The sequence below is a fragment of the Phaseolus vulgaris genome, chromosome 5, assembly GCF_051622355.1.
Source record: "Phaseolus vulgaris cultivar YP4 chromosome 5, ASM5162235v1, whole genome shotgun sequence".
Classification (NCBI taxonomy): domain Eukaryota; kingdom Viridiplantae; phylum Streptophyta; class Magnoliopsida; order Fabales; family Fabaceae; genus Phaseolus; species Phaseolus vulgaris.
In genome coordinates, this window is record NC_143502.1 from 5,349,211 (window position 1) to 5,493,389 (window position 144,179).

Sequence of the window (144,179 nt, forward strand, 5' to 3'; positions counted from 1 at the left end):
AGAACTTTAATAAAACATTTTTTTTTCTCTACAAATACATTTGAAAATAGGATATAATGTAAAAACGATTTGATATTTTTTTAAATATTGTAAATTAAAAAATGAAACTAAATAGCTAACTTATTGTATCGACTTTAAAGTTCTTTATGATTCATTTGTTGTTCTATCAAATTATTCAATTATACGGGTTTGTCCTGTTTGTTTGACCAAGAGACTTGGCCTTTGGTGTGGACATATGGTGAGTTACTAAATTATTATTCTCATTCCTCTTATTGTTATTATTATTGTTATTATTAATTTATTATTATTATTATTATTATTATTATTATTATTATTATTATTAATTACAATATTTTGGAAAAACAGACTTGCAGTGACTGTGGATATAAGTTAACTAATTGTCCCATGTGCCGAGAGAGGATCAATACTCGTCTTAGGGTGTATAGCAGGTGATTGTAATTAATAAAAATTAAGCACATTAATTTACATACTTTGCATAACACCTTTCCAATTAGGGTTCATGGTGTGGTTAAGAGTCTAAAAATGAACATGCTTTCTGATTGTATGAAGAGTACTGAAAATGTGGAGATGGATTGTCCACTTTATCTGTATATGTATTATTTTAATTGTATTTTTCTCTCGGGATCATTTTTTATTTCTATAGTTTTTAATGATTTTAATTTTGGTTAAAAATATTTAAAAATTAAGTAACTTTCATATTTATGGTTTTATCAATTATGTGATTTTGATTTACACATAACAAAGTTTACCATTAATTTTGTACTAAATGAGGCTTTAAAAATAACCATAATTGATTCCCTGAGGCGTGAGTAATTACTGTCCGTAAGGATTTATCCACGGTGTATTGCGTAAGTCTCCCAGGATACAACAGGAACTTTCCGATAATGCCTAAGTATCATAACTAGCAAGTTACTCTTAAAATAGTAATACCCAATAGAACCCAGAAATAATAATAGAATAAAATAATGAATGAAAAGAGAGAAAGAAAAAAGGTGAAAAAGAGAAGAAGAAGAAAGTGCACGGTGGTGGGTTTCAAGAGGATGAAGGACCGTGAGTGAGAGTTATGTTTTGTGAAGTGGATGGAGCTCTCTTATATAGGGAGAGGAACCAACCAATTTCGCAACCGATTTGAATCTTTAGAAACCGCATTTGAACGTTTCAGCTTCTCAACTGCAACAACATTCTTCAACCTCCGAAAGAAACAGCTTCTCCATAGCAGCCACGTTTCCGAAAGACCAGTGCAATGGCGGAAATGACTTCTCAACTTCCGAAAGACCAGGTAAGGTGAAGCGGAACGTGCACTTGCAACGATAACATTTTTTGTTTTGTCTTCTGCAATATCTATCTACACGTTCGATTAGATTAGGGTTTACAACAATCCCCCACATATTGCAAAAGATAAAACATAAAGATAAAGAAAGAAACAGAATATTATAGGTTCATCTAAGATGTAATGCATCAGAGCTAGTATAACAAGCTATATAAACCAGTCTTAGATTGATGAACTTAACACATAGTATAGTTGGTATAGCAAGTTATATGAACCAAGACACTTTGTATGTGTTAGAGGTGATATGATTCCAATAACATGATGAAGATATGATATGAACATGTTATGGATTCAATAAGAGTTGGAATATGATTAGGCACTTTTTAAGAATTGGATCAATGTTCTTAATCCTTCAAGAACTCATCAAAACACAAGTAACCAAGCCAAACTCACATAGAAACCCATCAAGAACAACAAACCCATGGATAGAAACTCAAGAACACAACATATAACAGTTATACCCATGGAGGACGTGACCAAAACAACAAGAACAACCAATTTGTACTGATTAAAATTGAATATAAGTGCAACAAATGAAAGAGGACATCATAAGGAAGAAATTGCACCGATTGAAAGTGAAAACAAACAAGTACAACAAAAATGGGTAATTTGGAAAATGAAGGGAAAATGGACTTATGTGGATGAAGCTCTTGGAATGTGCACTCCACTTGAAGGATGGTTGGCTTCAAGATGAGTGTTGTTGCCGCCACTTGAGAGCCCAAGAATTCACTCAAGATAAGACTAGAAGAGAAGAAGACCAAGTCTCTCTCACTCACTCACCAATTTGGTAAAGGTTCTTTACACTCAAAAATCAATCTTATTATTTCAAAGACCTAAGCCTCCCTTTTATAATAGAGAGGGTTGGTCACAAAGTACAAGAGAAGCTTTGAAAGGTGACCTTCTAACTCCTTCTATTCTAGCGCCTAAAGGAGTGTGAAGAGGCACCCTTCTAGATTTTTCCTAAAAACTAGCGCCTAAAGGTGCTATACAATGGAGGTGTCTTAGGTTTCCTTCTTTAGCACATCTTAAAGCTATTCTATATTATTTACGAATTTGTACAAAAGAAACTATAAAGAGAGATATTAATTGGAGCCCACTCTTGAATGCTTGTAGTCTTCTTCATATTTCAGAAGACTAGAAGGAAGAACTTTAAATGCTTGGGTGGATGGCCTCTTCCTCCATTAGTGAAACCTCTTCTTTTTGATCTCCATCATGCTCCCCGAGTTGGAGAGAATTTGTCCACGAATTCTGAATCCCTGCATATAACAAAGTCAATTTACTATCAAAGTTAATAGTTGAATAAGAGAAAGGCAAACATGACTTAGAATTTGTAAGCAGTGGGAGTTCAGAAAAGGAGGTCCTATAGACAGACCAAGTTGGAAAAGATTGTTTGGGAATGATGATATTTTTTGGAAAAAGTCCTCTTAAATGGTGAAAACCATTTAGATGTATGAAAAATCATCCCTGACATTCTTTAACCAAGATGGTGGTGAAGTAAGAACCTTTGGTAATGAAAAGATAAGGAAGGAAAACACCTTGGAGGTGAAGGATAAGACCCATGTCAACTTGGCCTTCTTTGTCTTTTTCATGTTTACTTGTGGTAGGTGGTTGAGTTAGGTCTTGTTTTACCTCGTTTATTATTAAGGTTCGTTTTTGTGGACAATAAAGAGTTATGTGCCCAAAACCTAAACATTTAAAACATTTTATTTTTGAAGTTTTGGTAGGTGACTTAGGAGTAGAAGGATTTGGAGTAGAAATTTTGTTTGCATCCTTCCTAGAAGAGTTGTAGAAACCATCATCATGAGTATTTTTGAAAGTTGTTTTCAAAAGGTATGATTCCACCTTGATGCCTATGCGAAGCACTTTCTTTAAAGAAAATTACTCATTTAATTTTACAAATTCTCTAATATCTCTTCTCAAACCATTTTATCTTTGACTCTTCATTAGCTTGCATATTCATTTTAGTCAAAGTTGTTTCAAAATCTTTAAAGTATTCATCTACCATCCTATGTCCTTGAGGAAGCCTTTGGAACTTCAACAAGTGTTCCTTCCTAGAAGGAGGAGGAACAAACCTCGCACACACACTCTTTTAAATCATTCCAAGAAACCACGGGAGGTCTCTTGTTATATCCAATGTCCATTACAATGCTATGCCACCATCTCATGGCATAATCTAAGAATTCTAAAGAGGCTATTTTCACCTTTTGGTCTTCATGGACCCCATAGGCCTTAAATATTTGTTCACATTTAGCCTTCCAATCTAAATACACATTAGGATCACTATCACCACTAAAGTTAGGTACTTTTACAATTTGAAAATAAGGCAATGCCACATGTTGGCGCCTATCTTCAAGTTTATGTATTTTCCATTTTTCCTTTTTTTCAAAGCTCCCATAGTTGTTGGAAATCCTTAAAACATGCCCATGATGATATTGGCCGTGAGGAATGGATCTTTCATGCTTCATGGCAAGTTTTGACAATCTTTTCTCCATGTGTTTTACTTCTAAGATTTGAAGCTTTGTCTCCATTTGTCTCAATTCCTCATCTCGTTGTGCAAGTATTGTTTTAATGTCTTGTAATTCATTAATGAAGTATGCATTTGAATGGGAATGACGTTTAGAAGGTGTTGCACTTGATAAGGTATCCATTGCAAAATCAAAACAGCAAACAAAAAGAACAAACAATTTCAAGAAAAACAAGGTTAGAAAAATGGAACAATGATGGTGCTGTAATGAAAATTAAAAGACACTCAAAGCACTCCAAGAAAGAATACTTCCCTCAACCAATCTGCTCTTGAGGTTTTGGTAACTCTCAAATGAAATATGTCAAAGCAAACCACTCTTTCCCAAAGCCAAAACACCACAAAACTTAAAGAACAAGAAAAGACAATCAAGAAAAAGGGGTAAACAAGAAAGGCTAGTAAAAGGAAGACAAGATATATGACAAACTCAAAGAATAGTGAAGAAAAGACAAACAAGAAAAATAAGGTACTCAATTAAAGGATGACACACAAAAGAAACCTAAAAAAAAGCACTAGAATAGATGAAGAAAACAAAAATAGAACTACTGGAATTTTTTTGCAAACTGTGCGTGACTTTACAGATTTATCTGGAACTGTATAATGCAAACTGGACTCTGAAAATTAAACCGCAGAAAGTTCAAGATCTTATCTCAACAATAGCACTGTAATTACACAAAAATATTGCACCCATTAATTGGGATAAATTTTTCAAAATCACTGCCAGTTTACCATATTTTTTGTGCCAGAATTACACACTGGACGTATTTCATTTATCATTTTTTTTGTACTTGGAATTTTGATGTAATTATTTTTTCTAATTTTTTATAACACTTTCAAGAACTCAAATCCAGAATTTCAGAAATTTCCAGTAAGCACAGTAAATGCAATAAATCGAAACAGTTAGCACATTTTCAAGAAAACAGACAAAACCTAACTGGAATGAAAAACAGAATCAAAAACTTCAAAAGACATAATAGAATTGATGTTTCAAGAATTTGTATAGATCTAAAATACAAGTAAGAACTCAAAACTAAAAAGAAAAAGCACCAAAAGATCAAGAAAACAAACACATAAAACTGCACTCAAAGCAAAATCAAGAAACCAAAATTATCAACAAAGGGACTACAAAGTATTGATAACATTTTTGGAGAAACATGACTTTGACAAAATGTATAGAGATTCAAAAATCAAAATGACACAAGCACAATGTATTAAGAACAAGAAAACAACAAGAAATACCCAAAAAATAAACCTAACACAGAAAGGTAAAGACAAGAATGTAAAGCTCTTGAATTAAAAGTGCCAAAACAACTCAAACACACAAGAACAAACCTAAGACTCATGATACCATATGATATGATTCCAATAACATGATGGAGATATGATATGAACATGTTATGGATTCAATAAGAGTTGGAATATGATTAGGCACTTTTTAAGAATTGGATCAATGTTCTTAATCATTCAAGAACTCACCAAAACACAAGTAACCAAGCCAAACTCACATAGAAACCCATCAAGAACAACAAATCCATGGATAGAAACTCAAGAAACAACATATAGCATTTATACCCATGGAGGACGTGACCAAAACAACAAGAACAACCGATTTGCACCGATTAAAATTGAATATAAGTGCAGAAAATGAAAGAGGACATCATAAGGAAGAGATTGCACCTATTGAAAGTGAAAACAAACAAGTAGAACAAAAATGGGTAATTTGGAAAATGAAGGGAAAATGAACTTATGTGGATGAAGCTCTTGGAATGTGCACGCCACTTGAAGGATGGTTGGCTTCAAGATGAGTGTTGTTGCCGCCACTTGAGAACCCAAGAATTCACTCAAGACAAGACTAGAAGAGAAGAAGACACAAGTCTCTCTTACTCACTCACCAATTTGGTAGAGGTTCTTTACTCTCAAAAATCAATCTTATTATTTCAAAGACCTAAGCCTCCCTTTTATAATAGAGAGGGCCGGTCACACAGTACAAGAGAAGCTTACAAGAGAAGCTTTGAAAGGTGACCTTCTAACTCCTTTTATTCTAGCGCCTAAAGGATTTTAAAGAGGCACCCTTCTAGGTTTTTCCTAAAAACTAGCGCCTAAAGGTGCTATACAATGGAGGTGTCTTAGGTTTCCTTCTTTAGCACATCCTAAAGCTATTCTATATTATTTACGAATTTGTACAAAAGAAACTATAAAGAGAGATATTAATTGGAGCCCACTCTTGAATGCTTGTAGTCTTCTTTATATTTCAGAAGACTAGAAGGAAGAACTTTAAATGCTTGGGTGGATGGCCTCTTCCTCCATTAGTGATATCCTCTTCTTTTTTATCACCATCAAGAGGTTTATCAATCACAATACACCCCTACATTACTTGTTGTTATCGTTGTGTTGCGCTATTAGGCCATGCGCGTACCCGGTATTCATGAGTGCTATAGAGATCTTGCTAAGATCTCATGCAAGTGGTCCCACTTGACACTCATATAGGTGATAAGTGTATGCTGTAAATCATACACCACCATAAGATATATGAAAATCATTAAAACTTTGTAAATTGTTAAAATTCTTTTAGGTCAGAATTTTAACCACAGAGTTTATCCTCTCGATAATGCAGTATCTAGCACTTTCATACACACCATAGGAATTGACAAAATTGATTTTAAATCAATATTAGTGCTAGCATAACTAACAAGTGACTTATTTTTACCCATATGAACCTTATTCATGGGATCTCCAATCACAAAGGTTGGCTTTCCATCACTTGTTTGATTGTAAGTGACTTAAGTCTCATTCCCCTCGATGTTTCTAAAATCATTTTTCTCCCTAGGGGTTTTGTCAAAGGATCTTCCAGATTCCGTTGTGACTTGACATAGTCAATAGAAATGTTCCACTCTTTAACAGTTGTTTCACCAAATTATGTCTCAATTGTATATGTCTATTCTTTCCATTGTAGCTTTTATTTTTTAGCTATAGCTATTGCCGATTGGCAATCACAATGCATTGATACAGATGGGGTTGGTTTCATTCCTAACGGAATGTTTGGTAAGAAGTTTTTCAACCACTCAGCTTCATTACCAGCCATTTCTAGAGCAACAAACTCATATTACATTGTTGATCTTGCAATAATAGTTTGTTTGGATGACCTCCATGTAACTGCACCACCCATGAGTGTAAATACATAACCACTAGTGGACTTTGTCTCATCTGAATTAGAGATCCAGTTAGCATCATTGTACCCTTCTAACACAACAGGAAATCCACTATATTCAATGGCATAATCCATTGTACCTCTCAAGTATTTCATGAGTCTCGCAAGTGCATCCCAATGATCCTGACTAGGACATTGATGTATCTACTCAGTCTACCTACTGCATAAGCAATATCTGGTCTAGAAAAGTTCATTAAATGCAATAAGCTCCCAATTATTTAGGCATACTGAGTTTGAGAAAAAGATTCTCCTATGTTCTTCTTTAATTTAGAGTTAGCATCATAAGGGGTGCTTACTAACTTAAAGTCATAGTAACCAAACTTCTTAAGAAGTTTCTCAGTGTATTTTTCTTGGGATAGTAATATACTATCTCCCTTTCTTATGATTTTAACTCCCAGAATCACACTTGCTTCACTCATGTCTTTCATCTCAAACTTAGATCCAAGAAATATTTTTGTTTTAAAAACAATATCATTACATGTACCAAAAATTAGCATGTCATCCACATACAAACATATAATGACACATTCACCATTTTCAGATCTAGAATATACACATTTATCAGCATCATTGGTAGAAAAACCTTCACAAAATAAAACATTATCAAGTTTTTCATGCCATTGTTTTGGTGCTTGTTTCAAACCATACAAAGAATTTAAAAATTTTCATACTTTTTCCTTTTGGCCTAGAACTACACATCCTTCAGATTGAGTCATATAAATTTCCTCTTCTAGTTCACCATTTAGAAAGGTTGTTTTAACATCCATTTGGTGAATTACTAACTTATGGATAGATGCTAAGACTAGCAACACACGGATAGAGGAAATCCTAGTAACAGGGGCAAAAGTATCAAAGTAATCTATGTTATGTTTTTTAGTAAAACCTTTAGCAACTAATCTTGCCTTATATTTCTCTATGGATCCATCGAGATGGTACTTCTTCTTAAAGATCCTCTTACAACCAATGGGTTTTGCTCCTTTAGGTAGATCTACAAAGGTCAACGTCTTATTTTTCTTAATTGAATCAAACTCAATTTTAATGGCTTTATCCCAATGTTTAGTATCAGGAGCACTAGTAACTTTTAAAAAACCTATTGGATCATTTTCAACTAGATAAGTGTAAAAGTCATCTCCAAATGAGGTTTCCTTTCTTTGTCTTTTACTTCTTCTAACATCCTCACTCATGGCATCACTAGTACTATTTATACGTTGTTCAGATGTACCACTACTCTTTAGAGGAAAGATATGTTCAAAGAACTCAACATTTTTCGTCTTTACTATAGTATTACGCTCAATTATATCACTATTAAGAACTAGAAACCTATAGGCAGCACTATGTTCCACATATCCTAAGAACATGCCATCAGATGTTTTAGAGCCTATTTTCCTTTTCTTAGGATCAGGTAACATCACTTTAGCTAAACATCCCCACACTCTTAGGTATTTCAGATTAGGTTGATAACCTTTCCACAACTCATAGGGTGTTTTACCAGTTTTCCTATGTGGTATCCTATTTTGCAAAAAACACACAGTAAGTAGAGATTCACCCCCATAAATTATTAGGAGCATTAGAACTAATAAGCATGAAATTCATCATTTCTTTAAGAGTCCTATTTTTCCTTTCAACTACTCCATTAGACTTAGGTGAAAACGGTGGGGTTACTTCATGAATAATACCTTCGTTTACACAATAATCATTAAATAAAACATATTCACCACCTCTATCTAATCTAATTCTTTTAATTTGCTTATTCAATTGATTGTCTACTTCCGCTTTATAAGTTAAGAACATGTCAAAAGTTTTATCCTTGTGTTTAATTAAATACACTTTGGTTTATCTAGAAAATTCATCTATAAAAGTTACAAAATAATTATTACCACCTCTAGACATGGTTTATTTTAAATCAGCAAGGTCAGTATGAATTAAACCAAGAAGTTCAGTTTGACGTTCTACAGAGTGACATGTTTTCTTCGTTATTTTAGATTCTAAGCATACATCACATTTACTATTTTGTTTGTCATGCATGTTGATTAATCCTAGTCGTTGCAATTTCATAACAGACGAAGATTTCACATGTCCTAGACTAGCATGCCATATATCATACGAGTCAACAATATAAGCAAAAGATTCAAATTCATTCATAACTTCATAAATGTTCAATACAAATAGACCTTGATCACAATATCTCTTCCCCACAAAAACATTGTTTTTTTGTCATAACAATCTTGTCATATTCAAATGGCACTTTAACCCCAACTTTGCTTAGCAATGCCACAGAGATCAAATTAAATCTAATTGATGGCACATGTAGCACATCACTCAAAGCCAGAGTTTTACCAGATCTGAGCTTCAGAAGAACTTTTCCTTTTCCTAGGACTGGAGTTGTCTTGGAGTCACCGAGATAAACTTTTTCTTCTCCATCCCCCACACTTGTGTAGGAGGTAAACCCAGAGTCTAACACTCATTTGCTCGCATTTGTCACAAGATTTACTTGTGAAACAACTGCCACAATAGTATCTTCCCCTTCGGCTAGATTTTCCTTAGGAGGATAGTCATTTTTGGCCCTATGTTTGCACTGAGGTGCACTGAGCTACCCTTTTCTTGAAAGTGGGGTTATTTCCATTGGGACGAGAGAATTTATTATTATATTTCTTTTTGTGATCATATTTTTTCTCGTACCTTTTTGGAGTTTGTTTGTCTTCTACCACGTTTGCTTTGGCGGACACAGTTTTGGCCTTTGCAGCAATGCACACCTTCATGTTTGTGTCTTCAATGATGATGTGGATGATCAGATTTGATAGTGAAATTTGTTTGTGTCTGTGCTTCAGTTGTTGTTTGTAATTCGTCCAAGATTGCGGAAGCTTTTAGATCAAGTGTTCGGACACGAATTCATCCGGCAAGGTTATGCTTTTAGTTTTGATATCTTCAAGCAGCTTGTGATATTCGTTTATCTGGATTTTGATGTCTTTTCCTTCAATCATATCCCATCGGTAGTAGTTTTCGATTACGAACCTTTGTCTGACGATGTCTTCGGCAGTCTATTTGAGAATAAGAGAATCCCAAATATCTTTTGCATTCTTATAAGAAGCATAGATATGGAACATATCGTTAGATAACACACTTGTTGAGCATGAGAGCTTTGATGTTTCAAATCCAAGTTAAATCTTGAAGATGTGCTGCTTTTTGTTTGGGTTTAGATTAGGATGTTTAGAATCTATGTTAAGATCAGACCTTAATCCTTGCACAAAGCTTAACCAATCTGTTTTAAAGAAACAAAGTGTTTTTCCAAGCAAAGGGAAAACAATCGGTTGATTTGTCGAGATAATTGGTTGTTTGTCACTTAGCTGGCTTAAAGGTTTTGAAACTATTTTTTGAATTAGTTATGTAACTACCTGACCCATTCAACCAGTTAAATTGTGGTTTCAATCGATTAAATTTGTGTTTTCATAACAGTTTTTTGAAAACCTTATTTAACTGTTTTTGAATGTGATCAAAACTATTTTAGCTCATTAATGTTGCCTTAAACATCTAGATTTCAAGTGCTATAAATATAACCTTTCTTTTAAAACAAAATAACGAGTTTAACAAGTTTTACATAGAGATTGAGATTTGATTTTGAAAGAAGTTTTCAAAGGTTTTGCAAGATTGATGTTAAAGTTTTGCACTGGTATAAGATCTGATCATAGGGCTTCCTGTGTTGTATAATCTCAACTGTTTTCTATCCCTTTCAAAGTTCTTGTAATTGTTCTTTCATTACAATTGTAAGTGTGTGAAATCCTGGAAAGTCATAGGGTGTTCTGACTTGAGGTGTGTAGTGTTGCAAAGAAGGTGACTGGGTCTTGTCGTTTTCAAGGGCACCTCTTTGTGGTGTGTGTGTAATCTGGATTTGATTACTAGTGGAACTCAGAGGTTGTTCTGAGAACTGGATGTAGCTCAAGGTTGAGTGAACTAGTATAAACCTGTTGTGTAAATTTCTCTTTCTCTAAACTCCTTATAACTGTTTGTGTTAATTCTGTTTATGTTGCTGGTATAAACAACCGATTAAAACGTAATTTCAATCGGTTAAAATTTTGTAACAATTTTTGTATCATTGTTTGATTTCTTTCCTTAAGTGCTTATCTGTGATTGCTTGATAAAGGTTCATTCTTAATCAAGTTTTGCGAAAATCTTTGACAAACAATTCACCTTCTCCCCCCTCTTGTTTAAGCCATATATTCTAACAACATTGAGTAATGTGTGAAGACATATCTTATTTGCATGGATCCAATCATCAAGTTGTTTCCCAGTCGTGCTTGAGTCAAGTTTAGAAGTTGTAAGTGCAAGAGCAACTCCGTACATGTCCAATAGGGTGGACACGCATTCTTGCCAACGTCGAAAATTCTAACCGGTGATGACTTCATTTTTCGAGACATCTGGAAATGGTTTCGCAAAAATGGTATGCGTTGTGGAAACAACATTTGACGTTTCCGGAGCAATGCTGTTGTTGTCCGTATTTTCAGCCATAAGTTCGTACGATTGTAGTAAATGAGGCTTTAAAAATGAACATAATTGATTTCCCGAGGCGTGAGTAATCATTGTCCGTAAGGACTTATCCGCGGTGTATTGCGCAATTCCCCAAAGATACAACAGGAACTTCCCAGTAATGTCCGAGGATCAGAACTAGCAAGTTACTCTTAAAAGAGTAATACCCAATAGAACCCAAAAATATAATAATAATATAATAAAATAATGAATGAAGAGAGATAAAGAAAAAAGAAAGAAAAAAGGTGAAAATCAGAAGAAAAAGAAAGGGCACGGTGGTGGGTGATGGATTTGTGTCCTCCGGTTTTGGTGATGGTTTGCGGAAGCTCCATGGATTGAAGGTGGAACAAGATACTCCTAAGAATGATGGTGATCTTGAAGGTGCATGAGAAGTAGGATTTGAGAGTGGTGAGGCCAACTCTTCTTGGAAGGTGACAGTTTAGGAAGATTAAGAGCCTAACCTTAAGAGGTTTTTGGCAAAGAGTGAAAATGGCACAAATTTGGTAGCATTTCACTAATGTATTAATCTTGAAATTACATGAGGTAGGCTCCTCCTTTTATAGCAAAGGAGGACCGGAATTGGCCAAAGCAAATGGTGGGAAATTCAAAACCTAAAGGTTTGAATATTGGCGCCTAATTGTAGCTCACATGGGAAGTGTGACTAGGTGTGCTCCATGTGCTTCAATTAGGTCTAAATGACCGGCCATAGTTAGATTAGGTGTTTCTAGAAACCCTAATCTAACTTAGGTTGGTTTTTAGATGCCTACATTCAACCTAATTACAATTTACAAAAAAAAATTCCTATGCTACTTTTGACAAGAATTTAAAGACTATGCTACGCTTGAATTTGGACATTTTGGAACATGTACAGGTAAGTCTCTCTGTCATCAGTAGTAGTGTTTCAATCCTCTTCAAGCCTTTTAGCCATGGCCCTTGTGGTTGGCCCAATATGTCTTGATGTTTGGCTCTCCTTTGGGTTGGTGCTTGGCCCTCTTCCATCAGTGGGTTTCAAGAGGATGAAGAACCGTGAGTGAGAGTTGTGTTTTGTGAAGTGGATGGAGCTCTCTTATATAGGGAGAGGAACCAACCAATTTCGCAACCGATTTGAATCTTCAGAAACCGCATTTGAACGTTTCAGGTTCTCAACTGCAGCAACGTTCTTCAACCTCCGAAAGACCCGACAGAGCAGGAGCGGAATGGCTTCTCCACTGCAGCCATGTTTCCAAAAGACCAGTGCAAGGGTGGAAACGGCTTCTCAACTTCCAAAAGACCAGATAAGATGAAGCGAAATGTGCACTTACAACGGTAAATTTTTTGTTTTGTCTTTTGCAATATCTTTCTACGCGTTCGATTAGATTAGGGTTTACAACAAATTTATGGTCCACTTTTTAATAGCATGCTAATATGAGAACTGTAAGTAACTGCTTCTGAAAATTAAGGCAACACTTTTCCATATAATCAAAACTAGTTTACAGTGATCAAAACGTGTTATTGGAGCTCTCTTTTTTTATAAAAAAAAAATGGTGAAAGATCAAGATTGTAGCATCTCTTTACTCATTCCTTGGCGTATTAAATATGATTTTCTCAACCGTTCCTAAATTCAATATTTAAGCCATGGGTTAATAAGTGAGTTTTTGCCCAAAAGGATATTTGATAAGCTTTTGTAGTACATCTTTGTATGCATTATTTTAAACTTATTCAACCTTTGATAGTGTCATATATTGATAAATTAACTATGATTTGTTTTGATGAGTCATATTAATCATAATTATTAGTTTTCATATTTTATTTCTCCTTTTAAGAATCAATCTTACAAATTTTGTATATTCAATTATTACTAAAAAAATTAATTTATATAATGATAAAAACCATAATTTTATTTAACTTTAAAAGAAAGAAAAAAAAAATCAATTATAGACTTATTTCAAGAATAAAAGCAAATTTTCTTAAGAAAACTACATAATTTTAAAAAAAAACATTTATTATTATTATAGATTATAAATGCTAAATAGGCTTAAAGTAGCTAAGCTGGAATAGCTCAGTTGGTTAGACCGTGTGGCTGCTAACCACAAGTTTGGGTTCAAGCCCGCTCTCCTCCTAGAGTGTTTGATGATTTTTTTCTAATAAAAAATTTACATTTTTTATCATTTTGCTTTTAGCTATTTCTAATTATTTCATTTTTAATATGTCTATTTAATACTTATTTTAATTTATATTATTTTATTATTCTATATATCTCACCTATAATTTTATTTAATATAAATATATTTACTATATATTACACACATTTTATAAAATGTTATATTTATCAATATATTCACATATTTATATAAATTATATCTATAACACATTTTAATAATTATTATTAACAAAAAAATATTTTAAATTATATTTAATCATTTTTTATTTTTTTCCTTTAAAAATATTTTCACATTTTTTTTCTTAACAATAAATAAATTAAATAAAAATGTTTTCATATATAAAAGAAATGACAATCAACTAACATCATTATATACCAGTACAAGAAAAACATGAAATAGAAAAAAAATTTAGAGACTAAAATAATTAGTTGCAATAGTAACTAAATTAGAAACCATTTTAAAAACTAATAAAAAATCGGTTTCTAAATTAGTTTTTATTATTGTTAAATAGTTTCTAAATTGGTATCTAATTACATCCAAACTTTTATCTACCAATCATGTAGTTTCTAAATTTGGTCTCTAAAACCTTGGTTAATTAGATATCAATTTAGAAACTATTTAACAATAATAGAAATTAATATAAAAACCATTTTTTTAGTTTCTAAAATGGTATCTAATTTAGTTACTATTACAACTAATTATTTTGATCTCTAAAAATTGATTTCAATTTCATGATTTTCTTGTAGTGAAAAAATAATTTTTTTCTTCTTTTGATTTATCTAACAACAAATGAGAGACTCTAAATTATATTTTCTCTAGAAATTTTAAGTTGGCTCAATTAATTTTCAACTGTACTTGATGTAACATTTTCATCTTTAATATTGTATTATTTAAGCAAATAGTTTAGAATTGTTTTATTTATGTACATTTAAATAAATACACAAGGTCTTAGTTAAAAATTTAAAATTATATTTCACACAAAAAAAATCAAAATTGGTTTACAAGAAAACTTTATATGAAAAAAATATCAATTTATTGATAGATAGAGTCCGTAATCAGATATAAATTTAAAATGCACTAAGGTTTGAATGAAATCAAAGTCATTCTTCAAATAATTCAATTTTGCAAATTCAGAATCTCAGTTTTCAAATGTTGATGGAGAAAGAGAAATGAGAAATGGAAAAACGTGGTTTGTGCATTTATTGTTTCTCAAAATGGTGTTCTCAGTGAATCTTGACGGAGAAAGAGAAAGGGAAAAAAAGTAGTTGTACATTTATTGTTTCACAGAGGATGTCAGTAAAAATAATATAGTAAATATATAACTTTCAAACAATTTCATTAAAATAGTTTCATTATCTTTATAAATAAATTATTTTGAATAAAAAACCAAAATAATTGATTTGATGATGGGGAAAAATTAATCATTTATGAAAATATAAAATATTAGCAAGTTTTTTTTTTTTATATAGCTAGAATCACAGTATTATTTTTAAATGAATTTAGTAACATAATTTTTCAATATTTTGTGAGAGAAATTAACATGAAAGAGAACTACATGACTAAACTTGTATATAAATTTTTGAGAAGACAAATTTAAGAAATGAATAAATTAGAAGTAGTGTACTCTAACACAAACCTACCCACCCCAAAATTAAGAAAGCGAACGTTAATAAATAAGTAGTAATTTGATCTTAGGACAATAATCCAAGGCTTTTTACTTTCTCTATCTTTGATTTTTTCCCCTGCATCTATAATTTTTTTTCTTTATTTTTTTTTTGCATTGTAAAATTTGAAAATCTTTTATATTCAAAACCATTCAAAATAGTAATTCAAATTTTAGTATTATTATACATTATATTTTTTGAATGATTACGTATAGCGTTTCAAATTTTGCAATCCATTTTCAGAATGAAATAATTTATATAATTTAAAACATTATTTTTAAATCACTGATGAGAAAATCCATAAACTATTTTTAAAAAATTTAATCTGAAAAATATAATTATTAATTTCAGATGTAAGAGTCCATAATAGTTTTTTTTTCTTCGAATGTAAAATTTTGTGTTTTAACTTATGAAGAATAACTTGCATGTGCGTGTTCGTGATGGAAGAGGAGTAATCATTTGGTCTGGTCGGCTCAGTAGGGTTCATCATTTATTTGATGTCCGTTCTTTTTTTATTATACTAACTCCATATCTAAGTAATAAAAAATATTTCTTATTAATTCGTTGAAACATAATTAGCAATCCTCAACTTTAAATCAAGAGTACTGAACTCATAATCCTTCATTTAAAAACTTTCATGTCATTTATTCTATCATTTTTAAATATAAAATTATTGCTATGTTTTCAAATTTTTTAATTATTGTTATTTAAATAATTCTCCAAATTCTATTACTTGTTGGTAGCATTTAAGAAAGGAATTCTTTTATATATTAAGTGTGATTTCACATCAAAATATTAATCGTGCACACTCTCAATTAATTATAACACATCTTTCATATAAATTAAGTAATTTTATAATTAAAAAAAATATGATTTATAAAATTTTCTGCCACACCATATAAAATATATAGATTATTTAGTAAAACAACATCACGATTAAATAAATTATGATTGGTTGATAGTGCATTATGTAACACTCTCCAAACATTTATTTACATTTATTTGTGCATAAAATAAACTTTATTTTCCAAAATTGTTCAAAGATTAATCTAATTTATTTTGATTCAATTTGATTTATATATTAATAAAAAATTTAATCAAATTTCTCAATTTAAAAACTGTAACAAAATATATTTTAATTAAAATTTTCAATTTTACAGATGTACCGATGTAATTTTTTAAAACTCTATCAAAATATTTTTAATTGACAGGTGGCACCTATATATAACATTGATGACAATTGACTTGACTTCAACTGACAGGTCAGTGGGTAACCTAGTTAATTGCGAGACAGCAAATGGTTATTCATGTTTCATAAATATGTCTCATGTGCAATTATACTTTCACCCCTATATACTACTTCCACTTTAAGATCTATACTTTAATAATATAATAAATTAATATTTTAATTATATTTATTTTATTTTTTAATTTAAAATATTATTATATTAGCATAAGAAGCTGTGAAGTATGTGATTTATAGTATTTGCACTATCAAAGAAAAGTTTTCCTTTTTTTTAACGGTATAACATCCCTCTTCTATAAAAGCTGTTTGTGTATGTTAGATTAGAATCACTGCTAAAACCTTTGAGCTTCGAAGTCTAGTGGAATCTGAAGAGTGGAAGGTAAGTTGAGTGAAGTTTAGAATTTTGTGTTGTGTATATTATGATTTATTTATTTTAATTATTCTATAAAACGGATAGATTGATGTTTGTGTGTAGTTTTGGTATTTTTAGAGACAGAAAAAGAAGTAGGTGGAAGCATGGTGGATTTTCGTGGTGGTGAGGAGATAAGTATGAAGAATGATGACTTGGAAAATAACCTCAAGGAAGGAGAACAGGCTTCAAGCAATGTGATTGAAGAAAACAGAATTGAAAGGTCAGAAGAAGGCAGTGATGAAGTTAAGGCACATGGTTGGTGTTTGTTGCCAAAGAGAACATACGATTCAATTAAACAAAATGAGGATGAATCTTGGAGAGAAATAGATGACCAGAGTTTAAAGCAAGAGAGCCCTAAGGGGAACACGGTGCTGCATGTAGCAGCTCTGTATGGAAATGATAGGTGTGTGGAAAGAATACTTGAAATTGGTGGAGCAGAGCTTTTGAGAGCAAAAAATAGAAATGGTGACACCCCACTGCATGTTGCTGCAAGAGCTGGCCACATCTATACTCTTCACAAGTTGTTGACTGCAGTTCTTCGTAATCCAAATTCTGAACAAGCCAAAGAGGCAATCCTAGTAACCAACAACCAAGGAAATACTTTGTTTCATGAAGCCTTCTTGAATGGCCACAAAGATGTAATGAGGATTCTAGATTCTTCACCAGACTTCAGGAACTTGGTTGAGGAAAATGCGTTTATTCTGAAAAACAAAGAAGGCAAATCAGTTTTGCACTTAGCATTTGAGAAAGGCTACGAGGACATTGTTGATGATCTATTGACCAGAATAATTCCACTTAACGAAGGTACAAAGTTGCTACATACCTTTAGACTTCTTCCTATTACTTTTATTCTATACCTTATTTTCTCTAATTTAAGGAATTTTTTAATAAGCTTTTTCGAAAATAATAAAATTATTTTAATTTATAAATAGGTTTATTTTAATTTGTAGAAAATTTAATTTACTATTTTTATAAAAATTTTGTAAGAACCTCATGCATACACACACATGTATAAAATTAAGTTAATCGCATTCATTGCTGAAACACTTGTTAATTCACGGTAAATAAGTTTGTTTAATAACTCTAACTGCTACGACATTTTAACAGGGAGCATTAATAAAATAATTTTTTAATGTGAAATTTATAGATTTAATTTATTTATATTTTAAAAAAATTGCTTATACTTTGAAATTTTACTTAATTAAATAGTTATGTATATTTTATAATTATTTTTTTATTTTAAACAATTAAGATATAAAGCATTTACGTTGAAATAATTTTTTTATTCATATATAATCTCATTTTTAGAAAACTAAAGATCATAATTACTTTTCATAATTTTCTGCTTCTCATGTCAATTTTAATTTGTCTGTTCCATATGTAACACTGACTGACACATATACTAATACGACACAGACTGACACGGAGATACGTAAATTTTTTAAAATGTAAGACAATGAGACACGAATCTATATATTATATAATTATGAATTATATAAATTAACAATAAAGATTTATGTGTACAAGTATGTTTCAAATTATTTTTTAGAGTATTAAAATGTTTTCATAATTGTTCACAAGAATTTGTTTTTTATTTTCATAATCATAATAATAATTTATACAACAAAGTTTAATATTTTAGAAAATTAATATATTTTTCCTTTTTAAAATTGTGTTAGATATATACTAAAATTGTCAGAAATCTAATAAATACTTTTTGAATTTAACAATTTACAAATAAATATTCTACCGATATCATACGAATGTCATGTCCAATATAAATATCGAATACCACACCATCTAAAAAAAGTGATTGAGTTTCCATCACAATTTTACATAATAATATGTTAAGATATAAAAAAGTGTTTGATAATTATTTTATTAAAAAATTTATATAAACCTATATTGATAATGCTATATTGCATTACAGATTTATATTCATTCCTAGTCAAAGACGACGCAAGATTTGTACGGACGTTTCGAGGATTTAAAAACATTATGAAAACAGGTCTGAAAAAAATTGTTAAAATTTGTCCAATATTTATAGATAAAAAAGTTATAAATTTTTTTCAAAAATAATTTAAATTAATTAATTACAAGTTAGAAGTTTATTTTTTACTTTTACGGTATTTTATTTTTTAAAAAAAATATAATCATTTGACCGGGAGAAGCATAATAGTTAAAAATAAAGATATGAAAAATATTTGGTAAATTTATTAAGGGAAATCTTCCTAAATTAAGAAATTTGGTAAATTTATTAATAAATAAAACATATATTAGTAAAGTTTTTAAAATGATTATTTATGAAATTTAACTTAATAGTTAATTACAAATACTAGTAAGTTAGTCCTTTTCAATTTTGAAATTAATATTTTATTTTGAAATTGTATTTTAAATTAAAATTTCTCAAATGTATAACCTTTTTATTCTTCTCTCTCCATCCAATTAATACACAAATGTTTTTAAAGCATCTAAAAAAAAGGTTCAGGGGAGTTTTCTTAAGATGTAAAAAATTGGAATGTAAATTAATTGTTTAATAACTTTAATTGATACGACATTTTAACGGATGGCATAAATTTCAATGTAAATTTTACAGATATATATAATTTATATATATATATATATTTATAAATTGAAAAAATTACTAAGTAAATAATTCCAATTCTCTATATTTTAGAAGTATTTTTTTTTTTTAATTTTAAACAACTATATATTAATTATTTACATTAAAATCATATTTTTATTCACATCTATCTCATTGTGGCTAAACTAAAAATCATAATTGCTACTTCATAATTCGGCAGTTCTCATATCAATTATAGTTTGTGCATCTTACATTTTTATATGATAATAATCATAATATGTTCCGATAAAAAAAATTGATATAATAACATTTTTATGAAAAGAAAAATCATCTAAACTTATATTGATATTTATTATGTTTATTTATATATTATTTTGATTTTGGTTACGAAGATGAAAATTTAGATGAAGATTTGGATGAATATGATGATGAAGATGAAGATAAAGATAAAGATAAAATAATAAAGCATGCAGGTTAGATTACTGTGAATATAATAACCGTCTCTAAATGGTATTTCAAATTTGTCCACATCTTTCGGAGTACATATATTTGTTGACAAATTTTCTTGTATGTTTTTTTTGAAAAATTAATTAATTACAGGTTAGAAATTTTTTTATTATTATTGTCTTACTGTATTTCATTTTTTCTAAAAAGTTTATAGTCAAATGAGATAAAAAAACACTACAAAGACAATCATGAAATAACACTATAAGAAAATCATGAAATAGAAATTATTTAACAAAAATTTGATTGCTAATTAGATATTAATTTAGAAACTATTTAACAATAATAAAAACTAAATTAGAAACCAATTTTTCTTTTTAGTTATGGAATAATATCTAATTTAATAACTATTGCAATTAATTATTTTGGTTTCTAAAATTTGATTTTTATTTTATGATTTTCTTGTAATATAAAATCAATTTTAGAGATAAAACAATAATTAATTATTATATTAAATAAATTAAATATTATTTAGAAATTATAAAGATTATTGATATCTATGTTAGTTTTTATTATTAATAAATAATTTTTAAATTGATATTTAATTAGCTATCAAATTTAAATAATATTAGTAGTTAAAACCTTCATAATTAATTATATATCAATTTATAAATTACTTATCAATAATATCAATTAATTTATATACCAATAACACTTTTAATTTCTAAAATAATATTTAACTTAGTTAATATAATAATTTTTTATTTTTTATTTTTAAAATTAATTTTTATTTAATGATGTTGCATTGAAGAACATAGTGAAAAATGAAAATATGAACAATATTTAAACTTAGAATCTTATAGTTTTCAATTGTTATCTGCAATCATAATTCCGGTTATTGCTATTGGAAAGTTTCCTAACTACGAACTCTTCAATTGATGCATTGGTAATGAAGATGGACATAACTGCAACATACTTTTCCTTCATCTTCTTTTTCATAATAACTTATCCTCCTACTTTATATAGTTTTCCTTCACCTTCTTCTTCATAATAACTTATCCTCCTACTTTATATAGTTTTCCTTCTCCTTCTTCATGATAACTTATCCTCTTATATAGATGTCACAGTTGTTTTCATTATTTTTTGTGAAAATATTTTTAGACTTGCCTCATTATCTATGGTGCAAAGATAATTTGGTTTAGGGTTTAGGATTTATCCAAGTATACAATGCATAAAATGTTATGTATATTAAGTTTTTTATTGTTATAATACTTATTTAAGTTAATTATGATAAGATGATTTTTTTTATTGGTTGTTAGTGTAAAAGTAATATAAAACTAATATAAGTGAGTACAAATCTTACTTTGTAAATCGATTTTGTGAAGTTAAATTATACTTAAAATTTCTTTCTTAAGAGTTTTTATCATTTTTTACCAAAAGTTTTTATTATTTTTTCACAATATATTTTTGGACTTCTCTCATTATAATTGTACAAAGATAATCGGTCTTTTAATCTTAAAACAAATAATATATAGTCATTGGTGATGTAAAAGTTAAAGTTATCAAAGTGTTATCTAATCATAAAATTTAAGTTTAGTAAGTTTTTTATTGTTATAATACTTAAGTTAATTATGATAGATGGCTTTTTCAATTGGTCATTAGTGGAAAAGCTTTTACACTCATAAAATGTTAGTGAGCATTGAAATAGTAAACACTTGTTTATCTTTTGTTAACACGTATAACATGGAATTAATGTTGGAAAAATTAAAACTAATTTTTTCACTTTTGTATAGATAAAAAATAATACCAGGAGAAGTAATAAATAGATAAAAATAAAATAGCGTAAAATAGAACAATAACGCTAAGAATGTTTAAAGTGCGAAAACCTCGTCTACTTAATAAATAATGTCTCATAATTTATATATGAATTTAAAAATTATTTTATAATTTTTTATTAATAATAGAAATTATTTTAAATATTAATAATTTTTTAATATATGAAATAATTTTTAATTAATTATTTTAATTTTTAAAATTAATTTTTATTTAATAATTTTGTAGTACTCCTGGATATGGAAATGAGAAGAAGAGTAAGGGGGGAGATAATGCAAAATCAAGGAGTGCGGTCACCAGCCATTGTGGCAATATTAAAACAGAATAAAGGTAATTTTTGTTATATAATTATAAATTTTCTCTTATCATTATTATATTTGTTAACAGGATAGAAACTATTGGAGATCTGAATCACTATTTCTCCACTTTCTTTGCGTATAAATGGAGTAATCAAATTTTAATAAAATTAAATTAATAGGGTGGATCTTGAATTATTTAATAATATTTAATTAGGTCTATACAGTTTTTTAATTAGATGACTCAACTTTTATTTGTCTATGGACATTTTGTTTAACTGTTACGATTGTAAACATATCTCTTCCGATTGATTGAGAATAACAAGTTCAAAAGAATGACCCTTAAAAAGTGAGAATTTTCATAGACATAATAGATTGATAATCCAATGATTATTTCAAATTATAACGGTTAAAACTAAATAAAGAAATTATTTTAATAAATTTTGAAAAAATTATGAATTGGTGTATTTGACTATGTAGTTATTCAACAACATTTTTTTTATATATGTATAAAAATGTCAATATCACATTTGTAAACTATTTAAATATTTGTAGTTACTTTTTTATAACGAAAATTGTACAGAAATACTTAATTAAAAAACAAATAAAAGTTTAAAGATTCAATGAGAAAAATATTTTACAGAACTGATTAGAAACTTTTGTAGCTTAATTGAAATTTATTTTAATTTAAAATAAAATAATTAATTTTTTTTCAGTTTCAAAATTTTGTACTTACATCAAGTGAACGAAATTTTTTTATTATAAAGAAAATCTTTATAATAGAATCTTCAAAAATATGATGAAAGAAAGAGAGAAAATTTGCTATGCTATGGTATGCTTAATATTCAATTTTCTTTAAATTTTCTTTCTCAAGTAGTAGATTTCCTTTAAGAAACTATCAAATGGGATGAGCTCAAGAGAAAAAAAAAATATGTAACTGGTTAACTTGTTTCGTCATCAATATTTATTTATTGAACATGTTTTTTTTTCAATATTTCTTATTTCTTTTAAATAATTCATACATTCGATATTTATTAACGAGATTATGTTTAATTAACGAGATTATGTTTAATTGGTTATTCATAAAATATGACAGGTGTTTTAGAGAAAATAATAAACAAAAAGAAAGAATGGATTCATGTTAAGGATGACATAGGAAGAAATGCTCTTCATTATGCAACATTTACCGGTTACCTACATGGTGTTGAGTACTTGCTTCAAAATTGTCATACTTGCAATATGGAAAGAGACAAAGATGGTTTTTTCCCTCTTCATCTGGCTTCTGCATTTGGACATACAGAAGTGCTAAAGAAATTGCTAGCAGAATGTCCAAATCCCAGAGAAATAGTTGACAACAATGGTCGAAATATTGTTCACATTGCCGCGATAATGGGACGGTTTAATGTGGTAAGGTACATCTTGCAAGATGAAAATGATGGATTTAAAGATATGATAAATGGCAAGGATTACGATGGAAACACTCCGTTGCATTTGGCTGCCTCACACTCTCGTCCAAAAGTTGTGCAAGCCTTGACATGCATGGGACACAAGGGTGAATCCTCATTGCCTTAACAACAACAACCAAACAGCTCTCGATGCCTTTGAGCAATTTAAACAAGAAAATAATCCGCTCTTCCCCCAGGCAAGTATATATAAAATATTGTGTTTGCTAAAAAAAAATCAAGATTTAATTATGGTATTTTAGTTTATAGTGATTGCTACTAAAATATATGTTCAACTAGGTTCTTAATTGATAAAAAATCCATCTCAGATGATTATGCTCAAGGAAGGTTTTTTGTTTTATTTCTCATTTACCCTCACTTTTTCTTTCTTTCTTAATTTGTGGTAAATTCCATGCACATAAATTGTCTAAAAATTGAGCATCATCATCGGTGATCTCCTTACACATTTGGACTACTTATTTTTCTACTTATTTTTTTATTGTTGTATTTTTGAATTTGTAACACAAACTTGTATATGCAGCGGCTAACATGGTGCCAACTAAAATCTGCTGGTGTACAAAATGCTAAAAGTGGGTCACACTATATCGAGATCCCTTCCCCTTGCAAACCAAAAGCCCAAAACACAGATTTTTATAAAGACAGAATCAACACCCTTATGTTGGTTTCAACCCTTATAACTACAGTAACATTTGCCACAGGTTTTACTTTGCCTGGTGGAAATAATAGTTCCACTCCAGGACAACAAGGCATGGCTGTTATGCTGAATCATGTGTGGTTTAAACCATTTATTTTTTGCATAGCATCCATGTATGGTGGCATTAGTGTTATTATTATACTCATTTGGGCTCAATTGCAAGATATAACTTTGGCTCTTTTAGCCCTTAATGTAGCAACACCCCTTTTAGGAGTCACTCTCGCAACCCTATCAGTGGCATTCTTGGCTGGTGTCCACCTCGTTATAAGCGATCTCAGTTGGTTGGCCACTACTGTTCTAATTTTGTGTGTGATCTTCATTTTCCTTCTTTTGTTAGTGTACATTCTTCTCTGGTTACCCTCACACTCAAGCAACATAATAATGCGATACATTTCTTTCTATCCTTTTCAGTTTCTCACATGGTTATTTGAAGGTAGGTAAATACGAACACATTCCTGAAGTCTCTACATCTTTGTAGATTTGTTTTCTTCTTTATCCTTTTTGATATGGAGATTGAACTTCGTTTTCATGTGCATCATAGTTGGAGTTCTGCTTCTTATATAATTGCATTCTCCTACTCATCATTTTCATGTGCAAAATCATTTGGCTTTGTGTGCTTTAAACTCCTTTATCGTTGTTTTTATAATAAGTATGTCATAATAATACTCTTAAAGGAGTTTTATATGTACATACATCATTAGAAATAGAAATAAACAATAGTTTTGTTTAAATATTAATAAATATTAAGTCTTGTATGGTGATGATGTACATTTTTTACCAATTAAAAGGATTTTTCTGTTCTGTTAGTCCCAATATTCTTATGTTGTAGCAAGAATGCTAATTCTTCTTGTTCTATAAAGTATACTAGTAACATGCTTATGCTGCAATGCCATGCTTATTTTTTTTTGTTGGTGTGATGAAACTCAGTCATATGATTCATTTTTCTATGAATGATTTTCTTTATGTTTTCAAAATGAAGGACATGAATTTCATTAGTTATTATAGTTGGATAACTCTGTTCTTATTCTTTAGTATTTGTTTTTATTGATTATATGTGCTAACTTTTTTCAGATGAGATGAAAGGCCAAGAGTTTGGTGCATGAGTTTGAACTATGAGTTTTGGGCATGAGTTTGGGCTATGAGTTTGGTGCATGTTAATTAGCGTGTTTGATTTGTTATCCGATAGTATGATATTAACAAAATTTAAAGGACCTAATAACACACTCATTTGTTGTGGTATTTTATCTAAGTTATTTGATGTCATCTAGATATTATTATATGTGTTTGTAAGGCCAACATATTTTGAAGGAACACATGTAGTTTTACATAAATGGTTGATCATCTTTATACGTGTAAGATTCTATATTAGTTTGCTATGTATGCATTTATTTGGATAACTTTTTAGAAGATGTATACTTCTCTTAAGGGTGTACCTTTCTTATGTTCGTTCAGTCTAATTGGTACTACATGTTATTAGAAAATTTTCAAAGCAAATTAAATTAACAATTTTTCATTGCTTTCACGGTTACTTACTTGCTTATTTTTTTTTATTAGAAGATAATTAATTAATTAATTAGAACACTTCAGAAATATCTCAATTCTTATAAAAAAAACTTACTACTCAACCATCTTATTTACAAGTCCGTAAACATAAACAATACAATCTTCACCAACAAACAAATATCATATCATTTTGAAGTTTATGCTACCCGAAGAATTATGCATTAAATTCTGCATTTAAGTTCTGCATAGTAATAGAACAGTAGGACTTCATGAAGTTGGCCCTTGGTGGTTTGGCATAGTTGCTTACAGAAAGAAACTGTTTTTGCCTAATTCCAGCTTCACATATTGCTATGCCGCATATTTGATGGGAAATTTCATCATTCTAAAATATCTAAATTTATTGAATTTTAAATTCATGTTATTTTAAATTATTTTCTAATTAGATCCACCAGACGAGAAACTCCAGTCGTCGAAAGATAGTATGAATGTGAAAAGTACATTAATAATATCTTAACTTATATATAATTTCTTATTTTTTTAAAATATTTTATTTTAATAAGATAAATTAATTTTTTTAAATTTAATTTATTTATTTGGATAAAGTATATTAAATAGTAAATAATTTAATAATTCAAAAATAGCAACAAGATTTTAGCTATCAATTTCTTTAAATTCTAAAGTTAGTAATAAAATCTTTGTAGTTAATTAAGTACTTAGTAACTAATTTATAAATTTTATTAGTAATATAAATTATTTTAAATACCAATAATTTTTTAATTTTTAAAATAATATTTAATTTAATCAGTGATTAATTATTTTTTTTTATAAATTTTTTTTATTTAATGTTTGTATTGTATTGAAACCTTTTGAGAATTACCAAACAACTACTTAGTGATCTATGCATGAATTATATTATAAGAAGAAAATAATAATAATTTATAACTATAAAACTCTTTAACAATTTGTTTCCATCAAAATATTAAAGTCATTTAATAAATTTTAAATTAAATAAATAAAGTATTTTTATTTTCTTTAATTTTTTTCTTTAAATGCATTAAACTGAATTATTCAACAAAGCAAATTGAATCGGTCAAAATAAATTTTATGTTTAATTTTGAAGAAAGTGTTTAATTCTTTGGATATAAAGTAACATAGAAGTCAAGTAAATTTTACAAGATAGTTTAGAATTCATGCACTTTCTTTTAAAGATCAAAATAAGTAATGTTTTTTTTAAGAAAACAATCTATTAAAAGTAAGTTTACAATTACAAAATACAATTGAGTACTATTTGGTTAAGTTATTCTTGATTAACACTAAGTATTTTTTACCATTACAAGAAACAGTATATATAGCGTCCGTCAAATATGGACTCAAATGTTGGATTTTGGACGGTAAATGTTTTTAGCGTGGGCATAGCTTGGGTGGGTGAGGGAAAGCTAAAAGGTTGGACGCTAATCTTTATGCGTGGGGTTGCAACTACTGGTGTAGGCTTAACCATCTCTAGTTTGAAGCTAGTAGAGACAACCTAACTCTCATTGTTAGAGTAAGGTTTAGGGTCATTCTCTTCGTCGCTAAGAGCAAGCTTCCTCCTAAAATTCAAAGGGACAAACCCTCACTTAGTCTAACCTAGAGAGGGTTAGACCCTTACTAAATCACAACCCATTATGAACATGCATGGGTTAAGTCCTAGCTATAGCTCATTATGACTTAGAGAGGGCTAAACCCTAGCTATGGTAAAAGTGGACTTGGTGAGGGATTAACCCTCACTCCCATGCATATCATAAAAAAAAGAGTTGAAGTCTCACTACAAGAAAAACTTGGAATTACATACAACCAAAATCCCAAGTCCTTTTAGTGACCAAAAATACATTAACCATTAGATCAGACAAGTTCTTTAGTCATATTATCATTTTTATTATACTTATTATTATTAATATAATTTATACATATTAATAATAATAATAATAATAATAATAATAATAATATAAATTATATTCATATTATTAATATTATATTCATATTATTAATACTATATTCATACTATTAATATTATTCATACTATTAATATTATTCATATTATTAATATTATTCATATTATTATTATTAATAATAATAATAATAATAATAAGTATAATAAAAATCATAATAATATTAAAGAATTTGTTTGGGATAGTGGTTAAATTTTCTTTGGTCACTGAAGGAACATGGTGATCATCAAAGTTTTCGGCATAGTGGGGGTGGACCTGACTAGTACTTGTTGAAGTGTTTGCAACATGTTTTTCCATCATCATAGCTAATTGTTGTTGCATCAACCTCACTATGTTCTCTAATTGTGCACTCCTCTTATCAGCCATGTCTGCTTTTGCATTTGCTTCTAAGATTTGTTGTTTAAGTTGTGCATTCTTAGCTAGTTGATCATCATTATCAATACTAGAAGCTAATATAGAGGGTTGAGTGAGGGATGCGGCACCATGGCGGAAGTTAGCAGCCAAATCCCCAGTGCCATAAACTCTACCTCTACTCCTCCCTCCATCAACATCTTTCCACCACTGAAGCTTTATTTTTGCATCAATGGGAGAGATACCAGGAGTTGATCCTTTTGAACTCCCTGATCACATCATCCTCAACCGCTCATGATAGGTTTCCTAAGAGTAAAGGAAATAACAAATGTTAGTAATTTATATTTAAAAAATGAATGAAGTATTAAATTTAAAACAAAATAATTACTTACATAAGTCTCTCGGGAACGACCATCTACCCAATCACCCTTCTTGTTTGTGTGAGTGTCGAGGAATAATTCATCTGGTTCAATTGATCGTCCATATTTACGTTCCTGAGAAAGATATTATGGGTACAAAGAATTTATGTCTTATACATCTGAACTGAATTACATATAATTTCTAACACATAGGGAATGAGTAATATTTACCAGGCCTAATGCAATATCCAAGTGTGATTTTTGGCCACTTGAATGCAATGCTCCACCTTTAACTGAAGATCGATTGATTTTTTTCTGGGATGATTTGTCTTTGAACTTTTGGGTATCCTAATAGTTCAAAAGTTCACCTTATGCTTCTTCTCCTATCGAAGTAGGTCTAGAGCCCTTTGCGCAAGCTTTACTAAGCATGTCACATAGGCGTTTCCTGACTTTTGACTCGTAAATCTTTATAATTTGTTGTGTTCATGACTTTAAAAGGAACTATAAAAATTATACATCACCATATAATAGATTATAGTCAACATATATTTCTTTATTTCATTGTATTTATTGTATATAACAAAAAAAGTGATAATGATTTGATAAAATTACAAAGTGGACTTTAAGCCTAACTCAACCCCATAAAATCGGCTACTGTATTGATTTTCATGATGTTCATGGGTGTTATGGAGTTGGGTTTGGAGGTTAACTAATTTTTCTATAATGGACTGTAAAGTTTCATCTAGGTCTTTGTTTGGTTTAGGAACCATGACAACTCTCAATGAAAGCACCAATTGATACGCGGTTGCTTAAAAACCAAAAAAGAGAAGACGATTGAACACCTGGGCGATGGACAGGGATGAAGACTCCCTAGAAAACAACTATTAAAATTTAAAACAAAAAACTCCTTGTCCTTTTCTTTTATCAATGGTCTTATAAAGACCATTTCTGGTAGACAGCTGGCCTAAGCTAACAGAATTCCAAAACAACAAAATCTTTTCAGATCCTCACAACCAGACAAAAACATAAATAACCCTAAATGATGGGCTGCTTCTTCCTGCACCTCCATACCTTCTTGTGCCACCCCCATATATTTTTTATATTCCAAAAATACCCTTTATTAATATTCCGGATTACATAATCCAGAAGTTTTTTTCTAGATCCAGAATTATCTTCTGGATTATGTAATCCGGAAGCCTTTTCTATACATAAAATTAGCTTTCGGATTATGTAATCCGGAAGCCTTTTTTTTCAGAGGAGTGATTAGCTTCTGGATTACATAATCCGGAAGTCTTCTCTAAATATGAGATTGACTTCCGGATTATGTAATCCAGAATATATCCGGATTACATAATCCATAGGCTTATTTCAAATGCAAAAAAGAGTTCCGGATTTTATAAATCTCAAGAACACTTCCGGATTTAAAAACAACTTCTGGATTATGTATGGAGGTGGCACAAAAAAGGAGAGAACTGAATTTTTACATTTAGTATGGGGGTGGCAGAAGAAGGTATGGAGGTGTAGGAAGAAAGAGTCTAGATGATGAAATCTTTTAACCATGTGGGCTTGGATATCTTTCTAATGGGCCTCTGTGGTATAAGGCCACTACCAATTGCTGTCCCCTGAAGATCAACCTTGTCCTCAAGGTTGTTGGACGTGGGTTTATGGCAGGCATTTGGAAGAAGTTGTGGGTCCGTGAAGGGTTCCTTGAGTGTAGAGTGGGGAGGTGTGGTTATTGATAAGTGTCTAATTTCAGTAATATTTCATATTAAAAATATAGGCACTTATGAGGATTTATTGCTAATTTACATATAAAATAATCCCTAATTTATGAATTCATACCTTTTTACATTTTTTATGATCTTTATTTGAATAAGAGTATTTTATTCCCAAATTTGGTGTTAATTGCATATTTCTAAGGAAGATTGGAGATTTGGATTAAAGATGAATGATTTGAGCTAAAAAGATAAAGATAAAAGGTCCCAGAATGGAAAAGATGCAAAGAAAGATTGGGCCTTTTTTATGTTTTATCATTTAGCCCATTAGCGCGACATAGGAAACAAGCTAACCCTAGAAAACTAGGATAAATAGAGGGCCAGAGGCTCAACCTTAGTGTGCCAGATTGAGAGGAAAACACCATAGAGTGAATTGTAACCCAATTGGGAGAATAGAAGGTGCTAGAAGTATGCGTGGCTAGTTCTACCCTTTGGGGTTGGGAGTAATCTGCTCAAACTCTTATGTATTGAGGTGATATTTTATATATTAATATTCAGTTCTTGATTGATTATTGGTATTGTTGTTTTACTTTTAATTTTCCGTGACAAATTGAGAATCTTAAATCTGACCGGGAGGTATTTTTAGGGTTCGGACCTAAACAACAATACTTAACATATTTGAGTGCTAGGAATAGACTTGAAATGTTAATTGCTATTAAACGTTTGAGCTTCGTTCTAAGTTGTTCTTATAATTATGCGAGGGATCGATAGTTAGGGGACATTCTTAAGGATTTTATATGCGAGGAATCGATATAAATGATTTTTATACGGGCATCAATTTCAATCAAAGAACTTAATATTGACATGCTAATCAAAATACTTGAGAGTGAGAGAGATGAAACTAATCCTTATTTTTCCAATTGAAACAACTAATTCTTTGTTTGTTTTCTTATTGATCAGTGCCAACACAATTAATTCAAAACTCTTTTAATTGTTCTGTTTTTATATTTAGCGATTATTGTACTCGATAATTCACTGTTCCTTGTGGGATCGATATCCGTCCTTAGGGACAATTATTACTTTTGACAAACGCGGTGCACTTGCCGTAAAAAGTCATCAGTTATCAAAGGGCTAGGATTGGATAAGAAACTGTGGTCGGGTGGTGAATTTGGTTGGGCCGTGAGTGAGGAATTCGGAGCGGATGTTGGGATTGAATGTTGTTGGGCCGAGTAAGGTGTATTAGTGGAGGGAGCGTGTGTGGTTGGTGAGGCGGAAGTTGGTTTTGGTGTGGGCTGGATGATGTGAATGTAACTACAAGAACACATGATTCTTGACATTCTTAGGAACAACTTGAGCTGGATTTGAAAGGCACTTTACTTTAGAATTGGATCAATGTTCTAAATTCAAGAACTCACCAAAACTAAGCACCGACCAAGACTCATATTGAAGTCCATGTATTGTCAAATTGAATCAAAACAAAAGGAAAGAAGAACAAGAATTAAAACTGGACAGAATTAAGAAACTAGCTACTGAACCGAAAAAGAAACAAAGCACAAAGCTGGAAAACAGAATGTAAATGGTAGAAAATGAAGGAAACACATTAGGAAATGAAACTACCGAATGGAAAATTGAAGAAAGGAAAGAAGACACTTATATGAAGATGCTTGCTGGATTTTGAGGATTGGAAGAAGCCATTCACGCCACTTGGAACCTTGAACCAAGATAAGTGATGGAGTGCCACCACTTGAAGCTCACCATAGCTCACAAGATAAGGCAAAGAAGAGGAAGACTCAAAACTCACAAATTCTCTCCCAAATTGAGTATAGTCTCTCTACTATAAAATTCCAATCTGAATTGTGAAGGACCTAAGCCCTCCTTTTATAGGAGTAAGGGTTGGTCATTTACATAGCTTATTCCCTAAGCTACCCAAAAAACTCCTAAGATCACACCCCCCTTACTAAGCTCACTCCCCAAGCTTCTAGAATTTGCTAAACTAAAGCCTAAAGATGCTTTTACAAAAGAGGTGTCTCATGTTTCCCTCTAAGCACCTTTCTAAACATTATTCTATATTATTTACAATTTAAAAGAAACTATAAAGAGAGATATTTAATATGAAGCCTATTATTTGAGAGTTTGTAGACTTCTTTATCTTTAGGCTTGATCTTCTCTTTGACTTCTTTTAATTTGTGAGAAGACTAGAAGGAAGAACTTCAAATGTGTAGGTGAAAATCCTCTTCCTTCATTAATAAAATCCTCTCCTAGTGGATATCCATCACGGGACTGGTTTGTTTGAGTGGGTTAGGCTTGCATTAGGGTGGGTTTGGAGTGTTGGAAAGGGAAAATTGGTGACCGTTGTAGCATTAATGCCATATGGGTAGGTATTAATGGGGTGGTTGGCTGATGGGCTTATAGCTTTAGTGGAGTGTGGGTGGATTTTAATGTTCTTCTCTGCTGCATTTATGATATCAGAGGCACGTGGGTGGGTTAGTTGAGATGTGAAAGGTTGTGCGAGGTGGACACGTGTCGCTGGGAGAGGAATATGGCTGTTGTTAGGTGAAGAATCCGTGTGAGGGAGTGAAGTGTTAGAAGGGTTTAAGTTGTTTTGTCAGAGTTCAGAGTTGAGTTCTGAATCGTCTTGAGTGTCAGTAGGTGGGGAAAAATTGGGAGGGTTGGCACTCGGGTGGTGGGAGGTGGTATTTTTGTTGCCTGTGGTAAGGTTTAAGTAGCACGATATGGAAGACCGGGTGGATTTTAGATGAGGGAGGGAGGTCGAGTTCGTAAGCCACTTCTCCTATACGTTTGGTGATGCGGTATGGACCATAGTATTTTCGAGTGAGTTTGTGGTGAGGCTCGGAAGAGAGGGACCATTGTCGGTAAGCTTGGCGTCGCAACAACACCCAATCATTAACGTTGAAGATGTGATGGCGCCGTGATTTGTTTGCGATCTGAGCCATGCGACGTTGAGTTAGAGCAAGGGTGGTCTTCAACCGGTGCATTATCTGTGTGCGTTCTTCTAAGGTGGTGGCAAGAGCTGGTTCAGTTGTTGTGCCCGGAACGTAATCTGGTATGGAATGTGGAGGTCGCCCATACAGTGCTTGGAAAGGAGTGGTATTGATGGCGGTGTGGTAGGAAGAATTATACCAAAACTCAGCAAGGTGTAAGTACTTGTACCATGTCCTCGGATGGTCACTTGCGAAACAACGCAGGTAAATTTCTAATCCTCTGTTTATGACTTCTGTTTGCCCATCTGTTTGGGGATGATAGGCGGTGCTAAATTTCAGTTTGGTGCCTTGTACGTGAAAAAGTTGCTTCCAAAAATTGCTGAGAAAGAGTGGGTCTCTGTCGGAGATGATGGATTTGGGAACGCCATGCAACCTGCAAATCTCAACAGAAAAACGGTTAGCTAATTGGGTTGCGGTGAAGGAGGTGGGTAGTGCTATGAAGTGGGCAGATTTGGATAAACGGTCACATACAACCCATATGACCGTGTGGCCAAAAGATGAAGGTAATTGTGTTATGAAATCTGTGGTGAGCTCATCCCAAATTTGGGTGGGTGGGGGGATGGGTTGTAAAAGGCCTAAGGGTTTGGTGTTGATTGGTTTATTTTGTTGGCAAGGGAGGCATTGTTTGATGAAAGATTTAGCATCTCTATACATTCCAAGCCAGTAGAAGGATGCGGCTAGGCGAGCCATGGTGGCTTTAAGGCCCGAATGTCCAAAAGAAGGTGTGGCATGGAACTCGTGAAGCACGGTGGTCCGCAGAGATCCCAAGGCTGGCAAATAAGGTCTTCGGCCGTGATACAAAAGGTGGTTTTGAAAGGTATAGTCTCTGTTTTGAGTAGTTGTGACTTTCTGAACTTCTTGTTTCCCAGATTCTGATTGGTAATATGTTTTTAATTGCATGAGGATTTATGGGATTGGGGAAGAGATGGCCAAAAAAACAGAAGTGGGTGGCTGAGATAGGAAATCAGTTGCTTGATTGTGGCGGCCTGGGCGGTACAGTATCTCAAAACTATACCCAATGAGTTTGGTGGCCCATTTTTGCTGCTCTGGTGTAGAACATGCCTTGGTAAGTAACCCCTTAAGACTTTGTTGATCTGTGATAATTTGAAAATGAGTACCAATTAGGTAGTGTCTCCATTTTTTTACTGCTTCAGTGATTGCAAGCATTTCTTTGACATACACTGAACTATTCTGCATTTTGGGACAGAGCTTCTTGCTGAAGAAAGCAATGGGATGTCCAACTTGGGAAAGAACCGCGCCTATGGCAGAATTGGAGGCATCCGTTTCAACCACAAACTGAAGAGAGAAATCTGGAAGATGCAGTACAAGAGGTGTAGTTAGGAATTTCTTAAATTGTAAAAAGGCCTTTTGTGCCTCTTCATTCCATGTAAAAACTCTGAATTTTAGTAAATCCGTGAGTGGAGTGGCAAGAGTGGCATAACCGCGTATAAATTTGCGATAAAACTCGGTAACTCCTAAAAAAGCTCGGAGAGTGGTGAGGGAGGTGGGTTTGGGCCAAAGCAGGATGGCCTGGATTTTGTCTGGGTCAGGGGCCACAGTCCCTCCTTGAATGATATGGCCCAAATAGGAAACCCTAGGTGTTGCAAACATGCACTTGGATTCTTTGACAAAAAATTGGTTGTCTTGAAATAATTGGAGAATAATGGTGAGGTGTTGGATATGTTCGGGCATGAATTTTTACTGTAAATCAGAATGTCATCAAAGAAAACTAGCTCAAATTGCCTTAGATGTGGTCTTAAGAGGTCATTCATGGTCGCTTGAAAGGTAGAAGGGGCATTAGAAAGCCCAAACGGCATAACTAGAAACTCATAATGACCATCGAAGGTTCAAAAAGCATTTTTATGGCAATCAGTGGAGTGTACTTGGATCTGGTGATATCCAGACCTTAAATCCAACTTAGTTAACACTCTGGCTTCTCTTAGCTCATCCAGTAATTCATCAATAGTTGGAATGGGAAATCTATCTTTCACTGTAATAGCATTCAAAGCCCTGTAATCAACACAAAATCTCCACGACCCATCTTTTTTTTTATAAGGATAACCGGTGAAGAGAAAGGGCTATTGCTTGGGCGAATAAGCCCTTCTTCTAGCATTTCTTGGATGAGTGAAGTCATGGTATGTTTATGGGCATGTGGGTAACGGTAGGGCTTGATATTTACTGGTGGAGAATTTGGTAGTAGGGGTATTCGGTGGTTGTGTGGGCGGTCTGGGGGTAGGCCGTGGGGAGTGGAAAAAACTGATTGGTAAGTGTGAAGGAGGTTGGTAACGTGAGGGTTGATACTAGATGGTGGTGGAGCATGGGAAGGGGGGTCCGGTTGGAAGACTAAGAGATGAAAAGATGATACGGACTTGGTGTGTAATAGGTGACAAATGTTGGTGGCCGAAACATGGTTATTTAAAAGCTTAGTGGTACCTCGTAGAGTGATGGGGAGGCCATTGTGGGTGAAAGAGAGTTGAGGTGTGGAGAAATCTGCTTGTATGGGTCCCAGAGAACGTAACCAGTCCACGTCAAGGACTACATCAACACCTTCAATAGGGATTAAGTAGAAAGGTATGGAGAAACAATGTTGTTGAATGGAAACGGTGATGTTGGGGCATATAGATGAGCAATGTATTTTCTCACCATTGCCAACCATTATGGAGAAGGGTGTGATTGGGAGAGTATAAAGGTTAAGAAACAAGGCAAGGCGAGGTTGGAGGATATTATGAGAGCTGCCTGTGTCGATTAAGATAGTGACTGGAAGACTGGCAATGTGGCCTTGGAACTTAAATGTGTGTGTTGAAGGTGTACCTGATAATGCTTGAAGAGATAGGTGGATGTGAGAGGCGTCCATGGTTACTTGGTCATTATCTAAGGTGGAAAGGGTATCGGGTGGTGTATCTGATGGGCCTTCATCTCCCAGCAACAACAAAAAACATTTGGTTGCACATTTGTGACCAGGAAAAAACTTTTCATCACAATTGTAACACAGTCCCGCTGCTCTTCTCTCTTGAAGTTGGGCTGAAGTAAGTTTTTTTATAGGTAGAGGTGATGATGTGGATGGTGTAGCTGGTTGAAGAAAAGGGGGTCGGGGTGGGGGTAACAAGTGTTGTGATGGCTGAGGCAGAATGGTTGAGGAGCGTATAAAATGCTTGGTGTCATTATTCTTGGATTCCAAGAGTTTGGCAAGACCCATGGCTTGGGTGATGGAAGTAGGTTGGAGCACCGCTATCTCACGTCTGATTTCTGGAATAAGGCCTGAGATGAAACAGTTTAGGATCATTTCTGGAGTGAGACCTAAAACCCGATTGCATAGCTTTTCAAATGTTCTCTGGTACTCAGTAACAGTGCCATTTTGACGTAATTTGAACAGTTCTGCTTGATGATTAGCATAAGTGGAGGGCCCAAAACGTAGTTCTAGTGCACGGCCGAAGGAAATCCAATCACTGAGTTGGTGATTTTGATACATCCACTTGAACCAACTTAAAGCATCACCACGCATATAAAAAGTCGCCATGTTTAAGCGAGACTCCCAAGCTATGTTATAAAATTGGAAAAACTGATCAGCTTGAAAGAGCCAATCCAGGGGATCTGAGCCATCAAAAAATGAGAGTTGTAATTTGGGTGGTCTAGGCATGGTTGGGAGCAGAGGGGGAGAAGAATGTGGTGGGGGAAAGATGGTTGGAGTGGTAGATGTGGTAACGTTAGAGCCTGATGGTGGGATAGGTGATGTCGTCTCTACAGGAAAAGGTATAGGAGGGTTTGGAGCTTGGTCATTGTGTTGAAAAAGAGTTGTAGGTATGGCAGTTAAAAGGGTGTTGATGGTGTGGGTGAGAGTTTCATGTTTTGTTTCCAAAGCTATTTGGCGGTTTTCTAAGGATTGATGGAGGCTATTGTATTGATTTTCATGATGTTCATGGGTGTTATGGAGTTGGGTTTGGAGGTTAACTAATTTTTCTAGAATGGACTGTAAAGTTTCATCTAGGTCTTTGTTTGGTTTAGGAACCATGGCAACTCTCAATGAAAGCACCAATTGATACGCGGTTGCTTAAAAACCAAAAAAGAGAAGACGATTGAACACCTGGGTGATGGACAGGGATGAAGACTCCCTGGAAAACAACTATTAAAATTTAAAACAAAAAACTCCTTGTCCTTTTCTTTTATCAATGGTCTTATAAAGACCATTTCTGGTAGACAGCTGGCCTAAGCTAACAGAATTCCAAAACAACAAAATCTTTTCAGATCCTCACAACCAGACAAAAACATAAATAACCCTAGATGATGAAATCTTTTAACCATGTGGGCTTGGATATCTTTCCAGCAAGGTACAACTTAGACTAGAACAATAGACACCATTGCCTATGCTCCCCCTTAGTCCTGCACTTTGGCAGCTGCTAAACAACACCTAAGCCACAAAGAACAACAAAAAAACATGAAAACTGCAGCAGCAAAACTGGCTGGAAGAGAAACAAGCTCCCAAAAACAACCCAAAGAAAGAACAGATGCTCCAAAAGCCTCCTTAAAAAAAACTTTGCGCAGCTCACACCAGTTGGCACTCCAAATCATATAGATCCCATTCTGCATATAAGCATTGTTGTTTTGACAGCAAGGACTCAACAAAATAAGCAAGGCAACTGTTGGAAATTCTGTTTTTTTAACTGTATGTTATTCTGTTTTAATTCTGTTTTAATTGTTGATTTAATATTTCTATGTAACTACTCATAAAATTTGTTAAGAGTTTGTTACTGCAGTTATTTTAAATGTAATTGTTAGCAAAGATAATAAAATATCTTCCTCTGAAATATTCTAAAAAACCAACAATTGGTATCAGAGCTATCTTCTTGAGGGATCTGTGAGGTTAGTAGAGTGCATCAATGGAAGGAGGTTTCAATTTTTCAGCTATGGCACCACCTGTCTTTGATGGAGACAATTATCAAATGTGGGCTGTTCGCATGGAGACCTACCTAGAAGCATTGGATTTATGGGAAGCTGTAAAAGAGGAAATTCAGTCCCTTCCAGAAAACCCTACTGTGGCACAAATAAAATCACATAAGGAAAAGAAGATGAAAAGATCAAAGGCAAAAACATGTCTATTTGTAGTTGTATCTCCTATGGTATTCACAAGGATAATGTCCTTGAAGTCAACAAAAGAAATCTGGGATTACCTCAAGGCAGAATATGAAGGTGATGAGAGGATTCGTGGAATGCAAGTGCTGAATCTAATCAGGGAGTTTGAATTGCAGAGAATGGAGGAGTCAGAATCTGTAAAAGAGTACTCTGACAGACTTCTAAGCATTGCCAGCAAAGTGAGGTTGCTTGGATCTGTGTTAAAAGATTCAAGAATTGTGGAAAAACTGCTTGTAACTTTTCCAGAGAGGTTTGAAGCCACCATAACAACCCTAGAGAACACAAAGGACCTATCAAAAATTTCTCTTGCAGAGCTCTTAAATGCTTTACAAGCACAAGAACAAAGAAGAGCCATGAGACAAGATAGAGCAATAGAAGGAGCCTTAATAGCCAATCATAAAGGTGGCTGGAGAAACCAAGGTAGCCAGATCAAGCAGAACCAACAAGAAAATGGAGAAGTTGTTGCACATAATAACCACAAAAGGAGAAATTACCCTCCTTGTAAGCATTGCAACAAGTTAGGTCATCCACCGTTTAAGTGTTGGAGAAGACCTGATGCTAAGTGCAACAAGTGCAATCAACCTAGGCATGAAGCAGTCATTTGTAGAAACCAAAGTGAGCAACAAGAGGTAAACCAAAGTGAGCAACAAGATGTAAATGCTCAATTTGCAAATGAGGAGGAGGATGTACTTTTCGTTGCAACTGGTTTCGCCAACAATATTTCAAGTGCATCTTGGCTAATTGATAGTGGATGCACAAATCACATGACTTATGACAAAAAACTTTTCAAGGAGTTGAAGCCTTCAAAAATCACAAAGGTCAAGATAGGCCATGGGGGTCACATTTCAGTAAAAGGAATAGGAACCATTGCTGTAGCAACACATTCAGGTACTAAAACTATTACTGATGTGTTATATGTACCTAACATAGACCAAAATTTATTGAGTGTTGGTCAGTTGCTACAAAAAGGCTTCAAGGTGTTTTTAGAAGATAACCACTGTTTGATCAAGGATGCTATAGGACAAGATTTGTTCAAGGTACAAGTGAGAGGCAAAAGTTTCTCATTAGATCTATTTCAGGAGGAGCCGTCTAATCAAGGACTTCTCAAGATGCAAAAATCTGAAATAGAAGACGATCCACCAATTAAAGGCAATCGATTACTCTCTAACATATATCATAGATGTAACGTTGCAATATGTGAACCTGTGGATCACAAAGAAGCTGCGGATCACAAAGAACCTGTTGATCACAAAGAAGTTATCAATGACCCAAAGGCAGAAAAGGCAATGGAGGAAGAGGTATATATGATTGAGAAGAACAAAACTCGGGAGCTTGTTGACATACCTCGAGATAGAAAGGTACATCAAATGGATGTCAAGTCAACATTCCTAAATGAATTTCTTAAAGAGAAAATTTTTGTTGAGCAACCTAAAGGTTTCATTGTGGAAGGAAAAGAAGACAAAGTTTATAAGTTGTCTAAAGTTATTTATGGCTTAAAAGATGTTCCCAGAACATGGCATAACCGAATTGATGATTATCTTATCAGCTTAGGCTTTGACAAAAGTCTTTTAGAATCTGCACCTTATGTCAAATCAAAAAGTGTTGAATGGAGATTATGCAAAGCGAGGATGAAAAAAATAAAAATTGCAGATTTGTTTACCAAGCCACTTCCAGCCAACAAGTTTGAGTTCTCAAGACAGAAGATTGGAATTTGCAGTTCAAAAAATCAAGGAGGAGTGTTGGAAATTCTGTTTTTTTAACTGTTTGTTATTCTGTTTTAATTCTGTTTTAATTGTTGATTTAATATTTCTATGTAACTACTCATAAAATTTGTTAAGAGTTTGTTACTGCAGTTACTATAAATGTAATTGTTAGAAAAGATAATAAAATATCTTCCTCTGAAATATTCTAAAAAACCAACAGCAACCAAGGCAGAGTTGGCATGGGCTTGACCTGCAGTGTCTACTACTACACCCTGCATCATCCATACTTGTACCACTAGAGAACCTTTTATTTAACCAACCACTTAGAAACCTTCCAAAAGCAACAACATCCTACAAAACCCTTACCAATTACCTACAAAATTTTAATACAGTGTGGTTTAAATTCTATAAAGCAAGAAATTACGCAGATTAGTTACACAAATCTCCTTGTAAAACCAGTGAGGAAGTGCCAAACACCTAGCTTCTATCTACTTAAGTTCCATTTTGCTTAAAGATTCAATTCAATGTTGAATCCATTTATTATAATAATTCAAAATCCATATGGCACTTTTCTATTGACTCCTATTGCACTGAAATCAGATCACATGTTGTGGGCAGACGACTTGTTTGATTTAATTGTTCATATATTGTTGACTCCTTGTGCATTTGCATTTAACTAGAGTTGTTTAGCTTAGTTAAAGTCATATATCATATATTCACAAATTAATTAGGCTTAGCTGAAACTTCATTGGCTAAAGAAGATAGCAAGCCCCAACCACTTCACGGACTATTTCCATTGTCAGACTTAGAATGAATAAAATCCACAGTAAATACAATTGAACTAGCTCAAAATCAGAGCGAACTAAAACCACAAAAATAAACATAAACCTAAATGACAATTAAAAACTCCTAAACTAACCTTTCACTCACTGCGAAAATAGCAAAAGCGCTCTCATCTCAACTTTTACCACCACCGCCACTTAGAAAACCTACGACGCACCATTGAAAGCACAAAGAATGAAAATCAGAGACAATGAGATGAGAAGGATAGTGAAATGAGAGCAAAATTTTCTTACGATTTGCAATGGCACCAACTGAAATGCAAGAGTGAAATACGAGATTGATAGGGATTTAGGAAAAAAAATGAGAGAGTGAAATCAGATAGTGAAATGAGAGAGGGAAAACTTTTGGTAAAGTTAGTTTCAAAACCTAATCATTACGATGACTGTGCGCGTACCACACGCAACCAGTGACAATAAAGCAAGGGCTCAGACGTACCTGCCACCTAAGCTTAGAGACGGTAAAGCCCACTCCCAATGTTGGCTACTCCATTGTCATCGACGACCAAGCCCTTACTCCCTTTCTCAAGCTTCATGTGCACACCGTTGACACGATGGGTGCAGCTACGGTTGTAGAGTCCAATCCACTGTAGAGTCCGTCCAGCACTAGCAAAAACCTCTAGACGTTGGTTGTGCGTGCGTCAACTCCTTCAATTTTTTCTTCTTTGCATCTACTTTTGTCTGATTTGCTTCTCCATGGCCCACTCTTTGATGCATGTCCTTCTCGCATCCCTTTGTGGACGCCATAGTGAAGTCTAATAACGTTTATCACCTAAGGGAGGGACGCTTATATTTGGTCTCTATTTTATTGTTTTCTTGTAGTGCATGTTAGTCACTTATGGCTGAACACATTATTATTGACATTAGTCACTCTTGGTTTAACACTGAGTATTCTTGACACTAATCACTTCTAGGACAACACAGATATAAAATATGAGTGATCAATATATCACATGTTTTCGTTCACTAGAGAGGGTAACGAATTTTGACGTACACAAAGTTTAAGCTCTCTATTAGTAAGTAGGAATGAACACGAGCCATGTTCTTACAAAACTTTAGGGTACACAAAATTATAAGATTTCAACACTTGCAAAAGTATGACTCACTTTCTTAGACGTAGAAGACATTCTATGTTTCTTCAGGATTAAGCTTTGGAATATTTTCCATGTGTGTGTCAACATGAAGTCTTGGTGTGTAGTTATTATCTAAGTGATCTTCAATTAACTTATCAGACGGAGTGGAATTTGTTTTTCACTTCACGTATTGCAAACATTAGGCTTATTATTCTTCATATATTATAAGCATTAGTGATGGAGGACCATCCGGAATTACACATATTGGACCTTTAACTAGGGCCATGACTAGAAGCAGAATGGAAGAAGAAGAAGAAGTTTAGAAAATTCTATTTTTGTCGAGAATTAATTTTTAACTTTTCTTCCAAATTTCCTAGTCTGATAAAATTGTAAAGAATAGTATATGATTTTATTTGGGCTTTTATTTGGGCCATGTATTGGGCCTATTAGAATAGGAAGTAGAGAGTCTAGCTATGGTTATAGTTGGACCTCTTTAAGCTCATTTGCAACCCTAGACCTTTTGGAGAGGGTTCTAAAGAGGCATGAAAGGCAACTACATAGCAAGGGAAGTGTGAAGGGCCAGCTAGACAACCAACATGGGAACCATAACTGCAACATGGTTGCACCTCAATGGAGAGAATCCTCTCCACTCACAAGCCACCACTTGTCACTCCATGAATGGAGAATATTTGCTCCAATTAGAGAGTGCCATTTGTCAAGCTAGGAGTGAAGAGTATTTTTAGATTTTTGGCACCATTTAGGCTATAAATAGAGGTGCTCAACCCATGTCTTTTCTAGCTTTGATTGACTAATGAATTGCTGCATGAATTCAACCTTAATTGTCTCTTAGCTCTCTCCTAGTTAGCACTTTTGTAACAAGGATTCTCTTAGAAGTTTGCCTCACATCTTCTAAGCATATTTTCCCTATTTGATTTCACCTTCATCCATGGTTCAACTTCAACCATAGAACTCATAAATCTGCCCCACCTTCTACAACAAAGAACTAAACTAAAAGAAACAATACAAATCAAGCTAGAATTGCATCAACTAGATTTGTTTTATTTAGCACATAGTCATAATTACAATTAGGTAGACTATTTCCCTCTGGAAGCATATCCTTACACAACTGAAACAATTCCGTGAAGCTTTTGTCAGCCCATCCATTTATTGCCTTCAAATTCATCAATCTTAAACCGTCGACAACCGTGTGAAGTTAGTTGATCCAGGATACAATGGAGTTTCTGCATCACTTGACATACTTGCATATCCACGCGTTTCTACAAAAGACTCAACTCCCACATCACGAATAATGTCCTCTAATCGATCATCATCTACATCATCATGTACTGCATCATCCATGGTGGACCTCGCATATTCTTCAGTTACGGAAACACGTGGTAAATTTAATAATTCACCATGCCATGTCCAAGTTGTATAATATCGAAGAAATCCATCACATAGAAGGTGCTCCCTGATTATCTTAACATCCAATATCCTTCCATTCAAATAGTTAACACACGAACACCTGATCTTTGCTCCATCATGACCACTATTATTCGCGTTATGTTGCGCAAATTGTATAAATTCTTCTACTCCTCTTTTGTGCTCATCACTTATGCGAACAAAATTAATCCAATTTTGATCCATTATATTCTGTAATAGTCATTCATGTGTTTTCTAATAAGTGTTCTATCTCACATGTTTGTGGAGGGTCGAACACCCCCAGACTCAGTACCAGCACGTGTCAATTACCGAGGGTCGAACACCCTCGAACTCAATACCAACACGATAATTCTATTCTAAACTAACAACTAACATAATATAAATTAATAATAAATAGAAATTATAATAAATACTAAATAATATAAATTAAAAAACCTTAAATTAATTATAAATATTAAATAATATAAATCTATCTACCATCTAGTGATTTAATAATTCTATTCTAACCTAAAAACCTAAATAATATAAGATTTAAAAAATACAAATTATAATAAATAAATAAAAAAAAATTAATAACATTAAAAAATGTAAAAAATTTAAAACACACAAACCTTGTGCGTGAAGTCAACGGTAGTAGTGAAGAGCGGCGCGGGACAGGCGCAACGACAGAGTAAGACGACAACAACGACGAACAAGGCACAGTAAAACCCAAATAAAAGCTTGCCATTGAAACAATGACCTTTTAGCAATGGTAGCAAACATACAAAAACCAATGGTGAAGAAGAAGACAGGAAGACAATGCTTACCAATGACACAAAGACAATGCACAGAAGAGAGGAAGCACAAAATAGAAACGAAGCGCCAGAGAAAGTAAATTATGAAAATGTAAGTGGCGCACTTAAGAGTTAGGGTAAAAAATGTTTTACGAATGAGACTATTTGTAATAGCCGCATTCTTAAATCAAACACTTTGATTTAAGAATGCGGCTATTACAAATAGTCACATTCTTAAATAAAGTTAATTTAAAAAATATCACCGTATTTTGAATGACGGTGTCTGACTGTAAAAATGCATTAAATAAATAGTCATTATTTTTATATTTTGCACTAGTGTGTATTTAAGACATCATATTTTTGTTCTAACAAACTTTATTTATATTGTCATTATTGGTTATGATTCATGATAAAATTTGAGAGGTTGTTTGATTCGATTACAAAATTATTTTAATAATTATATTGTAAATTTTGAGATGTTATGAAAAAAATTTAGAGGTAAATGAAAGACTCACCATACTTTTTTTTTAGATGAATAAAATGAGGACACAAACTGTAATGATGACATTAATCCACTTACACTTTTTGTGTGGAGTATAACCTTTTGATTTTGTTGAATGAGAATTTGTGACTCATAGAGCTTAACTTATTTTTGTGATGTATTTTAAAATTTATTCCTATTTTCACTCTGTTGTAAATTTGCCAGCAAAATTTTCTTGACGTGGGAGATTAATTAGTATTATAATTATGTAAATATGATGTATGTTTTATAGATAAAGAGTAGATCAGTAACAAACTTCAATTTGCTTAGTGAGGATAAGTTATGAGCTTGTGCCTGATAGTCCGACAAATTTATAACATTATATGCTTTCGTCTCTGATGAAGTTTTGTGTTTAATTAACGTAATCTAACGTATATCTTCTTACTACCATAGTACGTATATCTTTTTACTACCATAGTTAATTAAGTTATTTCAATTACTTGTTTAAAATAAATAAAAAATGGAAATTATGATATTAAATACATTAATGACCTATTTTACATTAGTATAAATAAATAAATGTTTAACTCCTCAAATGAAGAATATTTCATGAAAGAAAATAAAATAAAAAACAAAGTTTATGTTTAGATACTATAAGAAATTTTTTATTTATCGACAAAAAGTACTGATAATTTTTTTAACAAATTTATGTTGGATGATAATTCTTTTATTACTGATAGATTTTTGTCCGTCACTAATTACAAATGGATTCTACCAACTGATATAAGAATTAAGAAAAATAAATATAAATTAATATTTATCAATAAAATCCGTTGACAATTGAGTGCGAACACAATTTGTAATATTAACAATATTAATAAAATTAACAATAATATTAATAATTACAATAATAATATTAATTTTAAAAAATATTAATAATAATTATAAATAATAAAGTAATAATAATAAAAGTGATGACAATAACAATAGTAATATTATTAATAATATTAATAATAAAATAATATTAATATTAGTAATAATAACATTAATAATTAAAATAATAATATTAATAGTAATATTATTATAAAGAATATTAAGAATAATAATATTATTATAAATAATTATATTAATAATAATAATAATAAAATAATAATAATAATAATTATTATTATTATTATTGTAGTAAGTGGACTGAGTTAAATTTTTATTATTTTTTAATAAAAAATTATAATATTAAAATTATAATATTAAATTATTTTTTAAGAAAATAATATATTAAAAGTAAATCTACCACTGCGAAATACAATTGAATACTCTTTGATTAATTTATTTTTGGTTAAATATTTAGTATTATTGATATTAGTCATTCTTAACTTAACACAAATACAAAAATTGAATCACAAGTTTTTACTTGTTTGATAGGGTAGCGACTTTTGACATATACACACTAGTTCAAAATAACAATACCATGACCCATACAAAGACGATTAAAAGAAAACCATCGTTAATAAAAAAAGTGGTGGCAAAATTGTAATTATGCAACATTTTTAACGACAGTTATGTTTGGAATCGTTGTTAAAAACTAGTCAGGCTGAAAAATAACGGTGTTGTGCTTGAAATCGTCATTAATAAGCAAACAGATAGACAATTAACGACAATTATGCCCATAACCATCATTAATTATTTGTTTTTAAAATCCCGCCCACGCTTTTTCGTCCTCACTTCTTCATTCTCGGTTTCCTCTTCACTTGTTCACTTCAACTCACTTTTCACTCGCGATTCCGCTGCTATTCACCGCACCACCTCTGTTCTCCTTCAGCACCACTTCGTCACGCTCTCGCTTTGGGTTGCTGTGTTGTTGCACCCACAAAAAACCTACTCCTCCATTGTTGCCCTCGTCCCACTGCTCCTCTCGCACCGCTGCTGCTATTGCGCCATAGATCCAACACCACTCCTCCGCATGCCTCCACGCTTCTCTCACAGACTTCGTGTGCTCCCTGTTTCCCCGCAGCTCCAGCGGCCAACTCTTTTGTGCCTTGGAGCCCTGCACAGTTGCTCCACTAACGACCCAAGTAGTTTGATTTTTTGTTGCTGTTGTTGTTGTTGTTTATTTGCGTTAATGATAACAATTTTTTTATATGTCGTTATAAACAGTTAACTTATAACGTTATCCCAAATAACGACAATTCCCAAACCGTCTTTATATGACCTTTTTGATCGTCGTTAAATCACTTTTCTGTAGTAGTGACAAGGTTTAAGCTCTCTACTAGTAAGCAATAATGAATATGAACAATGTTCTTACAACACTACAAAAAAACGTGTATGTGGTGACAGTTATTTTCGTATATCGTGACATTTATAACCGCCACATTATACATGTGTGGTGGTACCGCGTACCGTCACAGATCTAGCCGTCATAAAGTTTAATGTAGTGGTCAATTGAGAACCATCTTAGAGTTAAGCAGTGTCTAAGATCAAGAGGGGAGGGGTGAATTGAGATTATCAAATTTTTGCAAAACAATCTAGTTTACTGTGTAACAGAGGTGAAAAGAACAGATTGATATTAAATTGAAAAAATTGTTTTTACAGATGAATCTAGCACAATTAAAACAAGATCAGCACAATTTAGATCAACCAACAGCAATACCAGAACCAAATTGATTAACTTTCACTGTTTATAAAGTTGCAGTTTAAGGTACATAATTTATCAATTTTTACTTAACATAAGCCATCTAGAGTAATGAACCAAATGTCACAGTTTAGTTAAAGGAACCAGTTCACCCTTCTTATCCTATTACAGATTCACACAGCAGCTTGATTTATGATTAGAGGATTGATTAACAAGTTAGAACAGCAGATCTATCCAGGTCCAGAATTAACAGATTTAGTTTCAATATAACAGATTCCTTTCTTGACAGATTATGTGAAATTACAGAATTAAGTGCAGGATGAGAAAAGAATCACACAAGAATTTTTATACTGGTTCACTCATCAAGAGCTACGTCCAGTTCACCTCACTCCAAGGTGTAATCCACTAAAAACTGATACAATCAATTACAAACACACAGCAGTTCTTGAACCCTGCAAGAACATCAACTATCAAGGCTGAAAAACACTATTCCAGCATACCTTGCACTCCAAGAAACCCTATCTAGAGTGACTAACACTTAAAACCAATACAAGAATGAATAAGGAAAAGATTACACCTGAAACAATGTTGCAAGAACATAAACCAGTTGTTCTATTTGCTCCAAGACAGTACCAACACCTTCATCCAACACAAGGTTCTTCAAGAACAAGCTCACATGTATTTCACTTTTGAAAAACCTTTGCAAAACCTTTCCAATTCACTTTCTCACACACAAAATGTTGTATCTCTGTTAAAACTGTGATTGTTCAGCATCCATTTACGTGAGAAGGGCATTTTATTTTATAGAGAACAGTTTCTAACTTCTTTTCAAAAAACAGTTGAAAAACTGTTACGAAAATAACAGATTCAGTTTTAAACTGAACAGATTTATTTTATGAAAACTGCCAACTCAGCTAACTGAAATAACTGTCTGAGTTGTACCTTTGGTGCCCTAACTAACTTTCGAAAATCCTTTCAGCAAACCAAAGAATAAACCTGTTCTTTTATAGAGAAACAGATTTATTTTTTGTGCATAGTTCTGATTTTTGAAGAAACCTCCAAAAGGCTTTTGGAAAAACTTTTAACCACTTCAAGTGCTTGATCTAAGCTTGGTTAGGCAACTGGGATAGGTCATGCAGCAAAAGGCAACCTTATACATACACAAGCCTAAATACAAAGATCATCTAAGCCTATTACAAACTTCAAAGCAAGCTAGTTATTTTCTACATCAAACACACACTAAAACTAGGTAGAGATGAGCTTCATCCATCTTCAACAAACCATTGTAGTAAACACTATATAATACATTGTATAAAGTGATGATTTTTTTGAGTGTGTAATTTATGTCAGTTATAAATGTTGTAATTTTGAAACTGGGTAAACCAATTTCAATGTAAATAACAACAGTTTTTAACGTCACTTAATACGGTATAGGATGACGTTTATAATAACCATTACAACTGTCATAATTCGAGTATTAAATATTTAATTTTATTTTTAATATTTGTAATAATTTATTTAATTCTGTTTTATGAGCTCTTCCCGACTTACAAGAAACTCCTTTGTTAGCTAGTTGAAAAACTGATTAATAGAAAAGTTGGATGATTGGTTCTACTTATTTTTGGAAAGTAATGAATTATCTCTTAATCCAATTTTATTTCAATAACCTAGATTACAAATGTTAAGTATTTAAGCTAATTCTATATATTGTTTTTGTTAGAATCGTTGTTGTGGTTGCAAAATGTTGATTGTCAAACATACATGTAAAATCATTTGAATGTTTAAAGTATTAATTTATGTTATTTTTTATGATGCTGAACTCTTTCTTTTCATTCTATTTATGTTGCTTTTTATTCTGTTTTATGTTTATGTATCCATCCATTCTCTTAGTTTTTTTGTGAAGACAAATAGGGGAGAAATTTGTGGTTTCTTGGTTGTAATTTTGGCTAAACTATGGTGTGTTTAATTCTGTTTAAAACTGTTGCTGCCACACTCTAATATACCATGATTCTCCTACAAATGCCGCCACACTGTTTTGGACTGGTTTTTCTACTTATGGGTTATGCAAAAAACTTATTTTATGTGCCTTGTAAAACTTTTAAATCCTGGTGCTATACTTCCTTTGTATGTGTACAAATTCTATTGTGCATGACCTCTCAATTTCAAAAACTACAACACAAACAAATCAGGGATTTGTCTTCATCAAATAGGGGGAGATTGTTGAACAAGATGCTTTGATGTCTCCAAATCTATGTGGAAAGCTTGAAGTCCCTGTTGATGTGTGTGTGTTGTGTAGTAGTTTTTAACTTGTTAATTCACTTCTTAAAATGATCCAAGTGCATTTGATCTTTATCTCTTTTGAAAGAAGTGTTTTATTAAAAGTTGATAAATTTTTATTCAGTTGTTTTTCAAATCAACCAGTTGAAAAAGCTGTTACTCAAGGGTTTGAGGCTAAAACAAGTTTTTCAACCTGTTAAATTGTCGAAACATAGTGGTTTTCAAAATGATTTGGAAAAACTTTGTTTACTTTGTCTTTGTTGTCAAATAAAAATAATCGGTTATTTCGATAAAACAACTGGTTGTTTTATGAAAACTTTAACAAAAAAATTATTTCAATCGAGTGTTTTGGAAAACAACTTGTTGTTTTTATAACAAAATTCTGTTAAGTGGTTTGAATTGGTTTTAAATGATTCCAACTACTTTTCGTTTTTGTTCTAACAGTTTTGACCACTTGATTAAGTTTATATAAAGGCTTTTTGATATTCTTTTTAAGACTCTAAGAAATAGAGATTATTAAAAACATTTTTCAAGAAATCAAGAGCTTTGGATCATTTCAAGTGTATGGAATAGGATTGAGTTTTGTATACTTCTGAACTATAGCTTTGTAATACCCTGGTGTATTCTATTCTCTTATTCTTAAACATTGTATTTATGTGTGTTCTTGTATAGGGCAGTTTCAGAAAAGTGTTTCTAAAAACCGTGGTGTCACTACAAGAAAATCATGAAATAGAAACCAATTTTTAGATACCAAAATAATTAGTTGTAATAGTAACTAAATTAGAGACCATTTTAGAATCTAAAAAAAATTGGTTTCTAAATTAGTTTCTATTATTGTTAAATAGTTTCTAAATTGGTATATAATTAGCAACCACGGTTTTAGAGATCAAATTTAGAAACTAAATAATTGGTAGTTAAAATCTTGGTTGCTAATTAGATACTAATTTTGAAACTATTTAACAATAATAGAAACTAATTTAGAAACCAATTTTTTTTTTTTTAGTTTCTAAATTGGTCTCTAATTTAGTTACTATTGCAACTAATTATTTTGGTCTCTAAAAATTGGTTTCTATTTCATGATTTTCTTGTAGTGTGTTGCCTGTGTGTTCTTGAGGGGTTCAAGGTCATCACTCTTGGTGTGTGTTTTGTAATCTATATTTGATTACATAGTGAATTCTCAATGGTTAGTTGAGGACTGGATGTAGCTCTTGGTTAAGAGTGAACTAGTATAAACTTCTTGTGTGATTCTCTCTATCTCTACTCTTATAAACTGTTTTAACTTGGTTTCATATTCTGCTAGTATAAACAACCGATTGTTTCGTGAAAACAACAGGTTGATTTTCTGTAAATAACCTTAAAACAAAAATTTTATTAAGTTAAATAGAAAATCAATTGGTTGATTTTTCAGAGCTTTTCACTCTATTTCTAAACTTTGCGAAAATATTGTGAAAACAATTCATCCCCCTCTCGTTTAGGCCACTAATTCTAACACTTGTAAGTATTGAAAGTTTGTCAGCTATGCCAAATACTTACAAGGATAATGTGTGGGAGAGTGCACTAAAGGTAATTGAACCAATTCTAGACATCTCCAGTCTTATTTGATTTATTCAATAGATCTGGACTAATTTTGTATTATTTGAAGTCTTAATTTTGTTTCAAGGTAAAAGAATACTTGGAAAAAATAGATATTATGTTAAGAATTGGAAAATCGTGGAAGGATTACAAATGCAAGCTTTGGAATGAATTTTATGATCCACTTATGAGCATAAATGACCTTATCAAGAATGCTTCGTAAGGTTTTAAGATGGATTAATGGACTATATTTGTTGATTATCACCTCAAGCTTTCCACAATGGTACACACTTTTCGTTAGAATATTTGCAACAAGCTTGACTTTAAATTTGCAAAAACTAGTTTCATTTTCACTTTATAGAACTTGTATTATAGAAATAGAGATATAAAGAAAAGAGAAATTATTCTCCACACTGGTGGTGCTATGTCTTTGTCAAGACGAAGGATAATTTGATACTTTTTACTTATATTTTTTTATCAATTATAATATATTCTAAATTTTTACTTATATTATTTTTCTTGAAACATATAGAATATTGAGACTGGTTGAAATATTGAGGGATTTAAAATGTGAAAGATTACACATAAGAAAAAAAATGACACTTATGTGAATGACGAGGCTATGGAGATTGAGATAACTTTATTCCTTCCATTCATTTGTTCAATATATATGGTGTGTTGGTGGTGCTATGTCGATTTAATGCATATTGAACTTTTCATTGTTTGCTTATAATGATTGTCATTATAATTTGAAATTAATATATGTGTTTGTTTTCTATAGTGGTAATTAGAGTGGTGTGTAAATATAAATAAGAAAAAAATGTTAGTTAGTTGGAAAACTATTGTTTGCTAAGATTTTATAATGGTACGCTGATTGATAACTACCAATGATTAAAGAATGGAGACTATACATTTTAGACAATAAATTGTCACTGCCAATTATTAAAGCATGGCGACCATACATTTAGACAATAAATTGACAATGAAGTGCAGTTTATAGTTTCTAGGATATTATACTTCCCACCTAAAATATTTTTTTTATATACTATTTGTTTTTATCAGCAAGAAAAAATAAAATAAATTTGAATCATTTCAGGGTAGTCCAACCCGTATACAAAACACTAACACAACCCCCTAAGAATAACCCTAACAAGAAAACCAGAACCTCCTACCAACTGCGGAGAGCACACAAACCAACACCCAACCAAGGAAAATAAAACTCAAGAACAACTCTAAATCTGAAACATACAAGCCAAAAGATCTAAAGACCAATTAGAATAAGAAAAACCAACTGAAGGTACCTTGGATACAACCCAAGACCAAACCTTTGGTTGAATAAGGGCAAACACTTACGAAGCATCCACCACTCCTCCTTTAAATAATACCTTATTCCTGAGCCTCCAAATCTCACTTATTATAGCAGTCCAGATAGTTCCCCATATCGCATTAACAAATTCATATGCATTACACATCCTAAACTGTAGGAAATGAAAGAAAGCATCAGAGTGGTCCACAGACGCCAAACATAACCAAGCGTAACACTAACTCCAGACAAACCAAGCGATTTTGCACTCATGACTCCTCTTCCACCCCGCACATACTACATAAACCATTCTCGAGCTTTACCCCTTTCCTTACGAAATTTTCTTTGGTGGCTAACTTATTAACCAAGACCTTCCAAGCAGTAACTTGGGCCGAAGGCAAAGCCTTAGTCTTCCAAAACTTAACAAACCTAGTATTGATCCCCCCTACAGGCTTTCCCCTTAAGAGAACATAAGTAGAATTAACCGTGTACGTAGAGAACTCATTGTCCTTCCAGACCCAGCCATCATCCATATCCAAATCCAACCTCAGTCCTTGGAGCACCTCAAGAAGTTGTCTTTCCAAATGCTTTTCCCACTGCTGTGAAGGTGTTGTCTGGCCTTGACTGGGTTTTGCTGTAGGTTAGTGTGGTATGGGTTGTTGTTGGAACAATATAAGCTACTGCCTGATCTGGCGCTGTGATTCAGATGGTCGAGTGTATAGTGGCATAGGGTGAATGTGTCTTGCTATAGCTTTGAAGCAACATGCGACTTAAGCTAAGCACATCAGAAACTAAACTCTAGCCTGCAGCAGCTAATTAGACAGCTTTGAGGTAGTTGGTTTGTTGCTGCAGGAGCTTGTTTTTTGAATTTATGTGTGCAGATTTTTCCTACGTCGGAATTTTGAAGAGTGGATGCTTGTCCAGCACATCTAGGATTGGCGTGCTGCTGCTATCACATTGCCAATAGGCACTCGTGGGGAATCTTGGAATTTGGATGGGATGAATTGTCCTTTTGACCCCATCAAGCTTTGAAGCTATTACCAGCTTTTTTGGTCTTTTAGCTTAATGGCACTTTGCTGGAAAGTGTGCTTTTGTTCTCAAAAATTTTATTGGAAGTGTATCTGGTTTATTTAGCAGGTTTGTGTGAGCCTTGTATGTGCTATCTGGTGACTGATTTTATGTATACGGGTTGGGATACCCTTGAAGTGTCCATTTTTTTAATTTTATTAATTATTTGCTGATAAAAAAAAATGTTTTTCCCACTCAAACAAGTTCCTTCTCCAAACTAAATTTCATTTCTAGACAACATCAACCCAATTTCCACACTCAACCACTTTAGACTCAGTTTATACTAAAGTTAGAACAAGAGTAATGAGATTCCATACCTACACCTTCCATTTTTCTTAAATATGGAGGGATTCTAAACAAGAATTTTGTGTTGAAGATTGTCTTTTATTTGAAAAAAAGAAGACCAATGATAAAAAAAATGCAATATATATTCAATTACAAACTGTTCATACTAATTAATATTTAGATACCCATCTTGTAATATTTGCTAATAATGGAAAGAACTGGTAACATTACAAACAGATAAAGGACAAAAATAGTATTTCAACCTTTTCCGAATTAAATTATTTTCTTTTATTTTTAACCAAATATCTCTTTTTACTATAATTTCTACTTATTTCTTTCACCCATTTACTTTCATTGTTTCTATTTCTCCCTCAATCAACAAAGATGGAGAAGGTTAGGACGATAGAATCAGTGACTAGATTACATGTTATAAAGTTGTTGGGTAATTCTAGAATTTCTTACCTACCAGTTCCAATATATATTTAGGAACTGTTGTTTGTAAAACATGAAAAATGATTGCAACTCATTGAATGTTTCTTACCTCAATAAACTTGTGGAATCTGACGTTGGATTCCCTTTTCTGTAATATTTGTGAGATCAAACACCTAAATCTCCTTTCTTCTTCCCATCTGCTCAAAACCTAATCGCTTGTACCAAACAATAGGTCGATTCAATTTGGAATTTAATGGCCGAATCTACACGCCATGCGGTGGTCATGAAAGAATTGGAGGAATATCTTTCTCCACACTTGAGGCTTGTTTAGCCAAATTAGTTGGATCCATTCAATACACCTTTACTAATTCCTTGAAAGAAATTTTGTAAGAACTTATTAGCGAGTCTTCTTTCGTGATTTTTTTATATCAACAAGAAAAAATTAACAAATGTGTACTATTTTTTGGTGTTCCAACCCTTTTAGGTACTCTTAGACCAGACGCTGTTGTGAACAATAATGTAGTGAAAACCTGCTGTAAATTACACTCAGTCCCAACTAACAATCGAAAACCAGCAGGATTACATAAAATGTAGCTCCCATCCTAACCCATCTAGCACAAACAACTATAACATTTGTTCCACATTAGATTTGCTATTCTACACCAACAAATAAATGTTGGACTTTCTTCCTTTTCTAGACACATAGGGCATAAGCTGGTGTTCACAATGACTCTTCTTCTTACTAAGTTGACTCTTGTAGGGATCTTGCATAGAAGGACCCTCCAAACAAGGGTTAAAACTCTTGGAAGCGTTTAAACCGACCACAAGTTCTCCTGGTTATCTTATTAATTATTGCATATGCAGACCTAATAGTGAATTCCTCTGGCCAAGGTGTTCATAAAACAACACCTTATCAAGATTAACAAGAATTGATTTTCCAAGGTTCAATGGTGATAATATGACGTGGTTATATCAGTGTGTGAAATTTTTGATAATTGAACATCCACTTGATGATATTTAATGAGCATAATTCTATTTAAATTTAATAACTTTTAGAAGTTTAGATTATAATCATAAATAAATTCACTATTTTAATTAATATTTTAATGTTGTCGGAGGCTTGGTCATTGGAAAAGGAGCCACAACGGTGGGAGGAGATGTCGCCGCCAACGATGCGGGGGTTACAGCCTTAGGAGACACTATTACTTGACACCTCATATCTCTCAATCTCACCTCTCTCTGTCACGTAAGTAGCACTTGACGCGGTAAGGTGTGACTTAACGGAAAGAACCAATTTGGATACATTTTAAAAAACATAGAGACCGAATTGAGTTTTTTAAAAACCATTGTACTAAATTGAATATTGACCTTAAATGTAAGGACAAAAAAAGTAATTATACCTTTAATATATTTTACCAGTTGTTTGGACCGACTCCTTAACACATAATTGGGTCGACTTCTTAACACATCATGGGACCTATTATCATTTTGTGCTGAGTTAAGTATTTGTCTTCTTAAACTAATCAGGTCAGGTCAAAATAACGTGCTTAAGTGCTTGGATCGAGTCTCAAGTACGTTCGACCAATACACCCTAATTTGAGTATTTTTCATATTTTAAATTGCAACATTCTTAAAACGCTATAAATTTATTCATTCTTTTGTTAATAAAAAAAATTTAAAACTATTTCTTGAGTCTTGAGTCTAGAGCCAGCCATTTTCTCACATCTTGTAACTTATAATGCTATCTACTTTTAGTAGTTTATGTTGCTAAGTGCTGGTTTTGATTCAACATTTGATTGATGACAAGTCTTGTAAAGTAAAAGTAGATCTTAGAAACCATAACTTATATATGGATCCCCTTTGTCCAACATCCACTAAGATCATAGCCACCGTTGTATAAAAGTAAAGTCAAAATACAATAATAATATTATCTAGTCGTATATTATACTTATAGCATGTACTCATTGATGAAATATGTGAAAGTTCAGGAAGGAATATTGCAATACACAGCTTTGGAAATAAACTATTAGCATTGTTGCAGCATGTCACTTTTTGCAACATACTCTATAATACTTTACTCTGCCACTTTAATTTTCTCTCTTTCATCCTATTTTAATACGCCTGCTTCACTTACACACATGATTTAGATATAGTTAACTTATTTATCCATATTTTATTTTTTTATAAACAAAAAAATAATTAAATAAAAAAACAAGAGCATGTTAAGGATGTTCTGAGTCTAAGTCCTTCATACATAAAGCTGCTGAAAGTCATCCAAAAACAAAAAAACATAGATATCATACCCATTAAACCTTACCTTGCATTCCCTAACCCTATTTACAATACATTGTTAATAATTAATTAATCCTTATTTGGTTTATATTAATTAATTTTTTTTGGTAGTCTCAAATCCAAACTCAAACTTGATCATTTCTCTCTTTCCCACACACAAAAGAGTAAAGCACTAATTTTCAAATTAAGTAATGTTCTTTTTATAATTATTTTTTCCATCTATTGATGTGGGCTACATAATTAGAGGTTACCCTGGCCTCTGCTTTAAATTTTGTATTCTTTCGTAAAGGCAAAGTGCAATCAAAGTTTATATTAGTGCAAAAATAAATACTAATTAATACTGTATTAAGACATGTGTTTAATTCACGAACGGATATTTGAGTTCGAGTGTCACAATTAAACTTGGATTTAGTCATTTAAATATATTACACATAGATGTGGGAGACACTTAAGACTCAAAAAAATCCACATGGCCTAATATGTTTTTTATATATCTATACATTGATGTCGGACTCATTAAGAACTAAAAGTACTCTTAGATAATAATTCTATAATCATTTGAGCTTTTCTAGTTTATCATCTAATCACTTTGGTTTAGATAATCTAATATAAAATTATTTGAATTGAATTGATTTGATTTCTTATTTAGTATTGTTTTGTTTACTTTTAAATAAAATGTTAAATAAATAACAAGATATGTAATAGAAAAATCAAATCTCATATCAATTAATATTTCTTTTATCGATAAAAAATAAATAAAATAAAATAAAAATAAAATGTTTTAAAAATATTTTAACCCTTATCCAAGATATTAATGTAATTAACATACTTAGTAAATTTAAGTATTTTTAATTAATTTTTTTATTTATTAAATATTTAAAAAATTTATTATTTCTGGTTGTATTTCTGTCATTTAATTTTTTCACCATAATATAATTGTTATATTATCCTATCATTTTACTTATTTATTTATATATATTAAAAAATATATAATTTTATAATTAATATAAAATGATATTTTCATTAATATAAAACAAAATAAATATTTTAAATATATTAGACATAATAATTATAACATTTTTTTTATTATCTAACATATTTTCAATAAAAATGTCAGAATAAAATAATAATCATAATATGTTGATAAATGTCATAGTAAGATAGTAATCATAACAATTTCAATAAAATACTATCATTATTTTTATAAATAAATAATTTTGAATAAAAAAACAAAATAATTGATTTGATGATAGGAAAAAAGTAATCATTTATTAAAATATGAAAATATTAGCCAATTTAAAATTTTTTATATAACTAAAATCACAATATTATTTTTTATATAAAAATAGTAACACATAAATTCTCAATATTTTGTGAGAGAAACGCACATGGAAGACAACTATATATAACTAAAGGTATATATATAACATTCTGACAACATAGAATATAGAAATGAATAATAAATCAGAAGTAGTGTGAACACAAACAAAATGACAGCGCATTAAAGAAAGGTAAAAGTGTAAAACGATTAAGGGGCAAAAATGTAAAAGTGTAAAAATTCTGAAAATCAAAATAAAGATGCCGAGAGAAGAAACGCTGTATCTTCCACAAACACACGAAGAGAAAAGCTTGATTGGCGTTGATGGAGATTGAAAAGCTGCAATCGGAGAAGAAGAGTGAAAGAGGCATGTACCAGGTACCAACAACTGAACTCAACATTTTTATTATTATGAAAAAAAGACAACAATTTACAACTCAAAACCTATTTCTATAGGTTTCGGAAAAATCCAAAACAAAGAGATACTGGTGATAACCGGTATGTCAACAGAAACCCACCCACCCAAAACTTAAGAAAGCCAATCTTCATAAATACGCAGTCATTGATGTTAGGACAAGAATCCAAGGTTTTTTTTTTTCCTTCATTCCTTCTTGCATTGTAAAATTTTAAAATCTTTTAAATTCAACCATTCAAAATAGTAATTTAAAGTTTAGTATTATTATAAATTATATTCTTTTGAAATGTTACACAGTCCATTTTCAGAAGGAAATGGATGCTAAATTGTACACAATCCATTTATTATCTTCTCTATCCTCATAAATATGAGTTTGGAAGATCAGATCTGTTGGTATATGCATTATAGTTTAAGTTTTCAGTGTGTTGATATATTAAAAATTATACTTTGAGAATCTGGAGTTGTAACGTGATAGTTTTAAAAAATATATATGATACAAAAAAAATTATAATTAAATAATGTGAAAAATTATTAAAATAATAATATTGATAATTGTATGGTTGATGTAGAAAAAAAGAATTTTCGATATATCATAGTCGTTTATATATAATATGATTTAAGATGGCGGCAGAGGAGAATAGAGAATTGTGATTTGGATGGTTCGGATTAGTTTAATAGAAGGATAAGAATAATGGTGTTCATTTAACTATTTTTTTTTATAAAAGATTGAAAATATCCATGAAATACTTTTCTTTAATTTAATTATTTTTTGACGATAAAAAAAGTCTACACTTTGAATAAATAATTTATATAATTTAAAACAGTATTTTTTTAAATATGAGAAAATCCATAAACTATTTTTAAAACATTTAATATGAAAAATGTAATTATCAATTTATGATGTAAGAATCCGTTTTCTTCCAATATGAAAGTTTGTGTTTTAAGTTTTGAAGAATAAATTGAATTTGTCTGAATAAAAATGACAATGCGGAATGAGCTATGTAGAACGGACTCACGGACTCACTAATTTTGATTATTTCAAATTTCAAATTATATAATCCAATTTCTTTTTTTAAATTATGGGATAAAATATAAACCATAAAGGTGTTTGTTTGTAAGACAAAATTTGTTTTATAAACAACAAATTATATAAGGCATGAGTGTTTAATCAGGAAGACAATATAATCACTTATGTTTTACCTAATAAGTGAAATCTTCATCAAATGATAAGCACACAATCTTAAAACTTACATTGCACGTAACAAAAATATTTTTCAAGCTGATTATATGTTGCAACAAAAATATGAGAGTTGTTTTATTTTAATAAACATCCCAACACAAGCATATGTCAAGTCAGTCTAGCTATCTACTACATGCACTCTTCACTTTTACTCTAGTTTGAGTAAAAATTTCCATGACCTAGGACTAATAAGTACTATCATCTACCAGAATGTTGCTTGAAGAGGATATTAACATTTAACTTTTCATGTAGCACTAGTAATGCATCTTTACGATGCTATGAGATGTGATACCTGAATTTGAAGCTCTCAAATATCATAAAAGGATTTACAACGACTATTTCTTTCTAAGCCACATATAAAGCTAGATTTAAAAAAAAAAGGAAAATAAGAATGAACTTGAAGCGTTGAAATGTTGATAAAATCTAAGCTCAAAACCAAACCTTGTGGTTATTTAGATAATCCTGTTTTACAAATCCTATTTATTCAACCGAAAGTGCTTGTTGTCCGAAAAATACTATGGGTTGTTTAGCTGGGAGTGGTTGCTTTTCACAAATACTTAGGTTATTAACTAGGTGTTTCTAAGTTCCAAATAGTATTTGGTTAATTTTAACCAAGAGTGGTTGAGTTTCAAATATACTCATGTTATAACTTGCAACGATAATCTATGTAATTAAACTTAATCAATTGATTGAGAATTGAATGCATAGTAAGTTATCAGATAAATTAGTATAAAATTCTCAACATAACCTTTTGTTTTGAAGGCTTCAAAAGTAAACCAAATAAAAAAAAGAAAATTTCTCTTAAAAAATAAAATAAAATTTTAGATATTTTGACGGAATCAAGATTATAGTTTATAAAACCAATTCATCCAGGTATCAGATGAAGCAAAGACTAAAATATGTTTTTATTTGTGTTATATAGAATTTTTTATTTGTATAAAACTCTAATGAATTGTTAGTCGCATCTAGTTTTCAAAATAAAACTATGTTTTTTCCTAATGTAGTATATGATCAACCTATGTCAATCGAGAGACAACATGTCATACGGGAAGCATTGTATGTATTTTTTCTTTCAAATTAACAAGGCAAACAAATTTGAATTGAAATCAAAATGTAAAACCAACTAAAAGGTAAAGCAGATGACAAATAGTCTAACAAATTGTCTAACAACACTCATAATGTAAATACTAAAATGCAAATGACAAAATAGTAAAAACATGAAAGTAATGTAAACTAAAGATAAAAAGTAAAATGTTGTTGTCAAACTCGTCGAACTTTGGAGCTTGATTATTCTCCTTGAGACTTGTGTCTTTTTATAGGTTTTTTTGCACTAAGGATTTTGGAAAAATATTCTAATTTGGATTTTGTTAATAGTTTCTTAGTTTCCAACTTTTCAAAATTCTTAGATCTTGTTTCTAGTTTTATCACAATTTTGTTTCTTTATAGAAGATTTGTTTCCAATTCTTTTTTTGATATATTGTAGATTTCATTCTCTTATTCTTCTTCTCAAATTTCTTTTTTCGTTCTGATTCAAAGAAGTATCTTGAGATAAATGCACACCATTAATAGTTAAGGCAAAAATAAACCTAATTAGATAAATCTCAATTAAAACAGTGTATTTCTTCATGATTACAATCCAAGAATATATCATTAAAGCTATTAAGTGTGAATAAAATTGTTCAATATTGTCCTATTCAAAATACACTTTTTGGGTCTTTAACAATTCTAACATGTCCAACTTAATTTTAAAAGAGACAAATACAATAATTTTCTACAATTCATAAACTTTATTGTATAAGTTTCTATTATAATAATCAAAACAAGGAACAAATTCTATATATAATTAGGAATATTTAGATTATATATGTATTATTGAAAATATTTTTATTAATTTCCTATCAAATCTTCATATAGTGTGAAATTGTCTTTAAATGAATTTCAACTAAAGGTTTTTTTTTTAATGATGATGATCTCCTATCATATAATTCATAATGATGTAATATATAGATTTATGTCCTATATTTTAGAGATTATACATGTTGAAGTATCCTGTCCATGTAGTATTCGATATCCATATCGATATTTGTGCTACATAAGTAATAATACAATTTTGGTTACTATCCCAAGCTTTCTTTTGTACTTTGTGACAACTTCTCTCATGGTGGATTCCATATATAGAAGTTGTTAGTTTATGTTACGTTAGAATTGAGTCCTTTAAACTTTGGAAGGGTGGGGAACTTCTAGTCTAATGGAAATTGAAGAGTTAAAGGTACTTGAAGTTGAGGGTTTTGTCTCTTGTGTATATTATGATATGTTTATTTTAGGTATAATTACCTTATTTATTCCTATATTTAAAGCCAATATTCAATTTAGTACAATGGTTTTAAAAAAAATCAATTTGGTCCTTATGTTTTTTAAAATGTATACAAATTGGTCCTTTCTGTTAAGTCGCATCTTACGGCGTCAAAGGTTGCTTATGTGCCAGACAGAGGTGGCATTGAGAGATATAATGTGTCAAGGGGCGGTGTACCCTAGGCCTTAACACCGCATCGTCGCCGACATCAAGATCGGTTTCTTCAGTGGTGACGACGGCGACGGGGAGCCGTTCGACGACAGTTTGGGGACGCTGGCACACTCATTCCACTGCCACTGCAGCCACAATCGCAACCTTTAATTCCTCCATTTCTTCTTCCGCTTCTTCTTCTCCTTCATCCACCGCCTCTTCCACCTCTGCTTTCAATGCTGATGAAACCAATACAAATTTTAACAACCAAGAAACTATGGATGAATTTCCACCAATAAAAAGAGGGGGAAAATTCTTGAAAATTTAGGCCTGGCAATAATGGCTTTCCATTGGAGTAAATATCATCAAATCCTAATATTACAAGTTTAACGAGGGCAACGTTTTCCAATAAAAATTGTAAATATTCAATATACCACTTCCATAAGATAGACATAATTGCTTAAAGTGAAATGGTTGATATTGTTGATTCAGATGTCTCAATTTTGAACCTTTGATGGTTAAATTACCATACACTCAACACCTACCAAGAATATATAGGGAGGGGAAATGTTCTTTGACAGTGACACCAACATACCTCCATTTCAATGACCATTGACCTCGGTTCCTAGAAACTTGAGAAATTGGGAGGAGGATGAGGTGGGAGAGGTGATGGGTGAAGGTGGCGAAGCGACGGGGTGTTGAAGGGGCGGTGGTCGGGCGGCGGGGAGGAGATATTGGAGAGGGAGAAGCATATGTGTTAGAATGTATGGCGTTAAACGAGAGCGGGGGGGGGGGGGGGGGGGGGTTGAATTGTTTAAAGGGGGTTTTCAAAAACTTTTTCAGGTAGAATGAAATTCTTTGCAAGAAACTAGATTAAGAATTCAGTTAGCCAAGAAACAAAGCACAATTCAACAATGCACCAGAAAAACAATCGGTTGTTTATACCAGTAAAAAGAGATGCACAAACAGTTTATATTGGTTCGCTCTTAAACCAAGAGCTACATCCAGTCCCTAGAATCCACTAGGTAATCCACTAAGCAATCAATTACAGATTACACACAAAACCTCCAAAGAAGTGACCTTGATCCCCTTAAGAAACACACTTCCTTTGGCTCAACACACACCAATAATGTTGATCTTGACAACCTCAAGAGCACACAACCCTTCTTGGCTTTACAACACCAGAATTTACAAAGTATTCAGAACGAATTACACTTCTTACAGAATGAACTGAAATCAATACAGATGTAATCCTATTCCACTCTCTCTTGAGAAAACCAAAGTTGAATAGTGAAATATCAAATCTTGAAAGCAATTTCTGAAAAACTCAAATATGTTTTTCTCTTTTCTTGTTTGTTATAAAACATTAACAAACTATTTATAGCTTTCAAATATTGGTCAAAGAATTTAAAACAGGAGCGCATTCAGTTTGAAAAACATTTAAAGCACACTCAACTAACAAAACTGACTTTGTTAGGATTTTCAAACAAACAATCGATTGATTGCACGAAACAATCAATTGTTTTGGTTTGGCAGCAAGTCAACCAACCAAAACAGTTTTCAACCTTTTCAAAAACACCTAAGAGTAAAATAATCGATTGTTTTGACAAAATAACAGGTTGTTTTTCACTTAGTTTGAAAAACACTTTAAACTTAAAAGATTTGAAAACACTTTAGCTTTAGATTCAACAAAGAGTGGATTACACAGATAAACTACCCAGATCCTACTCTAAAACACAGCAGCAACTTCAAGCAACTTCAGCCTTCCATCAAACACTAGGATTTAGATTCTTCAAAGCTTTTGATCACACTTGATTCAACAGGATGGACTGGAGAGAGCGCGACGAGGGCAGGGAATAGTTGATGGACATTGTACAATGGTGTCGTGCATGTGGAAGGAGAAATGGAACCGTCTATCAACAGTGGAGCAGGCGCGGCTGATGGCGAGGTAGGGAGTGAGGATGGTAGGGATAACACAAATTGACCGGACAGTGGTGGAGGTTGCAGTGGTAGCGCGACCGCACGAGTATTGGGGAGAGACATCGTGTGTGTTCGTGAGCTTGAAGACAGGGTTGAAAGAGAAAGAGAAACCCATCTCTCTCTGCCACATAAGCAACACTTGACGTAGTAAGCTGGAACTTAATGGAAAATACCGATTTGGATACATTTTGAAAAACATAGGGACCAAATTGATTTTTTTAAAACCCACTATACTAAATTGGATATTGACCCTAAATGTAGGGACGAATAAGGTAATTATACCTTTATTTTAATTATTCTTTAAAATTGATAGATTGATATTTATGTGTAGTTTTTGTAGTTTTAGACATAGAAAAAGAAGAAGGTGGTCTAAATTCAAATTCACATCATAAGGAACCTACAATTATGATTTTCATGTATCGTACATTCAATTATAATAGAGGTGGGTACTTACCATGATCCATGAGAGTCCCTATGTGAATAACCTTGGGTCCGCGCCCCGCCTCCGATTCATAGAATAAGTAAAATAACATTAAAAGTAGTGGTATTTCACTTTCGCTGTTTCCAGCTCCCACTTATCCTACACCTCTCAAGTCATTTCACAAAGTCGGACTAGAGTCAAGCTCAACAGGATCTTCTTTCCTCGTTGATTCCGCCAAGCCCGTTCCCTTGGCTATGGTTTCGCTACATAGTAGACATGGACAGTGGGAATCTCGTTAATCCATTAATGTGTTTCTTCAGTTATATTTTCTCAATATTCTTTACAATTTTTTTCTTGTCACATTCCTTTTCGATGACCAATAATGAACAACCTTCTTCGTAGAGATAGAACCCTATTTTCTTAATGTTTCCCAATTTTCATCGGATTAAGTTTTCATCATTTTTCAAAAGATATATATACAATGGGCCATTTTATATTATTAAATCATATTTAGGCCCAAAGCCCAAAATCTCTATCACATGAATTACATTATCTAATTAATTTATGTAATTTTCTAACATGCTCTCACTTGACTCATGCGATGCTATAATACTTCATAATTCAATAATTACATAAATCATAATATGCATTAAAAGACCAATCATAAATTGGTTCCATCATTAATCATAATTAGAGATAAAAAAATAATAAGGGTCACGGTTGTTATATGTCATTTAATCAACAATCCTTTCATGTACTATTATATTATCCTTCTCCTTAATATGAATTTACAATGAGAAATTCATAATGGGTTAAAAAATAATGTTATTTTCATCAACAATAATATAATTTATTCACATCATAATTTACATACATATACATAAAGTAGAAAACATAAATTTCATAAACTTATATATCAATTAGCTCAGGGTGTCAAATAAGCATTAATAACAACATTCAACATTCACTAATAGACATAATGTCCATATTTTCAATATGATCTATAAATGTTTTGGGCGACAACTCTTTTGTTAAATGGTTAACAATCATAAGATCAATGGTAATATATTCTATTGACATTCTATGTTTCCAAAGTTCTTCCATAATGACAAAATATTTTAATTTTATATGCTTAACACCTTTGGAATACTTGACGTTTTTAGGAAAAAAATACTACAAAATTATCATAACAAATTCTCAGTAGGTTAACAATACTGACAACTAGTCCAAGTCCTGAAATAAAATTCTACAACCAATTTTCCTAAACGATAGCCTCAAAGCATGCCATAGATTTAATCTTCGTGGTGGATGCAACAATGACAGACTACTTTGCAATTTTTCCATGAAATTGCTCATTCGGCTAAAAGATACAAATAAAAAATGTAGACTTTCTTGTATCCATACAACTAGAAAAATCTAAATTTGTATATCTAATGACCTCAAGATGATCAAATCTACTATAAGTAAGCATGTGATTCTTTGTTGCTTGGAAGTGTCTTAAAACTTTCTTTGCAGCTTTCCAATGATCAAATTTTAGATTACTCTGGTATCTACCAACCATACCAACTGCAAAGTTAATATCTGGCCTTGTACATATTTAAGCAAATATCAAACTCTCAATAACAAATGCATAAGGGATATTCTCCATTTGTTTTCGTTTCAAATAATTGTTTGGACATTGCATGAGAATAAATTTGTCCCCTTTATATATTGGAATGGGAGATACTGAACATTTATTCATTCTGAATCTCTCTAAAACTTTATTAATACGTGCTTTCTTAGACAAGCCTAACAGTCCTTGTGATCTATCACGAAATATTTCTATTCCTATGATACAGTACGCCTTACCCACATCTTTCATTTCAAAGTTGTTAAAGAGAAATTTCTTAGTTTCACTTAATAGACCAAGATCATTAGTTGCAAACAAGATTTCATCAATATATAGAATAAAAAAATATAAACTTGCTTCCACTGACCTTCAAATATATGCACTAATCAACAATGTTTTCCTTAAATCCAAAGGACATAATAATATCATTGAACTTAAGATACCATGCCTGGAAGCTTGTTTAAGTCCGTATATTGATTTCTTAAGTTTATACACCATGTTCGTTTCCTTCTTCAATTGACCCGACTGGTTGGACCATAAAAACATCTTGTTCTATATTTCCATTCAAAAAGGCGATTTTAACATCCATCTGATGCAACTCAAGATCATAATAAGCTACTAATACCATGATAATTATAAAAGAATATTTCTTAGAAACAGGCGAACATATTTCCTTATAGTTTATGCCATCCTTTTGAGTAAAACATTTGGCAACAAGTCGATCCTTGTAACGTTCGATATGTTAGAATATATGACTTTAAACTAGAGGGGGGGTGAATTGTTTAAAGAGAGTTTTCGCAATCTATTGAGCCTTGAATGAAAATACTTCACAAATACCTTGATTAAGAAATCAGTTTTTCAAAACACAAAGCCAAAAGCACAACACTGGGAAAACAATCGGTTGTTTATACCAGTAAACAAATATCAAAGCTGAATTCTAAAGAGTTAGGGATAGAGAAAATGTACACAAATGTTTATACTGGTTCACTCCAAACCCAGAGCTACATCCAGTCTTCTCAGAAACCCTGAGGAAATCCACTAAGCAATCACACCTTGATCACTTACACAACAACCAAGAGAATGACCTTGAACACCTCAAGAAACACACTTTCCTTGGCCAACACACCAACACCAAGATTGCTGATCTTGATCCCCTCAAGAACACACAACCAATCTTAGCAAACACAGAAACGAAACTTGTTTCACAGAGTACAAGGATTAGACTTGTTACAGAAGTTAATCTGAAATCAATACAAGCAGAATCGTATTCCACAAACTTTGATCAATCACAAACTCTTAGCAATCTCAGCTCTTTGAAAAACTCAAAAACTCTTGGCAAAAACTTGTCAAAAGATTAATTCTCAAATTTGTTTTTCTGAATATATTCAAAGATGTAGTTTTTTTTATCAAATCTTAACAAACTCTTAAATTGCATTAAAAGATTGGTCAAAGCATTTAATGACTGGAGCGTAAGCAGTTAAATCATTTAAAGCTCAGTCAACGATAAAACAATTTTTCTGTTATGGTCCCAAAACAAACAATCGGTTGTTTCTTCGAATCAATCGGTTGTTTTGGTTCTTAACAGTTCAACCATTTGAAAAACAGTTTTCAATCTTTTTCTCAAAACACCTAAGTATAAACAATCGGTTGTTTCAACAAAACAATCTGTTGTTTTAACTTAGTTTGAAAACATTTTACTTTCACAAAGATTGAGAATGCCTATGCTTTAGATTTAATCAAAGGGTGGATTACAACACTCAAACTACCCCATAACTAAACTAAACCAGCACAGCAACACCAAGCACAGCCAAGGCTTCAACATCCTTCAAAGGGTTTGGATTCTTCAAAGCTTGAACACCACTTGGTTCAACAATCTCCCCCTATTTGATGAAGACAAATCTCTGGTGCTTGTGTTTGATCTGATTGAATCTGAAGCAGTACCTGCAAAAAAAAAACATTTATACTGTCCAAAGCTTCTTACAGCAGCAGGTTAGTTTATTACACATTCAAAGCATAAAACATGATAAACAATCGGTTGTTTACACGAAACAATCGGTTGTTTCTATCAGCAGCAGCAGAAAACACTTTTATATCAGAGATTTATACAGTATCAGATAAAGATATACAAGAACCAATTAATTCTCCCCCTATTTGTGTTCACAAATAGACTTTAGCATGTATTAAAACAGATTTAGGAGAGATTATTAAGGTCAAGAATACTTAACTCATTTCTTAAGAAGAAAAACCTCTCTTTTGGTAAAGGTTTTGTGAAGATGTCAGCTAACTGCAGTTTGGTCTCCACAAACTTCACTTCATAGTTCCCATTGTTTACATGATCTCTGATGAAATGATGCCTTATCTCAATATGTTTGGTCTTTGAGTGCTAAATCTGATTTTTGGTAAGATTGATGGAACTTGTGTTATCACACATCAAAGGAACCTTGCTGATTTGTAATCCAAAGTCTGCAAGTTGTTATTTGAGCCACAAAATTTGTGCACAGCAGCTACCAACAACTATATATTCAGCCTCAGCAGTAAAGAGAGCAACACATGCTTGCTTCTTGCTATGTCATGAGATTAGGCTTGAGCCAAGAAGGTGGCAAGTGCCACTTGTGCTCTTTCTATCTAGCTTGCAACCTGTAAAGTCAGAATCTGAATAACCAATTAAATGAATTGGAGAGTGAGAAGGATACCATAATCCAACAGATGATGTTCCTTTGAGATATTTCAGAATTCTTTTTGCAGCTTTGAAGTGTGACTCTTTAGGATTTGCTTGATATCTTGCACATAGATGCACTGCAAACATGATGTCCGGCCTACTAGCTGTTAGATAAAGCAAAGATCCAATCAATCCTCTGTATTTTGTTTGATCTACACTCTTTCCAATAGCATCAGCATCCATGTAACAGCTTGATGGCATTGGAGCGCTGCTTCTTTGCAACTCTCCATTTCAAATTTCTTGAGAATCTCCTTGCAATACTTTGATTGACTTAAGAAGATCCCATTCTTTGTTTGCTTAACCTGCAATCCAAGAAAGAAAGACATTTCTCCCATCATAGACATTTCAAACTCACCTTTCATTGCAGCCACAAATTCTTCACACAAACTATCTTGTGTAGCACCAAAGATGATATCATCAACATAGATTTGCACAAGAATTATTTCTGCATTTGACTTTTTGATGAAGAGAGTCTTGTCTACCATTCCCCTTTCATATCCATGAGATAGCAGGAAGTTGCTAAGCCTCTCATACCACTGCCTTGGAGCTTGCTTCAGTCCATACAAAGCTTTCTTCAACTTGAAGACATGGTTGGGATACTTATGATCTTCAAAGCCCGGTGGTTGATCTACATAGACTTCCTCATTGATGTAGCCATTCAAGAAGACACTCTTGACATCCATTTGGAAGAGCTTGAAACCACTCATACAAGCAAAATCCAGCAGCAGCCTCACAGCCTCCAATCTAGCAACAGGAGCAAAAGTTTCACCATAGTCTATACCCTCCTCTTGATTGTAGCCCTTGGCAACTAGCCTTGCTTTGTTTCTTGTGATCACACCATCTTCATCTAGCTTGTTCCTGAAAACCCATTTTGAACCAATAATATTCATTTCATTAGTGTTAGGGACAAGAAACCATACCTCATTCCTGGCAAACTGATTCAACTCTTCATGCATAGCTTCAACCCACTTCTCATCCTTGAGAGCTTCCTCAATTGATTTTGGTTCAATTTTAGAGACAAAAGTTGTGTGTCTGCAGAAGTTTGAGATGGAGCTACGTGTGGAAACACCTTCCTTTATCTGCCCTATGATGTTATCCACTGACAGATCTCTAGGAATCCTCCACTCCTTGGGCAGCTCACTCTGTTGCAGAATTTCAATCGGTTGTTTCTGCGAATCAACCAGTTGTTTTTCTGCACAGATTTCCAGCTTCTCCAAACTGATGCTCTGTTCGTCTTCTTCAGCATTGGTCTTTGTGATTTGATTGACTCTGCGATCTACCTCATCAAAGACAACGTGAACTGATACTTCTACAGTCATCAACCTCTTGTTGTAGACTCTATATGCATGACTTGTGAGTGAATACCCTATGAAGATACCAAGGTCCGCTTTCTCATCAAACTTTCCCAAGTTTTCCTTTCCATTGTTGAGAACGAAACAGCTGCAGCCAAAGACTTTGAGATGACTGATGTTAGGCTTCCTTCCATTGAAGAGTTCATATGGAGTTTTCTTCAAAATAGGCCTTATAAGCACCCTATTCATCACATAACATGAGGTGCTCACTGCATCTGCCCAAAAGTACTTAGGAAGTGATGATCCACTAAGCATTGTCCTTGCTAGCTCTTCAAGAGACATGTTCTTCCCCTCTACCACTCCATTCTGCTGTGGTGTTCTTGGAGCAAAGAAATTATGCAGAATTCCCAATTTCTCACAAAATTTGCTAAAATTCTCATTCTGAAATTCTCCTCCATGATCACTCCTAATAGAACCTATGTTGTAGTTCTTTGTATTTTGTAGCCTTCTTGCTAGCTTTTTGAATGCAGAAAAGGCATCACTCTTTGATTCCAAGAAAAGAGTCCAAGTGTACCTAGAAAAGTCATCAACAATAACAAGAGCATAATAATTTCCACCAAGACTCATAGTTTTTGAGGGTCCAAAGAGATCCATGTGAAGAAGTTCAAGGGGTCTCAAAGATGAAACAACATTTTTAATTTTGAAAGGACTTTTCACTTGTTTCCCTTTTTTTTGGCATGCTTCACAAATGTGATCCCTCTCAAACTTGAGTTTTGGCAGCCCAATCAGAAGATCCTTTGAAATTAGCTTGTTCAAATGATTCATGTGAATATGAGAAATTCTTCTATGCCAAAGCCAAGATTCATCTTGCTTGGATAGTAGACATCTAATTGAACATGGTGAAGAGATATCTAGAAGATAAACATTATTAACTCTCTTACCTACCAACATTACCTCTTTGGTGTTGGGTAGACAGATTTCACATGTGTTTGACTTGAACATCACTTGATATCCCCTGTCACATAGTTGGCTAATGCTCAGCAGATTATGCTTTAGGCCTTCTACATAAAGCACATCATGGATTACCAAGATGTCTTTGTCTCCTATGGATCCTCTCCCAAGAATCCTTCCTTTGTTGTTGTCTCCATAGGTGACATGACCCTCTTGCTTAAAGGAGATACACAGGAACTTTGTTTTGTCCCCTGTCATGTGCTTGGAGCATCCACTATCCAAGTACCATAGTTGCTTGCTCTCCTCCAAGATTTCCTACAAAAGAGATTTTCAAGTACAAAGATTTGGTCCCCTTATGAATGTGGGTCCACTTGGTTTACACTCATCAATCAAAGCTTTATTACTCTTAGGAATCCACTTCATAAGACCTTTAGGAACAACAAATTTTTTGATTTTACAGAACCTCACAGAATGGCCTCTTTTCATGCAATAGAAGCATGTAACAATCGGTTGTTTCGATGGTCCAATCGATTGTTTTTCTGGCATTTTTGAAAATGATTTTGAAAATCTATCTTGTTTGTTTTGTGGATTAAAACCCAATCCAGCTTTTCCAAAAACACAGTTTTGAGATGCTAGAACACTCTCAAAGTTGGATTGGCCTTTAGAAAGCTTATCCACAGTTTTAACAAGATAGTGAACCTTCTTTTCAAGATTTTCACAATTTTCACAAACTAGAGTATCACACTTGCACGAGGAGTTTTTGTAAATGATTTCAAGATGTTCACAATCTGTTTTTGAATTTTCTAATTCCTCTTCCAGTGTCTTTACTCTGTTTTCAAACCAGCTGTTCTTTTCTTTTAACCGATTGTTCAAGAGAGCCAATCGATTGGCTTCATCATGTGTTTCTTGAAAGGCTTGAAGCAATTGACCATAATTTTCAGAGTTTGAGGAGTTTGATGAACTTACACTACTTGAGTCATCCTCCTTTCTGGCCATGAAGCAGAGGTTGAGGCTTTTCTTATTTTGCCTTCTTTTCCTTCTTGCTTGATTATTTGTCATTGCCTACTTTGGTTCATTGTGACCATGAGCAGCCTTGAGAGTGTCCCACATATCCTTAGCAGTTTTGCATTTTGATATCCTGAAAAACTCATCAGTATCTAATGCAGAGGCTATTATGTTTTGAGCAGCACAATCAAGCTTGGCCAACTTACATTCATCATTGGTCCATTGAGACCAAGGTTTTGTAATGAAAGAACCATTCTTTTTAAACTTTGGAATGTAAGAACCATTCTCAATTGAATCCCAAATTCCTTGATCAATAGATTCCATAAAGATTTTCATTCTTGCTTCCCAATATTTGTAATTCAATCCACATAATAAAGGTGGTTTGTAGATTGAGGCACCTTCCTCAAAAGATAGTTTTCCAGCCATAGAAAAAGATTTTTGGATCAACTTGAATAACTTTCAAGAACTTAGCTCTTGATGCCAATTGTTAGAATGGAAGGCTTTAAACTAGAGGGGGTGTGAATTGTTTAAAGAGAGTTTTCGCAATCTATTGAGCCTTGAATGAAAATACTTCACAAATACCTTGATTAAGAAATCAGTTTTTCAAAACACAAAGCCAAAAGCACAACACTGGGAAAACAATCGGTTGTTTCGCAGAAACAATCGGTTGTTTATACCAGTAAACAAATATCAAAGCTAAATTCTAAAGAATTAGGGATAGAGAAAATGTACACAGATGTTTATACTGGTTCACTCCAAACCCAGAGCTACATCCAGTCTTCTCAGAAATCCTGAGGAAATCCACTAAGCAATCACACCTTGATCACTTACACAACAACCAAGAGAATGACCTTGAACACCTCAAGAAACACACTCTCTTTGGCCAACACACCAACACCAAGATTGCTGATCTTGATCCCCTCAAGAACACACAACCAATCTTAGCAAACACAGAAACGAAACTTGTTTCACAAAGTACAAGGATTACACTTGTTACAGAAGATAATCTGAACTCAATACAAGCAGAATCCTTTTCCACAAACTTTGATCAATCACAAACTCTTAGCAATCTCAGCTCTTTGAAAAACTCAAAAACTCTTAGCAAAAACTTGTAAAAAGATTAATTCTCAAATTTTTTTTTTCTGAATATATTCAAAGATGTAGTTTTTTTATCAAATCTTAACAAACTTTTAAATTGCATTAAAAGATTGGTCAAAACATTTAATGACTAGAGCGTAAGCAGTTAAATCATTTAAAGCTCAGTCAAAGATAAAACAGTTTTTCTGTTATGGTCCCAAAACAAACAATCGGTTGTTTCCTCGAATCAATCAGTTGTTTTGGTTCTTAACAGTTCAACCATTTGAAAAACAGTTTTCAATCTTTTTCTCAAAACACCTAAGTATAAACAATCGGTTGTTTCGACAAAACAATCGTTTGTTTTAATTTAGTTTGAGAACATTTTACTTTCACAAAGATTGAGAATGCCTATGCTTTATATTTAATCAAAGGGTGGATTACAACACTCAAACTACCCCAGAACTAAACTAAACCAGCACAGCAACACCAAGCACAACCAAGGCTTCAACATCCTTCAAAGGGTTTGGATTCTTCAAAGCTTGAACACCACTTAGTTCAACACGATATTGCCATGAGAGTTACATTTACTCTTAAAGACCTATTTATACCCAACTCTATTACATCCTTCTTGCAATTCCATAAGGTCCTACACATAATTTCGTGTCATTGATTTAAGTTCATCTTTCGTAGCATATAATCTCTTATTAGAATTATCAACATTGATTGCTTCTGAAAATGAAACTGGATCATTATCAATGTCTAAGTCATTTTCTAACTCTTGTAGATAAATCACTTAAATCATTTAAAATAGTAGATTTCCTTTCTCTTTGAGATATTCTTAATAATATTTCTTGTGGTTGTTCTACTACAAATTCATTTTTAATCTCGAGATCATTAATTTGTTCTTCTTCTTCACCATTATGTGATTCAACGTGAGGAAAACAAATTCTTGAAGTAGGGGTACTAGTTAAAGGAACTTGTACTCGAACTTCCTTAATCTTCACATTTCATGAAGTTTCACTCCCACTGGTTTCACTATTCTAAATGAACCAGACATTTCTAGTTTCAACAATTCTTGTACTATGGGTAGGACGGTAAATTATATACCCTTTTGACTTTGTTGGATAATCAATGAAATATCCACTAATTATTCTCGCATCTAGTTTCTTTTCTTGCAGATTTTATATTCTAATTCTTTCTTCACAATCCCAAACATACAAGTGCCTCAAATTGGGTTTCCAACCTGTCTATAATTCAAAAGGTGTCTTTTGAACTGCCTTAATAGGAACTCTGTTCAACAAATACGTGACAATTTTTAAAGCATACATCCATAATGATATAGGCAAAGATGAATTACTTAACATGCTCCTAAACATATCCATCAAGGTTTGATTATGCCTTTTTGACACACCATTTTGTTATGGTGTACCTAACATTGTGGCTTGAGCACAAATACCATGTTTCGCAAGGAACTTAGCAAATGGTCCAAGGTGTTGTTCACTTTCATCATATTTTCCATAATATCCACCACCTTTATCTGAACTAATGATGACTTTCTACGACAAGTGCACCGCGTTGTCAGAAGTAATAATTTATCCCGAAGGACGGATATCTATCCCACAAGGAACAGTGAATTATCAACTACAATACTCGCTAATATAAAACAAAACAATAAAAAGTGTGTTGAAAGTGATTGTATTGGCGATGATCAATAAGAAAACAGACAAATAATTAGTTGTTTCAAGTTGAAAAAATAGGGATTAGGTTTCATTTGTCTTACTTTTATGTATTTTGATTAGCATGTTAACATTATGTTCTTTGATTGAAATTGATGTCCGTATAAAAGTCATTTATATCGACTCCTCGCATATAAAATTCTTAAGAATATTCCCTAAATATCGATCCCTCACATATTTATAAGAACAACTTAGAATCAAGCTCAGACGTTAATAGCAATTAACATTTCAAGTCTATTCCTAGCACTCAAATATGTTAAGTATTATTGTTTAGGTCAACACCCTAAAAACACTTTTCAGTTAGATTTAAGATTCTCAAACATGTCACAAATATTTAGAAGCAAAACAACAATACCACTAATCAATCAATAACAGAATATTATATCATAATTAAATATCACCTCAATATATAAGAGTTTGAACAAATTACTCCCAATCCCAAAGGGTAAACTTAGCCACACATACTTTTAGCTTCTTCCATTCTCCCAATTGGTTACAATTCACTCAATGGTATTTTCCTCTCAATCTAGCACACTAGGTTTGTGCATCTAGCCCTCTATTTAAGCTAATTTGCTAGGGTTAGGTGACTTCCTACGATGCGCTTTGGGCTTGTTCATAAAAATATAAAATTAGTCCAATTAATCTGACGCATTATCGCTGTTGAGTTGGACTTTTTTCTCTCTTTTGTGTGTTTTGGACCTACCAGCTTTCTCCTTTTAGCATATATCATTTTTCTTTAGTCTAAATCTCTATTCTTCCCTAGAAACCTACAATTAACACCAAATTTGGGAATAAAATGTTCTTATTCAATTAAAGTCATAAAAAATATAAAAATGTATAAATTCATAAATTAGGGATTATTTTATATGTAAATTAGCAATTAATACTAATAAGTTTCTATATTTTAATATGAAATATTACTGAAATTAGGCACTTATCAACTAACAATTTTCACTTTTCTGTTTAATTGTCTTTTCACTTGTTTTATATAAATTTCCAAGGCATTCACTGCTTGAAATTTTTCTCATGCAATAAATAAACATAACGATAACATGAAAAATCATTAAAAGATGTGATAAAATACCTTTCTTTAATGAAAGAAATTACATGAAAAAGTCCACGTATATTAGTGTGTATAATTTCAAGAATCTAAGTGCTTATTGTGGCTTCTTTCTTTGTGTGTTTTGTTTGTTTGTCTTTAGTACAATCCACACATACATTCATATTAATAAAATCTAAATTCTGAAGTATTTCATTCTTTACTAATCTTTGCATCCTTTCTTTTGAAATGTGTCCCAAACATTTATGCCACAAGTAAACAAAACAATCACTCACTAAACTATGTTTAAAGCTAACATTATGATGCAATGTCATAAGAGTTTCAACATATAAATTATCAATATTCAATTTATATAAACCATCATAAAGTGTACTACATTCAATCATACAAGTATGCTTATACAAACTGAAAAAGCCATTCTCAAACAGAAAAGAATATCCAACAACATTAAGTTTAGACAAGGAAACTAAATTTCTAGAAATACTAGGTACATAAAAAGTTTCAAACAAGTTTGAATGAAATCTAGTGTTAAAGATTAAACAATAAGTCACGATAGTGATGACTTTCTTTCGGCAAGTTTATCGAGTCAAAAGTAATAAATTGTCCCTAAGGACGAATATCGAACCCACAAGGAACAATCCTTTTAAAATCACAAGGTATAGTGTTCACTAAATATCAAAAGATGTGCAAAAGTTTGATTGAAAAGGTATTGGTATCATAAATTTGTGTTAGAAGTTAAATGAAAGCAAAGTAAATGAATAAGATAATTCAATTGAGAAAATTGGGACTAGGATTAATCCTTCTCACTCGTCTATATTTTTGATGAATAAAAACATATAACATTTTAGGTTGATTGACATTGATGTACATATAAAAATCATTCATATCAATTTTTAGCATATAAAATTATTAAGAGTGTTTAATAAGTATTGATTCCTCACATATTTATAAAAACATTATTATCATTACGAATAGTTGTTATAAAGCAATTAACGTTTCAAATTTATTCATAGCGTTCAAATATGTTAAGCATTATCATTTAAGTCAGACACTAATAAGTATTTTTCAGTTAGATCTAAGGATCAACATTATGAATAAAGATTCAAGCTTTAAGAATAAAATGATAATATCAATATAAATCAAGAAAAAAATATTATAAATAAATATCACCTCAATACATCAGAGTTTGAACAAATTACTCCCAATCTCAAAGGGAAGACTTAGTCACTCATATTGGTTTACAAGCATTGAAAGCAAGAAAAGAAGATCTAAAATGTTTTGTCTTAACGGCTGCCTCCTTTAGGGTTTCCTACCACATAGAAAAATTTTCTCCCTGTCTTTACGTCTTCATTTAACTTAATTGGGCTTGAGCTAAGTGTCATCTTTATTCTTAATATGAATATGCTTCATCTCTACTTAAATTCCTAAAAATAACACAAAATTGTGAATAAATAATTCTATTAATCTCATAACTCTAAAATATATTATTAAATTCTAATTTTTCAAATTAGGTTTGAGTCATAGCTTAATCAAAAATTAAAATGAGTAAATGTATAACTTTTTGCATGGAATTTCACTAAATAACGGCACTTATTAGACAACTTCCACTGGAACTTTCACTCTATTCCCCATGAAGACAAAATTCTCATTTGAATTTATGGTTCAATTTGAAAGGAGTCCCTACATCATATTAGAAACATGAGTTGTACATCCAAAATCATTCCACCAAGTATTATGTGGAACTTTAGTTAAGTTTGAATCAAAACATATATAAGCATTATGCTCACTTTTCTTTTCGAACCAAGTTTAATGTTTAGGGTAGTCCTTCTGAAAATGTCCAAATTTCCTTCATAAATGACATTTGTCATTTTCTTCTGGATTTTAGTAGAGGACTCATTAATCTCTGATGGTCCTCTAGCCTTTCCATGTTTCTTATGAACTTTCTTTCCAACTCCCTGATTATTCACATGATGAATGGAGTGATTTCTTGATTCTTAAGTTTGATCTCTTCTTGCACTAACATGTGCAATTCATGCACATTTCATTTTTCTTTCATGGTATTATAGTTCATTTGGAAAGGCCATACTCAGATGGTAATGATTTCAAGATGAACTGCACAAGAAAATTCTCATTCACTGTCATTCCAAGATACTTAAGTCTTACTGCAACATTTGTTATCTCAATAACATGTTCATGTATAGTACAAGAACCATCAAACTCCATGGTGGTTAATGTACTCATTAATGTCCCGACAAAAGACTTATCAGCAGTTGGGGAGCACTCTTCCACAAATCTCAAATTCTTTTGCACTTTCAGTTTTGGGAAGAGTAGACTTAATGTTACTTTGTTATGCTCATTTGCATAAACATTAGGTTAGGCCTATTTGACTTTTCCTAAGCCCTATAATGGATTTTTTCTTCATTGTTGCTAGCATCAATAATAATAGTAGGTTTATCAACTTGAAAAGTCAAATGAAGATCCAATACACCTAACTGAACTTGGACTTGTTCACTCCAATCAGAAAAATTTAATTCATTAAAAACTGAAACAAACATAGCAAGCAGATATAAAGATACAGGGATCGATACTACAATTAGCATATGCTTAACATTAATACTTATAATCATAAATTAAACATACAATACAAATTCAGATAACAAACAAACATTTTATACATACTAGTGTTCTCTTTCTCCTTTGGGTGATACATTAATACACAAAACATAATGATACTAATAATATTAACATTCTTTAAGAAGATATATGCATAACTAAATATTTATTATCTTTTGATATATAAATAAAACTAATAACATACTCACTACCAACTTCCATATCCATTAATTATAAGAACAATTAATTAACCTTTAGTTAGTCCATAAATACCTTATAATAATGAATTTCAATTAAACCATAAACCAATAATTTATCATTCAACATTCATTATATAAATAATTAAAATAAAATTCATCATTATATAAATAAATAAAAATAAAAATTTGATCATTTTAACAATTACCAATCTACCATAAAATCAATTCCAAGAGAGAAAAAAAGCGTCATCACTTTTCATTCAATTATTTGACATACCATATATTTAACTATAATAAAGATAATCAATTACTTTCATCCATCTATATAAGTTTTTATGTAAATAATTTTTAATCTTCTTTTGTCGGTCTATCTTTCACAATTTTTTTCTTGTCACACTTTTTTTTACTATAATAATCTTATCTTTTCTTTTTTTTTTCAATTTTGTACAAAGACAAAATTCTATGTTTTTAATTTTCATCATATTATATTTTTATCAGTTTTCAAAATATATATATAACCTCCTTAATTTATTAATGAACTTTTTTATATTATTAATTATATAATCATATTTAAGTTTAAAATAAAAAATTCAATTATTTAATTAATTTATATAATTTTATAATAGGTAAAAGAAGAGTAGAAAGACTAGGAACATATCTTAATATTTTTAAAGAAGAGCATGATGGATTTTCCTAATGGAGGGGAGATAAGTATGCAGGACGTGGAGAATAACTACATCAGAGGAGAAAACAATGATGAAGAAAACAGAATTGAAAGCTCAGAAGAACGCAGTGATGAAGTTCAGGCACATGGTTGGAGTTTGCTGCCAAAAAGAACATACGATGCAATAAAACAAAATAAGGCTGAGTCATGGAGAGAAATAGATTATCAGAGTTTACAGCAAGAGAGCCCTAAGGGGAACACGGTGCTGCATGTAGCAGCTCTATGGAAATGATAGGTGTGTGGAAAGAATAGTTGAAATTGGTGGAGCAGAGCTTTTGACAGCAAAAAATAGAAATGGTGACACCCCTCTGCATGTTGCTGCAAGAGCTGGCCACATCTATACTCTTCACAAGTTGTTGTCTGCAGTTCTTCGTAATCCAAATTCTGAACAAGCCAAAGAGGCAATCCTAGTAACCAACAACCAAGGAAATACTTTGTTTCATGAAGCCTTCTTGAATGGTCACAAAGATGTAATGGAGATTCTAGATTCTTCACCAGGCTTCAGGGAATTGGTTGAGAAAACTGTGTTTACTTTTACAAACAAAGAAGGCAAATCAGTTTTGCACTTAGCATTTGAGAAAGGCTACGAGGACATTGTTGATGATGTGTTGACCAGAACAATTCCTGGTATGGAAGGTACATAGTTGCCACAACCTTTTAAACTTCCTCCTATTATTTTTGCTAATGCTCTATTTTCCTTAGTATGGAGGAACATATATTAATAATAAGTCAAGATAACAACATCTACCACTACTTTGGAATTCCATTTCTGTTAGCTTTTTTTTTTCTTATTAAGGGAAATTTATCCTTCCTAAATTAAGAAATTTTTGGTCAATTTATTAATAAATAAAACATATATTAGTAAAATTTAAAAAATGATTATTTTATGAAACTTAACTGAATAGTTAATTACAAAGTACTAATAAGTTAGGTTAGGCCTTTTCAATTTTGAGATTAATATTTTATTTCGAAGTTGTATTTTAAATTAAAATTTCTCAAATGTCCAACCTTTTTATTCTTATTAATACACAAATGTCTTTAAAGCATCTCCAAAAATTGTTCAGGGGAGTTTTCCTAAGATGTAAAAAATTGAAATGTAAATTAATTTTTTAATAACTTTAACTGATACGGCATTTTAACAGATGGCATACATTTCAATGGAATTATACAGATTTAATTTTTTAAATTTTTTTTATAAATTGAAAAAATTGCTTAGTAAATAATTCCAATTCTCTATATTTTATAAGTATTTTTTTTAGTTTTAAACAACTATATATTAGTAATTTACATTAAAATAATATTTTTATTCACATATATCTCACTGTGAGAAAACTAAAAATCATAATTGTTGCTTCATAATTCTGCAGTTATGATATGTTCGGATATAAAAGAATAGTTTATATAATAACATTTTTATCAAAACAAAAATCATCTAAACTTATATTTATATTTATTATGTCCTATCTATATATTATTTTTTAAAATATCTTATTGAGTTGATCGTTGTCGATGCAGGACCAGTATCTTCCCGCTCTTATTCAGATTCTAATAATGAAGATGAAGATGATGATGATAAAGAAAATGATGAAGATGAAGGTTAGAACACTGTAGAAATAATAACTGTTTCTAAACGGTAGTTCAAAATTGGCCACATTTTTTTTTTTTGAGTACATGCATTTATAGACAAATTTTCTAATAAGTTTTTTTTTAATAAATAATTTAAAATTAATTAATTACAAGTTAGAAGTTTTTCTCTTATTATTTTTTACTGCACTCTATTTTCTCAAAAGTTTCTAATCAGAGTGAGTTAGTAGGAGAAGGAGCACTATAATAAAATTATTAAATAAAAGTTAATTTAGATCTTAATAACTTTTTTAATTTTTAAAATAGTATTTAATTTAATTAATATAATAATTAATTTTTTAATTTTTAGAATTTATTTTTATTTAATGATTATTTGGTTTTTTTGTTAAAAAAATAGAATGAATACAAAGGAATATTTGAGGTATCCCAACCCAATATACCATTATTTGGTAGTGGAAGAATATATTAGTCAGAATGAAGATATGAAAATATTTACACCTAGAATGTTATAGTTTTCAATTGTTATCTGCAATAGTAATTGCGGCTATTGCTATTGCAAAGTTTCCCTAATTAAGCACTCTTCAATTGATGCATTCGCAATGAAGATGGACATAACTGCAACATAGTTTTTATTTTCCTTCTTCTTCATAATAATCCTCCTACTTTATATAGATGTCAGTTGTTTTTATTATTTTATTGTGGAGATATTTTTAGAATTTTCTCATGAGAATTGTGCAAAGATAATTTTATTTTGATCTTTAAATCTTAACTAAATAATATATAGTCACTAATAATGTAAAAATTAAAGTTACGAAAGTTTTATCTAAGCATAAAATGTTATGTATAGTAAGTTTTTTATTGTTATAATACTTACTTAAGTTAATTATGATAAGATGATTTTTTTAATTGGCTATTAGTGTAAAAGCTTCTACACTCTTGAAATGTTAATGGGCATTGAAATCGTAAACACCCCTTTTGTTAATACAATTTCAGAGGTGGTACAGGCGAAAATGAATCTGGATATTCGAATGAGAAGAAGGAGAAACATGTACAGGTTCATAAAAAAGGACCGAGCTCGATCACCACTCATTGTGACAATCTTAAAACAGAATAAAGGTAATTTTTGTTCTATAATTGTAATTTTTCTCTTATCATTCACTAATCAATTTATTTACAGGATACTAACTATTGGAGATCTGAACACTATCTCTCCACTGCATTTTCTTTCTGTGTAGATGGAGTAATTAAATTTTAATAAAACTTAAATATTTGATGCATTCGATATTTCTCAACCACATTCTACTTGTAATTGGTTATTTATAAAATATTACAGGTATTCTAGAGAAAATAGTAAAGAGAAAGAAAGAATGGATTCATGTTAAGGATGACATAGGAAGAAATGCTCTTCACTATGCAGCATCTATAGGCTACCTACATGGTGTTGACTACTTGCTTCAAAATTGTCATACCTCCAATATGGAAAGAGACAACAATGGTTTTTTTCCACTTCATCTGGCTTCTACATTTGGTCATATAGAAGTGCTAAAGAAATTGCTTGAAAATTGTCCAAATCCCAGAGAAATAGTTGATAACAAAGGTCGAAATATTGTTCACATTGCAGCTATAATGGGACAATTTAATGTTGTAAGGTACGTCTTGCGAGATGCAAATGATGGAGTTAAAGATATGATAAATGATAAGGATTACGATGGAAACACTCCGTTGCATTTGGCTGCCTCACACTCTCGTCCAAAAATTGTGCAAGCCTTGACATGGGACACAAGAGTGGATCTCCATTGCCTTAACAACAACAACCAAACAGCTCTTGATGCTTTTGAGCAATTTAAACAAGAAAATAATCCGCCCTACCCCAGGCAAGTATATATAGAATAATGTATTTGCTCACAAATTCAATATTTAAATATGTTTTTTTTTTATTTATAGTGATTGCTACAAGAATATAAGTTCAATTGGGTTCTTAATTGATAAAATTTCATCTAGGATCATTATGTTGAGGGAATGAATTTTGTTTTATTTCTCATTAGTCCTCACTTTTTCTTTCTTTCTTTCTTAATTTGTGGTAAATTCCATGCACCTAAATTGTCTAAATTGTCCAAAAGATTAAGTAACATCATCAATGCTCTCCTTAAACACATGGATACTTATTTTTCTATTTGTTGAATTTGTAACACAAACTTGTATATGCAGCGACTGACATGGTGCCAACTAAAATCTGTTGGTGTACAAAATGCTAAAAGAGGGTTACACTCTATCGAGATCCCTTCCCCTTGGAAACCAGAACCTGAAAACACAGATTTTTATAAAGACAGAATCAACACCCTTATGGTGGTTTCAACCCTTATAACTACAGTAGCATTTGCTGGAGGTTTTACTTTGCCTGGTGGAAATAATAGTTCTACTCCAGGACAAGGCATGGCTGTTATGCTGAATCACATGTGGTTTAAACCATTTATTTTTTGCATCACAGCATCCATGTATGGTGGCATTAGTGTTACTATTATACTCATTTGGGCTCAATTGGGAGATATAACTTTGACTCTTTTGGCCCTTAATGTGGCAATGCCCCTTTTAGGAGTCACTCTCGCAACCCTATCAATGGCATTCTTGGCTGGTGTCCATCTTGTTATAAGCGATCTCAGTTGGCTGGCCACTACTGTTCTAATTTTGTGTGTGGTCTTCATTCTCCTACTTTTGTTACTGTACACTCTTCTTTGGTTCCCCTCAGAATCAAGCAACCTAATAATGCGATACATTTATTTCTATCCTTTTCGGTTTCTGACATGGTTATTTGAAGATTCAATTGAAGGTAGGCAATTTTGGATACACTACTGAAGTTTGTGCATCTTTGTTGACTTGTTTTCTTCTTTAATCCTCTTTGAGATGGAGATTGAACTTCATTTTGTGCATCTTATTTGGAGTTTTGCATCTTATAAAATTGCATGCTACTAGCTAATCATCATTTTCATATACAAAATCATTTAGCTTTATGAGCTCTAAAATCCTTTATCAATGTTTTATAATCCAGAATGTGAGAATAGTGCTCTTTGAAAGGAATTTTATATGTACATACATCATTAAAATAAAAATAAAAAAATTATTGTGTCTAAGTATTAATAAATAAGTCTTGTATAGTGACTATGTACATTTTTTGCAAATTAAAAAGGATTTTTTTTTATCTTTTAATTCTTGTATTCTTATCCTTGTAGCAAGAATGTTCTTGTTCTATAAAAAGTATACTAGTAGCATGCTTATGCTGCAATGCCATTTTTTTTTTCATATAATGACTTTAATTATTTATTGAGTTTCAAAAATGAATATGAGATTCCTTAATTTGAATTCAAATGGACGAAGTTGTCAATGATGCTACATTATCAATTTCATAAGTTTACAATGAATTGTTAAGTGTCATGAAATTATGTTGGTGTGATGAAACTCAATTATTCATCTTTTATGAATGATTTGCTTTATGTTTTCAAAAAAAGACATGAATGATTATATTAGTTATTATAGTTGGATTTTGCTTTTATTGATTAAATATGCTAACTTTTTTCAGATGAGATGAAAGGCCCCTCAATTGATTACAGAGTATTCGATTATCAATATTGAAGTTATGGGCTATGAGTTTGGTGCATGTTAATTAACGTGTTTGAGTTGTTATCCGATAGTACGTTATTATTAAATGACCTAATAAGACAATCCCTTGTGATATTTTATCTTAAGTTATTTGATGTCATCTAGATATGGTTATGTGTTTGTAAGGACAACATATGTTGATTGAAACATGTAGTTTTAGATAAACGGTTGGTCATCTTTATATGTAAGATTCTATATTAGTTTGGTTATGTATGGATTTATTTGGATAACTTCAAAAGATGTATACTTCTTTGAAGGGGTGCATCTTTCTTATGTTCGTTTAGTCTGATTGCTACTATCATAATTTTTTTTAAGTGGGCCTCAAAATTTTTATTATTAACAATCAATACATAAAATTTGATCTATAGAAGAATCCATTTTTGGTAAGAACATTATTAAAAAAAATTCAATTAATTGACAATTTTTTTTCTATATTAACGTTGATCGAGATTATTTTCTATTAATGTTTATCACAATTATTTATACTAACATCTTAGAGTTATTACTACAATGTAGCTGATTTAAGGTTTTCTATCAACGTTTCGATCTATATTAGCTAAAAAAATGTCTCATTTAGTTAAGTTAATGACATTTAAAATTGACATAACAAGAGAATTGGAAGAGAAGACGAAAACAAGAGACATGAATTTTAGGATGTGGAGATTTTCAAATTTTTAGTCAAATTTCAAATTATGTGATTTTAAATTATTCAATTATTATTTTATTAAAATTATAGAATTTCATTTTTTTAGAATTTTATGTCCAAACAATATATTTTGCTATAAAAAATTTTAATTTTTTTATAAAATTGACTTATGTTATTAAAATTTCCTATCAAACATGTCATTAAAATAACAACCAACGATCCCTAAATCCAAAAATAACACAACAAAAAAAAATCACCCTTAACAACCGCCAAAGTATAACAATACATCAAACACCGAAAGATATAAAACATAATCAGACAAAAAACATTAACCTCAAAAAATAGAGGAACTTATAAAAAATCTCTTTACAAATAACACAAGACCTTAATTTACCACGAACTCAACACTTTCATAGACGTGGATGCTCCTATGCATTTTTATGTAAAAGTTGTCTAAATGCTTAACGAGGTAGAAAAGTTTGAGGTTAGCCTAATAAATAACATTTATAGATATTAGATGGTTCAATGTAGCTCTTTTAAGAAAATGGATTTGACATTTGGGTGAGGACAAAAGCAGATTGTGAAAGGAGATTCTAGAATCCAGGTATGGTGGATGGAGAAATGTAAAGGTTGTAGGGAGGGATCAGAAGGATTCACTCTGGTGGAGCGACTTGAAGGAGATATGAAAATGCGAACAATGGTCAAGCAAGTTTGAAGATAATTTAACCTGGGAGGTAGGCAGTATAAAGATTAGATTCTGGGAGGATATATGGGTAGAGAATGAGAAACTAAAGGAAAAGTTTCTAAGATTATTTTCTTTATGCAAAAGTAGAGATATGGTGTTGCACCAAGCAAGGGAATGGAATAATAATTCTTGGAAGTAAAAGTTACAGTGGAGAAGAAACCTGCTTGAGTGGGAAAGGTTACAAGAGCAAGAGTTGGCATCAATTGTGGAAGACAGGAACTTGAATTGGAAGAAGGAGGATAAATGGGTATGGAAGGAGGGGGAGATAGCTAACTACACAATCAAATCAACGAGCATAATTCTAAAATGGGAGGTAAAGAGGGAATAATACTCTTTGTACGAGAGGTTTCGGAAATTAAAGGCTCAACCATCAACACATATTATAGCTTGGAAGGCGTTGGAAAATAAGATTGCGTCTAAGGCCAATTTGGAAAAAGAAGGATAACAGGGTTGAATAATATTTGTAGTATGTGTGGGAAGGAAGAGGAGACAACTAGTCATTTGTTTTTTTAAGTGTAAGGTCGTGTGGTTAGTATGGGGAATGTGTTATACGTGGTTGGGAATGGCGTCGGTTGATCATTTTATTCTGCTTGATGTTTTTGAAGCGGTTAATCTTGTTTAGGGATGCATGTGGATAGTTGTGATAGGAGAACTGTGGAATATCATATTGAAATTTTTACTATGGTACAACTGAAGGTATGGGCATGGGTATCGTCCAAGGAGGCATTAACATGTTTCTGTTATTTCAATTTGTGTATTGATTCGTTGGTTTGTATGAAAACAATTAGGAAGAGGAACAATTGAGTCAAGATTTATTTTTGTGAGGGGGGAGTTTTAGGTGTTTCTTGGGTTCTTTAGTTAGGGATTATTTTGTGAGTGGTCCTTACTAGTCAATTCAAGAGACCCTTACTAATTCCTTGAAATAAACTGTTCAAGAACTTATTAGCCAGACTTCTTTCGGTGACTTAAATTCTTCTCCTGGCCAAGGTGTTCATAAAATAACACCTTAATCTTGCAAAACAATATTAGCAATAATTGATTTGCCAAGGTTCAATGGTGATGACGTGGCGTAGTTATAATAGTGTGAAATTGTTCATAATTGACCATACACTTGATGATATTTAATGAGTATACTTATATTTATACTTAATAGCTTTAATCATAGATTTTTAGATTGTAATAATGGATAAATTCAATGTTTTAATTAATATTATACTAATTGGGTTTATTTGGGCCTTAATTTTTATTTTTGTTAATTCTCTATTTTTAACCTGATACATCCCAACTCGACAAGCAGATCACTAAGGACACCACGAACACTTCACAATTAAGTCAGTCATCTTAGCATTCAAGACAAGACTCTACCAAACATCATAAAGACCTCAGTAAAAGAAGAACTGGACACAGGCCAGAGCATCAGATGATCTTTCTTCTAGTCTTTTTACAAGACAAGTTTATGTAAATAATTTTGGCTCTTTATGGGGATCCAAATAGAAGAATAAGCTAGAGTAGGGTGTACTTAGTAAATTGGGCTTATGTCAAGTCCACATTTCATGACATGTGCACTTAGGTTTAGGGTTTCTTTGACCTACCTTCTAGAAGGTTTCTCACAAATTATGCCCCTACACCTCTCACTCTTGCTCTCCAAGTCACTCTCTCCTATACAAAAGGTGTATTACCTCATGTATTTTCACTCATTGAATTTTGAATAGAAAAGAAACTTTGTCAGAGTGTTTAGTGAGCTGAGTCTTCTATTATCTTTGGGTCTTATCTTGAGTGCACAACACCTCAAGTGGTGACTCCTCACCACTCATATTGGAGTCTCCTCTATTGAACAAGGGCTTTGATGTCTCCAAATCCATGAAGATTGGTTGAAGGCTTAGTTGTTGCTTGTGTGTGTGTGTTCTGGGTAGTTTGAATTTGTGATCAACTTTTGGTTAGAATCCAAATCTGATTTAAATCAAAACCTTTTTTGAAAAAGAGTGTTTTCTAAAGAAGTGGAAAAACAAGTTGTTTTATCGTTTCAATCGGTTGTTTGACACTTAGTGGGTTTTGAAAAGGATTTTAACTGTTTGACTTTGTTGTCAAACCAATTCAATCGGTTATTTTGAAAATTCAACCGATTTTTTTTTTTTAAATTCAACCGATTGTTTTTTGAAAATTCATAACAGTTTTCTGTTAAGTTTGGTAAATCTGCTTTAAATTTTTTAAAACTGATTTGGCTCCTACTTTAAAAGTTTTTAACAAACCTTTGGGGTTGTTTTACGCTCTTAAGGAATATGCTAAATATTGGAGAATTCAGATTGAGCAAAGTATTTCAGCTTTCAAAGATTTACTTCAAGCTTTTGGGTTTTCACAAAGAGTGGAATATGATTGTTGTGTAATCTTTTAATTTGATTTTGATCAGGAGTAATCCTTCCTCTTTCTCTCTTGTATTTCCGGATTACTTGTGGTGTGTACAGAATCAGAGGTTGTTCAGAATTCTGTGGTGTGGTTGTCAAAAGAAGTGTGTGTTCTTAAGGGGTTCAATATCACTTCTTTGGTGTGTGTGGTTTGTAATATGTGATTGATTGCATAGTGGAATACCTATTCGTTTATGGGAACTAAATGTAGCTTTTGGGATAATAGTGAACCAAAATAAATCTTTTTATGTTTATCTCTTTCTCTAAACTCTTTAATATCTGTTTTAAGTTGTTTTTATTCACTGCTGATAAAAGCAACCAGTTCATTTTCTGGAAATCAACTTAATCAGTTTTGTTCTTTAGTTTCCTTGGTTCCTTTCTCTGTGATTCTTCATTGGCTTTCATTATACCTTCAAAGTTTGCGAAAATTGTTTATAAACAATTCACCCTCCCCCCTCTTGTTTAAGGCCATAAATTCTAAAATCCTCTCACTCCAAGTGGCGTGACCACACCTTCATCATCCTAAACTTCTTTTTCCTTTCAACTTTTTTTTTTCCATTACTTTTTTTTTCTTGTATTCATCTCTGTCTATTTGGTTTCCATCTTCTTTCCTTCCTATGCTTTTTAATTCTGCACCTCTTAATCATCATCACCATATAATTGTGTTTTCTCTTTTCCATCTAGAACTGAATCTTCACACTTACTTAACCACTTGGTTAAGTTTGTGTCTAGTTGAAATCTTCTTTGGTTTTTTAACCATAATTGTTATTCTGAAAATCATAAATAGAAGAGTAACCCATAAAACATGCAATCTTAAAATCAACTCACATCATGTGGTATTAGAGCAAGGTTTTAAATTGTGTTTATCTTTTATGAGTTGATTTTCTGCTTTAAAGTTCTTGCATATTTCAATTTTGCTTTTATCTTCCAGCAATTTAAATCCATTTTACAATTCAACAACTATCAATCCAGTCTTTAAATTCATTATCTTTTACAATTCCACCTTTTTATTCATTAAGCAATTTAAATTCTGCTTTTGAATTATTTGTGTCATTCTTTTTCTTTCTTTACCTATTTTTGCTTGGGTCTTATGTTCTTAGTGTTCTAGGAGTCTTTAAATCCATTATGCTTATTTTTCTTTTAATTATGAAGAACTAAAAGTAATTAGAGTTTGTTTAAGTGGTAGTTAATTTAGTTCCAAACAAAAAATTCAAGTGATCATATGAATTGAATCCCAATCTATTTGTGAAAACTTGAAAGTGAAGTAAAAATATGCATGTCAAGAATGTGGACAATTTAAATCCATAAAAACAAAAACAAAAACAAAAACAATTTGAATGCAATTCACTTTTCAAGATTAAAGTGTTAATAGGATTATTTTTATGTGGCAAATTGTTTTCACATTTTTTGAACTTTATCCTTCTTACTTTTACATTTTCTAAGAAAATTAAAACTTCATAGTTAAAAGTTTAAGTAAGTTACTTTGAGTCTTAATAAGTGTTTTTTTTTTGTGTGTCTTGTTTAAGTTTTGTCATTATCATACTTCCATTTTGGTTAGCTTTCTTTCTTTAAAATTTTCTTGCTTGTCTTTAAATTTTTTTCTTAAAGTTTTGTTGGAGTTCTTTGTATGAGCAAGTGATAAGAGCTTTGAACTTTTTCACTTGAAGTGTTGATACCAAGTGTAGACCCTTTGACAAAAAAAATTGAAAATCTTTCTTGAGTGAATTTAACCTTTTATCCATCCTTTACTAAATAGTCGAGTGATACACGTGAGCAAGTGCACTATTTGTTATTTAAAACTAATTGTTTAATTTTTGTTGTGTGCAAATATGCATCATTTATCCTTAGAAGAATCTTCCAACCACCCTCTCCTCAAAAGGCATACCTTTTGGTGGAACTTGAAGAGGAAAAGAGGAGATTGGTTCAAAAGGAGGAAGACGTGAGACAATTGGTAGAAAGGATGCAACACTGATAAGTGCCAAATTCAAGTAATATTTCATATTAAAATATAGACACTTATGAGTATTGATTGCCAAAATAAGTATAAAGTAAATCCTAATTTACGAATTTATACCTTTTTACAAATTTTATGATTGTAGTTGAATAGGAACGATTTATTTCCAAATTTTGTGTTAATTTCAGGATTCTAGGGGAGAATGGAGATAACTGGGCAAAAGAAAATATACAAAGCTAAAAAGAGAAAGTTAGACTGCATCAACACTCAGCAAAGTGGCCCAAACGCGCAAAAAGCATTAATTGACACAAGGGGAGCGCGCTTAAGAGAGCTATATCTCGCTTGAGCGAGATAGCACCAGTGAAGTTGGGTTGGACATCGTTTTGTTCAATCAAGTGAGCCCATTCTCGCTTGAGTGAGAATCCACTTAAGCCCATGAAAATTAGGTTAAATAGGGGGCTTGAGGAACAACCCTAATGTGCGAAATTGAGAGGAAGACACCATTGAGTGACTTGTAACCCAACTGGGAGAATAGAAGGTGTTAGAAGATGTGTGGCTAATTCTACCCTTTGGGATTGAGAGTAATTTGTTCAAACTCTTATGTATTGAGGTTATATTTAAATATAAATATTCTTGATTGATTGATTATTGGTACTATTGTTTTGCTTCTAATTCTTGATCTAGAATCTTGAATATGACTAGAAAGTATTTTTAGGGTTCTAACCTAAACAATAATACATAACATATTTGAGTGCTAGAAATAGACTTGAAATGTTAATTCTTATCAAGGTTTGATCTTAAAAGATAAGTTTTTTTTATATATAATTATGTGAGGAATCGATATTTAGAAAGCATCTTAATAATTTTATATGCGAGACATTGATATAAATGATTTTTGAACGGGCATTAATATCAATCAAAGGGCACAATATTACTATGCTAATCAAAATACAAAAGAGTGAGAAAGATGAAATCCAATCCCTATTTTTCCAATCGAAGCAAAAACTCTTTACTTTTATTATTTTGTTTTATATGTAGTGAATATTTTACTTGATTATTCAACTGTTCTTTGTGGGTTCGATATTTGTCCTTAGGGACACATTATTATTTTTGACAATGCGGTGCATTTTCCGTAAAAAGTCATCAAACGCCTTAAATACACCCAAGAGAGACAAGTCAGGGAAAGCAGATGGGAGCCTAGAAGAGCTACTAGACATTATATGCACTATGGAAGTCAGGAAGAAGAAGAAGATTGGAGAGTGCAAAATTTTGAAGCTAGGCGCCATCAACCCCAACATCAACAAAAGAAGTCTATTCCTTTTGTAAAATTACCTAGTTTTAATGGGATAGTGACCCAAACATTTATCTAGGATGGAAAGCTAAAGTAGAACAAAGGTTTAATGTGTATGAGGTCGTAGATGACCAAAAGTTTAAGTTAGTTCCCTAGAATTTAAGAATTATGTCATGCAATGGTGGCATCAACTTGTAATGGAAATTGGGTTAAACAAGAAGTCAGTCGTGGTCTCTTGGCACAATCTAAAGTTATGCATGCACGTGGTTTGTTCCTCCTCTTTATAGGAAGGAACTCTTGTTGAAGTTCCCACAACTTCATCAAGGATCTAAGAGTGTAGACGAGTATTTCAAAGATTTAGAAGTAACCTTGACTAAAATTAATATGCATGAAAGTGGAAAGTCAAAGATTGCTAGATTTGTGAGTGGATAACGGCGAAAAATACAAGATGTTGTAGAATTATATGAGTATACTTCTTTGGAAAAATTTGTTCACCTAGCCAAGGTTGAATCACAAGTTTTGAAGAGAAATTCTTTTAAAAATACTCATAATGATGGCTTTTACAAATCATCTTGGAAGGACAAACTTAAATTTCAAAACCAAGACTCTCCTTCCAATTTCTCAAAAGAAACTACCCCACATCATAAAAATTATAAAGATAAACCTTTAAATCCTAAATCACCCACCAAAACCTCAAGCAAAAAATGCTTTAAATGTCTAGGTTTTGGGCACATTGCTGCTAATTACCCAAGTAAAAGAACAATGATGGTTAAAGGGGGGATAGTCGTGAGTGACCATAGTTCCTAATTATCTAGAGCTAGCTCTCCTTCCTCTTCAAAAACCCCAAGTGAGGACGAATGTGAAATACCGAGTGAAGGTGATTTGTTAGTAGTAAGGCGCATCTTAGAACAACTTCAAAAACCTTTTGATGAAAGTCAAAGAGAAAATATTTTCCACACCCGATACCTTATTAATGACAGATTATGTTCCTTGATAATTGAAGGGGGTAGTTGTACAAATGTGGCAAGTACAATAGTGGTGAAGAAACATGGATTACCCACCATTTCTTAAGGGTGGTCATGGATTGAATTTTTCAAAATCCAATCTAGATCCAATAAAATGGATTGGATTTAAAATTCATATCCATTTTAACTAGATCAAATTTATTTGGATTTTTTCAATTAGATTATATTAACTAGATCCACTTTGTAAATTAGATTAAATCAACTTTCTCAATTAGATTAAATCCACTTTGTTAATTAGATTCAATCCACCTTGAACTAAGCCTTGGCCGACTCAACTTGACACGGTCACGGGCACACTCAAATCGACGTGGACTTAGGCCCACTCGACTCGACAACAACCTGGATCGACTAGGCTCGACATCGGACGGGGCCGACTCATCTCAAAATCGATCCAGGAAGACTCGACTCAACATTGATGTGGGCGGACTCGGCTTGACCTCAACCTGAGCCAACGTGACTCGACATTGGCCTGGGTGGACTCGGCTCTACATCATCCAGGGTCGAATCAGCTCGACATCGACCCGGGTAAACTAAGCTCGTAATCAGCCTAGGCCGACTCGTCTCGACATCAGCCTGGGCCGACTCGGCTTGAGATCGATTCGGGCCGACTCGGCTTGTTATCATCCCCGGTCGACTCTACTCGATATCATCCCGGGCCGACTCGACTCGACATCGGCTTGACATGGGTCCAGGTTGACTTTGCTCGAAATCGACCTGGGTCGAAACGGATCGACATCGGCCTTGGCAGACTCAGCTCACCATCATTCCGGACTGACTCGGCCCGACATCAGCTCGAACGAAGTCGGTTCAACATCAACCCGAATTGACTCGGCTTGACATCGGTCGGGCTGACTCCGCTCGACATGGGTTCGGGTCGGTCCGGGTGGACTCTGCTTAACACCGGCCTGGGTCAACTCAGATCGACATGGGTTCGGACCGACTCGGCTCGACTTGGGCTTGCTCTGACTCGACTCAACATGGGTTCTTCTCTGACTTGACTTGGTTAAACCTGGTCTTGGGGCAAGTCAAAATCCAACCCAAAATCCAATTTGGATAAGCAAAAAATTTATCCAATCTATATCTAATCCATATCCAATTAAATGGATTGGACTTAAAATAAAATAAAAAATATGGATTTGGATTTGAGATAAATCCATTTAAATGGATTAAAAGTTATAAGGATTTTGATCATTATGGATTGGATTTGACAATTTGTATTTTTTGCCCACCCTTACCATTTCTCATACACAACCCTACAAATGGCAATGGTTAAGTGAAGAGGGTGAAATAATTGTTAATAAACAAGTCCTCATATATATGTCAATTGGCAAATATAAAGATGAGGTGTTATGTGATGTTGTGCTCATGAAAGCAACCCATATTCTTTTAGGAAGTCCATGGCAATATGATAGGAAAACTTTACATGATGGCCTAACTAACAAGATTTTTGTTCACTTGCAAGGCCATAAGATCATATTGAAACCTCTATCTCCAAAAGAGGTAAATAAAGACCAAATAAAAATGAAACAAAAAAGAAAATTTGAAAAAGATGACGAAAAAAAAAAGGCGGCTCATCACCTCACCAAATGTGGTGAAAACCATAATGTTGATTCGTCCAAAAGTAAATATTGTCGGCTCACTTTGGTACTTTCCTTTTTTCTCTTGTTTATCTATTCATAACTCTATTTACATACAACATTTGTTAGAGAAATGTGGGAATATTTTTCAAAATCCTTCTAAAGGTTTACACCGTATAGGAAGCTTTTCATACCAAACTCCTAAAATTCAATAAACATAAGTTTTCTTCACAACTCACATAGAAATCAAGTGAACAAATTAACTACGTTATTTGCAGGAGTTCTAAATTCGAGGTCAAATTCTTTCCAACCTGGGGGATACAACTCAATTCGAAAAGCAGATGACTAAGGACACCACAAACACTTCACAATTAGGTCAATCATCTCAGTATCCAAGACAAGACCCTACCAAACATCAGAAGGACCTCAACAAAAGAAGAATTGGACATAGTGTTGGGTTTAATAGTGCCAAAGTTTAAGAGGGGGGGTGAATTGACCTTTTAAAACTTTCACGCAGAAACAGTGTTTAACACAGTTTTACAGAAAATAAATCGATTTATGTGAAAATGAATAGATTTATTTCAGCACTGTTTTTTTTTTGAAAAATGTTTATATAGCAAGGTTAATCACAAGATTATGCAGATAGATTTTCCAGATGCACACACACAGATATCAAATTGAAAAGCAGTGAAACACAGAAAACAGCAAACCTTAATTCCAATTAATGTGATTTAGGTTCAGTTAAGGGCTTGACAATTAGTGAGACAATCTATCACACTCAACCTGTTTTATTAGCCTTTAACAGATTATCAGTGTTCTTATTGAAACCAGACAGTTTTCCAGAAATTAAGAACAGTATGCACAACGCCCAGAAAGAACAGATTTATTTTCAATTGAACAGATTTATTTCTTTGTTGTTTTATCAATTATGCAGAAACGAAATTGCAGAGAGTGAGAGAGAATGAACACAAGCAGTTATACTGGTTCACTCAACTGAGCTACATCCAGTCTTCACCAAAACCAGGTGGAAATCACTAAAACACAGTACAACCAAGTACAATTCCCACTGTTCTTGAAACCTACAAGAACTTAGGTACTCTTGCTGAAAAAACCTATTTCAGCACACACACACTCTCCAAGAAAACCTATCAAGAATAGTGTTCAACCAAACTATTACAAAAAATGAGAAGTGAAACGACTACACCTGATTGAGGATACAAAGATCTGCCTTAAACCAGTAGGCAAGATTGCTAGAACAGTAGCTGCACCTCACACCAAGCTTTTGGAACCAAACCAAGAACAAGCACTTTGTGATTTTTGAAATCTTTGAAGAACAAATGCTAATCCTTTGTAAACACTTAATTCTCTGCTGTCAAAACTTGTTTTTGCAAATGTATGAATGAATATTAAACTCAGAAACAAGTTTTCATTTTATAGAAAACCAACTTATAACAAAATTTTGAAAAACAGTTAAAGCTGTTATAAAATGAACAGATTTATTTTCAAAAGCAGTTAGAGAATTTGTTAAGTGAGGAGACTTAGTCAACCCTTCTGGTGCTGAGATAAAACTGAAAAACGTTTAAGCTTGACATGGCACCAAAGACAAAAGGAATCTATTCATTTACAGATGAACAGATTTATTTTTCAAAATGAAAACAGAGAAAGTTTAACTATTTAAAACTCAGTCGTTTTGAAAGATAGAAGACTTAGTCAAAATACATGATGCACAAAATCTAATTTTTACAAGACTTAGCCAAGGCATCAGTGTAAAAATGAATCTGTTTATTTAGAAAAGAACAGATTTATTTTTATGCAGTAAACGTGTTTTTTTTTTTTAAACATGTGAAAAACAGTTTAAGAAAACTTATGCTTGTTCTTATCACATGGTCAGTGGTTATGAGGTGAGTTACTCAGCAAAAAGCCCACTCTTAGACAACCTCTAAGCACTACCTAAGACACACTTAAAGCAAAGCAAAATACAAATGAAATGTACATAGAAGTCTTCATCAAACACAATCTTGAAGGGGCAGCAACCATCTTCAACACATAGGTCAGAGCATAAAATGTTCTTTCTTCTAGTCTTTTTACAAGACAAGTTTATGTAAATAATTTTGTCTCTTTCTAGAGGTCCAAATAGAAGAATAAGCTAGAGTATGGTGTACTTAGTAAATTGGGATTGTGCCAAGTCCACCTATCATGACATGCACACTTAGGTTTAGGGTTTATTTGACCTACGTTCTAGAAGGTGTCTCACAAATTATGTCCCTACTCGTCTCACTCTTGCTCCCCGAGTCACTCTCTCCTTTATAATGTCTTGTCTCATGTATTTTAACACATTGAATTTTGAGTAGAAAAGAAACTTTGTCAGAGTGTTTAGTGAGTTGAGTCTCCTATTATCTTTGCGCCTTATCTTGAGAGCACAACACCTCAAGTGGCGGCTCTTCACTCATCGTGGAGTTTTCTCCCCCTCCAAGTGGCGCGACACACCTTCATCAACCTAAACTTCTCTTTCCTTTCATCTTTTTTTTCCATTCCTTTATGTTCTTGTGTTCATCTTTGCCTATTCAGTTTCCATTTTCTTTGTTTCCCCCATATGCTCTTTGATTTCGCACTTCTATCATCATCACTATATAATTGTGTTTTTTCTTTGCCATCTAAAAGTGAACTTTCACACTTAACCACTTGATTAAGTTCGAGTGCAGTTGGAATCTTCCTTGGGTTTCTCACGATAATTATCATAAAATGTGCAATCTTAAAATCAAATCACACCATAACCCAAGTTACTTCTTTTGAATTAAAACAGGAAACAAAATATAAGATAAAGAATTAGATAATTAAATATGCAAATATATCTCAAAAAAGCAATTGAAAGCAAATCTTCTAAATTGATATTCTCTCAAAATCATGCAATTAAAATTCTTCTGCAAAATCCTTAAAAAAATAATAAAAAAATATAGTTTGAAGATATTATTAAAAAAATCTTCCGTGAGTGTTTAAATCAATTACAATAAATGCGGAAATTTGAGAAAAATATTTAGAAACGTTTTAATTTTTTAATCTCTTTAAAAAGTGACTTTTATGAGAGATTGTACTTAGCATGATTATTTATTATTTATATTTTTACTAATGTTTATTACTATTTATTATTTCTATTTTATTATCATTATATTATTATTATAACATTATTAAAGTTAATATTATGATTTTTTTGCAGGGGAGGAGTTGGACCCAAGTCCACTAACTATAAAAGCTTGTAATTGCTATACCAGATACATTTAACTAGCAACTGATGATTATTATTATTAATATTAATATTATATTTATTAATATTATTAATGATAATATTATTATTATATTTATTAATATTATTAATGATAATATTATTATTATATTTATTAATATTATTATTGTTAATATTATTATTTTTATATTTATTAATATAACAAATAGTTGATAGACACATCACAAAGAGAATTTATGAAGTAGGAGATTAAGTTTACGTTAAACTACATCCCTCTAGACAAATTTATATGGCTCAAAGGGTGAATTTGAAACTTGTTATTTGGACATTTTAAATTGTTGAGAGAGAGAGCGCAATGACTTATGAATTGTACTTTCAAGTAACTCTCATATCCATAACATCTTTCACATATCACAACTTACAAAACATGTTGGAATAGTTGTAGTGGTCATTAACCGAATCGCTTGTACCTTGCATTATATATTTTTTTTTAATCAGTAATAAAATAATATATACAAGTGAATCACTTCGGAGGTGATCCAACCCATTTACAATAAACAATGATAATCTAACAACAAAACACCTCCCAGACAAATGCTCAAAAAACTAACCTTGTCAGAAAAAAAAACTCCAACACCAATCTAAAACGAATAAAGAATGTTAAAGGATCAATACACCAGTCAGAAAAAGAAAAACAAGCATAGGAATATTTAGAAGAGAGTCAAGACCAAACCTTCAGTTGAGCCAAAGAGAAGATCTCTTAATAATCCAAAACTCCACCTTTAAAAATAATCTTATTCCTATGACTCCATATCTCAATCCAAATGTTCCCCATCTCTAATAAGACCAACTTTGGAGCATTTCACAATCAGAACGGTAGAAAATGAGAGTGAGCATGGATGGGGGGGGGGGGGGGGGCTACCGATGAAATGCCTAACCAACTATAACAAAGATTCCATACCAGCCAGGATATTTTGCATTCGAAAAACAAATGATTTACCTCCTCCTCTTTAACCCCACAAAAGCAGCAACACAAAACACTTTTGACCGCAATCCCTCATCTATGTAATTCGACCTTAGTGCCAATCCTGTTTTTTTGCACCCTCCAAGTCGTAACCTGACCAGAGGGCAAAGCCTTAATCCTCCAAGATGAATTAAACATCCTCGAATCGTCCCCCTCATAAAGGCCTCTAAGAAGCCTATAAATCGAGTTAACTGAGAATTCTTGAAACTTATTGGCTTTCCATACCCACCTATCAACTTTCTCCAAGACCGGGCACGAGTCGTGCACTACCTTGAGAAGTTGACAAACCTGGGCCTTCTCCAAATCAAAAAGACTTCTTCTCCACACCAGACACCACTCCTAACCATTATTTGCCCAAAACCCACTACAAGCCAATGACATATCTTTCTCAACACTCAATGAAAACAATCTTGGGAACTTAGTCTTCAATGGATCGTTACCAACCCATCGGTCTTCCCATAACTTGATATCCCTTCCCATTTCCAATTTCCCAATTTAAACAGTCTCCAAAATTACTACCCCACATCTCCAACTTCCAAATCTTCTTCAAATCTTTCCACCAAAGGGAAGCACGGTAAATACACTTGTCCTCCTTCAGATTTCTCCAGTCTCCATATTTAGATTCTAAAACCTCCTTCCAAAGACCTCTCTCAAAAGACCCCAACCGCCAAATCCACTTATCCATCAAAGCCAGATTGAAATCCTTAATGTTAACAACTCTAAGTTCGCCCTTCTCCCGAGGCTGGCATACCTTTTTCTATGCGACCCAAGCGATCCTTCTCCCTTCGGAGCCCAACCCCCAAAGGAAGTTCCTCTTAATGCTCACTAACTTTTTTTTATCACTATAGCAAGCATAAAAAACATCGACATGTAAAAAGAGGGATAGACGACAGAATTGACTTGATGAGACAAATCCTTCCAGCCATAGACAAATTTTTACCTTCCCACCTTCCCAATCTGGATTTGATTTTAGCCACCACACCATCCTAGAACACTTCCCTCTTATGGCACCCTCTGATTGGCAACCCTAGGTATTTGAAAGGTACTTTCATTCCCTCCCAGTTAAGAATAGCAGCATAACCCTGGATAGAGAACGCATCAGTCCCTACTCCGCCAATGCTGTTTTTTCAAAAAATTTACCTTCAGACCCGAAGCCAGCTCAAAACAATTTAACATTGCCTTGATATTGAATACACCTTTTGAATTCGCTTGGCAAAAAAAGTATCATCTGCATATTGAAACATATTAATTCTAACCTTCTTACTTCCGATCTCCATACTATCAATCATTCCAAGTTCATCCGCGTTCCTAGAGACTTCTGCCAGACCTTCAGCCGACATAGCATTATATTTTATCATTAATTTGAATTTATAAAAGTTTCTAAATGAGAATCTTATCTAGAGTGGAGGTTTTTAATAGAAAAGACTTCACTAAAAAGTCACATAATTGTGAAAAATCATCGAAATCCAAAAAAATTCTGACTGTCCACATCATGGTCAAATTTTATTAAAAAACGACTATGAGAAACTTCTTCAATTGTTAAAATGAATGTCGTCAACAATATTATAAATTATCCATATAGGACTTTTCATATTTGTTGGGTTTAGAGAAATCTGATTGAACTTATGTAAGGAATGAAATGAGTGTATTTTTTTTAAAAGGTGTGTTTTCCATCTTTGGCTTAGTGTTGGACCTAATTTCACACACACTATTTCTTTTTTAAAAGGGTTGAAACACCCTAATGTTTCAATTTATTTATTGATTTTTCATTACCAATAATAAAAAAAAATTACACTCTTTCATATTATAAATCATAATGGATAATATTGATAATTTAGTGGCTAAATAATTTATTTACTAAAGCAAGTATTCACATATTCTATTTTTAGTATAATAAGAAAAAAACTATAGATAATAGCTTTAATTTTGTTAGCTTTATTTTAATTTCGTTAATGGTTAACATAATTGAGCATGTATTTGGTCTTTAGTAATTATTACATGTATTCATTAAACAATGTCTGAGAGTGGTCTTTGGCGTGGCAGAGAAGTCTTTTTGATTGGGAGAAGGATCAAGTTAGACAACTTCTTGAGGTCGTACACGACTCATGCCCTGCCTTGGAAAAAGCTGATAGGTGGGTTTGGAAAGACGTTAAGGTCAAAGAGTTCTCAGTTAAATCGGGTTATGAGATTCTAAGAGGGGTTTCTGAGGGGGACTGTTCGAGGATGTTTAAAATGTTTTGGAGGATTAAGGCTTTGCCTTTAGCTCATGTTACTGCTTGGATGGTGCTGGAAAATAAGATTGCCACTAAGGTTAATTTATTTAGACGAGGGATAGCGATCAGAAGCGTTCTTTATTGCTTTTGCGGGTTAAAAGAGAAGGAGTTAAATCATCTATTTTTTTCTGTAAAATAGCCTGGTTGGTATGGAATCTTTGCTACGCGTGGTTAGGCATTTCTTCGGTTGCCCCCCTTAACTCTTACTCTCATTTTTTGTAGTTTAGGTTGTGTAATGCTCTTGAATTGGTCAACTTAGGGTCGGGGAACATTTGGATTGTGGTAATTAGTGAGATTTGATGTCACATAAGATTACTTTTACAGGTTGAGTGTTGGATTAGTCTGAGATTTTTTCTTTAGATCAATTGAAGGGTTGGTCTTGGATTACTTCTAAATTTCCCTCTGCTTCTCTTATTTTGATCGGTGTCTTGATCCTCTAGCTTGTCTTTTTTTGTTTTAGGTTGTATGTAGTTGATGTTTGGCAAGGTTAGGTGTGTAGTTTTCTAGAAGGTGTTGCGTTGTATGGTTGTGTTTGTATAAGGTTATATCACTCTTGAAGTGGTTCATGTGTATATATTATTTCTTGCTGATAAAAAAAATTATGTTCCTTAAAACAAATTAACATTAATATATAATTAACCTTGAAAGAACCACTAAGAACTTTAAATTTACAAAATAAATAAATAAATAAATAAAAGACTCTCTTCAAGTTAATTGCATATTAATAAATTTTCTTCTTATGACAATTATTAAATATAGCAAAAATGTATGTTCAACTTCCTTAATTAATTATTAATGGAATGTAAACAAAATTAACGGAATTAAAATTTATATACTAAGTCAATAATTTTGTTTCTTATTATACTTAAAACAATTTTAAACGAAATTTATTGAATCGACTATTTACCCTAATTTATTCTATAAACGAAATTACAATTAACTTGTTTTATTTATTCTATTTAACAAACAATAAACTTCCAATTTTCTTAACGTTAAACTTTAATTCAACGAGTATACGAATTGGAATATTTATAATAATTTTAAATAAACTTATGTCTTGTAAAAGAATAAAATATAATCAGATAGAGAAAGTTTATTAGGATTAAGTTAAGATTAATCATAAATTTAAAATTAGGTGTTGCCCAATTATTTATTAAAGGTGGTTGGAATGAGATTAATTACGTATCTGATAAAGAAAAAAAAATCAATTTTAAAAGAGAATTAAATATATATATAAAACATTTGTGAGCCTCGATATTTTATTTTCCAATTTTAATTCTCATAACAAAATTATTGGCTTTCATTTTTATTATTGATATTATATATCCTAGTGTTATTTTAAAAAAAAATACCAACCTGGTTAGAAGGCAAAATTTGCAACATTATAAACATAATAAAAATATATAATTCTATATTATAAAAAATAAAAGGTCATTTAATTCTATAAAACTATAGTGACTAGTTTGTTATTTGTTTTGCTGACCATAGTTTTGGGTTAATCTATCCTTGCAATTCATTGCTTAATTTATATATTATATAAAACGACTGAAAACACTTATACATAAGTAGATAAAGAAAATGTGAGGCCATAATGATGGGCATTCTGTGTGACCACTTTTTATCTGAAAAGGAAAGTATGATGTGAGCACTTGGTTAGGTTCCAAACTTCAGGTGAAATATGGTCCAAATTCCCGTCTTTCTCATCATAAGTTTCAGAAAAGGCTTCAAAACTCATTCTCTGCAACTTATCCTAATCACTTTTCTTCTGCTGCATGCCTCAAGTAAATAACAATCCAGCACTGTGGCACTGCAGAGATAAAAGCCCAAAAACCCTTGTTTCCATGGGAGAAGAGGGAGGGGGAGGAGGGAGGGGGTGTTTTTTGTGTTTGTTTCAAGGGTTTTGAGGGTGGGGGAGTGGATGGGGGAGAGGGTGAGTGCTTTTTTTCATTCTTCACAAAATGAAGAGATTTGTGGGGATTAAGTAGGATAGTTGTATTTTACCAAAATACCCTTAGACATGCATTTTATTAAAATATCAAAATTAAATATTACATAAATTTATTTATAATTTCAAAAATATTTAATTATACTATTAATAACAACATACAATTATAAATAATAAAAATACAAAAAATTATAATATTAACAAAATATATATAGTTATATAAAATAATAAATGAATATAATAATAAATATTATTTTCATAAATTTTAATATATTTAATAATTTTATTTCAATTTAACACAAAAATAATTTCTATTATATTTATTATAAAATATAAGTAATTATGAATATTATATATTAAAAAATTAATTAATTCAAACCTACACACAAAAAGAATCATAATTCATTATTTTAATAACAAGGACAAATTTATAAACTTACAATAAACTATCCTCACAAATCCACTCTATCATCCCTCAATCCAAACAACTTCACATATCCTCACTCATCCTCTCTAATTCTCACAAATCCACTTCCTCCCCTCCTCACAAATCCTCTCCTCAATCCAAACAGAGCCTAAAGTTTTCTTAACATACATGGAGAAAGACACAAGAATCTGTCCAATTTTGTTGTCTTTTGTGCACAAACTAATATCATCAGTACCACACCGACCCAACTTTTAGGAATCTTATACTCCCTCAAATATTTATGCTCATATATCCAAAGCACACCACCGCTATACACAACTACACTTCATTCTTTATATGTTGTGTTCTTTGATAAAAAAAAAATCATACAAGAGAAGAAATTCATATATGGATAAATAAAAATGAAGGGTTGTTAATAACTTTATCAAAATATGGAAGAAAAGATAATTTGGATAAAGGAATTGTTTATCAAATGTACCGAAAAAGAACTTGTCCAAATGAATATAACCGAAAACAAGTGCTCAAATAATTTCTATATATATAAAATTTATTTTTGTACATGAGGATATTATAATGAAGTTTTGTAAATGGAATGGGAAAAAATCATTGTTGTTGTTCTTGGTCACCAACTTTTACATCCTTTACAAATTCTTATTTTACCCATGATTTGTTCTCTTTTGTTTCTTGACTTTTTACTTATTCTTTGTATTTACATTTCTTGCTTGTTAATTTTAATTAAATTTATATGTGTTGTTTTTCGATCTTCCAAATAGCACTCTTTTATTGACTTGCTCCTTCTAATTTCTTCAAAGAATTTATGGCTTAGAATTTGTTTTTCATAATCTATAAAATATTTTTAAAATTATAGAATCGTTCCTTCTCCAATTTTCTTTTCTAGAAATACTTTAAACTAGCATTAACTATTTATTAATTATATGTTTTAGATTATTAATAGGTTATCACAATAAATGACTACAATTTTAAATCCTTTAGTCCAAACTACGAATGAATGCTTTAGATTATTAGTTGATCAAGTGGCACAAATATGAGGAAAGTGTTAGCAAACCCTCTAAATGAGGTTTCTCATAACAGGTCACTGAATAATAATGTTCAACGATAAAAATTATTTCCATAACAATTATTCAAAATTTCCTTATTAATCAAAAAAAGGTAAGATGCAAATGAAAGGTTGCATCAAATGTAAAACCACGTGAGGAAAGGTTTAGTAGGCAGTGGTGTAGGTCGATGGAACAACCAAAATCATTTGAATCTAAAAAAATTTACAAAGGAATCAAGTGATGAAAGATGTGAAGAATCAATAAGGATAAAAATGGGATACTTACCAAGAAGGGAATAAAGTTCCAAAGTTTACAAAGTTCTCTATTGAAATGGGAGAATCAACAATCGAACACATAACTCAATATCAGATAGAATGTGCAGATATCACAACAAATTAAAATTTAAGAATGAAGTATTTCCGTAGTTTATTAAGAAAAGAATGTTTTAAGTTGGTTCACAACATTACCTCCAAACTTAATTAATAATTAGGCTAAATTGGAAAGGAATTTCCATAAACATTTTTTAGTGTAGAAACTCAATTAGTTAAGTCAAATTGACTTAATGAATATTAAGAGTATAGTAGTGAAATATCAATTTAGATAATTAAAAGCAAAGATGTTAAATTCAAATTCTTGAGCATGAATTGGTCTGTATGGCAACAAGTGAGTTACAATTTTCAACAAGAAAAAAGTTAGTAAACTTATTATTAAGAAACATGGCTCGAATGGACAATAAAGTTGGAAGAATTGAGCAAATAAGGTTTAAAAAAAGAAAGATATGAAACATTTGAAAGACCATTTAGCATATATAAAAGTATCAATTGAACACAGAATAAAGTAAAATGGACTAGAATGAAGATGCGTTATCGAAAATAAATATGTAAATAATGCAAAAATAAAAATTAGGGTTTTCTTAACTATGCACATTGTTGGAATAATGAAAAATTAAAGATATATAGAATGGCTAATCAAATATATAGTTTTAATGTAACAAAAACTAATAAGATTTTTAACATTTTGTTAAAAGATAAGGAAATTAAATCGACTCAATCATAAGTTTGACTCCTTGGAAAAAACAATGGAGAAAAAATATTGTACATATTATTTTTTATATAAGCAATAAACAATAAATTAATGAAAACCACTTCAGGGGTGGTTCAACCCTTATACAAAACATATAAACCCAACTTCTAAACTAAGACTGCTAACCTAACCAACAAAAGCATAACCTAAAACACAATCCTGAAACAATAAAGAGACCATCCTCATGCACGCTAGAGGTTCCAAACACCAATCAAAATAGGAAAACGAAGCAGAACGAGATTTCGCAGAAAACCAAGATCAAACCTTTACTTGCACCAACACAAACACTTCCGACACATCAGCCACACCCCTTTTGAAAATGATAAAATTCCTGTGGTTCTAGATTTCACTCACAACCCCCGCCCAAATTGTACTCCACACACCGTTAACCGAATCAAAGCCTGACTCATCCTGAATTGAGCAAAGTTGGACTTGGGATCAATGTGAAATACAAACGACACACCAAGCCACTTAAAACACAAACACCAAACACGCCAAGAAAAACTGCAATCGAAGAACAAATGGCGGTGAGACTCTTCCTCCTTCCCACACAGACAACACAAATCATTTTCAACCATCATCCCTCGCCTTTCCAGTTTGACCCTAGTAGCGATCTTATTCTCCAGAACCCTCCAAGCAATAACCAAAACAGAAGGCACGACTTTACACCTCTATAGCTTACTAAAAACCGGAGAACCTTCCACCTCGTTATCCCTCATAATTTGGGTATAAGCATAACTAACTGAAAAAGTCTGAAAACCCCCGACCTTCCAAACCCAAATGTCTTCCTCCCCCTGAACCAACCTAACCTTTTGCAGAGCCGGCCAAAACTGATCCACCAAAGGCTTATCCAATTCGAAAAAAGGTCTTCGCCAGACTAAATTCCATACCCACTCACCCTTAGACCAAGACCACAGCTCTGCCACCTTTGCATCATTGGCCAAACACAGAGAGAACGGTCCATCTCCAACCCCATAAGGAAATATCCCTACCATCTCCAACTTTTCATTCAATCCCATCTTCAAAACTTTTTCCCCAACCCTCAGAGGCTCACACCTATTTCAAGTCTTTCCACCAAAGAGAGCTCCTACGACTTTTTCCTTCCTCTCTCAAGCTTCTCCAACCTCCATATTTAGAGACAAGAATTTCCTTCCAAAGACCACCCTTGTCTGAATCCAACCTCCAGGTCCACTTACCTAACAAAACCAAGTTAAAAATCTTTAAATCAATAATACCAAGTCCCCAAATTGTAAATATCATAATGTTTATGATCATTGGACCAATAATTGTATTCATTTTAGGAACAAATATAAAAGGGCTATTATAGATGCAATCCATACTTAAGTGTTGTATGTTGAGACAATCTCGATAGTTAATATCACTAGAAGTATCGAAATTATGATTGCAATGATAGTCAACGTTACTAAACACATCAAGGTATGCCAGGTCTGATTTTTCTAAAGAAAATTTGGATCAAGAGATAGAGAAATTTGAATAAGTGGAAAGCGAGATCTTTCCAAAGGTAAGTGAAATAATGATTATCTAAATCATAAAAAGAAAGGCGATGAAGATATTTTGTTATGCCCAAGGTGCAATATTGTGTTTGATTGATCGACATATAACTTTCAAGTTATTGAAGAATTAAAAGTTGAAATGCACCCAAAAAAATAATGACTTCAAGGTCAAATAAATAGTGCATATGTTGATTAGGAGTAATAAAAAGTTTCCAAAAACATTTTTGAACTATGCAAAGGCACCAATAGGTGAGGAATGATGACTATCATCTGTCATAAAAAAATGAAAAATCAAGGTGTATTTGATCAATTATTCTATGGTGGAAATGAAAGATATGCTATGGCAACTTGATTGAGAAAGTTAGATGACAAAAACTCAATATTGAAGGGTGCAGAGAGAAGGAATTATTTAGTCATGGAACAACAAGGAGAACTTGTCAACTATGACAAATAAATGGGAAATGAAGCAATGGTGATTATGATATTAAGATCTTTTTATGATAAATAAATGAGCATTAAGAAAATGATTGTGAAACATGAGAAGCCTTAATCTAGAAGGTGGGTAATGGGAAGAAAGTTCGGTTCTGGGAAGACAATTGGGTGGGTAGGGGAGCGTTGAAAAGTATTTTTCCGAAGATGTTTACTTTAAGTGTCTTAAAAGCATCCTTGATAGCAGAATTTGGGTTTTGGAACAACAATCTCTGGGAGTGGAAGGTTGGTTGGAGAAGAAATCTTTTTGAGTGGGAAAAGAGTTTAGAGTGTCTCCTGTCTCAGAAAATTCAGGGAGTGAGCTTGAGGACGGGGGTGGAAGATAGTTGGAAGTGGAAGGAAGGGGAGGAGAAAGGGTATACGGTCAAATCAGGGTATCTTCGTCTTCGGGGGGTCGGGTTGGGGAGAGAAACAAGGAGTTTTCGAAGTTTTGGAAGTGTAGAGCTGCCTCTACTGCACAAGTTACTGCTTGGAGGGTGTTGGAAGATAGGTTGGCTACCAAGGTTAATTTGGGAAAACGTGGGATAAGGGTGGTAAGTTCAGTGTGCATTTTTTGCGGGATGGAGGAGGAGTCTTGTTCACATCTATTCTTTGAGTGTAGATTTGCGTGACTCTTGTGGAACCTTTGCAGTGCTTGGTTGGGAGTGCAAAGCGTGTTCCATAATGTTCCTATGTTAAATTTTTTCCCAGTTTATGAACTGTAATGTGACCGCTTCGGTAAATGGGGTTTGAGGGGCGATCTGGATCGCAGTTGTCAATGAGATTTGGAAGCATAGAAACAGAGTAATTTTTATGGGGGTGTTATAGATGTTTTAGAAGTATTTGCCTTGGTGCAACTAAAGGCTTGGTCTTGGGTTACTTCCAAGTCGAAGGATGCGATTTTTTCTTACTCTGCTTGGTGTATTGATCCTTTGACCTGTATGGAGATGATGTCTTGAGTTTTTGTGGGGAGTAAGAGGGAGTGTTGTAGGCGTTTTTTTTGTTGGTCTTTAAGTAGTGGTTTTTTAGGCGGTGGTGGGGATGTGTCGTGAGGAATAGGTTATTGGTTGTGAGCTTTGTATATGGATTAGACCACCCTATAAGTGACCCACATTTATTAATTGTTTATTGTTGATCAAAAAACAAAAAGTAGATGGAACCTGAAATTGTTTAGGTAACTTAAGTGACTGTTACATCACCAAGTCGAGATGTAACATTACTATAAGAAAATCATTAGATAAAGACTAATTTTAGAGACAAAAAATAATTAGTCATAATATTAACTAAATTAAATATTATTTTAAAGACTAAAAAATTTATTGATATCTAAATTAATTTTTATTATTAATAAATAATTTCTAAATTAGTATCTAATTAGTTACCAAAATTTGAGCTACCAACTTTAAAATCTAATTAGTAACTAGTTTTTTTTATCTCCAAAATTAGTCTCTACTTAATGATTTTCTTATAATGATTCATTGTTCTTTCACGAGAGAAAATGTGTTTTCACCTTAAATGACTGATGTTCACAATAGAAATTGAAGGTTTAGAGTTGGTAAGATGAGGTTTAAAATCCTTTTGACCTTCCAATGTTCACTATAGATTTTTTCAACTCTATCAAGTCACTTTCAATAGTTTGTGCACTTAGTGTCTAGGCCTATTCCATAAAGCTTAAAGGTAAGTGAACACACATTTTTTGCACACATATAGCTTTATTGTACATTAAAAATATGTTGGCTCTGGATATTGGAATGGCAAGAAGGAGAAGGAGAAACATGTGGAGGTTCATACCAAACGATCGAACTCGATCACCACTTATTATGACAATCTTAAAACTGAATAAAGGTAAATTTTTTCAGTAATTGTAAATTTTCTCTTATCATTCATTAATCAATTTATTAACAGGAATCTGAACACTATCTCTCCACTTTCTTTCTGTGTAAATGGAGTAATCAAATTTTAATAAAACTTAAATATTAATAAGGATCATTTTGAATTATTTAATAATTTTAAATTAGGTCCTTACAGTTTTCTATAATTAGATGATTCAACTTGTTCTATCTATTAATTGAACATTTTTTTAACCATAGTTACGGTTGTAAACATGTACTTTTGATTGAGAATTAATAACAAGTTCAAATAACCCTTAAAAAGTGAGAATTCTCTTTACATATATGCCAAAATGTCAATATCATATTAATAGACTATTTACATATATATTTGTAGTTAGTTTTCAATAATGAAAATTACACATAAATACTTAATTAAAAAAAAATATTTTACAGAATAATTAGAAAAATGTTTTAGAGAATAAAAAATTCCGTAGTTTAATTGAAATTTATTTTAGTTTTAAAAATAATAATTAAATTCTTTCATTTTCAAAATTTTGTACTTACATCAAGTGAACAAATTTATTTATTATAAAGAAAATATTCATTGCTAAAGTTTCAAAAAATATGGTGAAAGAAGAGAGAGAAAATTTTGTATGTTATGTTAATTATTTTTTTCCCCTTTTAAATATTCAAAATTTTTTTTAAAAAAAATCCCTTTTCAATTAGGAAATTTCTTTTAGGAAACTATGAAAGGGATGACATTTTTTTCAGCAATATTTATTTAATGGACATTTTTTTTCATCATTCCTTCTTTATGAAAAGAAAAATCATCTAAACTTGATATAATAACATTTTTATGAAAAGAAAAATCATCTAAACTTATATTTATATTTATTATGTTCCATCTATATATTATTTTTTTAAAATATCTTATTAAGTTGATCGTTCAATATCCTCCCGCTCTACTTTTTTTAGTTATGGAGATGGTTACAACAATGTGGAAACAATAATTGTCTTTAAATGATAGTTCAAATTTTTCCACATCTTTTGAATGCATTTATAGATAAATTTTCTTATAAGTTCCTTTTGAAAAAATAATTTAAAATTAATTAATTACAGGTTAGAAGTTTTTCTCTTATTATTATGTACTGTATTTCATTTTCCTATAAATTTAATTTACAACCATTGGTTGGGAGAAGGAGAGCTACAAAAGCGAATCATTAAATAGAAATAAAGTAAGCTTAGAGGCAACAAAATAATTAGGTTGTTATATTGCTAAATTAAATATTATTTAAAAATTAAAATTTTTATTGTTATCTAAATTAGTTTTTATTATTGATAAATAACTTTTAAATTGAGATCTAATCAACTATTAACTTTAGAATTTAAATAATTGGTACTTAAAACCTTGGTAACTAATTAAATACTAATTTATAAACTATTTATCAATAATATAAATTAATTTAGATACTAATAATATTTTTAGTCTTTAAAATAATATTTAATTTAATAAAAATAATAGCTAATTATTTTTTATCTTTAATATTGATCTTTAATTATGTTCTAGTAATGGAGACATATTAGTGAGTAATGAAGATATGAATGATTGTGGTTATTGCTATTGTGAAGTTTCCCAAATTACGAACTCTTGAATTGATGCATTGACAATGAAAATGGACACATCTGCAACATAGTTTTCCTTCTCTTTCTTCTTCTTCATAATAACTTATTTTCCTACTTTATATAGATGCCATAGTTATTTTCATTATTTTGTTTCTGGACAAACATCTGAAATATCATTCTTAATATAATTTTACTTTTTGTTGATAAAAAAAGGAAGGACAAACATCTCAAGGTTCATACAAGATGACCAAGCTCTATCACCACTCATTTTGACAATCTTAAACCAGAATAAAGATAATTTTTATTCTATAATTGCTAATTTTTTCTTATCATCGACTAATAAATTTATTAACAGGATACTAACTACACTATCTCTCCACTTTCTTTCTACATTTTTACCATTGTAAACTTGTACTTTTGATTGAGAATTAATAACAACTTCAAAACGATGACGCTTAAAAAGTGAAAATCTTCATTACATATATACCAAAATGTCAATATGATATTTATAGACTATTTATATATATATATATATATATATATTTGTAATTAGTTTTCTGTAATGAAAAGTACAGATAAATACTTCATTAAAAAAAATACAAGTTTAAAGATTCAATTAGAAAAATGTTTCACAGAATAAAAAATTCCATAGCTTAATTGAAATTTATTTTAATTTTAAAATAATAATTAAATTCTTTCATTTTCAAATTTATTTATTATAAAAAAAATATTCATTACTGAAGTTTCAAAAATATGAAAGAAGAGAGAGAAAATTTTGTATACTGTTACTTTTTTTTCTCTTTCAAATATTCAATTTAAAAAAAAAAAATCCTTTAGAGATTTATTTAAGGAAACTATGAAATGGATAAACTGAGGATAAGATGTAATGTAACTAGTTTATTTTCTCAGAAATGTTTATTCAATGGACATTTTTTTCATCATTCTTTCTTTCCTCTAAATAATTCATGCATTTTATATTTGTCAACGACATTCTACTTCTAATTGGTTATTCATAAAATATGGCAGGTATTCTAAAGAAAATAGTAAAGAAAAAGAAAGAATGGATTCATGTTAAGGGTGACATAGGAAGAAATGCTCTTCATTATGCAGCATGTACAAGTTACCTACATAGTGTTGAGTACTTGCTTCAACATTGTCATACCTGCAATATGGAAAGAGACAACAATGGCTTTTTTCCTCTTCATTTGGCTTCTGCATTTGGACATATAGAAGTGCTAAAGAAATTGCTTGAAAATTGTCCAGATCCCAGAGAAATAGTTGATAACAAAGGTAGAAATATTGTTCACATTGCAGCTATAATGAGAGAGTTTAATGTGGTAAGGTACGTCTTGCAAGACGCAAAGGATGGAGTTAAAGATATGATAAATGGTAAAGATTACGCTGGAAACACTCCGTTGCATTTGGCTGCCTCACACTCTCGTCCAAAAATTGTGCAAGCCTTGACATGGTACACAAAAGTGGATTTGCATTGCCTTAACAACAACAACCAAACAGCTCTCGATGCCTTTGAGCAATTTAAACAAGAAAATAATCTGCCCTTCCTCCAAGCAAGTATATATAGAATATTGTGTTTGCTCAAACATTCAAGATTTAAATATGCGTTTTTAGTTTATAGTGAATGATATGAGAATATATGTTCAATTGGGCTCTTAATTGATCAAAATTCATCTAGGATAATTATGTTGAGGAATGAATTTTTGTTTTATTTCTCATTAATCCTCACTTTTTCTTTCTTTCTTAATCTGTGGTAAATTTCATGCACATAAATTGTCTAAATTGTCCAAAAGATTAAGTAGTATCATTAGTGCTCTCCTTACACACTTGGACTACTTATTTTTCTATTGCCTGTGTTGTTGAATTTTTAACACAAACTTGTATATGCAGTGGCTAACATGGTGCCAACTAAAATCTGTTGGTGTACAAAATGCTAAAAGAGGGTTACACTCTATCGAGATCCCTTCCCCTTGCAAACCAGAAGCCAAAAACACAGATTTTTATAAAGATAGAATCAACACCCTTATGGTGGTTTCAACCCTTATAACTACAGTAGCATTTCCTGGAGGTTTTACTTTGCCTGGTGGAAATAATAGTTCTAGTCCAAGAAAACAAGGGATGACTGTTATGCTGAATCACATGTGGTTTAAACTATTTATTTTCTGCATAACAGCATCCATGTATGGTGGCATTAGTGTTACTATTATACTCCTTTGGGCTCAATTGGGAGATATAACTTTGGCTCTTTTGGCCCTTAAAGTGGCAACGCCCCTTTTAGGAGTCACTCTCGCAACCCTATCGGTGGCATTCTTGGCTGGTGTCCATCTTGTTATAAACGATCTCAGTTGGCTGGCCACTACTGTTCTAATTTTGTGTGTGGTTTTCATTCTCCTGCTTTTGTTACTATACACTCTTCTCTGGTTTCCCTCAGAATCAAGCAACCTAATAATGCGATACATTTCTTTCTATCCTTTTCGGTTTCTCACATGGTTATTTGAAGATTCAATTGAAGGTAGGTAGTTTCGGAAACACTACTGAAGTTTGTGCATCTTTGTTGATTTGTTTTCTTCTTTATCTTTTCCTTACACGAAAATCATTAAATAGAAACTAAATTTAAAGACCAAAATAATTAGTTACTATATTGAATAAAGTAGAAACCATTTTATAACCTAAAAAAAATGATTGATATTTAAAGTAGTTTTTATTTTTAAAAAAATTTATAAAGTAGTTTCTAAATTTGTATCTAACCATTAACTACCAAGGTTTTACTTACTAACTACTTTATATTGTAATTTAGTCTCTATTAGTATTTTAAAGACTAATTTAGAATCTAAAATATTAGTAGTTAAAACCTTGGTAACTCATTTAGATACCAATTTAAGAACCATTTTATAAATTTTTTATTAATAATATAAATCACTGTAGATCTTATTAATTTTTTAATTTTTAAAATAATATTTAATTTAGTCGACATAGTGACTAATTATTTTTACTCTCTAAATTTAATTGTTATTTAATAATTTTTTTATAGTGTCTTTAAGACGGAGATTTAACTTCGTTTTCATCGTGGGCATCTTAATTGGAGTTTTGCATCTTATATAATTGCATGCTACTATAATCATCATTTTTATGTGCAAAATCATTTGAATTTATAAATGTTTTATAATCAAGTATATAATAATAATAATGCTCTCTGAAAAATAATTTTATATATACATGCATCATTAGAATAGAAATAAAAAAATTAGCTGTGTCTAAACAATAAATATTGATAAATATTTTTTTTATCAAGCAATAAATTAATAAATATTTAATTCTTGTATGGTGATTATGTACTTTTTTTAAGAATTAAAAGGATTTTTCTGATATGTTAGTCCTATACTGTTATCTTGTAGCATTCTTCCTGTTATAAATATACTAATAGCATGCTTATGCTGCAATTCCATGCTTATTATAATGAGTTTAATTATTTATTGAGTTTCATAAATGAATATGAGGTTCCTTAATTGAAATTCAAACGAACGAAGTTGTCAATGATCAATTTCATAAGTTTATAATGAATTGTTATAATAAGGTGTCATGAAATTATGTTGGTGTGATGAAACTTATTTATTTATTTTTTTATGAATGATTTGCTTTATGTTTTCAAAAGGAAGGATATGATTGATTGCATTATAGTTATTATAGTTTAATTTTGTTTTTATTGATTACATAACCTAACTTTCTTTCAGATGAGATGAAAGGCCCCTCAGATCATTAGAGAGTATCCATGATCAATATCTGAAGTTATGAACTGAGTTTGGTGCATGTTATTTAACGTGTTTGAGTTATTATTCGACAAAATGGTATTATTAAAGGACCTAATAAGACACTTCCTTGTGGTATTTTATCGAAGTTATTTGATGTCATCTAGATATGATTATGTGTTTGTAATAAGGACAACATATGTTGAAGGAAACATGTAGTTTTACATAATCTGTTAATCTTTATACGTAATTAACATTCTATATTAATTTGGTTATGTATGCATTTATTTGGGTAACTTCAAAAGATGTATACTTCTCTGAAGGGTGAACCTTTCCTACGTTTGTTTAGTCTAACTGCTACTAAGTGTTATTTTAGAATTTTCAAAGCAAATTGATTTGACAATTTTTCACTGCTTTCACAGTTACTTGTCTTTGATTTGATGGGAAATTTCATTATTTAAAAATAATATTTAAATTTATTGAATTTTGAATCGATGTTATTTTAAATTATTATTATTTTTTAAATATTTTGTTTTAATAAGATAAACTAAATTTTTTGAATTAATTTTCTCATTTGTATAAGTATTTTAAATAGTAAATAATTTAATAATTCAAAAAATATGAACATTAATAAAAAAAAATTCAGTTTTAATTGATGCTATTCTTTTGTCAAAAATTTATTAAGATTTTTTTAGTTGAATTAACATATTTTTTTTGGGTCAATGTTAATTTATGAAGCCAAACACTAAATAATGACTTTTAATGAATATAACTATATATAGTCTCTTATACTCATACTTTAAACATTCTTACTAACTTAAATATCCAAGTCTTTTATAGATGAACTTCATCATTTTCCTTATATATACACTACAAGAAAATCATTAAATACAAATTAATTTTAGAGATCAAAATAATTAGTTACTATATTGACCAAACTACAAACAATTTTAGAGACTAATTTTTTTGTTTTTAAATTAGTTTCTATTATTGTTAAATAGTTTCTAAATTGGTATCTAATTAGCTACCAAGGTTTTAACTACCAATTATTTAGATTCTAAATTTATAGCAAAAACCTTGGTAGCTAATTGGATACCAATTTAAAAACTATTTTACAATAATAGAAACTAATTTAGAAACCAATTTTTTTAGTTTCTAAAACGGTCTCTAATTTAGTCAATATAACAATTAATTAATTTTTATCTCTAAAATTGATTTCTATTTAATGATTTTCTTGTAGTGACACAAAGTTTGATACAAAGATAAATGTTCTAATTTTCATTTCGAAACTCTCTAAATCCATTTTCGGTAAGAATATTATTAAAAAAAAAATCTACCAAATGACAATTTTTTACTACCTTGATCGAGATTATTTTCTATTAAATTTTACACCATATTTAGGCTGATATCAAGTAAAGTTAATGTTAGAATGTAATGTAGTTGATTTAAGATTTTCTCTTAACGTTCCGCTCTATATTAGCTTAAAAAATGTCTTATAATTAAGTTGAGGACACTCAAAATTAACTTAATTAGAGAATAGGAAGAGAAGACGAAAAGAAGAGACATGAATTTTAGAATGTGGAGATTTTTACATTTTTATTTTTTTAGTCAAATTTAAAATTATCTAATTTTAAGTCATTCATTTTAGTAAAATTATAGAATTTCATTTTTTAGAATTCTATGTCTAAATAATATATTTTGTTATAAAATATTTTAATTCTTTTTATAAAATTGACTTATTTTATTAAAATTTCCTATCAAGCATGTCATTGAAATAACTACTTCTTTAAATGGAGAAAAACAAATATAAGATTTCCTTACTAATTATGACTCTCATAGATGTGTATGCTCCTATGCATTTGTATGTAAAAATTGTATAAATCCTCAATGAGGTAGAAAAGTTTGAGGTTAGCCTAATAAATAACATTTACAAGATAAAAATGGAAAAATAGTTCAAATAAAAAAACCTAGATGTAGACATGACAAAAAATTAACATGCTCATGAGTGCTATAGACATATTAATGATGGATCTGAAACTAGTTTGTAGAGGTAAATGTTTGCTAAATTCACTTCATCTCCATGGATAGAGTATGATTGCAATTTTAACGAAATAGAGAGAAAATTACTTGGAATTATAAATGGGAGTAAATCTCATACAACGTGTTTTGAGTTTAAATATTTGGGTTCAATATTACAAAATGATGGAGAACGTAATGAAGATGTCACAGATAAGAAACAGACAAAGATGGTTAAAAGGGAAAAAAGTTATCGGGAAAGTTGGTGAAAAAGAACGGGATATGGCGGATACTTAGTCTTACCGGAAAAAACACTCCCTCACCGGAAAAAAACTCCCAGCCTCACCTGTTTCTCTCTTCAATCATGCTCACGAATAGGTTTGGTAAGAGATCTTTGTTTACAGGTTGAATCATATGTCAAAGGCTTTGTGCGTTTTAGAGGACTTTAATTCTATTAGACGGCAGGAGGAGAGGAAGAGTCTGATCTCTGTGTTAGATTACTCTAGAGAAATAAAAAGTTTTATCGCTTTTATTGAAAAATCTGAATTGGTGGATATATCGCTGGTTGACAAGAAGTTTACTTGGTATAAACCCAATGGTATGGTGAAGAGTAGGATTGATAGGTACTTGTGTCAAATGAATGACTCGATTTGTGACCACACTGTCAACAATTTGTTTTAAACATATCTGTATCTGATCATTGTGCAATTATATTAAAAGATGTGAATGTCGACTGGGGTCCGAAATCTTTTAGGTGTTTGTTGGATGTTTGGCAAAAAGATGGTAGATTTAAAGAGCTGGTGAGTTTGAAGTGGTCTAGCTACGAAGTTAAAGGAGGAGGGATATATATCTTCAAAGAAAAATTGAAAAAGCTCAAAGCAGACTTAAAAGTCTGGAACAAAGATGTTTTTGGGGATGTAAATCACATTAGTGAGAACTTGCAAAAGAAGATTATTGAGTTAGATGATCGAGATGATGAAAGAGGCTTAGCCGATTTAGAAAGAGAAGAAAAAAGGTCTATGTTAGCTGACTTTAATAAGTTTTGTTTAAATAAGAGGCGATTATGCATCAGAAAGCAAGGAAAAAGTGGTTGAAACAAGGTGACCTTAATACAAAAGTTTTTCACTCGTCAATTAATTGGAGGAGGGCAAGGAACGCACTACATGGGATTTTCGTTAATGGCAGTTGGTGCAAGGATAAGGACGTGGTCAAGGACAAGGTTAGAGAATTTTTTGAAGATAGGTTTGCCAGGAATGATGTCTGTCAGGTTAGGTTGGACAATGTTATTTTCAATACCATCTCAGAGGCTGACAATGAGATGTTGATAGGTGAATTTTCTGAAGAAGAAATTAGGGTAGCTTTTTGGAGTTGTGACAGTTCGAAGAGTCCTGTCCCCGATGGTTTTAACTTTGGTTTCATAAAATTTAGCATGGATATTATTAAAAAGGACGTGGTGTTGGTGGTAAATGATTTTGCAACCAACGGTAAATGGCCTAGGGGATTTAATGCGTCGTTTTTATGCTTAATCCTAAAAGTTGACAATCCTTAGCAGCTCGGCGAGTTTAGACCCATTTCGTTGGTTGGTTGCTTATATAAAATTATCTCAAAAGCGTTGTCTTTATGTTTGAAGAAGGTGATTAGCAAAATTATTGACCTCAGATAGTCGGTTTTTCTTGAAGGAATGGGTTTGCAGGATAGTGAGTTAGTAGCTAATGAGGTTTTGGAAGAAGTAAAAAGTAAGAAGAAGAGTTGTGTTTTCTTCAAATTTGATTATGAGAAGGCTTACAACACAATCAGTTGGGAGTTTATTTATTATATGTTAGCAAGGTTAGGTTTTTATGGTAAATGGATCCTTTGGATAAATGGTTGCTTAGAATCTGCTTCTGTGTTAGTGCTCGTGAATGGAAGTCCTACTAAGGAATTTTTTCCCAAGAAGAGGCTACGTCAAAGAGATCAGTTAGCTCCGTTTTTGTTTCTTATAGTGGCAGAGGGAATGGTAGGGGTCTCATGATTGGCAGAAGAGAAAAATCTAATAGATAGTGTGGAGATTGGAAGGGTCAAAGTGAGGGTAAACATGTTACAATATTCTGATGACACATTGTTTTATTGTGAAGCCAACAATAAAAGTGTATTCAATATTAAGGCAATTCTGCTTTGTTTCGAGCTTGCATTTGGGCTTAGGGTTAATTTTTTTAAGAGTAAAATTGGTGGGACGGGGATAGACTAGCTTTCGCTCCAGCGGTTTGCAGCAATTTTGAACTGTGACATGACGGTAACTCCTTTTATCTACTTAGGGTTGTCGATCGGGGGGGGGGGGGGGGGGGGGTGCCACAAGCGAGGTGTTTTTTGGAGTGGGGTGGTAGAGAGAGTTAAGTCTAGGCTGAGTAGGTAGAAGGGACGGTGTTTGTCGTTAGCTGGGAGAATTTGCTTGATCAAATATGTCCTTTCTTCTATTCGGCTATTTTTTATGTCTTTGTTCAAAATGCCCTTAGTAGTGGAGGAGAAGATAGTAAGAATTCAGAGGAATTTTCTTTGGGGTTGGGGTTCAGAAGGAATGAAGATAGCTTGGGCCTCTTGGAAAAAGGTTTGTGAGCCTCTTGAGATTGGGGGTCTTGGAATTATCAATTTAGGGATCTTTAACTTGGCTTTGTTGGGGAAATGGATTTGGAGATTGAGGTCGGATAAGGGTGGTTTGTGGAAGGAGATTCTTGAATCTAAATATGGTGGCTGGAGAAGTTTGAGAGAGAACAGGAAAATTTGTAGGGACTCACTTTGGTAGAAAGATTTAAAGGAGGTGTGGGCTTCAGAGGGCTGGGGAAGGAATTTTGAAGACACTTTCAAGTGGAAAGTTGGCGATGGAAGAGAGATCTCTTTCTGGGAGGACAATTGGCTGATTTGTGGTGCGTTGAAGAGGGTTTTCCCGAGGTTGCTTTCTTTGAGTTCGGCCAAAGATGCAAAGGTGGCACAACTTGGTCATTGGATTAATGGTGTTTTTGGCGTTTAGACTAGCGAAGGTCTTTCTTCAGTCTTTAGAGTGTCATCTTCTTCAGGAGTTGCAAGGGCGCGAGATTGGATTTGGAAGAGCAGGATCGTTGAGTTTGAAAGGTTGGAGAGCTTCAAACTTATTCGGTTAATTCTGCCTATGTTTTGTAAAGGCAGGATCGCAAGGAGGAGATGTCTTTTGTGTACAATAAGTTGTGGAGGTGTAAAGCTTTGCCTTCTGCACTTTTCACTGCCTGGAGGGTGTTGGAGAATAAGATTGCTACCTTGGTCAACTTGGAAAGGCGAGGAATTGTGGTCGACAACCTTTTGTGTTGTTTGTGCGAGAAGGAGGAGGAATCTCACCGTCATTTATTTTTTATTGCAGATTTTCTTGGCTTGTTTGGTGTCATTGCTTTGAGTGGCTTAGCGCGAAATTCGTGATTCACATTGAGCCCGTGCCAAAAAAATTTCAGTTCGGGTTGTGCAATGCTTCAGGTTTGGTTAATGACTTTTGGGGAGCAATTTGGGTTGGAGTGGTGAGTGAAATTTGGAAACACATGAACAATGTCATTTTAAAAAAAAAGGAAAGCTTAAAGTGTTTGCAATGGTTCAAGTCAAGGTTTGGTCTTGGATTTATTCAAAAACTCGAGGTAAGTCGTTCTCTTATTCCAATTGGTGTTTGGACCCCTTAGCTTGCATGAGGTTGGTTTCTTAATGCTCTTGTTGTCATTTTGTTTTTCTTTGTATCTTTGATTTTATCTGATTGGTAAGTGTTTCTTGGAAAGTAGGAGGAGGTTAAAGTGCGATTTGTATAATGGTTGGATCATTCCTGAAATGATTCTTATTTATTAATTCCTTGTTGTTGATAAAAAAAAAGGAAAAGTTATCAAGGATTAACTATGATTGCAAAGAACCAACCAAGCTTAATAGTCTTGTTATAATGCCATATGTTCGGCTATCTATACTCTAATATTGAATAGCAGGATTAGAAAAATTGAAAATGTTAAAAGGGTTGCGTAGTCACATAATAAAGGACAGAAGTGAAATAATTGTATACGAGTAATTAGGAGACACTGATTAAAAAGAATAAAAATATTATTTGAGGTGGTTTGGAGTATTTTTGTTCTCAGATTCTATTCAATCCTTTTAATCAATCAAATCAGTCTCTGGGTTTGTTTCTGAAATAGAAACTAACACAAACCAGCAATGGACATTAATATTAAGTCACTACTTTGTTTCAATCAATCAAATCAATCCAAGAGACTTGGCCTTTGGGTGTGGGCACATGGTGAGTTACTAAATTATTAGTCTCATTCCTCTTATTGTTATTATTAATTTATTATTATTATTATTATTATTATTATTAATTTATTATTAATTACAATATTTTGGAAAAACAGACTTGCAGGGAGTGTGGATACAAGAGGATCAATACTCGTCTTAGGGTGAACAGCGGGTGAATGTAATTAATAAAAATCAAGCACATTAATTTACACACTTTGCATAACATACCTTTCCAATTAGGATTCATTGTGTGGTTAAGAGTCTAAAATGAACATGCTTTCTGGTTGTATGAAGAGTACTGAAAATGTGGAGATAGATTGGCCACTTTCTCTGTATATGTATTATTTTAATTGTATTTTTCTCTCGGGATAAATTTTTAATTTTATAGTTTTTAATGATTTGATTTTTGGTTAAAAATATTTAAAAATTAAGTAACTTTCATATTTATAGTTTTAACAATTATGTGATTCTGATTTACACATAAAAAAAATTAGTTTACCTTTAATTAATGGTCCACTTTTTAATAGCATGCTAATATGATAACTATAAGGAAATGCTTTTGAAAATTAAGGCAACACTTTTCCATATAATCAAAACTAGTTTACAGTGATCAAAACATGTTATTGGAGCTCTCTTCTTCTTGTTTTTTCTTCAAAATTTGATGAAAGATCAAGATTGTAGCATCTCTTTACTCATTCCTTGACGTATTAACTACGATTTTCTCAACTTTCCTAAACTCAACATTTAAGTCATGGGTTAATAAGTGAGTTTTTGCCCCAAAAGGATATTTGATAGAGCTTTTATAGTACATCTTTGTATGCATTATTTTAAACTTATTCAACTTTTGATAGTGTCATATATTGATAAATTAACTATGATTTATTTTAATGAGTCTTATTAATCTTAATTATTAGTTTTCATATTTTATTTCTCATTTTAAGAATCAATCTTACAAATTTTGTATATTCAATTATTACTAAAAAAAATTATTTTATATAATGATAAAAACCATAATTATATTACGTCACTACATGTATAGGAAAGGGGTTTCTCTCTCCCAAATTACAATCTAATTAGGTAGGATACTAATAATGAGATTCTATAATTATTAAATTAATTGCATATAATTGGGTACAATATCATACAATAATTGCATATAATTTGATAATTATTATTTCCTTAATACTCCCCATCAAGTTGTTGGTAGGTGAAGATCAAGAACCCCCAATCTTGTGTCGTAGCGTAAAAAATCATTCCTTGCCTAGTGGCTTCGTAAAAATATCTGTGAGCTGATATTGTGTTGGTACATATGAAGGACTGATTATCCAGATTGTAATTTTTCTCGCACAATGTGGCAGTCTATCTCAATGTGTTTTGTGCGTTCATGAAATACTGGGTTTGCTGCTATATGTAATGCCGCTTGATTGTCACAAAAGAGTTGAGCTGGCAAGTTACATGGCACCTTTAAATCCTGCCACATATATCGCAACCAAACTATCTCCAAACAAGTATTGACCATTGCGCGGTATTCTGCCTCTGTTGATGATCTTGATACGTTTGTCTGTTTTTTTTACTTCCATGAGATAATAGAGGAACCAAGAAAAATGCAATACCCAGATATTGATCTCCGAGTTGTCTGACAACCTCCCCAGTCTGAGTCGCAATAAGCTGTCAATGTCAGATTGTTTTCGGATGGCAATAGCAATCCTTGTCCTGGTGATCCTTTTATGTACTTTAGGACTCGAATTGCGGCATCCCAATGAGGTTTCCGTGGATCCTGTATATATTGACTTAGGGTCCGAACCGAAAATGCTAAGTCAGACCGAGTAACCGTGAGGTATATCAGTCGTCCCACGAGTCGACTGTATTTGATTGGATCCTTTAATAACTCTCCATCGTCTGGTGTGAGTTTTAGGTATTGTTCCATTGGAAATTTGTCTGGACAAGCACCTGTGAGTCCCGTATCCTGCAAAATATCAAGCGCATATTTTATTTGGGACATGTAAATATCAGCTTTGGAACAGGAAAATTCAATCCCTAGAAAATATTTTAGGTCTCTCCAAGATCTTTAATGCGAAATTGTTGTAATCAACAATCTTTAACATGCTGAATTTTTGTCAAATCATTTCCTGTCAAAAGAATATCATCCACATAAATCAAAAGGGCAGTAAATGATGAGTTATTCTGTCTTGTGAATAGAGAGTAATCTGTCTTGGACTGTTAAAATCCTACAGATTTAATCACATGAGAAAATGTTGAAAACCATGTTCGAGATGCTTGTTTGAGACCATAAAGGGATTTGTTGAGTCGACATACAATGTTCTCCCCCTGTCGATGATGCCCGGGTGCCAAGTCCATGTAAATAATTTCATGCAATGTGCCATGTAAGAAGGCATTTTGCACATCTAGCTGGAACCAATTTCTGGATGTTGCAATGGTGAGGAGACACCTCAAAGTTGTTAATTTTGATGTTGGTGAAAAAGTTTCAGAATAGTCGACACCTTCAATCTGAGTGTACCCCTTTGCGACAAGGCGCGTCTTATATCTGTCGACGCTACCATCTAAGTTGTACTTGATTTTATAGACCCATTTGCATCCGATGGGTTTCTGTCCAGCGGGTAACGGTGTCAAGGTCCACGTTTGATTTAACTACAAGGCGGAAAGCTCTTCGTCCATTGCTTTTTGCCAATTTGGATCAAGGATAGCTTGAGCATAAGTGTGAGGTTCTTTGGTGGCTGTGATGTTAAGATTGCTACCTTGGTCAACTTGGAAAGGTGAGGAATTGTGGTCGACAACCTTTTGTGTTGTTTGTGCGAGAAGGAGGAGGAATCTCACCGTCATTTTTTTTATTGTAGATTTTCTTTTGTTTGGTGTCATTGCTTTGAGTGGCTTAGCGTGAAGTTCGTGATTCACATTGAGCCCGTGCCAAATTTTTTTCAGTTCGGGTTGTGCAATGCTTCAGGTTTGGTTAATGACTTTTGGGGAGCAATTTGGGTTGGAGTGGTGAGTGAAATTTGGAAACACATGAACAATGTCATTTTTAAAAAAGGAAAGCTTAAAGTGTTTGTAATGGTTCAAGTCAAGGTTTGGTCTTGGATTTATGAAAAAACTCGAGGTAAGTCGTTCTCTTATTCTAATTGGTGTTTGGACCCCTTAGCTTGCATGAGGTTGGTTTCTTAATGCTCTTGTTGTCATTTTGTTTTTCTTTGTATCTTTAATTTTGTCTGTTTGGTAGGTGTTTCTTGGAAAGTAGAAGGAGGTTAAAGTGCAATTTGTATAAGGATTAGATCACCCTGAAGTGGTTCTTATTTATTAATTTCTTATTGTTGATAAAGAAAAAAGTAAAAAGCTATCGAGGATTAACTATGCAAAGAACCAACCAAGCTTAATAGTCTTGTTATAATCCCATATGTTCGGCTATCTATACTCTAATATTGAATAGCGGGATTAGCAAAATTGAAAAAATAAATAAAAAATAAAAAATGAAGAGTACTGAAAATGTGGAGATAGATTGGTCACTTTCTCTGTATATGTATTATTTTAATTGTATTTTTCTCTCGGGATAATTTTTTATTTTTATAGTTTTTAATGATTTGATTTTTGGTTAAAAATATTTAAAAATTTAGTAACTTTCATATTTATAGTTTTAACAATTATGTGATTCTGATTTACACATAAAAAAAATTTAGTTTACCGTTAATTAATGGTCCACTTTTTAATAGCATGCTAATATGATAACTATAAGGAACTGCTTTTGAAAATTAAGGCAACACTTTTCCATATAATCAAAACTAGTTTACAGGGATCAAACCATGTTATTGGAGCTCTCTTCTTCATGTTTTTTCTTAAAAATTTGGTGAAAGATCAAGATTGTAGCATCTCTTTACTCATTCCTTGGCATATTAACTATGATTTTCTCAACTTTCCTAAACTCAACATTTAAGCCATGGGTTAATAAGTGAGTTTTTGCCCCAAAAGGATATTTGATAGAGCTTTTATAGTACATCTTTGTATGCATTATTTTAAACTTATTCAACTTTTGATAGTGTCATATATTGATAAATTAACTATGATTTGTTTTAATGAGTCTTATTAATCCTAATTATTAGTTTTCATATTTTATTTCTCATTTTAAGAATCAATCTTACAAATTTTGTATATTCAATTATTACTAAAAAAAATATTTTATATAATGATAAAAACCATAATTTTATTTAAATTTAAAAGAAAGAAAAAAAATCAATTATAGACTTATTTCAAGAATAAAAGCAAATTTTCTTAAGAGAAAACTACACCATTTAAAAAAATACATTTATTATTTGTATAGATTATAAATGCTAAATAGGCTCAAAGTAGCAAAGATGGAATATTTATATAAATTAGAGCGTGTGGCCCTTAATCACAAGGTCGGAGGTTCAAACCCTCCTTCTAGCGCTTTTGATGTTTCTTAAAATATTAGCATTTTTTACTATTTTGCTTTTAGCTATTTCTAATTATTTTATTTTTAATATGTCTATTTAATACTTATTTTAATTTATAAATTTTTATATTATTTTATGATTCTATATATCTCACCTACATTTTATTTTATATAAATATATTTACTATATATTACCCACGTTTTAAAAAATGTTATATTTATCAATATATTCACATATTTATATAAATTATATGTATAACACATTTTAATAATTATTATTAAGTGTACTGGACAGGACGGGTTGGTGCATAGTGATCAGACTCTATACACCCAGCTTCACCCCCTCACTTCTACCTTTTTTTATCATCTTTTTTTTAGTCCCTCCAAAAAAAGTAATTAAGATAAAAGATAAAGAAATATTTTATCTATTGTGATATTATTTTGAAGATGAAAGATATAATTGTTATTGTTTAAATCTGTTATCATATTATTTTGAAGATAAAGAGATATTTTATAATAAGCAAGTTTGTTATATATATTTTATCAGTTGTGATATTATTCTGATGAAAGATATAATTGTTATTGTTTAAATATGTTATCATATTATTCCGGAGATAAACAAATATTTGATCTCTTGTGATAATATGCAAGTTAGTTATATATTAATTAATACATGTTAGTTACATATTAATGAGCATCCATGGTGCACATGTTAAATAGAATGTTTCCATGCTATTAGCACATGAAAATAAGTGGTACCTGTTAGCAAGTGTTTTTTTTAGTTATGTATGTTTTCTATTGAGATTAGATTATCGTCAGTGAAAACTGTTACAAGAGTAGTTATAAAAGGGGCATGAGACCCTAGGTAAAGGTATGTTATTTCTTAATACAAGACTGAAACCGAATACTATCTTATTTTAGTAAGTTCTCACTGACTTGATCGTCGGAGTGTAATAAACAAGTAGAGCCCCTCTATCCTAACAAAGTCATGTTCCAGTGCAAGGAGAAGACGCAAAACATAGTCTAGAAAAGACAGGTTAGAAGATAAGTTTTCTACTCTAGCAAGAAAGTCAACTCGCAAGAACATTAACAAAAACATATTTGAAATTATATTTAGTCATTTTTATTTTTTTCTTTAAAAATGTTTTCACATTTTTTCCTAAACAATAAATAAATTAAATAATACAAAAATAATTTTGATCTTCTTTTGATTTATCTAACAACAATTAAGAGGCACTCAATTGTATTTTCTCTATAAATTTTAAGTGGCTCAATTAATTTTCAACTGAACTGGATGTAACATTTTCATCTTTAATATTGTATTATTTAAGCAAATAGTTTAGAATTATTTTATTTATGTACATTTAAATTAAAATACAAGGTGTTAGTTAAAAAATTTAAAAATTTAAAAATATATTTCACAAAAAAATCAAAATTGGTTTGAAAAAACTTTATATAAAAGAAATATCAATTTATTGATAGAGTCCCTAATCAGATAATAAATTTAAGAAAAATGGTGATTTGATAATTCTTGAAATTGTATAAATTTTTATGTGATTAATTTAAAAACAAATATACATAATAAAAAATAAATTTATAATTAAATAATATAAAAAAATTAAAATAATAATATTAAGAATTTTAATATAATTATATAAAAAATTAAATTTAAAATGTATCATTAATTTGAATTTAAAATGCAATAAGATTTGAATGAAGTCAAAGTCATTCTTCAGATAATTCAATTTTGCAAATTCAGAATCTCAATCTCAATAATTGTTCCGGTATTCAAATCTTGATGGAGAAAGAGAAATGAGAAATGGAAAAAACGTGGTTTTTGTGCATTTATTGTTTCTCAAAAGGTGTTCTTAGTGAATCTTGATGGAGAAAGAGAAAGGGAAAAAACGTGGTTGTGCATTTATTGTTTCGAAGAAGATGTCATTAAAAATAATGGTAAATATATAACTTTCAAACAATTTCATTCAAATAGTTTCATTATATTTATAAATAAATTATTTTGAATAAAAAACCAAAATAATTGATTTGATGATGGGAAAAAATTAATCATTTATTAAAATATAAAATATTAGCAAGTTTTAATTTTTTTATATAGCTAAAATCACAGTATTATTTTTAAATGAAATTAATAACATAATTTTTCAAATTTTTTTTGTGAAATTAACATGAAAGAGAATTGTACATGAGTAAACTTATATATAGTTTTCTGACAAGACAAATTTAAGAAATGAATAAATTAGAAGTAGTGTACTCTAACACAAACCCACCCACCCTAAAATTAAGACAGCGAACGTTAATAATTAAGTTGTACTTGATCTTAGAACAAGAATTCAAGGCTTTTACTTTTTCTATCTTTGATTTTTTCCTCTACATCTATCATTTTTATTTTCTTTATTTTTTTTCATTGTAAAATTCGAAAAATATTTTATATTTAACCATTCAAAATAGTAATTCAAATTTAGTATTATTATACATTATATTTTTGAAATATTAAGCTTAGCGTTTCAAATTTTGCAATCCATTTTGAGAATGAAATAGATTATAAATTGTATAATTTCAATAAATAATTTATATAAATTTGTTCCTATGAACTAATTGAAGGAAATAAGAGAAAACAAAATGTTGTAGCAACTGATTGAATGTAATTGCACAAAATTGCAAAACTGATCTTATTCATTTTGATTTACTCAATCATATATATAATAAAATTACAATTACTGGAAGCTATATAGGAATACTAACATGCCTTTAAACTAACCATTAATGCAATATAACGGTAAAATAGTTTAAGGGTAATAAAATCAGAATTAATAATAATAAAATCTGAATAACCAACATCCTTCCTTAATTCTGATTTGGAACAACCTTCCCAATTTGAGTTATGATATTGTTTTTCTCAATCGCCATCAATTCTTCATTCATATCCTTTTGCCATTTGGGGTGTTGAATGACATCGACAAGTCTCACAGGTTCTGATTCTGCAAGAAAAGCAACGTGAATCAAATCTCCATTGTCATCAACTTCATCATCAAGATTTACTTTGCAATCTTGAAGATGTACAGGTTGTCGTTGCTGCCTTCTTGGTCGCTCCATCATAGTTGCAATTGGAGTTGCAACTTCAGGTTGAATTACTACTTCAGGTTGAACTGCAGCTTCAGGTTGAACTGTAGGTGCTTCAGAGTGATTTCATCTTCCATATCATCGTTCAAAACATAAATATATTGTTTTTTCAAATCTATTTCAGCTGCTGCATTCCATTGCCATTCGTCATCTTCGGCAAATGTAACATCACGACTAACAATCACTTTCTTTGTCATTGGATTGTCCAGTTTGTATCCCCCATGCTTATATCCAATGAAAATGGTCTTCACTGCCTTATCATCCAACTTCGATCTTGCTGCCTTGGGGACATGAGCATAAGTAATTGACCCAAATACCTTCAAGTGTTGCACATTGGGTTTGAATCCACTCCATGCCTCAATCGGAGTTGTGTTAGGAACACTCCGAGTGGGTGATCTGTTTATCAAATATACCGCACATGTTACGGCCTCAGCCCAAAAATAATTAGGCATACCTTTCGCTTTAAGCATGCTCCTCGCCATGTCCATGATTGTTCTATTCTTTCTCTCAGCAACTCCGTTGTGTGTTGTGTTGAGGTGTGTAGGGGCAAGTTATGTTATGTTGCAACCCAAGTTCTTCACAGTGCCTCTTGAATTCATTAGACTTGTACTCACCTCCTCCATTACTACGCACCATCTTAATTTGTCTGCCACTCTCTCTTTCAACAAATGCTTTAAATATTTTAAAGCAGTGGAATACCTTTTGCTTTTCAATACATAAATCCAGGTTTTCCTTGAAAAATCATCAATAAAGGTTAAAAAATACTTATTACCTCCAACTGATGATATGTTCATCGGGCCACAAACATCTATATGAACAAGCTCTAAAGGAAATTTTGCACGCCAAGGCTCCTTAACAAATGGTATCCTGTGATTCTTTCCAAAAATGCAAGCCTCACACAATTGATCAGGGGGATGAATATGGGGTAAAGCATTCACTAAATTTCTTTTGGAAAGATTTTCCAAACTCTGAAAATTTAAGTGCTCAAAGCGTAAATGTCATAACCACGATTCATTATTCACTATTGCATTCAAGCACTTGAAATCACCCATATGAATATCTACTGGAAACATGCGGTTTTTTTATAAAAAGGATTTAAGAATCAAACTACCTTTTTTATCAAAAAATGATAATTTATTTTCAACTATGTGCATCACATAACCCTTCTCGGCCAGCTGCCCCATACTCAACAAATTACTTTTCATATCAGGTACATAGAAAACATCATAGATGTACCTGTGATCACCATTCTTCAATGTGATAAGAATTCGCCCTTTTCCAGTCATCGGAACGAACCTACCATCACCGAATTTCACTTTTGTGCGAAATGAGTCATACAAATCTGCAAACAACTCTTTCTTACCACACATGTGATTTGTGCAACCTGTATCCAAATACCAAGTCTGATTGTTTGGAGTTTCATTTGATGTGGCTGCCATTAGTACTACATGATCATCTTCATCTTGTTCGTGATTACTTTCTTCTTGAGTACAATTGGCAGCATGATTATCATCTTTTGATATGCACTCATTTGCATAATGGCTACGTTTATGGCAATTATAACACTCAACATTTGATTTATTATAAATGCCTCCTCGTCCTCCGCGACCACGTTCCCCACGCCAAGCGCCTCCATGATTTTGGCTACCACGACCTTTGCTGAAATAGCTACCATGTTCATGATAGGAGCTACCAATTGAGACTTGTGCTTGTAAAGCCTATTCAATTGGTTTTTCAATCTTATTGTCATTCATCCGTTGCTCATGCGCTCGTAGAGAACCAGACAATAACCTTACTGTCATTTTTGAAATTTCATTGGCCTCTTCAATTGCGGCAACAACATGTTCAAATCTAGGAGTTAAAGATCTGAAATTCTTCTCCATCTTTGCCTGCTCCGAATGTGTTTCACCATTGGTCTTCATCTGATTTGTCAAGGCAATAACCTTATTTATATAGACATCAATAGTCTCTGTGGTTTCCATTTGCAGCAATTCATATTGGCGTCTTAGGGTTTGAAGATGCACCCTCTTGATCTTGTCATCACCTTTATAATTGGTTGAAAAAATGATCCAAGCCTCACTAGCATTTGTTGCTCCTTCTATCTGCTCAAACGTCTCGTCATTCATCCCTTGATGGATGAGATATAAAGCCTTATTGTCCTTCTTCTTCTGATCACGATGTGCTACTCGTTGCGCCTCAGTTACATTATCACCTAATGCAGACACTCCACTCTCAACGACATCCCATAACTCATGATAATCAAACAAAACTCTCATTTGCACACACCACCGATTGTAATTTTTTCCATTAAGGATAGGGACTGATAATTGGGTAGAGTTCATGATAACAGACTAGCTCTTGATACCAGTTGTAGGAACTAATTGAAGGAAATAAGAGAAGACAAAATGTTGTAGCAACCGATTGAACGTAATTGCACAAAATTGCAAAACTGATCTTATTCATTTTGATTTACTCAATCATATATATAATAAAATTACAATTACTGGAAGCTATATAGGAATACTAACATGCCTTTAAACTAACCATTAATGCAATATAACGGTAAAATAGTTTAAGGGTAATAAAATCAAAATTAATAATAATAAAATCTGAATAACCAACATCCGTTACCACCCATAGTCCCACATCGTTTATGAGTCGAGGTCAATGACGGTTTAAATACACTTTCCTTCCTTCACCCTTCGAGACACCTTTTAAGGACAAAATCATGACATAGCACCGACTTCCAAAGTGGACAATACCTCGGATGCAGTGATTGAACCTAACGATGCTGTCCAACGGACTTGAGGTCAGAACATTGAAGTCGTCTGTGGGAACGAAAATGTGTCCCAAGCCCTTCAACTAGGGGGATCCACTCCCCTTAGACCTCGATTGGGGGGCTTGTTCCGGTACCGCCAATATAGTCATACATCATTTAGGAGTCAAGGTCAAGAGTAGTTTAAATACACCATCCTCCCTTCACCCTCTAAAGCGCCTTTTAAGGACAACCGTGACGGAGCACCGACCTCCAAAGGGGACAATACTTGTGATGCGGTGATTGACCCTTACGATGTTGTCCAACGAACTTGAGGTCGAAACATTGTGTACTGGGCAGGAGTTCGACCCTCGATTTTGGGCTGGTAGTAGCTTGATTCTCGGTTTGGACTGGGGTCAGCTCAGTTATTGGACCATGGGTAAGGGTTATGAGTTTGACCCAGTTTTAATTAATGAGCTCGTAAGATATAATGGGGCTGCCATTTGAGAAGGGTCCATTGTATATGCTTATAAATAAGTGTGCGCATAGTTATGATATGCGCGTGTTTGTTACTTGTTATGTGTCCATGTTTGTTATTTATTGCATGTTAATTACGTATTAATGTCTGTTGATAGTTGTTGTTAACCCTAAAAGATAGAGGCATGCAGTTAAAACAGAATGTTGGCCTGCGATTTAACACCTAAAGATCATTGGTGCCCGTGGTAGGTGGTTTTTCTGTTGAAGATAAAAGATTAATGTGAATATTTTCAATTAAGATTTGCTTCTCTCGGGATAAATTTTTATTTTTGTAGTTTTTAATGATTTGATTTTTGGTTAAAAATATTTAAAAATTAAGTAACTTTCATATTTATAGTTTTAACAATTATGTGATTCTGATTTACACATAAAAAATTTAGTTTACCGTTAATTAATGGTCCACTTTTTAACAGCATGCTAATATGATAATTATAAGGAACTGCTTTTGAAAATTAAGGCAACACTTTTCCATATAATCAAAGCTAGTTTACAGTGATCAAAACATGTTATTGGAGCTCTCTTCTTATTTTTTCTTAAAAATTTGGTGAAAGATCAAGATTGTAGCATCTCTTTACTCATTCCTTGGCGTATTAACTATGGTTAATAACTGAGTTTTTGCCCCAAAAGGATAATTGATAGAGCTTTTGTAGTACATCTTTGTATGCATTATTTTAAACTTATTCAACCTTTGATAGTGCCATATATTGATAAATTAACTATGATTTGTTTTAATGAGTCTTATTAATCTTAATTATTATTTTTATTTTATTTCTCATTTTAAGAATCAATCTTACAAATTTTGTATATTCAATTATTACTAAAAAAAATTATTTTATATAATGATAAAAACAATAATTTTATTTCAATTTAAAAGAAAGAAAAAAAAATCAATTATAGACTTATTTCAAGAATAAAAGCAGATTTTCTTAAGAAAACTACACAATTTAAAAAAAATACATTTATTATTTATATAGATTATAAATGCTAAATAGGCTCAAAGTAGCAATGCTGGAATATCTCAGTTGGTTAGAGCGTGTGACCCTTACCTGTTGTTAATATTATTCTGAAGATGGAAGATATAATTTTGAAGATGGAAGATATAATTATTATTGGAGCATAATGAATAGTTGATTCTAAATTAGAACAAAAGAACCTGCTCAATTCTAAAAGAAAAGTAGTTATAAAAAAAAATAAAAAAAAAACTGAAAAAAGAAGAAAAGAAAAGAGGACTTGTAATTTCAGAGACAAATTGATTCGAACAAAACAATTTCTGATAGTAAAAGAATAGAATTTGAAAAAAAAAATTTGCAAATATTAAAAAGAATCAATATTGATTAACGAAAAAATCACATTCTTTTTTAAAAATTTCCATCAAAAAATATACCTAGATATCTTTCTATATATGATTTGTATTCTGAAGATCCATATACAACCTTTTATTGAATCAACAAAAAAAAATTAAATAAATGGATTTACGATAATGACACATTGTTATGGTTTAAATATGTTATCATATTATTCTGGAGATAAACAAATATTTTATCTCTTGTGATAATATGCAAGTTAGTTATATATTAATTAATACATGTTAGTTACATATTAATTAATAGTTGTTGAGAATAAAAGAGGACCATTCATGGTGCACATGTTAAATAGAATGTTTCCATGCTATTAGCACCTGAAGATAAGTGGTGTTGTTAGCAAGTCGTTTCTCTGTTAGTGAAAGTTGTTACAAGAGAAGTTATAAAAGGAATATGAGACCCTAGGTAAAGGTACGTTGTTTCTGAATACTATACTGAAACCTAATACTTATCTTATTTTAGTAAGTTCTCACTGACTTGATCGTGTCGAAGTGTAATCAACAAGTAGAGTTTCATTTATCCTAACAGAGTCATGTTCTAATGTAAGGAGAATACGCATAATAGAGTCTAGAGAAGATAAGTTAGAAGAGAAGTTTTCCACTCAAATCGACTGGCGAGAAGTCAACCAACAAAAACATTAAAAAGAATTATATTTGAAATTATATTTAGTCATTTTTATTTTTTTTCTTTAAAAATGTTTTCACATTGTTTTCTAAATAATAAAAAATTAAATAAAAAAAATTCACACCTGAAAGAAATGACAATCGACTAACCTTATTTAATACAAAAATAATTTTGATCTTCTTTTGACTTATCTAACAACAATTAAGACGCACTCGATTATATTTTCTCTAGAAATTTTAAGTTGGCTCAATTAATTTTCAACGGAACTTGATGTAACATTTTCATTTTTAATATTGTATTATTTAAGCAAATAGTTTAGAATTCTTTTATTTATGTACATTTAAATAAATATACAAGGTGTTAGTTAAAAAATATAAAAATTTAAAATTATATTTCACAAAAAAAATAAAAAATGGTTTGAAAAAACTTTATATAGAAGAAATATCAATTTATTGATAGAGTCCCTAGTCAGATAATAAATTTAAGAAAAATGGTGATTTGATAATTCTTGAAATTGTATAAATTTTTATGTGATTAATTTAAAAACAAATATACATAATAAAAAATAAATTTATAATTAAATAATATAAAAAATATTAAAATAATAATATTAAGAATTTTAATATAATTATATAAAAAATTAAATTTAAAGTGTATCATTAATTTGAATTTAAAATGCAATAAGATTTGAATGAAGTCAAAGTCATTCTTCAGATAATTCAATTTTGCAAATTCAGAATCTTAATCTCAATAATTGTTCCGGTATTCAAATCTTGATGGAGAAAGAGAAATGAGAAATGGAAAAAACGTGGTTTTTGTGCATTTATTGTTTCTCAAAAGGTGTTCTTAGTGAATCTTGATGGAGAAAGAGAAAGGGAAAAAACGTGGTTGTGCATTTATTGTTTCACAGAAGATGTCATTAAAAATAATGGTAAATATATAACTTTCAAACAATTTCATTCAAATAGTTTCATTATATTTATAAATAAATTATTTTGAATAAAAAACCAAAATAATTGATTTGATGATGGGAAAAAATTAATCATTTATTAAAATATAAAATATTAGCAAGTGTTAAATTTTTTTATATAGCTAAAATCACAGTATTATTTTTAAATGAAATTAATAACATAATTTTTCAATTTTTTTGTGAGAAGCTAACATGAAAGAGAATTGTACATGAGTAAACTTATATATAGTTTTCTGACTAGACAAATTTAAGAAATGAATAAATTAGAAGTAGTGTACTCTAACACAAACCCACCCACCCTAAAATTAAGAAAGCGAACGTTAATAATTAAGTTGTACTTGATCTTAGAACAAGAATCCAAGGCTTTTACTTTCTCTATCTTTGATTTTTTCCCCTACATCTATCATTTTTTTTTTCTTTTTTTTTCCGTTGTAAAATTCGAAAAATATTTTATATTCAACCAATCAAAATAGTAATTCAAATTTAGTATTATTATACATTATATTTTTGAAATATTACGCATAGCGTTTCAAATTTTGCAATCCATTTTGAGAATGAAATAGATTATAAATTGTATACTTTCAATAAAAAATTTGTATAATTTTGTTCCGGTACCGCTTATAGTCTCACATCATTTATGAGTCGAGGTCAATGAAAGTTTAAATACACTTTCCTTCTTTCACTATTCGAGACACCTTTTAAGGACAAAATCGTGACAGAGCACCGACTTCCAAAGTGGACAATACCTCGGATGCGGTGATTGACCATAACAATGTTGTCCAACGGACTTGAGGTCAGAACACTGAAGTCGTCTGTGGGAACGAAAATGTGTCCCAAGCCCTTCAACTAGGGGGATCCACTCCCCTTAGACCTCGACTAGGGGCTTGTTCCAGTACCGCCAATATAGTCCTACATCGTTTAAGAGTCGAGGTCAAGAGCAGTTTAAATACACCATCCTCCCTTCACCCTCTGAGGTGCCTTTTAAGGACAAAATCATGACGGAGCACCGACCTCCAAAGTAGACAATACTTGTGATTCGGTGATTGACCCTAACGATGTTGTCCAACGAACTTGAGGTCGAAATATTGTGTACTGTGCAGGAGTTCGACCCTCAATTTTGGGCTGGTTGTAGCTTGATTCTCGGTTTGAACTGGGGTCAGCTCGGTTATTAGACCTTGGGTAAGGGTTACGAGTTTGACCCAATTTTAATTAATGAGCTCGTAAGATATAATGGGGCTGCCATTTGAGAAGGGCCCATTGTATATGCTTATAAATAAGTGTGCGCAAGTAGTTATGATATGCGCGTGTTTGTTAGTTGTTATGTGTGCATGTTTGTTATTTGTTGCATGTTAATTACGTATTAATGCCTGTTGATAGTTGTTGTTAATCCTAAAAGATAGGGGCATGCAGTTAAAACCGAATGTTGGCCTGCGATTTAGCACCTAAAGATCATTGGTGCCCGTGGTAGGTGGTTTTTCTGTTGAAGATAAAAGATTAATGTGCTTATTTTCAGTTAAGATTTGCTTCTCTCAGGTGAGAGCGATTGCATGTGCGGTTATAAAAGGGGCCTAAAACCCCAGATGAAGGTACATTCTTTTTGCACACTAAACTAAGAATTGTTACTTTTGTGAGTCCTCATTGACTTGATCGTCGGAGTGTAATCACTAGTGCAAAAAGGCAAAACAATGGCGCCTTATTAAGTGCGGTTTTACGAACAGACGCACTCGTAAAAAACGCAGTGGCTTTTTTAAATTAATTTCATTTACAAATACGGCTACACTAGTGCAAAAAGAAGAAAAGGATACGCTTTATTTAGTGCGGCTTTTGCGCTACCCGCTTTCGAAAAAAACGCGGTGGCATTTTTGAAATTATTTTGATTTACGAATGCGGTTATTTGAATAACCGCATTCTTAAATTAAAGCACTTGATTTACGAATGCGATTATTTGAATAACCGCACTTGTAAATCAAAGCGCTTGATTTACGAATGCGGTTATTTGAATAACCGCATTCGTAAATCAAAATTCTTTGATTTACGAATGCGGTTTTACCTTTAACCGCATTCGTAAATCCTTTTTTACCTTAAATTTTGAAGCGCGCCACACACAATTTCAAACTTTATTTCTCGTCTTTGCCTTCGTTTCGCGTTTGCACTCTGAGTTCGTCTCCTTCTACTGCATCTGCATTCCATTTGTGCAATGTAAGTTTCTTGAACTCTCTTTTTTCCTCTTCATCTTCACAAATATATGCATAAATGTTTTACGTTTTTCTTATATATGTTTTTTTCTTTACATTAGTGGTCTCGAAGCACTCTTTCATTGTCTTCGTGGTTTCTTGTGGATTTTTTGGTTTGCTCCGTTGCTGCTTCCCTGTCCGTCGTCGCTTCTGCTGCTGCCACCGTTGTTCGCTCCCGTGACTCTTCATCAATCTTGGCTTCACACAAGATTGACGATGTTTTAAAATTTTTAATTTTTTTTAATGATTCGGCATATACAAGTGCGGTTAAAGCAAATAACCGCACTTGTAAATGGTATTTATAAATGCGGCTATATAGCCGCATTTATATTTCTTGATTTACAAGTGCGTGTTGATCAAATGCGGTTATAAAACCGCATTTATAAATTCAAAAAAACCGCATTTGTTTTATGTTTCTGCACTAGTGCTATTTGTAATAGCTGCACTCGTAAAGCAAAACGTTTATTTTACAAGTGCGGATTTTACTTTAGCCGCACTTGTAAATTAAAGCGCGTGATTTACGAGTGCGGTTGTTACGAATAGCCGCCCTCATAAATCAGTTTTACCCTAACTTCACTTCAAAAGCGCACCATTCACTACTCTTTCTTTCTCTAGAAGCGTTTCGCATTTGCACAGTGCTCTCATTTGCGCTTCGCGTTCCTCTCTTCTTGAAGCGTTCTTGCCTTCGTGGTAAATTTGTGAGCTCTCTTTCTTCTTCACCGCTTATTTTTTGTTCATAAAGCGTTGGTACTGTTCATACTGTTGCATTGCCTTTCATTGACACTGTTGCATTGCCTTCGTAGGTTCCTCTCTTCTTGCTTGTGTGCTCCGTCACTGCTTCCGCGTCCACCCTTCGTCCGTTGTCGCCGCCGCGTCCACTACCTCCGCCGTGCCACCTTGGCAACTTTGCCTTCACACCCAAGGTTGGTTGTATTTTTTGAATTTTTTTTAATGTTATGAATTTTTTTATGTATTATAATTTATTTATTTTTTAAATTTATATTATTTAGTGTTTATTTTAATTTATATTATGTTAGTTATAATTTTATGTATTTGTTTTATATGATTTTAATTCAATGCAGATTAACTAATGTTTGTTACCTAATTTTTTTAACACAAATATGGATGACAATCAGACTCTAATCAGATCCCGATCCGGACGAGGCAGCATAGGACCTACTAGATTGAAGCGTCTTGCATTGAAACGTACTGTTGGTGAGAAGATATGTGTTGACATTGAGGTCAACACTAGAGTGGCTTTTGGTCCTCATGAAGATGGGTTTATGAGCTATCTTGGGGTTGTTTCTTGTGAGAGACTCTCCATTTTGATTAATTCATGGAATGAGGTGTCAGAGGTCGATCGGAACATGATCTGGGACGATGTTCTAGTAAGCTTTACATTATTATTGTTACCATATAATGTTTTCTAATATTCATTGATTAATTTTAATTTGGCGATGTGGCTTTTGCAAGAAAATTTTGAAATTCCTGATGTGGAACCGCTTCAATCAAATATTATATCCAATATCGGACTTAAATTTCGTCACTTTAAGTCAAGATTGACTTCGAGATACGTTTTTGGCGACCTTAAAGACGAAAATCCATGTTTAAAGTACAAACATATTGATGAAGAGACATGGCGTATTTTGAAAGAAAGCCATGAAAATGAGGCTTGGATGGTAAATGAAGTTACTTAACTATTTTTTTGTATATAACAGTAATAAGTTTATCTTATTTAATTCACTTTGTTTATTTCAATTATGACAGGATCGTCTGAAGAAAGTTCAAGAGATAGCTTTGAAGAATGTTACCCTGCATGTACTATCTCGTTCGAGGTATCGAAAGCTTGAGAAATCACTGATGGTGGAAAAGGAGCAATCTAGACAGGGGACGTCGTCTGAGAATGTGGATACAAGGTTCACTCTTCCTCCATCACCACCTTTTTGCCATGTAAAATGAAAGAGAGCCCGAATTAAAAAGTCGGGTGCACCAAGTTCTGAGCAATCTAGGGTTATCATCGAAAAAATTGTAAGTTATGCTTAACTTTTTTTCATTTACTTTAAAGCATTAATTATATTAAAAACTGATATGATTTTTGTCTATTGTAGGATTCCTTGGAATCCCAAGGCAATTTTGTTTCTGAAGGTTGGCACGATATCCTGGTTGAAGCAATTGGACGACCTGAGCACTGTGGTCGTGTTCGTGCAGCTCGACAAGGGGTTGAAATTAAACTATAGTTTAGAGTTTCACAACGACAATCATCCTCCTCCCCCAAAGAGAGCAAAGCAGAAATGAAGACTAAGATATGTGAAGAATTAATGGAGGAGATGAGAAAGGAGACTGATCAAATGCGGCTAGAGATGAGAAAGGAGAATGATCGGATGCGACAAGAGTTTCTATCGCAACAACTCTGTGTTGAGCTGATTCAACCCCTTGTTAGTCCCACTCCCAAGAGCACAAAGGGGAGTTGTGCGGCTCCTACAACATCAGGGGAGGATATCATTGAGCAGACGAGGGAATGTGAGCTACTGGTAGCGGGCGACAAGCTTCCTCAGGTGGTGGCCCTTGGAAAAGTCTATGAAGAGGCCACCACCTTACATAACGTTCATCTCTCCCCTGATGTGGTGAAGGTAACAGTTGAAAAAGTACGAGTACCTGATGCTCGTGTTCCACTACCTTCAGATGAGGTAACCATTGTGGCCGATGCATTTCAGACATTCGTTGCCTGGCCCAGACACCTCATTCGAATTATGGCAGAACCTCATCTAATAATTTCATTTCATTATATTAATTTATATTTATATATTACATATAATTTAATACAAATGTTCTTTATTTTGTAGATACCTCATTGGAAACTAAGTTTGGAAAAGAAGCATGAGGTTCCAGTTGACGATCCTATAGCTTCCTTAGCTTTAGCTGCTAGACAAATTGGTCATGATCCTTCTGAAGTTCCCTGGGATGATACGTTTTTTCAAATAAACACTGAACTGTCACTATACATGTACATGACAAATTTATTAGAATTTGTAGTTGTGGATCAGAAGCTCAATATAAATATAATTCAATATTTTATGACCCAATCATACATCACTAACACCCTAGAAAAAGAGGGCAAACAAATTTATTTATGCCCTTATATTAATGAGTAAGTTTAATTATATGTCGTCAATTATTACTATTTCATTTTTAAATATTTACTAACTCTTTTCATGGATGATATAGGCGTCATTGGTAGTTACTTGTCTTATCAATGATTGATAAGACTGTTGTGTGGTTTTGTTCCCTACACATAAGATACCCCCAAATCTTAAGAATATCATTGATACGTAAGTATACTAAAAACTTAACTCTATATGTTACCAATTAACCATCTACTAACGAGTTTTTTTGTATTAACCAGTTCATGGCGTTGATATAACATCCTGAAAGGTCGATCCAGTTCAAATTATTTGAAGTGGATAAGAATAAAAGTTTGTAATTTTTTTCTTTCTCTTTTCATTGTTTTTCAATATACTAACTTTTACTTTTTATTGAATTATAGTGTAATAAATAAACAAGAAGCTATGAGTGTGGCTATTACGTTATGCAATGGATGATTACCATTGTAAGACTAGGCATTAAAAGTGGTTGGAAAGAGGTAACATGATATGTTAAATTACTTTTGTAATTCTTGAACATATATGTATCTTAAAACTAATTTATGTCAACTATATTTTGAAATGCAGTTTTTCACGGAAGAAGTACCGATGAGTTCGAAAGCCATAACATATGTGAGACATTCTTGGTCCACATATTTCAAATTTTTATAACTCTAGGATAGTTGAGCAATAATGTAGGGATTATATGTAATTTGATTAGTGTTTGTAATGTACATTTTGATCAATATATATTTGATTCTCTGAATTTATCTATTTTTCTAGATGGGGGTATATATAATTGAACAGGTTAATTTATATGAGAATTAGCACTAAACAGATTGCACTAAAAAAACTACTTTTTACAAGGGCGACTATTTACCAAAGCCGCACTTATAAATCCAGCGCAGGATTTACAAGTGCGGCTATTACCATAGCTGTACTCGTAAATGTGATTTACAAGGGCAGTTATTTACCAAAGCTGCCCTTGTAAATGCATTACCCCTAAACCCCTAACCTTGATTCAGAAGCATATACAAGTGCGGCTACCAGAAATAGCCGCCCTTATAAATAGTATTTACAAATGCGGCTATATAGCCGCACTTGTATCTCTTTGATTTACGAATGCGTGCTGGTCAAATGCAGCTCTATAGCCGCCCTTGTAGATGTAAAATAACCTCCCTTGTTTAGCCTTTCTGCACTAGTGAATCAACAGGCAGGGCGCCCTCTGTCACAACGAAGTCACGTTTCAGTTCAACAGAAAGACACAAGTCAATACTCAACTACGACAGATCCAATAGAATGCGTTCAACTTAGTCAACTGGCAAGAACAAATTTAAAACAACATTTTTAAATAAATGATGAGAAAATCCATAATCTATTTTTAAAACATTTAATATGGAAAATGTAATTACCAATTTCAGATGTAAGAATCCATAATAGTTGTTTTTTCGTTGAAATGAAAGTTTGTGTTTTAACTTTTGGAGAAAAACTTGCATGAGTCTCATGAGAGAGAGTAATCATTTAGTGTTGTCAGGTCAACTTGTATATATTACGCATAATGGATGATAATGTGGGTTGACCTGCCTCGTGCTTGATCTGTAAAATGTGGATTGGGTTGGCCCACCCTATATAATGAACACGGACTGATTTCTCTGTCTCGTATCGTATAAGGATAGTTTGTGAGTTGGCGGTCCAACTCAGTATAAGTTTTTTTTTTGTTTTTTTTAAAAGCCATCAAAATGTTTTATATAGAAGTGGAGGGCGTGCAAGTGAAGGTTGTGAACGGAGGAGTGCACAAAAGGGTGTGCAGAGGCATGCACTGCAAATTTTGTGTGCAGAGGCGTGTGAAGATATGCACTAGCGAGGGCACGAAGGCTGTGTGTGGAGGCTATAGCAGAGGTAGAGTGGAGTGAATGCAATAGCAAACCTAATTAATTAGGTTTTAAATTGAGAAAAAATTGGGTAACTTATACAACTTGCTTTAATTTCTTTTTTCTTTTTTACAAGTCAGCGTGCCAACTCATCCTGTTGTTGGTACATACGGACATACGGACTGCGACTTATGCAAGATAAATTTAAGTAAGTCAGAGAATTGGATTCCTAATTCCATCTTACACTTTTTGCCAGTGGATTGCGAGCTGGATAGCCCGACCCACATTACCATCCTTAATTCTCACATATTTTTCAGTTTTTAAAAATTAAATAATTATTAGCATAAATACCACAAAGTATAAATTTTAAGTGGTTCTCGCATAACTAAATACTGAAACACAACACTTATCTTCCTCTAACTTTTGTCAAATTGAAAATCAATTGTTGGCTGCCATTTACATGTATATCCTTACACGTCTGTAACTACTACTGTCACATCACCATCACATCTACAGTGAGAAGAAGAACTTAAATAAACAGTGTTAACAAAACATTTTCCTTTTAAAAAAAACATCAAATAAATGATGAGCCGATTATACAAGTTGACCTGATTGATAACACAATGAAATTGGCTCAATTAATTTTCAACTGTATTTGATGTAACATTTTTATCTTTCATATAACACCAAATAAGTTGGCTCAATTAATTTTCAACTGTACTTGTTGTAACATTTTCATCTTTAATATTGTATTATTTAAACAAATAGTTTAGAATTATTTTATTTATGTACATTTAAAAAATATACAATAATGGTATATTTATTGTTTCACAGAAGATGTCATTAAAAATAATAGTAAAAATATAACTTTCAAACAATTTCATTAAAATAGTTTCATTATTTTTATAAATAAATTATTTTGAATAAAAAACCAAAATAATTGATTTGATGATGGGAAAAATTTAATCATTTATGAAAATATAAAATGTTAGCAAGTTTTAATTTTTTTTTGTATAGCTAGAATCACAGTATTATTTTGAAATGAATTTAGTAACATAATTTTTCAATATTTTGTGAGAGAAGTTAACATGAATAAGAACTACATGAGTAAACTTATATATAAATTTTTGAGAAGACAAATTTAAGAAATGAATAAATTAGAAGTAGTGTACTCTAACACAAACCTACCCACCCCAAAATTAAGAAAGCGAACGTTAATAAATAAGTAGTACTTGATCTTAGGACAACAATCCAAGGCTTTTACTTTCTCTATCTTTGATTTTTTTCCCTGCATCTATAATTTTTTTCTTTAATTTTTTTTCATTGTAAAATTTGAAACGCTATGCGTAATAATTCAAAAAATAGAATGTATAATAATACTAAAATTTGAATTATAATTTTGAATGGTCAGAATGAAATAATTTATATAATTTAAACAGTATTTTTAAATCACTGATGAGAAAAACCATAAACTATTTTTAAAACATTTAATCTGAAAAATGTAATTATCAATTTCAGATGTAAGAATCCATAATAGTTTTTTTTTTCTTCGACTGTAAAATTTTGTGTTTTAACTTATGAAGAATAACTTGCATGTGCGTGCGTGTGATGGAAGAGGGAGTAAATCATTTGGTGTTGTCGGCTCAACTAGTTGGTTCACATTTATTTGATGTCCGCTTCTCTTAATCCTTCAACTTCAAAACCTAAATCTTAAATAAAAATATTTTTTTTCTTGAACTAATAAATGTTAAAAGATTAACGAAACAAAATATTTTTACACAGATTAGTTTTGAAAATACATATTAACCAAATATTTAAAATCACATAACCTATATGATTTCTTTTAGTTCTTGCATATTTATAAAAAATAGTTTTGTATTTTCGACTCTTAAATAACACTGATAAATAAAAAAAATAGCAATGATTTGTTACGTGTAATGTACCATGATACAACTGAGAAAATTAAGAGTTTGATATTTAGAAGATAATAACTATTACAAGAAGAAGATAATAACTATTACAAGAAAATCATGAAATAGAAATCAATTTTTAGAGATCAAAATAATTACTTGCAATAGTAACTAAATTAGAGACTATTTTAAAAACTAAAAAGAAAATTGGTTTCTAAATTAGTTTATATTATTGTTAAATAGTTTCTAAATTAGTATCTAATTAGCAACCAAGGTTTTAACTACCAATTGTTTAGTTTCTAAATTTGGTCTCTAAAACTTTGGTTGCTAATTAGATACCAATTTAGAAACGAT

General features: G+C 31.9%; 6 protein-coding genes and 1 pseudogene across 7 annotated transcripts; 6 read left to right on the top strand and 1 right to left on the bottom strand.

Moving 5' to 3' along the window:
* Positions 1-16,894: 16,894 nt before the first annotated feature.
* LOC137836165 (uncharacterized) lies at positions 16,895-25,785 on the top strand. Its single transcript, XM_090302068.1, is given in 8 exon segments — positions 16,895-17,031; positions 17,128-17,868; positions 20,041-20,121; positions 22,154-22,255; positions 23,318-23,757; positions 23,759-23,863; positions 24,205-24,811; positions 25,450-25,785. Coding segments are annotated over 7 exon segments (2,067 nt in total). The 5' UTR covers positions 16,895-17,031; positions 17,128-17,168; the 3' UTR covers positions 25,482-25,785.
* Positions 25,786-34,202: 8,417 nt separating this feature from the next.
* LOC150027436 (uncharacterized) lies at positions 34,203-37,305 on the bottom strand. The gene is made up of 3 exons (XM_090302362.1): positions 35,730-37,305; positions 35,202-35,286; positions 34,203-34,890 (listed from the first exon to the last, which is right to left on the bottom strand). Exons 1-3 carry the CDS (start codon positions 37,303-37,305, stop codon positions 34,203-34,205), a joined length of 2,349 nt encoding a protein of 782 aa, XP_090158488.1.
* An 865-nt stretch (positions 37,306-38,170) lies between these two features.
* On the top strand, positions 38,171-40,183 carry LOC150027437 (uncharacterized). Its single transcript, XM_090302363.1, has one exon. The coding sequence runs from the start codon at positions 38,171-38,173 to the stop codon at positions 40,181-40,183; it is 2,013 nt and encodes a 670-aa protein (XP_090158489.1).
* Positions 40,184-58,194: 18,011 nt separating this feature from the next.
* Positions 58,195-80,219, top strand: LOC137834967 (uncharacterized; annotated as a pseudogene). The gene is made up of 2 exons (XR_016520816.1): positions 58,195-58,289; positions 79,359-80,219. The product of XR_016520816.1 is annotated as an uncharacterized LOC137834967 (transcript).
* A 1,822-nt stretch (positions 80,220-82,041) lies between these two features.
* On the top strand, positions 82,042-83,893 carry LOC137836166 (protein ACCELERATED CELL DEATH 6). Its single transcript, XM_090302364.1, has 3 exons — positions 82,042-82,156; positions 82,374-82,918; positions 83,249-83,893. The coding sequence occupies exons 1-3, from the start codon at positions 82,051-82,053 to the stop codon at positions 83,891-83,893; spliced, it is 1,296 nt and encodes a 431-aa protein (XP_090158490.1). The 5' UTR covers positions 82,042-82,050.
* Positions 83,894-111,856: 27,963 nt separating this feature from the next.
* LOC150027438 (protein ACCELERATED CELL DEATH 6-like) lies at positions 111,857-114,812 on the top strand. The gene is made up of 3 exons (XM_090302069.1): positions 111,857-112,390; positions 112,728-113,349; positions 114,569-114,812. The coding sequence occupies exons 1-3, from the start codon at positions 111,992-111,994 to the stop codon at positions 114,595-114,597; spliced, it is 1,050 nt and encodes a 349-aa protein (XP_090158195.1). The 5' UTR covers positions 111,857-111,991; the 3' UTR covers positions 114,598-114,812.
* A 2,201-nt stretch (positions 114,813-117,013) lies between these two features.
* On the top strand, positions 117,014-118,610 carry LOC150027439 (uncharacterized). Its single transcript, XM_090302365.1, has 4 exons — positions 117,014-117,197; positions 117,320-117,614; positions 117,785-118,083; positions 118,279-118,610. The coding sequence occupies exons 1-4, from the start codon at positions 117,014-117,016 to the stop codon at positions 118,608-118,610; spliced, it is 1,110 nt and encodes a 369-aa protein (XP_090158491.1).
* The last annotated feature ends 25,569 nt before the right edge of the window (positions 118,611-144,179 follow it).

What these genes read in the sequence shown, in the direction of transcription:
- LOC150027436 (XM_090302362.1), bottom strand. Translation starts at nt 37,305, where the DNA reads ATGGTTCCTAAACCAAACAAAGACCTAGATGAAACTTTACAGTCCATT. An exon ending in CCTCCCCATCACTCTACGAG is followed by an intron (nt 35,287 to 35,729) that starts GTACCACTAAGC and finishes ATGCTATTACAG; the next exon opens with TGAAAGATAGATTTCCCATT. An exon ending in TTAACTAAGTTGGATTTAAG is followed by an intron (nt 34,891 to 35,201) that starts GTCTGGATATCA and finishes TGCAACACCTAG; the next exon opens with GGTTTCCTATTTGGGCCATA.
- LOC150027437 (XM_090302363.1), top strand. Translation starts at nt 38,171, where the DNA reads ATGGAAGGAGGTTTCAATTTTTCAGCTATGGCACCACCTGTCTTTGAT.
- LOC137836166 (XM_090302364.1), top strand. Translation starts at nt 82,051, where the DNA reads ATGAATCTGGATATTCGAATGAGAAGAAGGAGAAACATGTACAGGTTC. An exon ending in AATCTTAAAACAGAATAAAG is followed by an intron (nt 82,157 to 82,373) that starts GTAATTTTTGTT and finishes AAAATATTACAG; the next exon opens with GTATTCTAGAGAAAATAGTA. An exon ending in ATCCGCCCTACCCCAGGCAA is followed by an intron (nt 82,919 to 83,248) that starts GTATATATAGAA and finishes TTGTATATGCAG; the next exon opens with CGACTGACATGGTGCCAACT.
- LOC150027438 (XM_090302069.1), top strand. Translation starts at nt 111,992, where the DNA reads ATGGAAAGAGACAACAATGGCTTTTTTCCTCTTCATTTGGCTTCTGCA. An exon ending in ATAATCTGCCCTTCCTCCAA is followed by an intron (nt 112,391 to 112,727) that starts GCAAGTATATAT and finishes TTGTATATGCAG; the next exon opens with TGGCTAACATGGTGCCAACT. An exon ending in ATTTGAAGATTCAATTGAAG is followed by an intron (nt 113,350 to 114,568) that starts GTAGGTAGTTTC and finishes ACTTTCTTTCAG; the next exon opens with ATGAGATGAAAGGCCCCTCA.
- LOC150027439 (XM_090302365.1), top strand. Translation starts at nt 117,014, where the DNA reads ATGTCAAAGGCTTTGTGCGTTTTAGAGGACTTTAATTCTATTAGACGG. An exon ending in TACTTGGTATAAACCCAATG is followed by an intron (nt 117,198 to 117,319) that starts GTATGGTGAAGA and finishes TTATATTAAAAG; the next exon opens with ATGTGAATGTCGACTGGGGT. An exon ending in TTAGAAAGAGAAGAAAAAAG is followed by an intron (nt 117,615 to 117,784) that starts GTCTATGTTAGC and finishes CGTTAATGGCAG; the next exon opens with TTGGTGCAAGGATAAGGACG.